The sequence below is a fragment of the Saccopteryx bilineata genome, chromosome 10 (assembly GCF_036850765.1).
Source record: "Saccopteryx bilineata isolate mSacBil1 chromosome 10, mSacBil1_pri_phased_curated, whole genome shotgun sequence".
Classification (NCBI taxonomy): domain Eukaryota; kingdom Metazoa; phylum Chordata; class Mammalia; order Chiroptera; family Emballonuridae; genus Saccopteryx; species Saccopteryx bilineata.
Window position 1 is genome coordinate 3,537,274 of NC_089499.1, and position 142,889 is coordinate 3,680,162.

Here is a 142,889-nt window from a genome sequence, read left to right on the forward strand (position 1 = left end):
AAATAAATAAATACCCACCCCAGGTCCTGGACACAGCGGTGTTCTCCCTGATGGGGAAAGAAAGTTGGGGAGGCCGTCAAGAACAAAGCGGTCCCGGGACTGGGTCTTGTCGATCTGTGGCTGCAGCCACCCAAGCGGCCACCCGGAGCCTGCACCCCCATTTCTCATGTCACCGCCAAGCTCCCCTAAGTCTGCTTGAGGCTCCCCGAGCTCCTTTAAAATGTCATCACCCCCAGTCGATGGACGGGGAAATTGGCCAGGCATACACGGCCCATTAGGACTTCCCCACTGGCCTTCTCAAGCAGTCTGTTTCCCCCCCCTCAAAAAACATCCTGTTATTTTGCAAGCTCAAGCTCCCTTTATCGATTTCACCCTTTACACCCTGACTGCGGAGAACTGAGCTTGCCAGGGCCCAACATGGGGGGGGGGGGGCTGGATTCAAAGGGCGCTGCCTGTCATTCTCTCCAGGTGGAACTTGCCTTCCTTCCTCCTTTCTTCAGTTTATCCTTCCTTCCTTCCTTCCTTCCTTCCTTCCTTCCTTCCTCCTTCCTTCCTCCTTCCTTCCTCCTTCCTTCCTTTCTTCCTCCCTCCCTCCCTTCTTCCTCCCTCCCTCCCTTCCTTCTTCCTTCCTTCCTCCTTCCTTCCTTCCTTCCTCCTTTCTTCCTTCCTTCTTTCCTTCCTTCTTCCTTCCTTCCTCCCTCCCTCCATCCTTCCTCCTTCCTCCTTCCTTTTCATCCCTTCTTCCTTCCTCCCTTCCTTCCTCCTTCCTTCTTTCCTTCCTTCCTTCTTCCTTCCTTCCTTCTTTCCTCCCTTCCTTCCTTCTTCCTTCCTTTCTTTCTTCCTTCCTTCCTTCCTTCCTCCCTCCCTCCCTCCCTTCATCTGTTCAGCATACTCCTCGTGAGCGCCGGCTCTGTGCCTGGTCCGACAGCCAGGGCCGGGGACCCAGCATTTTAGGACGGAGAGGGTCTCCGCGCTCAGGCAGCGGTGGGAGCCACCGGATGTAGGGCGGCATGCCGCGCAGCCCGGGGGAGGCCGAGGGGAGAACGGTGCGGGAACAGCAGAGCTACCCGTCTCCAGGAAGAACAGCGAGGAAGGAAAAGACGAGCTCAGAGAACCAGCAAGCCGGGCTTCACTGAAGTTCACCCAGAGAGGTTGCCGTTGTAAAGGAAAAAGGAAAATATTGCTCAGAATCGTCCTCAAGAGCCACAGACAGAATCACTTGAAAATGACAGAAAAGGGCGTCGAGGCAAACCTCACTCCATCATCCGATACAGCAGCCACCCACCCACGTGTGACCCTGAGCACCAACGGGCAGAATCTCTTGTGGGCAGCTCATGGTTCAACACGGATTCACGGACCGTGAGCATTTCCCGTCACTGACGAGATGGTCTGAGAGCCCAGGCAGGCGTCCCAGACCCTCCCAAATTCAGCCCCAGAGGACCTCGCCATGGTTTACATCCTGGGAACCCTCAGGTTCAGCCAGATGGGTCCATTCACGGGGTCCAGAAGTGTTTGGGGTCCCTTACTCCTGTCTAGCTCCTTTCCAAATCCTTAGCTGTTCTCCAGAGCCTAGTTTCAGGGTTACCTCCTGCGGACAGCCCCACCGGACCACCCCCATGTCTGACGTCCGCCCCCTCTCCCCCCTCAGGGCGGATATGTCGCCTTATAAACAGGACAGTTCTCTGGCGATGACCATGTACAGCTTTGCCGTTAGTAAAGGTATTAGTTACGTCGATGTCGTAAGTGCAACGTGCCTGATACTTGCTTCTGCTTGTCACTAGGAAAACATTGGTGTGCGCATGAACGGGCGACAAAGGATCTCGACACACCTACTCTCACTACATATAATTCTCGCCACGGTCTCATTCGGTCAGTATTTTCTAAACCCGTGAGCGGAGGAGGAAAACAGCGGCCCCAGGAAGGAAGGCAGTCCCCCTGAGGTTGCGCAGCGAGCAGGACCGAGCTGCGTTTGAAACGAGGCCTCTCTCTCCACCGTCATGGCGAAGGGCTGTCGTAACACAGGACCCCGAGTCAATACGCCCGTGTGCCCCAGACAGCTTTGACGACACAGCCGGTCTTCAGTGGGCACGCAGGGGCAGACGGACGGAGTTCTGATGAACAGCGAGGCCCCTCTCACACTCAGCGTCATCGGGAACGGAAAATACCGGCCAACGGAGATCCTGAAAGGAAATTTTTTTCTCTCTGAAAATGACCTGACCCAACAGCATCAGCAGCACGCTGACCCCGTCGTCTCTTTAGGTCCAAGCTCTAGGCCCACGTGTTAGTTTCTCCCGGAAAGAAACCGGGGATCGATCCTCAGAGGGTGACTGATGCCCAACCCTGGGACGAGGGCTTCTCAGGAAAGCCCGGGACATCAACTTGTGCTAAAGGACAACACTGCATCAGAGGGACCGACGGCAGCGTGTGTGTGTAAGCAGACTCCTCCTGGCCAAGCTGCGGCAACGTGAGCCTCAGAAACGAACCACGAGGGTGACTACACGGGACACGTGTGTGGTGATGACTCTATCCTGACCACCAAGGGGGGCGTGAGTGTGAACTGAACGGCAAGTGACTCTAAATACACAGACTTGCTTTCTGATTGGTTATAATGAGAGAGAATATGCATAGGTGTGTAGTTCCTTCTATTCATTCTCCTGTCTGTCTGCTTATGGGGGCAGATATATGCTTCTGTGCAGGCAGAGAAGAGAAAGGAGCCATGAGTCAACCAAGTACTTCCAAGGAATTCTGGAACTGAACCCCCAAATAAAAAAAATCGATTATGGACCCTGGCCAGTTGGCTCAGTGGTGGAGCATTGGCCTGGCGTGCAGAAGTCCCGGGTCCGATTCCTGGCCAGGGCACACAGGAGAAGCGCCCATCTGCTTCTCCACCCCTCCCCCTCTCCTTCCTCTCTGTCTCTCTCTTCCCCTCCTACAGCCAAGGCTCCATTGGAGCAGGGATGGCCCGGGTGCTGGGGATGACTCGTTGGCCTCTGCCCCAGGCGCTAGAGTGGCTCTGGTCGCAAAAGAGCGACGCCCCGGAGGGACAGAGCATCGCCCCCTGGTGGGCAGAGCGTCGACCCCTGGTGGGCGTGCCGGGTGGATCCCAGTCGGGCGCATGCGGGAGTCTGTCTGACTGTCTCTCCCCATTTCCAGCTTCAGAAAAATACAAAAAAAAAAAAAAATCGATTATGGTCCCAGGGAGTGACCATGTTTGAATGAGGGTCCATTAGGAGGTCACACTCAGTGACCAAATAGAAAGAGGGCTCAATAGAATTTTGAGGTGACGGGTTAGCCACATGTCCTCAGAGAGCAAGATGTCCCAACTTTGATTAAAAATACTAATGATGCATAGATCTGCTCCTAATGATACTTCTAGGACGGGGTCGTTAATGGTAGGGTACTTACTGGTCATGCGAAACTTAAAGAATGCCTCGTGCCTGGGAAAAAAATGTAAGTCACAAGTATCTAAACCTGAGAGAAAGACACAGGGTTAAAACCATTCCATGAATAAAATAGACAGTTATACAGGGGACCTTGCCAAATGGTCAGGGGCTCTGACTCAAGTCAATTGGGGAGAGACGTCTGTCCTATTCACAGGCCAGAAATCACCCGTTAACAGTCCAGACCCTGGAACTGAAGTGGTCTGGGAGGGTATTGGGGTGGTCTTGTTTGAGGGTGTTGTTTTATTTGGGGGGAGGCTTGTTTCCTAGGGAACCGGTAAGGGTTTTGTAAGTCTGGGAAGATGTCAATATAAATTCTACTATGATTTCTAACTTAAATTCAACCATTATTGTTGGAACCCTACAAAGGTATTTCAGAATATAGACAGAAATAATAATGAAGTGCATCAGAGCAGTGGCAATTATGAACAGTTTAAGTGTAATTACAGAAATGGGTTTAGCGAACACTGTCATTACCGTTGTTTTGTCGACAAAGGTATTTACGGTCACATTAAATTTTAATTGTAGTTTGCACTTTCTGTAAGAGTTTCGTCGTATTTGTAATAAGTGTTGTGTGTTCAATCTGATGTTTCATGTTTGCCTATTAATTACATATATTTAATAAATTGAGCGCATTATAAAGTACGGGTGTAAGTTGGTGTTTTTCTCTGTTAAGCAAACCCCAGAAAAATCAAAGAGTCTTATCAGTGGAAACAATTTCAGAGAGGCTACGGAATTTGTCCAAGCTCACGTTGCCGCCGGAGATCGGAGCTGGGAGACACAGTCCAGTATCCAGCCCCAGGAGGCCCTGTTCAAGGATTCGGGGTCCCCTGTTTCTGTTGCAGCGCGAGGAACACACGGGCCCCGCAGAATGCTCGCCCAACACGCTTTGCGGTGCCCGTGCTGAAAGGAGGTGGGCACGCACGCGCTGGCAGCTGGAGACGCAGCAACCCGGACGGTTCCTCCCCGCTTGGCTCAACACCCGCTGCCATTCACGGTTAAGTCAACCTGGTGGAGCAAGGAGAGTTGACAGGAATCTGGGGTCTTTGGGGAGAAACGGTGCAGTGAGAGCTCCCTGTGGGTAGGGGAGGAAGGAGGACGTGTGGAGCGTCCGTCCGTCCGTCCATCCGTGACCTAGGCTGAGCGAGCCCCTTCCGGGGCGGGCGCGTCACTCCCAAAGGCAAGGATGATCTTCACGCGGCCGCGTTCTCCATCAGCAGGACGCAGCCTCCCTCGTCCAAGTGCGAAGATGACTCCCTCGGGTGATATTAGAAGCCTGAAACTGCTTTCTCCCCCCCCCCCCACCGTCCTCAACCCCTTGCCACTCAAGCCTTTGTTGATATCCATTCTCGGGAAATTCTGTACCATCGCCCGAATCCTGATTGCTTCAACACCCTGCACCGCAAGGGGGGGGGGGCGGCAAGGTCGGGACACCTCCCAGGACAAGGACACTGCTCCCTCCTCCGAGGACGACTCCTGGACTCCTCACTGGAGCTTAAGCTCCCTCCCCATTCTCCCGGCTGGGAGACACAGACCTACCAGCAGGACGTAAACCTTGTCCGTGCTTTGCCTCAGTCTCACGAGCACTTGAGAGGCCTTACAGAGCTGGAGCCGCGCAGGACCAGGGTCTCTGCTGTTGGTTTTGTTGTCTTGCCGGTGTTTTGTTTCGTTTCGTTTGTATCTTGAGAGACTGGAGGAGAAGGAAGCGTCAGACGCTTTTCAAGTGCTGTGATGTCGCGCGAGAAATCAAAGCGGTGTTTCTGAAATGCGCTTAATTACACACGCGGCCCGAGCTTCCTAAAGGACAAAGCTCGTAGTGAGATGTGTCCCGAGTGCAAAACACGACATGCTAAGGATGCGTCGAGTCATCCTGACGACGCAGAGACCCACGGCTCCTAGCGCACACAGGACACGTGTCCACGGCTCTCTGCGGGGACACCGGGGAAGAAGGGGGCTCTGCTCAGCGTCCAACCCCCACGAGCACAGGGGGGAGAGGGTCACAGCGCTCAGCCTCACGAGGCTTCATTCCTTCACCCGCCAGTGTCTATGGAGGACCCACGAGGGCCACAGGCTCTCCCAGGGACTGAGGACGCAGCAGGGAGCAAACTGAAGTCTCTCTTGTCCCAGAGTGGATGTCCTTTAGTGGGCAAGTGGCATAACCAAAAAGTCAATGCATAAAGCAGGAATGTGACAAAGGGTCAGGTCTCTGGAGTGACTGCAGCCACCAAAGCAGAGGGGCCGGCCGTGCCATCCAGGACGACAGGGTGAGAGAAGGAAGAAGGGCCTGTGGCGATGGCCTGCCAATGTCACCCCTGCCAACGTCACCCTCAGAGGGGGCGGGGGACTGAGAAACAGCTCAGAGTTAGAAGCCTGGAGGTGAGCCCTGGTCCCGCCCTTCCCAGCGAGGGCACGTCTCTGCCAGGGACACTTATACTCCAGACCTCAGGCAGGTCTGGGAAACGGGACAGAGATCCGGGGCACCGTGTGGGGAAGCCCGGTCTGCTGCCTGACGAGGAGGCCGTGGGGGCTGCCAAGCCCAGTCCCTGTCCTCCGAGCCGAGTGAGCGCAGGCCAGTTGCTCCCTCACGGGGTCAGGACGCTTGCCTGTCGTGGGGAGACCTCAACCTACCACGGGAGGCTTCCAGAAGGCTCACACGGAACCAGGCGCGCAAAGTTCGCCCAGGGCTCGGCTCAGGGCAGCCACTCCATAAACGGGACACAGTGATGAGTGCCGTGGGCAGCAAATAACACGAAGACTAACGATGCTTCCAACACGGCCAACAAGCCTTTCAATGTTTCCTCAGAATGCCCCTTCTCTGTTTTTTTTTTTTGTTTTTTTTCCAGGCGAAATAACCCGATTATCGGAAATTGCTTCCTTTAGGCTCGAAAGCGGTACCTGTCACGTCACAGACTGGTCCACTAAATGTTTTCGTTTTCAAAATAACAGAACCCACATGCCGCTGTTCAGATCAGCAGAAGGAAGAATAATCCACTGAGAACTGATGCTAGTCACTGAGTGACCGAGCCCAGAATAATCCTCTGAGAGCTGATGCTAGTCACTGAGTGACCGAGCCCAAGTCGCAGACTGTGACAAGGGCTGGCTTCCCCCCAACCCCCGCCTTCACCCCCCCCCGCCCCCGTTTAGATTCACAGACAACACCGGCCCCAGAGGGAGCGGAGCGCTGGGTAGGAAGTGGGTGTGTTTCCATGTGTCTGACTAACGGCCCCCTAAATGCACGTATAAAAATAAACGTTCACATTGACTCCTCCGTGGACCAGTACTACCCAGAGCCCTCTGGGCTAACGCCAGCGGGGATGCCGACGAGTTGAGCTGAAATGTATTTCTGTGCCGGGTCCACCCCGCTCAGACACACAGCGGGGGGGACACACACGTCTAAGCCCCGGCGGGGATGCCGATGAGTTGAGCTGAAATGTATTTCTGTGCCGGGTCCACCCCGCTCAGACACACAGGGGGGGGACACACACGTCTAAGCCCCGGCAAGGAAACGACGCGGGCGCCAACACAAGATCAGCCATCTGGAGACAGAAACCCCACCCGGGGCTGCGCCAGGAACGCAGACAGGCCAGGACAGGGACGTGGTATTTCGGGGACAGAGGATTTGCCCAAGAAGGGTCCCTTACACTTGATCCTTGAGGCGACAGGTGTTCTCGGGAACTGGATCCTGTGTTTGGGTCGGGCCATGTCCTCTGTCTGGGGGGCGAGGGGGGGATGGGACAAAGGACTGGGAACACCCGTCACCAGCCATCTGAGCATCTCCACCCAGAACCCCTGGCGGTGGGTCACACAGCTGACCGACCAGCCGTGGCTGCCTCTTACCCTCAGCTGCCGGCCGTGAAATTACCCGGCCTCTGAACACGCACCCACCTCAAACACTGCTGCAGCCTGAACCTCGTGGGTGCAATGAAGACCCTGAGGAGGCCCCCGGATGCGGGCGACAGGGGGGTGTTTATCTTGACGAGCACACGTCACCGTCACCCTGCCCGGGCTGGTCAGCTAGGGCCGGCAGTTTTTACCCTTTGTTGGGGGACCACTCACAGGGGTTGGGTTGAGTGTCCGACAAGCTCGCAGGGAGGAAATGGTGTGGGGAGGTAGGTCGGGTCGGCAGAGGCTTGTTGGCACATGACTGTGGCCACCTGGCTACCTCAGCCAGGACAGGAGCGTGCTTGGGACAGGAGTGACATCCTTCTCTCACTGGAAGAAGCCTCTAAAAAAAATAAAAAGGAATGGCCAGTACAGGACACGCCCCATGCCTCGCCTGCCACCGACCTCCCACAGGGTTAAGGACTCTTTTACGTTGCTGACCATAAAAGCCAGTCTCAACCCAGGGCCCTGGGCAGTCACGCCCAGCTGATCAAAATGGCCACAGAGGAGAAGTGCATCCCCCTACATTTTCGGTGAGAGCACGGTGTGACCAGCACGCCCCCCCAAACCCCCCGGGAAGAAATCCTTCCTCGACCTTGAGCTTCGGGATTGCAAGCACCAATCTCGGCTACATTTTTGGCTCACGTGACACCATTTTAGACACCACGTGGTCAATCAAGGAAAATGTTATCACCAAGTAGCCAACGTGAAGGCCTGATGTGTCCAGTGGTCGCGTAGACAAACAGCTTCTAAATGGCAGCAGGCGGCCCTTTCTCTGTGTGCTGATTTTTAAGAGAGAAGAGAGCCAGTGTCCCTGCCCATCAGATGTCCTCAGTCGAAACCCGGAAAGGTTAAAACAGTGATTCTCCACAACACTCTAGGGGCTGCAGCACCTTTGTGGGAGGAGGGGCGTGAGGGGGCAGCCTGAGGCTTCAACTGCAACCCCTCCTCTCAAGGAAGAATTGGCTGTAGTAAGGTGACCAATCGTCCTCCTTTAGGGAGGACAGTCCTTCTTTTGTAAGTTCCATCCTCCCTCGAAAAGTGTCCTCCTACATGTCCCCCTTTTTGATATCGGAAGACTCATCTGTCAACGTCCGTATTCGATCGATGCAGAGTGGATCCATTGCGTGTGATGTGATGTATTCGTATCTAAACGAGTACTTTCTTCTTACAATTATTATTAAAAATTAATAGGCTTGTAAGCATAATGACAATATAAAATATTACAAATCCTTTTATTATGCATTGATCACACTATAGTGTATTATTGTTGCGATGAATAAATGTTTCTTTTATTTACGATATTGTTTTCTCCAATTTATTTTTGTCCTCCTTTTCACTGTAAAGACGTTGGTCACTTTTGTACAGGCCACGGTCCACTCGTCCTTCCTGAGCAAAGACAGTGGTGGAGAAGGAGCGACAGAGACAGGCCCGGGTGACAAGTGGTGGAGAAGGAGCGGCAGAGACAGGCCCGGGTGACAAGTGGTGGAGAAGGAGCGGCAGAGACAGGCCCGGGTGACAAGCACGGCGGGGGGTCTTCTCTACAGTCCCATCCGACTCTGAGCACAGCTGAGTCCATCCACGTTTCCACAGACTCACAGGCGCCCCCTGATCTGGGGGAAAACCACGCCTGGCCCTCCGCCCGGGGCTGGCGAGGAAGCCCTGGTCATCGGGTCCTGGTCCGAGGCCCCGGCGGTCCGCCCTTTCTCAGCTATGTTTTCCATTGCTAACACCGAGCCATTCTAAGAAATTCTTCGGCGCATGACAGGAGGAACTAATAAATGTCTTGCGCTACCAAAATAAAGAACGTCGAGCCGGAGGCACCGGACCCACCTTCCCGCCAGAGCGGCGTTCTTGCCTGGGAGGTACTTCCTCAGGCTCTGTTTGGTCTCACCGGAAACGTCCCCAGTGTGGAGCCTTTCTCTGCCGAGACCCACCATGGCTCAGGGCCGTGCTCTCAGACCACTCCACCCAGCAGGGCTTCCCCGGAGGAAACACCTTCTGGGAGTAAATACAAAGGGAATTCCCTCTTAGAGCGCTCTGGGTTTGGGCTCTGTGGGTGGCCTTCTCCTTGTTCTCTGCAGGTGGATGAAACTGAGCGGCCAGCCGCCAGGGCAGCCGCCCCTGGCCGAGAGCGAGATGTGGGTGCGAAGCTCGTGGCTCTCCCTATTTCCCAGACGGGGGCTCCCAGGTCCGAACGCCACAGCAACGCTCAGACGTGAAGACGTTCCCGGGACTCGTGCGCCGCCGTGAAAACACTCGCGTGCTGCTTCCAGCAAACACTGCTTTTGCCTCAAACACGGTGTGGGTGCCTGCTGCCTGTGGGTCCCTCGTTTCCCAGCCAACGGCGGCCAGTCACAACGGAGGGCGGGGCCCACATCCCGGCCGGCCGTAGTGGCCAACTCTGCCGTCAGCCTCTTGACATGAAAAAGTCATGAATCTGGCCTCACTGGTAGGTTCTTAAAAGCAAGCACCATGCGGCCACCTGACCGGGCGAAGCCGCCGCTCATAAATAGTAAATGCGAATGGGGTTTCTTACCTTTCAGAACAAGAACGCCTAAAAGCTTTCTGGTCCTCCAGGGACGCTAAACTTCTTACAACAAGCTTGACTGGTCAAGCGGGGGAAAGAGAGGAAAAAAGGCCTCTGAAGAATGTGCTGAGGGAGGGGTTGTTTCTGCCCTCCCCCCCGTCTTCCTTCAGCAATGACCGTGTTCAGGACAGGAAACATCTGGCGTCTGCGCACAGCCTCCACTGGCGCGTTTCCACGACGCTCCCAGGCGTTCCCTTTATTCCCAGACTAACCGTCGGACGTCCTGGTCATTACATTGAGCACAGTGCTGTATCAACTTCCTAGGACTGCCAAATTAGAGGACCACACGGGGCGGAGGGGTGCGGGACTTAACACAATTTAAAATATATCTCTTGGCCCTGGCTGAGTAGCTCAGTTGGTTAGAGCATCATCCTGATACGCCAAGGTTGCAGGTTCGATCCCCGGTCAGGGCACATACAAGGATCATGGGATAACAAATCAATGTTCCTCTCTCTCTCTCTCTCTCATTCCCTTACTCTAAAATCAATGAATTTATAGATAGGTAGATAGATAGATAGATAGATGATACATAGATAGATAGATAGATAGATAGGGTCTCTCACACTCCCGGAGGCTCTAGGCATCTGAAGTCAAGGGTGGGCAGGGCAGCGCCCCCTCTGAGACCGTGGGTAGAACCCTCTCCTGCCCCCTCCCCAGCTCCCAGTGGTGGCCGTCACCCTCAGTGTTCCCAGGTCTGCGTCCAAGCATTTTCTTACAAGGAACGAGTCTGAACTTCCTTAAAGTTTGACGGTTTCTGGAAGAAAAAGGCAGTTACGGAAAGGAAAAGCAGTCTATGCCACTCCTGGGGCAGGGGACAGACATCCTCTCCCTTCCCCCAAGGCCTCTGGGGCCTTCGGGAGTCAACGTGGTGACGGAAAGGAGGCTAGCGGTCACCCAGCAGCAGTGTGAAGAGGCACTGAGGATCGGAAAGCCCGGTCGTTTGCTGTAATGACCATCTCTTACTTGTAGTAGGACCCTCACCGGCTATTCCCGCCCTCCTCCCTCCTCATCGGACTTGTGACGAGGACTGAGAAACAACGCAGGGGGGGAAGTCTGCCTCTCTGATCTGTGCCGCTCTGTTTCTCTAACATAGATCACTACGCTGCAAAATCTCCTCCTCCCCTTTCAGGCGCGCACCAGTTAGAGTCCCCGCCTTCCCGCGCTACTCCGCGTGGCTACGCATCTGCGTTCTCACCCACAGAGTGCGGGCGGAGGCGGCGCACCCCACTTCTTAGCCCGGTCCATACAATTTCCCCACGTGGTCCTCTCCTCATTCTCTGCGTGCGCGGGAAGGAGTCTGCAGAAACAGGAGGGGACTCCAAAAGATGGAAGCGGACAGGGGGACCGAGTGACCCATGCGGAGGCCACGCGGCCAGCGACACGCTCTGCTACGTCAGTGTGCAATACATTTGCCTTAATTAAGCCCCTAGGGTTCGTGTTTTGGTGTATGTGTGCCAGCAACTAGCATTATATAAACAACGACGCCACTACAGAGTGAAGGCTCGCTCTGTGCAGGGCAAACACACACACACACACACACACACACACACACACACCCCTCTCTAATCCTCACAGACCCCGTGACACACATGCTATCATAAACACAGAGAGCTTAGGCACCTCGTCCAGATGCACAGCTCTGTGCTGGGCTGGAGCCTCGGTAGTATCGGTCCAGAGCCCGGCTCCTGTGTGATGACATGACACCGCCTCTCTCCAGACGGACCCCGTCACTAAGGGCGGTGCTCGTGGGGACATCAGTGCTCAAGCCACCTACCAATACGCGGGCGAGAGGGACATCAGAACGGAGAGCAATTAACTGACAGCAAAGAAACGTGATTCTACAAGTCTCTTGTCAACTGAAATTTCTTACCAAAAAGAAAAACATAAACAATTTTTTTTTTTTAGTAAGGTCTGCCTGTCTAAAGGTAAATCATAATGAAAATAGATGCCTGACCAGGCGGTGGCACAGTGGATAGAGCATGGCCCTGGGACACTGAGGACCCAGGTTCGAAACCCTGAGGTCGTCAGCTTGAGTGAGGGCTCTCCAGCTTGAGCGCGAGGTCACCAGCTTGAGTGTGGTATTGTAGACATGACCCCATGGTCGTTGGCTTGAGCCCAAAGGTCTCTGGCTCAACGGAAGCCCCTGGTCAAGGCACATATGAGAAAGCAATAAACAATCAGTATAATGCAACAAGTTGGTGCTTCTCATCTCTCTGTCTCCTGTTTGTCTGTCCCTCTGTCCCCCTCCCTTGCCGAAAGAAAGAAAAGAAAGAAAAAGAAAGAAAAAAGATAAGTATCTTAAATTGATAATCCTAATTGTAGCTTATATATCTATAGTTCAAACACAAAAATGAGCACTTCTGATAAGTTATGTTTATTATACTATTAGAGGGAATAATTGATAAAGGCTCTATTTCTCACCCACGGAAAATTGGTGGCATTATACAACAATTAAGCATTATAGTTTCAAAGACTTTTTAATGCTATGAAGAAAATGTCCATGATATAATGAATGTGTTCAATTACATAAGGATGTTCTCTTATTAATTGGTTCAATTTATTCCTTCAGAAGATGTTGACTGAGCTCGTCACATGCTGGGTGCTGGGCTAGGGGCTGGCCATCTGCTCTGCCATCAGGGGTCCCTCTCCTTTATCTGCGGTTTCTATTTCCATGGTTTCAATTACCCAGTGTCACTGTGGTCCAAAAATATCAAATGGGAAATTCCAGAAACTTTCAATTCATAACCTTTAACTGCCTGCCATTCCGTGCAGCATGATGAAAGCTCACCCTGTCCCACGGTGTCCTCCGTCGTCCACTGTGGACGCTCCCCGTGCACTAGTCACTGTGTCGCCTCCTCGGTCATGAGCCCACTGTCCCAGTGTCCCAGTGCTGAGGTTCCAGTCACCCCGGTTTTAGTCCATTGTAGCCCCAATAATAGTGCAAGAATGGCGGTGCGCCCAAGAGAAGCCGGCAAGTGCGTCCTCGGAGGGACAAGGTGAGTCCAGTCCAGGAAGGGGTTTTCAGAGGGAGACCGCCGTCATGTAAGTCTGATCACAGTGCATCGTTACAATATTCTGTTTTACTGTCAGTTACTGTTGCTCATCTCTTACTTACTTTATAAATTAAACTTCATCACAGGTAGGTATGTACAGGGAAAAAGCAGACTATTCACAGGGTTCAGGACCACCCGTGGGTTTGGGCATCCACTGGGGGCTTTGGAACATCTCCCCTGTGGATAAAGGGGGAATGACAGGACAGGCTAGCTTTCTAGTGTAGACTGTGTCAATAGCCTGACCTGGTGCCTTTGTAGGGTTTAGTTTCCTATCTATCTACCTATCATCTATCTATCTATCTATCTACCTATCATCCATCTACCCACCAGTCTATCTATGTATCTATCTATCATCTATCTATCTATCCACCAGTCTATCTATCCATCTATCTCTATCATCTATCTATCATCTATCTATCTATCTATCTACCTATCATCCATCTACCCACCAGTCTATCTATGTATCTATCTATCATCTATCTATCTATCCACCAGTCTATCTATCTATCCATCTATCTCTATCATCTATCTATCATCTATCTATCTAGCTAGCTAGCTATCATCTGTCACCTATCTATTACCTATCCATCTATCATCTATCTATCATTTATCTATCTATGCCCTATCTATCTATATAAAGGAGGTTGGATTAGATGACATTGAGAGCTCTGTAGCAATTAAGTTCTACCTGGTGACAACAGGATCCAAGGTTGTAACTCACTGAAACAGCCACAGCACCATGAGCCCATCCATGCGAGTGCCATTCAGAGCAGTAGACCCACCTGCTCTGTCCCGGTCTGAGGGGCTTCCTGAGACGTGAGACTTTTAGGACTCAACCCAGGAGTCCCGCATAAACCTGGTGGCCAGGCACCTTCCTTCTGGGACATCTGATGCTAAAATAATTTTCAAGACAGAACACCTCAACGAATACCTTTTTGGGGGTTGGAATGATTTCACATGTGGCAGAAAACCAACCAGAAAAAGAGGAAGTACATATGACACATTGTAGCAATCCCACTCACGTGCCAGGAGCTTCCAGAAAAAACAACGCCTCTGGTGTGAGAATTAACGATGACCACAACGGTCACATCGGTGTAAATTAAGTGCATAGTCATCATCCTCTCAGAGCTTGGGGACGGCTGCTTTAAAACGGCAACAGTAACTCGAACGCTGGAAGGGACACAGACAGCCAGCACTCTGCTAATATTTCCGTTAGAGACAGACATATTTTTAACTTCTAAAAATTGTGGTTTTAAATGGCCTATTCTAATTTTGTTCTCAACGTACAGATAGATGCTCTTTTAAAGATTGCTCTGATAGGATCACCCTGCAGAGTTCCATTTTTCTCTCTCTTCCCCTCGTTTACCACCTAAATGAGTGCCATGAGGCCAACACCAGTCAGTGCTTCTTCAAACAGAAGCTCAGGGACCTGAGGGGCTGGAGAGGCATTGGGAGGGGCCTGGGGTGTCGGCACGGTCGGCGCTGGGGGCTGGGCCGCTCCCCCATCCACAGCGAGCCCTGGCGCTCTCCAGAACCTGTGGGTCTTCTACCCACTGCCATTCTTCTCCAAAGCTCCAACGTCTTCCACAGCGACCGGCACAGACAAAGACATCAAGTCCTTTCTGAACAAGTCGGTTTAGGACCCCAGGACTGGGTGAGCTCACCAGGAGTAATTCAGATAGATTTGGGGATTATAAGAAGGGGACGAGTGAGTTTGGTTTGGTTATCCTGGTCCACTGACTGGACATTCCCCCTTCGTGCGTCCCAACGACAGAGCTTTTGTACGCGACTGTTGACGCAATAATCTTGAAACACCTTTGCAGAGCCAATGACCATCCCTGAAAAGCTTTGGACCAGTGAACCATTTAGGCAACTCGTCAAGTTTTCAACAACTGGATCGCATCTCCGACCCCCTTGTAAAGGCTGTGCCTGCCTGTGTCCTCTCCTGAGTCCCGGCCATCTTCCCCGTATACAACTGTCCCCAGTCCCCTGCCCAGCCCCTGCCCAGCCCAGACACCGTCAGTCTCCTGACGGATGATGCTCTTTCCCTTCTGTTTGAGCCAACGCCATGCGGCCATCACCTAGACGTAGGCACAGGCGGCACTTCCGGTTTCGCTGTCACCTTCAGGAAGAGGGAAATTAGCATGAATAAAAGATAGGCTGACTTAAAGAGAAATGAACTGAACCAGGGGGTGGGGGTGAGAGCCTGTTTGTCTCACTGGAGCTGCTACCGCCTTTAAGATCCTACATCACTTGTGTGGGTTCTGTGAAACAATCATTTCATCTGTCTGACCGGACTCCCTGCTTCGGTCTTTCCTGCCTGGCTGACCATGCCCAGTGCTTCCAATTGTCACGTGCTTACTCTATACCCAGAACCGCGCCCCGTCTTGAGTTGCCCACAATCTTGTCCTATTGAACCCCCCCTGCGTGACGCACTGCAGTAATTGCTGGCGGGAGTCCACGGGTGCCCAGAACAAAGCAGGAGGAGCTACCGAGTGGAGAAGCAGGAACGAGTTCGTGCTATGTCCCACTGCTCAGCAGCCCAGGGTGGGCACTTGTGCAAATACCACGGAAGCTGAGTGCAGGTGAGAAAAAGGCGGCCCCGTGCAGGTGGACAGGGACGTGACACACAGCCACTTCCCCTGGAGGGGGGCGGAACCCTCTGCCTTCTGTTTCCATGCCTGGGCCTCCCCCACATCCCCACCCCCAACACCCAATGCCTTCCCCCCTTGGAGAACAAAAAGGATTACACTAAGCATTTTATATGCTTACTCTCACTTAAACAGCACAACAACCCTTTGGGACCTTCGGGATAGTTACTGGGATTAACCCTACTTCCTAGCCAAGGAGACGAGGACTGGAGTGGTGATCGACTTGCCCAGACAGACAGACAGGCTCCTAAACGGAAGCACAGGGACAGACAGCAGGGCTGGCCCGGTTTCAAAGCTCAGACACGCATTCTCATCTGGAGGCCAGCTGAGTGCACGGGGCCAGAAACCACAGACCTGGTTTTGTCTTAGCTGGCCTTCATACCCTTCCCCTGACGTCCCTTCCCAAACCTGGGCGCTGCTAGAGATCTTCCCTCCTACAAAGAATAACTCCCGGCCACCACGAATTGCTTCAACCACCCGCACCCCCACCACAGAGCCGCCTCCACAAAACCCGCCGTGCAGGGTGCAGTCAGCACTGGCTCCCTTCCACAACCGGAACGAGGAGAAGGACCAGCCACCTGAAGGAGACCCTAAGAAACCTGCCATCTGTCTTTCCCTTGTCATTCGAGTTCTGGATTCCCACCAGCCATCCGCCTTCTCGCAGACAGACTCTGAGCCACATGTAAATCAGGCTGAGGAAGGGGGGAAGGGGCAGGAGTATGACTCTTGGGAGAGGTTCCATCCTCCACTTGCTTCGACAATTCTTAAACCTTACTCATTCGCAGGCATTTCGGAATAGCGGGCCTTCTCTCCGCGGACCTCGTACCCTGTGCCTACCTTCTCCACTCTGCCAGGACCCATTCGTAGCTGCGTGACCATGTCAGGCTAACATAAAGCAGACAGACGGCTGTGTAAGAGCATCCGATGGTTATCAGATAGCTAGGAAAGACACCAAGAAATGCTACAGGGATCCACATGGAAGATGACTGACGGGTGGGATTAAATTTACACTACATCGTGAAGGAACTCAGAGGTCATTATACAAGAATGTATCCCTCCAAATTCCGTGGAAGTTCTCAGCGCGGACCTCATGAAGACATGTCACCTCCCTGACTTGCCCCCAGTCCTTCAGGGCTAAGTTAAGGGGGTTGCTAATGCTCCCGCTAGCAGCACGCTGCCCAGTACCCAGGACAAGGGCTTTTCCGGGAGCCTGGCTCTCAGCCGGCCACGTGGAAGCCGAGACTCCGGTTTCCACAGACCCATCTCCACCGTTTGCTCTCTGTCATCCTCCCTCTCTTCCCAGCCTGCATGTTGACCGTCCCCCGCTGACCCGAACATAACTTTCACACCTAGCAGCTCAGAAGCTGTGATTACAAAGTTTCACCAAAGGTAATCCAAAAGCTTCACCATCCGTGTCATACTCCTTCCCCGCGTGCGCGACAAGGGCGCGCGGAGGCCAGTTCCACCGCTGCCCCGTGTCGCACGCACACCCAGGAATGCACACACTGCCCAGGGAGCCACCGTGCATTTTAAAGCGAGGATTCAAGGGTTAGAGTCGACGTGGCTCAGAGATCCGGCCCTACTGTGCCGCGCTGGCCTCCCAGCACGGGCCCCCCCCCCCCCCCCGGTAGCCTTCAGCTGAGACTCGGCCGCGCGCTGCGCCTCCCCGACCCGGCCGCAGCCTGTCGTCGCCCAGACAGAAAGCGGCGGCCGCACTCCCCGGAGTGGTGGCGGCGGCGGCGAAGGGCGGCCGGGCCACCGAGCCCCGCGGCGCGGCGCCTTTGTTGGGCCGGCTACAGATGGTGCCCCAGCACGCGGCGGGGCCGGGGCGGCGTGCGCGGCGGGGCCGGGAGGGGGCTCCGCGAGGGGCGGAGACTGCGGAGCAGCCAATCAGCGCGCAGCCCATCAGCTGACCGCCTTGCTTACACCAGGTGCACGCCGGCCGCCGGGAGCACAAAGCCGGGCGCACCGAGGGCGCCGGCCGCGAGCCGGGGAGCCAGGCGAGGCCCGTGCGCCCGCGCGCCCGCAGCGCGCTCCGGCAGGGAGAGGGGCCGGCCGGCGGCACCAGCATCCTTCCGCGCCCCGGGCGCCTTCCTCCGGACCTGGCCCGGCCGCGCGCACACTGCCCCGCCCTCTGCACCCCACTTCTCCTACCCTCCTTCCCAACCCTGCCTCTGTCCGGTGCCGAGAGCCGGATCGAGCCCAGGCCGACGCGGCAGCTGTTGCTCGTGTGGCTGCCTCGCCTCCCATCTCGGGTCTGTGCCGGGGGCCCCCAAGGAGCCGGTGCGCGCTGCGCTGCGGGTTGGGAGCGAGACGCCGGTCCGCCTCCTCCGTTCCTCCCGTTCCTCCCGTTCCTCCTGTTCCTCCTGTTCCTCTCTCCGCGGCCGCCGGGGCTGGTCCGCGCGCACCCCCACACCCAGCCAGCCGCGCCTCGGGGTAAGTGCCCTCGCCCCTCTGGGCAGCGGCGGGAGGTCTGAGCTGCAGCGGGGGTGGGGGGTGGGGGGTGAGGTCGAGGCAAACTTGACAGCCAAGCAAGCCCGAGAGGCTCTGGGGGGGACCCCGGGATAAGATCGGGCCTCAGGGCGCCGAGGGGGCGCGGCTCGCCGAGCTGGGGAAGATGACGAAGTCGGGAAACGGATCTAGTAAGCCCCTTCTTCCCCGAAGCCCCACGCCGGGGACGGGGAGAGCCAGTTTGCGAGGAAGGCCGGGTATAAATGGGCCACAGGCAGCGACAGGAGGCGAGTCCGCTGTTTTTCGGGGACGGACATGGGGGGAGGATGCCTGGGGACTCGGGGATAGGAGTCTGCAGGGACGGGCGCTGGGAACGCAGCCGGGGAGCTGAGCGCAGAGCGCGCCCGGGGACTGGGAAAGGGCACCAGCGCGGAGAGAAGGGGATGGATGGAGCGCGGGCAGCGGCCTTCTGGGCAAAGAGAGGGACAAGGGGCGTCATCCACACGGCGCTGAGTGTATCGAAGTCCGAACACCCTCACAGTCTGCTCTGCTGCGGGAGGTCTGAGGACAGGACCTCGCCGGACACGCTCCGGGCTCCCTCGGGAGGCCGCCAGGGATGATGAAATGAATTGTCAGGGAAGCCTCGGTCCTCGCCAGGAGCGAGCTGTGCTGGGCTCCCCGCGCCGCCGCCGGGTGGGGAGGGAGGAAAGTTTGCCAGCCTGTGTCCTTTGTGCGGCGTGGAGAGGGGTGTGGGCAGCCACCGCCGGCCAGGGCGGGGAGTCCCTGCCTGGTGCCTGGAGGGCTGTGGAAATCCAGCCGCGGAAGGGGCACCGCGCACCCGGGACAGGTGCGGAAAACATGTCCCGCCTGGGATGGTGGTGAGGGAGCTGACCTGGGTGCCAGACTGCGAGAGTCACCCGCCCTGGGACAGGGAGGGGACCTTGCCTGCGGGGCTCAGGGCTGCAGCCCCGAGATCAGAACCTGGCGCCGAGTGGGTGAGTGAATAAATGGATGAATGAATGAATGACAGGGGGTGTGAATAGTTTTGAGGCATTGGGACCACACAGGCAGAAGCCACGGGGACTCCAGAAAAAGGACCCTCCTCTAAATCTCAGGCCGCCAGACCCGGGTCAGAAAGGGAATCTGGGATTCCATGCCGGAGCAGGTCTTGCTGACTCGGGGGTTTGCTTGTAGGGTTTTCTGAAAGAGAGGACGTTTTGTCTCTGCGATGTGCTTGGGCACATCGGCTGTGGGATCGTTCATCTTACCCGGGTACCGCTCGTGACTCCGTTGTTTTGTGTTTTTTTCCAGAGCGAGGGCCGGAGGAGTGGGAAGTTCAGGAGGTAGTTGGATCAGTACTAGTCTTGAGGGAGAAGGTGGGGCTGTTGGCTGAGGGGCCCTGTGTGTCCTGATTTGCATGCAGATGGGAGCGGATCCTGGCAGATGTCTGGCCTCATCCATTCACATGAAGGAATGTGAAAAGACAAGGAGTCTTTAGTCAACAATGGACCTTCAGAAACATGGGATAAAGGCGGCAGTGTGAGCCTTTCTGTTTGGGAATCCGCATGGCTCTGCGGACATCTTTCCCCAGGAGCCAAATTCTCGGAGGGCTGTTGTGTTGAAAACCCGGAGCACCTCCTGGCCCCGCTACCTGGGACTTTCGCCCACTTTGGATGGTTTGAGGTGGTTTCTGAATGGACCCCTCAACTTTTAGGGTGTCTTTTCCCTTTTCTTGGGGTACTTTCCCGTCCTGCTCGCACTGGGTCTCCTTCCTCCTCTGAGAGCCACTTGGAGAGGGGAAGAGAGTCCTGGTTGGCCGACAGGAAAGTCTCACCGGCCTGACCACTGCCCGGTCCCGATTAGTTGAGTTGTTAAGGCACCAGACTTGTGGCACCGCCGGCAATGAGACCCCAGAGTTCCTCGTTAGTTACCTGCGAGAGTGTCTCAGGTCAAGGACCAGAACAGGGAATGGGGACGTGGTCAGGGGATGGACCCCAGAGCAGGGGAAACATCTGCCTCGTGGCCCCCTAGCTAGTTAGACCATGGCACCGCTCGCCTCTGGGCAAGGTGGGGCTGCTGGACAGCAGGTGGGGGTGGGGGCCGCCCGTGAGCCCCGGGATGACACCCACTGACAAGCCTGCTGGTGGCCTCCTCTTCTGTGCATCTCTGTTGAAGGGGAAAAGGGCCTGTTCGCTGAACAGCATTTGCCTCTGTAGTCTATATATTCACTGAAGAGAACATTAAAATACAACCAAAAAAAAAAAAAGCCAATATTATTTTGGGGACTCAGTGTTGGGGGGGGGAGGGGGGAGCAACAGACATTCCTCTGCTGTTTTACACATTTCCCTACGTTATTTTTGCTGGTTCAGTGACTTTGACACATAAGGCAGCATTTTCCCAGCAGGGGAGAGTTACCTGAGTCACATTTAAGTCAGGAAAGGTGCCAGCCAAGAGTGCATTTCTGCCGTGGCACTGCTGAGAAGCCAGAAAGTTAGCAAGCGATTATCACAGATTCGGACGCAACGTCAGCCTGGACCCCGTCTGCATCACGGGCGGGGAGGCTCGTGGCGCAGTACAGTCGCCGCTTCTAAACTGGGTTATACGCCCGTTTGTTGTCAAGCTATCACCTGGGTCGTTTCGAAACAAGCCTTGGTGACTTCAGAGTGACCCGAGCCTCATGGCTGTGAGGGCTCGTCTTGGGCGATGATCCCGCCCGGGTGGAATCTCTATCCTGCAAGTCTCACGAAAGGGACATTGGGCGCTCATTCCTCGGTAAATGGAAGCAATAAAGCAGTTAGTAGGAAGGGACCACTCTGCCAAATACAACCTCAGACCAGCTCCGACTGCAGGCTCCGGTTCTGAACAGGAACACGAGTAAGGGGTTCTGGTGACCGGCCGGGGCTCCCAGATAGCAAGGGGAACGCCACCGTGGCTCCCGCTCTGGGTAGTCCCGGCCGAGGCTACCTTCTTTTTTTTAAAAAAAAGGCTAACTTTTTTTTTTTATTATTCATTTTTTTTTTTTTAGAGAGGAGAGGGAGAGACAGAAAGGAGAGACAGAGAGAGAGAAGTGGGGGAGGAGCTGGAAGCATCAACTCCCATATGTGCCTTGACCAGGCAAGCCCAGGGTTTTGAACCGGCGACCTCAGCATTTCCAGGTCAACGCTTTATCCCACTGCGCCACCACAGGTCAGGCGAGGCTACCTTCTTGACCCCACACTGCCGGCGAAGTCACCACATGTTCTAAAGCAGTGACACTGAGGGGAACAAACCCTGTAGGCACCAGAGAAAAATCTCCCCATGCCGGTTGGGTGTGACTATAAACAGAACAATGGGCTTTTCACCTCACTGTAAATAAGCCATAAGCCATAAATAAAATAGGGTCAAGTATTGGACCTGGCTGCCACTTTCACTAGATTTTCATAATGTGCTTTTTTTTTTTTTTAAGCCATGTATTAGCTGCAGAATGATAGCTCTCCTCATGATTCACTTGCGCGCTAATGTAAGGTGGCTCAAACATTGTATTTCATTTTTCGAAGTGAGTAGTGTTGGACATCTTTATTTTGGGTTAAGCCAATCTAGAGATAAAGCACACTCCATTTCAGAATCCTAGCTCGGTTTCCGGGAACAATGGAAGTATCTTCAACTCATGAATAGAGCTCTGATTAATATTTTATTCGGGATGAGATGATAATTATATAGAGGGAGTCAGGAAAACATGTCTTCTCTTTTGTTTTTGGCTCAAAGTGCAGAATAGAGACAAAGGAGGAACCTATCGGTAAAATTCAATACTCGAGTGACCAGGGCGGGGGTAGGGGGTGGGGGAACCATTTGTGCTAAGAGTCTTGTTTAAATATCGTTTGCTTTTTAAATGGTCTTGGTTGAGCATCACTCACCTGCCTCAAGAGTAGGTTACCGGGTGTGGCCTCCGAGTCTCAAAGCATAGACACACGTGTAATAAACGGTTTCTTGTCACTGGCATCACAATAGATGGTAAAAAAAAGAAAGTAATATAGACCCTATGGCCACCCTATAAAACTGCTAATGATATTTTTTTCAATTATTAAAATACATACCATTTTATGTTACACTGGTTTGGCTTTTTTTCTTTTTTAAGAAACAATATACAGGCTTACATATGATGTTTTTTACTTTTTGAGTATTTTCGAACAGTCTCGGAAAGGTAGGCTGCTATGAGCCAGCTGACCAGTTATTTGGTGGGAAAGTAAGCTGTTCTCTAGTCACTGCGAGGTGATTTTGAATCAGTTTCTTACCGCCACCCGCCCTCAATGTCCGCATCGCTTTATTCATTTTTATTTAGTTATTTTTGAGACAGAGAGAGAGGAGGGCAGGGAGGAGCATGAAACATCAACTCATAATTGCTTCCCATATGTTCCCTGACCCGGGCAAGCCCGGGGTTTTGAACCGGCGACCTCAGCATTCTAAAGGTCCATGCTTTACCCACTGCGCCACCCCAGCTCAGCAATGTCCACGTTGCTGACATGACAGCGGTGGGTGAAGAACTCACTATCAGAACCAGTGAGATTGCGGAAAGGTCCGTGGAGGCCCAGCCTCCAGGACCACAAGTGACCTCAGCAGTGAACTCGGATGGAACCATCGTAAAGCACTGAAGGGACGTCGTCCCCAAGGGGCGGAGAACCAGGCCTTCACTTGCAGTGATGCACCCCAAGGTCCGGCACCTCTGACGCAGGGGTGCCCTCGGCGGTGTGACTGCCCCCGCTGGGACACGCGGTCCTGAACTCTGAGGACGGCAGACATCCCTCCGGGTGGCTGACGGCCTCCTACCCACGCTCCTGCTGGCCCGGGGGTGGGGACGTTACTTGAAAGCTCTGATGAAGATAAATGAGGTGTAATTTTCTGACCTGGGCCAATCGGGCTCACATCTGTTATAATGCTGGCCGACATGTGGACTCCACAGCTGTCCCCTCATTTGTGTATGAAACAAACACGTCGGTGGCCTTTTTTGGTTGCCATAGTTACACTCACACTATCCATGTGACACGATGTCCTTCTCAGTGAAAAGGTTTCTGTGGCAGATATTTTGTAGAGACCCGGGAGCAGGGGGACAACACTGTGAAGTCCGGGGGAAGCGTGAATTCGTCTGTTTCCTGGAACTGCCCCCTGGCGGTCCTGGGAGGAGAGCCGCACCCACCCCACCCTGGTGGCGCCCAGGAAGGGGCCACCCCAAGCCTTTGGCCAACCAGGATGTCCAAGGAAGGCCTTTCCAACAGTGCCTGCCCTCTATGGGAGGGAGGGTGTCCCTTAAAGGGTCATCTCCAGCCATGGCCTATTAGCTCAGTGGTAGAGCGTCAGCCCGGTGTGTGGAAGTCCCGGGTTTGATTCCCGGCCAGGGCACACAGGAGAAGCGCCCATCTGCTTCTCCACCCCTCCCCCTCTCCTTCCTCTCTGTCTCTCTCTTCCCCTCCCGCAGCCAAGGCTCCATTGGAGCAAAGTTGTCCCGGGCGCTGAGGATGGCTCCATGGCCTCCGCCTCAGGCGCTAGAGTGGCTCTGGTCACGACAGAGCGAAGCCCCAGATGGGCAGAGCGTCGCCCCCTGGTGGGCGTGCCGGGTGGATCCCGGTCGGGCGCATGTGGCAGTCTGTCTCCCGCTTCTCACTTCGGAAAAATACAACAATAAATAAATAAATAAGAGAGTCATCTCCAGGCACTCGCTGCCCCTTTGTACAGTGGCCCCGTGTGACATGGTGACCAGCGTGGACATTTGGGGTTCGTATGGGGAAACACTGGACAGCGACAGCATGGGTGCCCTGTCACCAGACCTGGGGATGGAGCATCGGTCCGCACGGCGGAGCAGTGAGCGCAGAGACAGGGTCCTCACTGCGGAAAATGAAGGAAGCGTGACAGGGAGAGGGGAAGGCGTGGAACTGGTTTCACGCCCATGACCTTCCCCTCTGGAAGAACTGTGAGCCCGGTGTTCCGGAGTATGGCTCAGCTGCACTGCGGTTCCGCCACAATGGTCACTGGAGTGGGGGCCGCACCGGGGTCAGGGTAGCCGGGTCCTGTCTCAGCTCTGACACTGACGTGGATGTGCAGCCTAGATGTCCCGTGTCCTCCCTGGCCGTGTCCTCCCTGGTCGTCACCTCCCTGGCCGTCACCTCCCTGGCCGCGTCCTCCCTGGCCGTCACCTCCCTGGCCGTCACCTCCCTGGCCGTCGCCTCCCTGGCCGCGTCCTCCCTGCGCATCCTCCCTGGCCGTCACCTCCCTGCGCGTCCTCCCTGGCCGTGTGCTCCCTGGCCGTCACCTCCCTGTGCGTCCTCCCTGGCCGTGTCCTCCCTGGCCGTCACCTCCCTGGCCGTGTCCTCCCTGACCGCGTCCTCCCTGGCCGTCACCTCCCTGGCCGCGTCCTCCCTGGCCGTCACCTCCCTGGCCGTCACTTCCCTGGCCATGTCCTCCCTGGCCGTGTCCTCCCTGGTCGTCACCTCCCTGGCCGTCACCTCCTTGACCGTGTCCTCCCTGGCCACGACCTCCCTGGCCGTCACCTCCCTGGCCGTGTCTGCGTGTGTGTGTAGGGTCCCGGCATGCTGGCCGCGGCTCCCAGTGTTGCTGCTGCAACGAATTCGCGTTTTGCCCCCAGTACGATGATGAACCAGAGAGCTGACGGTTCAGGGGACATGGCCATGATGGGTGTGCTTGTCAGGTGACTTTTTGGGGTTTCTAATTCCACAGCTAAGAGATTTCATTGTATTGTTTGTTTGTTTTTTAATGTCTTTCCCTAACAAGGCCCTTGCCCACCCCCTCACTGGACCCTCCTGAGGGACACAGGGAGCTGCCGGTGACCAGGGGCAGCACATTCACCTGGGATGCGTGCTGAGCACCAGCTGGGTGTGGCCCTGACGGGAGGGACTGAGACCAAGACACGGGCTCGGTTTTCCTGCGGCCTGTGCGTTCAACCCACCGTGAGCACTCGGGGCCCGTCCCTCACGGGTCCTTCTACTGATGTCTGTCGAGCGCCCCGTGGGAAGGGGACACTCCGCCAGCGCCACCACGGAGGTTTCCAGCCAGGGCTGGGTTTGGCGTTTGGCAATATTTGGAGACATGCTGGTCGGTTTTTGCCACAACGGAGGGCGGGGGTACTGTTGGTATCTAGGAGGTAGAAGCCCAGGGTGATGTGGAGCCCCTTGCCCCCAGCAGAGAATGAATGGTCTGGTCCACACGGTGGTGCTGAGGCGGGAAGCCCTGGTCCCTGGCTCTGTCCTCCGTGAGTTCAAGTCTAGTAGGCGTCACGGGAAGGAGACAGGCCAGGGACCCCTGCGTACACACGCACACACATGCACAGAACACGGGAGACATGGTAGAGTCCACACTGAGAAGTCTGTCTGTTTGTTTTTAAAATACAAAGCCCTGTACATCAAAATGCGTCTGGGAGAGAGGCCTCTCCGGGGACTTGAAGCTGCACCGACGTCTCACTTCTTGGGGACGGCGTCGTGTGTCCCCCTGAGAGGAGGGCTGAGGAGCTACGTGACTCCGTGTTCTTTTCATCTTCCTCGTTCTGCGGTTCCCGGGACAGTCCCACAGGACGGCAGCGCTGTCCGGAGAGTGCTCAGGACACAGACGGAACCGACCCACCCGACAGCGACGGAGCCGCTGGAGACGCCAGCGGGCCACCCAGCCAAGTGTCCTCGTTCCCCCCGCTGACGGCGGCTCCGCAGGGAGGACGCGGACGGTCCCACTGCCAGAGGACCCGGTGGTTAGCTCTGCCTCGTCCTGCGGGGACAGCCTGTCCCTGGAACCCCAGCCAACCTCCTCACATACTCATACAGGGTGAGATGTGAGGGTCCCTCAAAGCCACCCGGAGGAAGAACACGGAGTCGGCAGGCAGGTGCTGGTGGGACAGTGTCCCCCTCGTGCACAGAGGGTGGCAGTGTGGGAGCTGAAGCCCAGTGAGGAAGTCCCCAAATGGCGTCACCCCCACACACACACACACACACACACACACACGCCCACTGGAGAGTCCCCGTGGAGAGCCGCTCCATTGCAGAGAAGATGCTGTGACAGAGAAGAGGGAAACCTCACCCAGGGCTCCCAAGTGACATCCCCAGGGCCCCCCTGGTCCCTGGTACTGAGCGCAGCGGCAGTTCGGAGAGAGAGACCTGCTGGTGCCCGGCACTAGTGCGCCTCTGCCGTGTGCTGGGAGCCGTCCACGCACTTACGCACATTTGCTCGGCGAATCCTTGCCAACACCTCTCACACCCACTTTGCGGCTCAGGGAACGAAGGCACAGAGCAGTTGAGTGACCTGCCCAACGTCACACAGCTAGGGTGTGCCAGTGTCTGTCGAGCGAGTGAATGACTACCGGCCACGTGTAGAGGAGAGAGTCCTGCATTCAAACCTCAGTGAATACGTCCTGCTCTCCAGGCGGGGCACTTTCAAGAAGGGGGCCTTGGGGGGCTGCGGGTGACAGACGACCTCGCAGAGCTGCGCAGCGGCAGAGTGGGGATGTGAGCGGGGGTCCTTCCCACTCTGCACCCGCTCGGTTGGAGCCCTGGCCTCCGTGTCTTCCTCCTTAATGGCGCCGTAAAACCAAAGGGTTGGACTAGCCTGGCTCTCGCGGCCCGTCCGGCCCTCAACACTCTGTAATTCCATTCTCAATGTGAGGCTGTGTGAGATTAAAATGTGATGAATTTTCGTTACTTTGAAATTTGAAATGGGGCTTGGGCTTTCCAGTTCACCGATCGTCCCTGAATTGCCCTTTAAAAAACTAGGTTGGGATGATCAACAGAGTATGTTTTAACGTTGCATTATGACGGTTTTCAGTGGAGAAAGCACATGAGATTGTTACCTTCTCCAAACCGTGGCCACAACATGTTGAAGGAAGCTGTGTCATCATTGTTTAAGCGTAGCTGATGTCTAGAAATTAAAAAGACCGCAGAAAAATGATGATGAAACATTACTGTCTTTAACCTCCTCGGAGATGAGTAGATTGCTGGGTCTCCGGGTAGTGCCAAAGGACGTCACGAGAGCTCAGGACCACCGGCAACACGAAACATGCTTGAGATTTGCTTCCAAAGGCCGTTTTTGCTGGAAGCGATCCTTCTGACGACCCAGGGATGCTCCGGATGGCGGGCGTCGTGGTCCACGTGTCACGGGACGCGCAGCCCAAGGCAAGGCAGAGAGTGGGCAGCCAGACAGGTCTCCCGAGACAGGATGGAGCAGTTCCAGTGCCGTCTCCCGGTGTGGGGTCGGGAGTGATTCCAGCGGGTCTCAGTCCCCCCCTCTTTAAAGCGGGGACAGTGACCACAGAGCCTGCCTGAGAGAGTCACCGGCTCAGTCAATGAGATCACGCCCAGGAAACACTTGGTGCCATTTCTGGGCCAAGACGAGGGCTTGGTGGGCAGGAGCGATGAGCAGAAGTGGCAGTTCCATGCGGATATCTGACACTTCTGGCTGCGGTGGCGTCTGCGTTCCCACGGTGCTCGTTCGGAGGCACGTGGAGAGATCTTAAGGGACACGATTCAGAGGAGACGTCTGTGGAAGTCAGGGGCTCGCCTGCCTGTCACCTGGCGGGAGACTCAGGATGGCTTCCGATGCGCCAGGCGTGCGAGACACCGTGAGGCCGCCGAAGGGCTTCGAAAACCCTGGCGAACCGATGACCACATCAGAGCCTTCTCGCTTCTGGATTCTGTCCTGTGTCACACACCCCCTTCCCTGTCTGGACATACTGTACCCCCCCACCCAGGTGTCCTCTCACCAGAGAGGAAAGGCTTCATTCGTCATCATCTAAATTTCTCATTCCCTGAAGAGGAACTGGATTTCGGACGCTGTCTGACTTCAGAGAACCAAAGGTTACACCTCGCTGGACCCGTCGTGACGTCACGGAGTGGCCGGGCGTGTGTAAAACGCTCAGCGCGATGACTAGCAGGGTCCTCCTGGGAGCAGGGTCGGTCAGAAAGCGAGAGAAAGCCACCAGGCAGGACAGACGGGGGTGACTCTTAAAGAGACCCCCGGTGGAGTGACAGAGGGACAGTCCTGGGACTGACCCTCTCCCCCTGTGCCAGCCAGCAGACTGTCACTTGCACACGAAGAGGAGTGTTGTTGAGGACACCATGAAGTGAACGCCTCATTTTTTTTTTAATGTTTTTAATTCTTTGGGAGCTGGAGTCATTATTATTTGCAGAGAACTTCATATCCGTTGTCTCATTTAATCCTCCTAATCAGAGCTCCGCAATGGATAGGTGGCTTCTGCATTTACCGGGAACTGGAGATATCAGTACTCCGGGGACAGCCAGCCAGCCAGCTAGTCACCTCCAGCTACCCTTGCGGGCCAATGAACGGCGCTTTCTAAGTGTGCGGGGGGGGGGGGGGGAGCGCAGGGCCCCCCCGCAGGGGAGGATCATTGTCCCACTCTAAAGACAAGGAGGACACCGGAGATAAGGAATTCACCCAGCCTCTTCAGACAGACAGCCGCGCGTCAGACTGGGTCCCCGTCCCTTGCTTCTCCTCCAGGCCCAGCTCGTCACTGTGTCCTGGGTTTTCCCACCTCTCCTCGTCCTCACGTTCTAGGACAGCGTGTGTTTCCCTAATTTAGGATAATTTATCCCCATCATGGTCATTCACCACCAACACCAACCGCCGCCAGCTAACAGCTGGAGGGAAGGACTGGCTGACCCAGCGGGGGCCCCGGTGCCTAGAAGAACACCGGGTGCTTCGCAAATGCTCGGTGACGCAGAGCCAAGAGGGAGCTCCGTCCTGTCCCTTCCTGTGCGTCTGTTCCCCTCTGCCCTGTGGCTGCTTCTCAGTGCGTGTCACAGAATCACGTCCGGTGTGGCGCAGTAGAAATGAGCAGGTCCTGAACCCGCATTATACGCGGAGACGTCGGCGCCTTATTTCAGGGAGGTTATTACAGAGCGTTGAGCTCGCTTAGGGATGGTTTTGTGATACTTGATGCCAAGAAAGGGTAAGTCATCAAAAAGTATTCATTAAATGCAGGTGGAGCATCAAGTGCTATTAGAAGTGGGACGGCGGGGTGGGGGTGGGGGGTGGGGGCGGAAAGTAATTAAGTGATCGTCTGTGGACATTCCCAACAAAACAGAAAATACCTCGGCTCCGACGACACAGGTCCGGAGGTCTACCCTGTCACCTGCTGGCTGTGTGTGCTCAGTGAAGACGCCACTGGTTTGGCCCCTAAAGCCCTCACATCTGCAGGACGGAGGAGTGGACGTGAGCCCAGGGGGCCGCTACAGGGACATGTGTGACAGCACTCACTAGGAAGCTGAACCCACACACGGCAGGCACTCCCATCCGTCACTAGGCAGAGGCGGAAAGCACCACCTCCGTGCGGACCTTTCTCTGTGAGCAGGGGACGCAGTGGTCAGCGACACAGATGAAGCGTGAGCCCTTCGCTAATCCAGCGGCCGCACAGCTGGGCGTGCGGGTATGGCTGCGTTTGGTCCAGGGAGAGAGAGGTCCAGGGGCCACAGGGCAAAGTTAAAACACCCAGCCTTCTAAGAGAAGACACATCAACCCAAGTCTCCGGGGACCGGGGTGCTGAAGAGAGCTTCGCAAGCCACGGCCCGAGATTCGAGGGAGCGTGATGAGTTTGAGGACCCAAGAGAAGACCAGTGTGGATTAGACTAGGACAAAGAGGGGTCACTAGCTCCAGCCCTCCCTTTCCCCTCCCTCCGGAGTGAGGACACATGGGGTTCAGAGAAGACAGAGCGAGCAGCGCTCAGAGAGCGAGTCTGCCTGGCGTATGGGGGAGCCGGATGGGGTGCAGCTACTCATGGAAGTGGGGGGAGGAGCAGCAGGGTTGTTTCTGGGGGTGACCGTCGCCTGAGCAAGGGTGCAGAGCCCTTGCTGGTCGAGTGGCAGGCCAGCGCCTGGGTCACGGGCACAGGGCGTGCCGAGCTCCCAGAGCTGACAGGCACGCGGGGGACAACGCCCTCCCTCATATCTACGTGGATCCTGGGTGTATGGCTTAACCTCTCGAACCCTCGGTTAAAGATACAAGGGACACGAACGTGAAGGCAGGCTGTGTCCAAATTAATTGATCCTTGATTTTCTGCTGCCCATGGTCTCCACCCCTCCCCACCCCATAATACATTTTCCTTTGATTGTAGACCTGTGGTCTCCAACCCCCCGGGCCGCAGACTGGTACCGGTTCACAGAGAAAGAATAAATAACTTACATTATTTCCGTTTTATTTATATTTAAGTCTGAACGATGTTTTATTTTTAGAAAATGACCAGATTCCCTCTGTTACATCCATCTAAGACTCACTCTTGACGCTTGTCTCGGTCACGTGATACATTTAGCCGTCCCACCCTAAAGACCGGTCCGTGAAAATATTTTGTGACATTAAACCGGTCCGTGGCCCCAAAAAGGTTGGGGACCACTGCTGTAGACGAACCCTCGATTAAGACTTCAGACCCAGGTTAGCTGGCGATACGATGCGTGCTGTGCGCTGTGGTGACTCTAGTCTGGGAGCATCTCAGAGATCAAACCCCTCTGACCTGGCGTGCTGAGGCCTCACGGGCAGAACGTCCTTCTTGTTCACGCCCCACCCCCACCCCCATGAGACAGTCTGCCCGTCAGCCACATCGGGCTGCTGTCACCACGCAAGGAGGGGACCGATGTGGAGTGGGCCAGGTCCTCCCGGAGACGGAGGTGGTGAGTGATGTCCTTAGGGGGCTGACGACCCCAGAACCTCGCTGGTATTGACCTGTCCTCCGTGGAGACCTGCTCTCCTGCCTGACCTCGGCGAGGACGGCCCCTCACACAGGGACGATCTCCACTCCGGGCCAGCAGGCTGCCCCTCGACTCATGTGTTTGAGCGCCGTCTCTGTACTGACAGGCAACGGAGTTCGCACGCGAGTGATCACCGAGCCGCTAGCACGGGAGGTGGAGGAGACCGAGTCAGATATTTTTCAGCAGGACACAGAGCTGTCCATCGCACTCACGCTGCGCGTCACGGCGTGCGTCTGGGGCTCCCCCGAACCCCAGCGTTGCTAACCCACTTTTCTCTCCGCGCCCCTTGGGGTCGTAGGTCTTCTGCGCTGGGCCTTTGGGAGAATGAGCATCCAAGTGCCTCTCGGGCACAGCCGCGCGCCCAGACCCCAGTCTCACCTTTCCAAAATGCCTGCGGGATGGTTTCACACTCAAAATCCCATCCCTGAGGAGGCGTGGTCTCCAGGACGCAGACGAGCTCTGGCTGTACCAGAGGGGGCCGCACAGCCTTCTGCAGAGGGCCAGAGCCGCTACCACTGGGACCCGAGGAACCAGTTCCCCAGCCTCCCTGTCCTCTGCCCTCTCTCTGTGCACACAGGGGAACCAGCTGGCCCGCACAGGCCAAGCTCGCTCTGCCCTGGTCTGCTGTCCCTCATCAGTCATCCAGGCTCCCGCCTTGCTGTGACGTTTAACTCTTCCCTCCCCCTCTCCGCCTCTCCTCAGCTGTGACGCCTCCTAGATCCCCCCCCCCCAGCCCTCTCTGCCCCTGGCACCACAATCCCGATGCCAGTGTCCCGACCGCTCTGAGGCTCACTGTCAGTGCTTCCTAGTGGGGCTCGCCACCCACGATGTCCCCTCTCCAGTCTCTGTACGCAGCTGCTGGAAAGACCCTTCTGATCTTGTGGAAGGTATCTCAGCGCCTTGTACAAAGGTGGTCAGTGACCCCCACTGGCGATGGGACTGGGCCAGATCCGCCCCCCCCCCTGCCCACCAGACCCGCCTGCCTTCTCCACGTGGCTCTGTGTTCTGGGGGTCAGGCTGTGTGGGTGGGGTCTTTGCCCTCCGGTTTCCGGATCCGCGCCCCCCTCCCCCGCCCCACCAGACCCGCCCGCCTTCTTCACGTGGCTCCGTGTTCTGGGGGGGGTCTTTGCCCTCTGGTTTCCGGATATGCCCCCCGCCCACCAGACCCACCCGCCTTCTCCACGTGGCTCCGTGTTCTGGGGGTCAGGCTGTGTGGGTGGGGTCTTTGCCCTCCGGTTTCTTGTTGGCTTCTGCTTCCTACAGTTGCTAGCTTGGGAGTGTCAGCCGATCCCTTGTGAGTTTGCCTTAACCTTGCCTGTGCCTTGTAAATGGTCCCCTTTTCAAACTTTCTTTGTTCTCTCCTTTTTGAATATATCCTCTGATTTCTTCCAGGTAGTTGCCAAGTACCATCAACGAGAGGAAACTCCTTAGCAAAACCCTAAAGGCCTTCCAAATTAGGCACAGTCCTTACCTTCCTATGATTTCCATTCTGATGCTGGCAGCCCTTAAGTCTCACTCAGCATGACATAGCTCCTCTTCCATGTACCAATGCCCCTCCCCCGCAGCTCTGGGGGTATGCTGGGAAATGTACCAGCTGGCTCTCTGAGAAGATAAAGCCTGGCGTGTAGGGTCTGCCCATTTCCGTGATGTAAATACACCCACCATGACCAGTTTCAAGCTACTACAAAATGTCTCTGAACTTGGATTTGGAAACAAGTGCACTCCGTGGACCCAGGACACCACTGCTTTGCAAATAGCCTCCCCTCCACCTGGCGAGCCCCACCCCTCTGCCAGGGCCCTACACAGAACCAGTGCTCTGTAAACTATGCTGATTCGTTCTGCCACTCACGCAGGCTTGTGGAATGGTACCGAGTTCACCCACATGTTGATGGTAATACTTCTGAACCCAGAATTTTCTCTTGAGTGCTAACTCAGCCGCTAGATTTCTGAGACTTAAAAACCCCAAAGCAAAAACAAGCTACCTATCCATGTTTTCTGCCAAGTTGCCAAACCCTTGCTACTTCGAGTTGCCTAATTTTTTCAAGAGAACAGTTTTCATGTGTTGGTCTTGTTTTTAAATCTTGTCCTCATCATCCTCATTTAAACATAACTTGACATATTATTATTATTTTTTTTAATTCAGTGAGAGAGAGAGGAGGCAGAGAGACAGACTCCCACATGTGCCCTGACCAGGATCCACCCCAGAAGCTCACTAGAGAGTGATGCTCTGCCCATCTGGGGTCGTTGCTCCATTGCTCAGCAACCGAGCTCTTCTTAACACCTGAGGCAGAGGCCATGGAGCCATCCTCAGCGCCCAGGGACAAGTCACTGCAACCGAGCCATGGCTGCAGGAAGTGAAGAGAGAGAGAGAGAGAGAGAGAGAGAGAGAGAGAGAAGCGAGAAGGGGGGGTGGAGAAGCAGATGAGCACTTCTCCTGTGTGCCCTGGCCAGGTATCAAACCCAGGACATCCACACACCAGGCAGACGCTCTACCACTGAGCCAACTGGCCAGGGTAATTTGACGTATTAATAAACCACAATTAATATATGTTTTCCCCTATGGTATAACCATTTGAATATCCCAAGTTGAAACTGTGTCTCCTTAAAAACAGAAAACCCTGCAGAATAAACTTTTAAGGTGCCAGGTAGTTCTGGGTAGATTAGATTGCAGTGCCATCTATTCTACAATGTGTCTTATTAAGAAATAACCTTTTTTCCCTTAGTCAGCCTTTCTAAGAGACAGCTTCAGTTTCACTTCATTAAGAAGATGATTCCTGTATGTAAAGGTCAAGAGGTAACTACCGTTTCTATCGGGAAACTAGAGAGGAGAGGAATACAGATGACCTTCTCATAGCGTGGGCTGACTTCGTATTTTCGTGGCTCTGAGTGAAGGTAGGGATATTCGATTACAGAGTTATTCTCTTTACTTTTAACTTAATGAAGCCTGTGGGTAGAGGAGAGGCTATAGAAAGCGCTACAGTTTCTAACGCACGCGGGCACCTCAGTGTCCGCGGCGGTTCCTTTGCACCCTCTGGTCGCGGGAAGCCTAAACTACGTCATCAGTCCCCCCCATGTGTGCGCCCCGTCACCCTGACTCTGGGGCCCTTGGTCTCGGGCGCGCACTAATGTAGGGGAGCCCCTGGCACCACGGAGAATCTATAATAAGCAACGATTTCAAACTCGGGGAGGAAGTGTCCACCTGATTCTAATTTTACCAAAACAACTTAAAAACTGGATGATGACCAGAAATAAATCCTAGTGAACTAGAATCCACACCCCCCCCCCGGACCCCACGGTTTAGAGAAAAGGGAAAAATGGACAAAAATAAGTGCATCACTAAGACTTTAGATTTGAGGGGTGGGAGTGAGGGTGGGGGGTGGATTCCAATCTGAGTGGCTTATCAGGGCCCGGGAGAAATATGTCTTCCAAAAGTTGATCATCATAGTGACCACCCCGTCAGAGACAAGATGTGGGTATGGAAGAGGGAAAGATGGAAAGACTAAACGAACACCGTCCAGGAGGCTCCAGCGACCCAGAAAATGAACTCGCAGGTTCCCCGAGTCTCGTCGGCTGGTTCCCCAAGGTCCTCCTGCATCTCTGAGTTTTCTGGGATGTACACAGAGGGTGGGGGTACACTCACAGGGATCCCCGGAGGCCCCGGAGGACAGGTCGGGCAGGCGGACCCCCAACGGGACCCCCGACCTCACAGTGCGGCAGACTCGGCTTTAATCTCTGCCTCCGCACCAGTGCGCTGTGGGAACTCTGGCCGGTCACCCGGTCTCTGAGCCATCGCCGGGGGCCCCGCTGGGCGCTGGGAGAACACAGGGAGAGCCCCGCTCCCGCTGCTGCCCCTTTGACCCCCACTTTGGGCTCCCCACCCCTGTCCCCTGGCCATTGTGACACACTCACCTTACAAGAGGCGCAGGGTCCCCAGACCTTCAGAGGGACACTTTGAGCAGGCAGGCACCCTCCAGACTGTATTCATGCTCTCTCTCCTAATGATGAAGAAAATCAAGTTCCCTAAATCCTTATTAGAACCAACAGTCGTATAAAAATCACTTAGAAAAAAAAGGAACTTGAAGCCAAGTTTATTTTTAGAGCTCCGGGACAGATGGCTTTATTTTGCTACTTTAAAAAAAAAAAAAAAAAAAAAAGATGGCATTCTGTAGAAATACAATGTGCGTGTGGTCCATCAAGTCGAAGGGCACACACGGTCATTCCCCCGACCGCTGCCGTCTTTAACCTCGAGCAGCAGAACGTTTATGCTAACGACGCCTACGTTTCCATCTCTCGGTCTCCGGGTTTTAAAGGAAAGTGTTCATTTGGAAGGGCTGAGTGCCCGACATCCTCCCAAGCTCACCTTGAAACGCTTAGTCCTCTAACTGGCAAACGCTAAGTAGTCAGACTCTAGAGAAATTCCCCTAGATCAGAGCTAAAAGGCCTAGGCTCTCACCATAAGGATATTGGATGTTTAATTTTTTTTTTTAATAAAATTGTTAAAATGTCAGGTAGGTAACAGACACTATACTACTCGATTAAAAATATGTAACAACAACAACAGCAAAACAAAGCAGTACAGAACTCTCTGTGAGTTAAAAAATACTGCAATAAATATTCTGAAATGGGCCCTGGCTGGTGGCTCAGTGGATAGAGCATCAGCCGGCGTATGGATATCCTGGGTTCGATTCCTGGTCAAGGCACACAAGAGAAGTGACCATCTGATCCTCCTCCACCCCTCTGTCTCCCCTTTCTCTCCCTCTTCCCCTCCTGCAGACAGTGGCTTGATTGGTTCAAGCCTGGCCCCAGGCATTTAGGATAGTTTGGTTTTCCAAGTGAGTCAACCTCAGGCGCTAAAAATAGCTCCGTACTTGAGCATCAGCCCCAGACAGGGTTTCCTGGGTGGATCCCAGTCAGGGTGCATGCAGTAGTCTGCCTCACTCTCTCCCCTCCTCTCACCAAAAAAAAAAATAAAAATAAAAAAAAATATATATATATATAATATATAAAATAAATTCTGAAATAGATGTGAAAACATTTGCAGTTTTCTTAATGAGACATTGTTTTCACTGTTACACCAAACTTGACTTTGGTCCGGGAGCAGGAGCCAGTCAGACAAGGGCATAACGGAGCCGCTTGACTTGGTCAGCGTCCCAAACTCTCTGGTACTGGTGTCAGCAGCCTGCACATGGGCACCTTCCGAACCAGCCCCTAGTGAGTCTGTGTTTTCAGTGGTCCCTCTGCAGTTCTGAACGTTTAATCAAGAGCCACTGTAGCGGCTGGCTACCGTGTGGCACTTCCCAGCCTCGCGCGCGACAGGGTCTCCATCTCCTGTGCAAACACGGAGCGATGCCCTGGGAAGGACTCGTGCGAGGTGACAAGACCGAGTCTCCTGGGCGCGGTGAGGCCGCCAGCGTAAGGACTTCACGTTCAGTTAACATTTTAATCGCAGCAGTCATCACAGAGCCGTTATTTCATTCAGACACATATTACAAGAGGAGAATTAAAATAATTTGTAAAAAAAAAAAAATAGGAAAGGCTAGAATGAATCGATTTTGTGGTCCTTCTGCTGCGCGGCACTTGCTGGAACAGTAAATGAGCAATAAAACAGCCCGGCGGTTGGTTCACATTGTGTTCTGTTCAGCCTTCTGTTGGGTCTCAATTCAATGATGTTAAACTGCTACTTTATGATTCCAGCGATGCAAATAGCTCCTTTCCTCTCAAGAATGAGGGCGGGGGAGGGGGCGTCTTTCTTGATCCTCCATGTGATTTAAGCAGAAAAGAAACCCATAGATATGTTTGTTCCCGGTCCTGCCTCCTCCACCTGCTGCAGAACCTCAGGTGTAAAAGGGATTGGGGAGACCGCCGGCCTCAGGATTCTCCCGACTGGGATGTGCTGGCTGACTTTCAGCAGATTGAGGGGAAATGATCTTGGCACAGAGCTGACCTGGTTCATGAATAAGCAGCAGTCTTGCTTGCTGGGTCCCAGAAGACGCTGCAGAAGATCAAGTTGGTGAGTTTCTTTGAAAAGGAGGAAATGGGTGTCTCCCACCCCCGGACCTCCAGGCTGTGGAAGGTAACGACCTCCTTTGTCCTTGGCCCGTGTGGGGGTCCGCAGCGGGGAGAGGGAGGGCGAGGAGACAGCCCCTTCGGCGTGTGATAACATTGCGCTCACACCAGACAGCCAGGAGCGTGGTTCCCCTCCCTGTGGCACCGGGTGGCGCGCCCGGGCCACCGTGTTTCCCGTCCCTGTGGCACCGGGTGGCGTGCCCGGGCCGCCGTGTTTCCCGTCCCTGTGGCACCGTGGCTTTCCCATCCCTGCGGCACCGGGTGGTGCACCCAGGCCACCGTGGTTCCCGTCCCCGTGGCACCGGGTGGCACGCCCAGACCGCCATGTTTCCCGTCCCTCCGCCGTGGTTCCCGTCCCTGTGGCACCGGGTGGCACGCCCGAACTGCCATGTTTCCCGTCCCTCCGCCGTGGTTCCCGTCCCTGTGGCACCAGGTGGCATGCCCGGACCGCCATGTTTCCCGTCCCTCCGCCGTGGTTCCCGTCCCTGTGGCACCGGGTGGCACGCCCGAACTGCCATGTTTCCCGTCCCTCCGCCATGTTTCCCGTCCCTGTGGCACCAGGTGGCGCGCCTAGGCCACTATGTTTCCCGTCCCTGTGGCACCGGGTGGGGCGCCCGGGCCGCCCTAACAAGGAGCTACACACCAGGGCTTGAACCGCAGGGGTGTACCGTCTCTCAGTCCGGGGGCTGGAAGTCCGCAGTCAAGGTATAACCGCATCGACGGGGCTGCCTGCCACCTGGAACCTGAGAGGGACCCCCCCCTCCGCCCGTTCCTCTCTCTGGGGGGGGGTACTGACACACCTGGTGTCCCTTGGTTTACAGCTCCACGGACACACGCCTGCTCCGTGGTCTGTCTCCACAAAGCCATCTGCTCTGTCTTGGTCTTCATGCCATCCTCACTCTTACAAGGACACTAGTCCTGTTCGATGGGTCCCCCGCCCCACTCCGGCGTGACCTCACCTTAACTAATGATATCTGCACCGGCGTGGTTTCAAAGGGGGACTCGGGCTGAGAACCCAGTGGATGGCGCAGGACACAGTTCAACCCGGAAGAAGTCCTTGGTTCCGGACTGCAGGACTCGTGGTGACTGTCCCGGGCATGTGACACACATGAGCTCCCTCGAGCCTTTTAACAGCCTCACGAGAAACGCCACTGACTGCTCTCCGGGGGAGGTCGGGAGACCAGGAGAGCCACGAGCCTGCCGGCCCAACCTGCCTTCGACCTGCTGGTGCCAAAACGGGGTTCCCCCTGCCCGGAGGGGCTGCCTCCTGGGGTCACGTTTCCTGGCCCGCTTTGCTCTCCTTCCAGGGGGGAATACGGAGAGAGTTTCCCGGGCCCTCAGAACCCACGTCCACCTTTGCCGCCGTCAGAGGAGTTTGCCTTGCTCGTTTTGAGAAGGACTTTTATCTCCTTTCTCCTGGGATTATCTTGCCCAAAGACTCGATCCAGAAATGACAAAGGTCTCTGATGGCCGGCAGCTGAAAGGTCTACAGTGCAAACCACATAGGTCCATTCTCACCGAAAACAGCCTGTTCTTTCCAACAAGAACGTCTGCGTGTCCACCTGTGTGCTCAGCCCTCTCTGCTGGGCTCTGTCGCACGCTGGCCCTCAGAAAGTCTTCATTTCCAACAAGAACGTCTGCGTGTCCACCTGTGTGCTCAGCCCTCTCTGCTGGGCTCTGTCGCACGCTGGCCCTCAGAAAGTCTTCATTTCCAACAAGAACGTCTGCGTGTCCACCTGTGTGCTCAGCCCTCTCTGCTGGGCTCTGTCGCATGCTGGCCCTCAGAAAGTCTTCATTTCCAAAGAGTTTGTGGCCATCATCCCTCCCTATGGGAACAACACCAAGAGTCACGCTTCTGGGACAGGGCTGAACGTTTTCTGCTGAGGTGGTTTTCTGGGTAAATGTTCTCTGCCGACGGCTCCTCTCGAAGGCGGCAGCGAGGAGCGCGGAGGTGCGCAGGGGACCCGGGTGTGCGCGTGGGCCCCATCCTGAGATTCTGGACAGAAGAGTGCTTCCTTGATGAACGTCCTTCTGGATTCAAACCAGGAACGTTTTTAAGCGCGCATGACTTTCTTGTGATTGCCAGTTCCGCTCCGTTGTCCCTACACCTGCCCTCAGCTGAGCTTCGTTTTCCGGGGTCCCCGGCCCCGTCAGTTACCTGAACTGTGTCTTGTGATATACCTTGTTTGTTTCAGCCATCAACCGTGAAACACCCAGAGGCCGGGCTCTGCGTGAGGCACAGTGACCAGGAAGCCGAGTAAAACCTAACCTCGGACCTCGATCGTGAGCTGGGAGCGCGGGTCACCGCTGAGGGCACGGGAACAGGTAGCAGAGGAAGGAACGAGACCCGTCTGTCTCTGCAGCTGTCAGGCCAGGCCAGCGTGCCCGCCAGGCCCTCGGGGCGTGTGGGTGGTTGTCGGGCAGAACTGAGCCAGGATGCCCACGTCTGGAATATTCAAACCCAGCCTGCGCTGTAACCCTCCGTGGAGCTTTCTAAAACCACATCCATTCTCAGACCCTGCCCCGGACCTCTTTCCTCAAAACCTCCGTAAGACGTGAACGCCTGCGTTCTTAACAGCTGCCTGGATGAACGAACAGCTCTGTCTGTGCCGCCCGGCACGGAAGCGGCCGGCCACATCTGGCTATTTAAATGTCACAGAAGTAAACTGAAATAAAACGGTTAGATCATTTCTCACCCCCGCCAGCCCCATTTCACATCCTCGCGGGCACTGCCGATACGGGACATCTCTGTCTCCACGTAGAGTTGTCCTGGGCGCACAGGATGGTGGCACCGTGTCTCCTTTCCAAGGAGCCCACGTCTCTGCTCCCATGGACATGGGTCCTGCTTGAGAGAGGCCTGGGGGGTACCCGTCTGTCCTCTCCCCGTGGGATGGTAAACTCGGAAGGGCAGGGCCTGGGCTTTCCGGCCCGGGGACACAGTGAACGCCCAAATGAGTATCTGTTTAATTTCATGACATCGATCTAATTCAGCCAGGAGCCCTTTCACTGGACCTCGTCTGCATCTGGACTGAACCAGGTTTCATCCGGGTTGCAGGCGAGGAGCAGAGAGCAGGAGCTTCCTAATCCACAGCATCAGGGGTGGGTGGGGAGCAGAGACGTGCTAAGTTGCAAGCTTAATGCATTTATCTTTTTTTTTTTTCAAAAGAGAGGATGGCTTTTTAAAGGACAGGGTTGGCATCAGCAGAGATGTAGGAAGAGGCCCAGCAGGGCGAGGACTGTTTGCGAGCTGGAAGCGGGTGGCCATACCTGAGTGCCCGGCAAGCGCGTGTCCGTGGGTGGAGTCGGTTATCGCATTCACTTGTTGAGCGCCCGGGATGCCGACGGCAGCCCCGCGTCTACCCTGATGACCCCGTGTGAGCGAGACAGAAACGGGGCCCCCGCACTCCCAGACGGACTCTGTCCTGGCAGGTTGGCGGGGGCCCTCTCTCACTACCAGACAGTCGGATGGAAGAGGACGTGGCTCGCGCTCTGGCCCCAGGAGTGGGGACTCACACGGCACTTCCTCCATTGCTGCCTCCCTGACCTCGGCCCAGCCCATTAATGTGCCCGAGTCTCCGTGGCTTCACCTATGAAAACAGGGGGACGTCCTGGCCCCCACCCCACAGGGCTGTGAGCTTTGAATGAAAGGTTCTGTAAAGTGCTGAGTGTGGTGCTGTCCCCCAGGGAGAGTGAGTGGGCATTCGTGAGCACTGACCGCTCCTGTGCCTAATGACGACCCTGCCCGAACAGCCCTGCCGTGGACGTGGACGCGGACATCAGAGGTCAGAGACGGGCAGTGTCTAAAAGGCTAGGAAGTGCTCGTCGTTGGGGAAGGATGCTTTCTGTCTTTTCCAGGCTAACGATCTAATTCCCTTTGCTCACTGTTGACCTCTCTGCACCCAGAGTAACGAAGATCAGCATATTAAATGGATTGGTAAATGCCCATCTCTTGTTTTATCATTATTTTTTCTTTGTTTGCTGAAGGATCTGTTTAGATCCCAGACGGTTAGGAACGGAAAGGCTCTGGGTGTCTGTCGTTCACCCTCTTGCAGCCTAGAAGGGAACACACTCTTTAGCCCAATGTTGCAAAGGATCATTCTCGACAGAAGCTTCCCGTTACACTGAAGAGCTGAAATCCTCAGTAAGCAGCACGTAGAGATTTCATGAGAGTTCTCTTCCCAAAATAAATGCATGACTTTTCCCCTTACGTCCAAAAATGACTGAGCCTTTGGAAATACACTCTGGAGATGAGCTGGGCAGGGGCTGACCCTTCAGGGCCGTTGTGGGAGACTGGAGGGGGGGTGTAGCAGGGTGGGGCTTTTCTGCACTCCGCCCATCCTCTGGGCTGAGGGAGAAGGGTGCGGGTGGTTCTGCCTGAGTGTCGTGTCAAAGTAAAATGAAGTCAGCGTCTGGGGACCGACCCGATTCTCCTGCAAGACGCAATGAAGCCACACGGTGGACGTAACAGATCCCTGCGCCTTTGCTTTAAAACCTGTCTAATTTTCTAGAACTGCTTTCTATCCCTGCCCGAGAGGCAGAGGCTGTCTCAGTGGCGCCCGAGCTGTCTGGCACACAGCCGGGCCGTTCTAGACCCTCCCTGTGGTGTGCAGAGACCCGGCCGTGGAGAGGAAGTGGAACTGCCTTCCAAAGCCCCACGTGCTCCCTGCCGGCCGATCTGGACGGCACTCCTGGCACTTCCGGGACGGCGCGCTCATCCGGTTCGAAACCAGGGGCTCTGTGGGATGTTCACGCAGCGTGTGGGCGGGACATAGGGCGGGGCTTCGGAGCTGCGCTGTGTGGTTAGAGTCCTGCTCCATCACTCCCAACGTGTGCATCCTGGGCAAGTCCCTCTCTCTAAGCATCGTTTCCCTCACCGGGAAGAGAGACAATGATACTGCTTACCCCATAGGGACACTGTGTGTGAAAGATCAAACCCCAAATAAGGACTGGGTCAGGAAGGAAGGAAGGAGATAGGGAGGGAGGGGAAGGGGGAGGGGAGGGGAGGGGGAAAAGGAAGGAAGGAAGGAGATAGGGAGGGAGGGGAAGGGGGAGGGGAGGGGAGGGGGAAAAGGAAGGAAGGAAGGAGATAGGGAGGGAGGGGGAGGGGAGGGAGGGGAGGGGAGGGGGAAAAGGAAGGAAGGAAGGAGATAGGGAGGGAGGGGGGAGGGGAGGGAGGGGAGGGGGAAAAGGAAGGAAGGAAGGAGATAGGGAGGGAGGGGGAGGGGAGGGAGGGGAGGGGGAAAAGGAAGGAAGGAAGGAGATAGGGAGGGAGGGGAAGGGGGAGGGGAGAGGAGGGGAGGGGAGGGGGAAAAGGAAGGAAGGAAGGAGATAGGGAGGGAGGGGAAGGGGGAGGGGAGAGGAGGGGAGGGGAGGGGGAAAAGGAAGGAAGGAAGGAGATAGGGAGGAAGGGGGAGGGGAGGGAGGGGAGGGGGAAAAGGAAGGAAGGAAGGAGATAGGGAGGGAGGGAGGGGGAGGGGAGAGGAGGGGAGGGGGAAAAGGAAGGAAAGGAGGAGGGAGGTAGGGAGGAACCTGTTCTGGGTAATTTTCAGGAAATACGTTTATTTCCCTGTTGGAAGGGTAATATTAAATTATCTTGTCAGCATCTGGCCAATTTTCTACGTTGCGCTCGCCACAGGAAACTTTCAGTTGTTGAGCGTCTACTCGGTACCAGGCGCTCAAGACGCTCTTGCTCACTGAACCCTCACACACCAGCACAAGCAAGTCTGTAACCCCCCTGTCTAACTCCAGGGCACCAGCACCCAGAGGGGCAGAGGTGGGTCCGCCTGCGGACGCAGTTCTGTCTGCCTCTTAAGACCATGCCTTTCTTTTTAAGAAGATAAAATCCCAAACACAGTTTCTCTTAAAAAGCCAGGAAGCCAGGACTGAGTGTAATACTCCCCATCGTAAGGACTGCTGCTTACATGGGTCCTTTAAGAGCAGAAACCCAGAGAAGAAGCGAGCACCCAACACCTAAAATCCTGGAGCTGGAGCAGCCCCAAGGCATCACCGAGATTTGCCCGACCTGGTTCCTTACGGGCAGGGAAGACAGCCAGTGTGACCCGAGTTGGAGGTCAAACCAGACCTAAGGACTTGGGTCACCTAACCCTTGGCCCAGGGCTCAGGCATATGGTCCACACTGCTCCCAAACACCATCCAGCCGGGCAGAATGGAGGGCTAGGGACCATGGACCTCTGTCCTCAACTCACGGTCACATCTGAGATCTCAGACAGGTGGTGGTTTCTCCGTGAAAAATAGGGACAATCGTGCTTTACGCACGTGGAAGTCCATCACTCTAGTGGTAACTACAGAGTAAGCTTTGGATGCAAGTGAGTTCACTAGTAAAGTTAGCTATACAGTGGTACCTTGAGATACGAACAGACCAACATACGAATTTTTTAAGATACGAGCTGCGACTCGGTCTGTATATTTGTTCAAGATCCGAGCGAAATTCTGAGATACGAGTCATGATTCGGAAGGCTGCCACTAGTTAGCGCATTGGCACATGGGTCCGGTATCGGTAGTTTGATATACGAGTTGACTGACTTACGAGCTTGGTTATAGAAGGAGGGAGGGAGGGAGGGAGGGAGGGAAGGAGGGAGGGAGGGAGGGAGGGAGGGAGGGAGGGAGGGAGGGAAGAGAAGGAAAGGAGGGAGGGGAGGGAGGGAGGGAGGAAGGGAAGAGAAGGAAAGGAGGGAGGGAGGGAAGAACCTGTTCTGGGTAATTTTCAGGAAATATGTTCATTTCCTTGTTGGAAGGGTAATATTAAATTATGTTGTCAGCATCTGGCCAATTTTCTATGTTGCACTCGCCATGGGAAACTTTCAGTTGTTGAGCGTCTACTCGGTACCAGGTGAGATATATCTCTCTCAAGGTATCACTGTACTCATATTCTCATTATACCACGAGACCTCTATTTTAAATGCCCACTTCCAATGCCTGTTCACTTTTCAACCACACCTGACACTTGTTACATGTGAAGTCCTGTGCCTTCATAGAGTTTGCAACATGCCACCCATCCTCGAGTTAAGAGAAGTTTAATTCGTACATTTTACAGATGAACCGTGAGGCTCGGCCACGCTTCTCTAGAATAACAGATCAGCGATTACGATGTTCCGCCAAGTTAAAAAAAAACAACAAACATGTTTAGATAACTTGACTTTTTTTTTTTTTTTTTTTTGGAAGAAGTTGGCCACCTGCATGATTGCTTGAGCGGTCCACCCCGTCCTGGATTTCCTAAGCAAAGGTCAAGAAGGTGCAGGGGCTTGAATGAGCCGCCGCCCCCTCCCTAGATGGAACGGTGTTTTCCTGGGCTTCTGACCATCGTCACTGAGTAGTGGAACGCTAGAGGCCAGAGCCTTTCAGAGACGGTCAGGCCCTGCCCTGCTATCCCCAGACGGAGGGAGGCCGGGTGGGGCTCTGGGAGGAACCCTGTGCTTGGGGAGCAGGAACGGGTCCAGCCTGGCCCCCCCGCCCCCCCCCCCCAAGCGAGCACAGCTCGCTGAGGTGCCCTCCGCTGGAAAACGCGAGTCCATGGTACCTGGGTCCGGGCCACCTCTGGTGTTTGTCCTGTTTCTCGGGGAAACAAGCGCCCTGGCCTTTGATCACTTGAAGCCAAATGAGAACGAGAAGGAGCTTGTTGCTCCCGGCTCCTCCGCGGCACCCTTCCCCCCGGGCCACCGACGAGGACGTGGGTCGTGCCCGCCGGCTCTGTCTGGGCTTTGACTTTCCATCTTTCCTCTTTTCCAATTTCCCTTGGTAATTCTTCCGCCCGTCCGGCCCGGCCCCGCCCTGTGTATGGTACCGGGCCTGGCCCGCCCACCAGCAGGGGCTCTCAGAGCTGAGAGGACGGTGAGCCCAGCTCTTACGCTCGCTGGGCTTGGAGACCAGGGCGGCACCGCTGGGCTTCTCCCACAGACGGGGGCCGAGGCTGCACCTCGGGGAGCTGGCCCAGACCAGGGAGGGGCGGGGGGTCATCAAAGGGTCATCTATCTATCACCCTCTTCTCCATTGGCTAGTGCACCTAACACCACCCATTTCTGAGACTTGGTCAATGAATAATGGTAACAAATCCAAGAACAACAAATCCAAGGAGAAGAAAATCAAATTATGGAAAGGACACTCAATTTTTTTCTCTGGGAACCAGAAAAACCAACGTAGACCCTGAAAGGGGTCAGCTCAGGACAGGGTCAGGGACTTCAGATTTCATTTTGTTCCTCCGCCAGTTCCCCGGGTCACCTCCGGGGGTGAGGGGGGGGGGGCTCTCAGGTTCTGCCTCTCTTTAAAAGTAGGTCTTCCGAAAGAAAGGAATGTGGAATGAATTTTTGTCGATATAATGCTCTTTAAAAAGCACTAGTGAGGTTGCGCGGTGGATAAAGCATCGACCTGGCACACCAGAGGTCACGAGTTCGAACCCGGACAGGGCATGTACAAGAAACAGAACAACTAAGTGAAACCACGAGTTCATGCTTCTCTCTCTCTCTCTCTCCCCCCCCTCTCTCGCTCACTCTAAGGAAAAATTAAATAATAAGTAAACAAATAAATGAAAGCACCAGAGACGTTTTCTGCAGAGCAGAGATCACACCTTAATAACCCTGTGCTTCTAATGACCGGTGTTTCCATACGGGCTGTTTGCCAATAATATCTTACAATATCTGTCTAATCGTCTATGTAGCCGACACTCCCATGAGCTCGTAAGCAACATGGGTGACATGATTATGACTGTTCTTCTATAATGCAGACATTGCAGACTGGCCCCAAGCCATGAAAAGCCTTGGGAAGTGGGTGGCTTTTGTTTGTCTGGCTCAGGTGAACATTTTGGATAGCTTTTGGAGCGCATGCACATGCCAGCCTCTTACACGAACAACTGTGGTAGACTCCACCGGCCTCACCTGCGCAACCCTTGAAGGAGATGGAGTCTGAGATCGTCAGACAAATCAAACTCCATGCCTCCATAACGTTTTAAAAATGGTTGGAGGGAAGAAAGGAAGGGGGTGGGACAAAGAGTCACCTCATTGAAATGGCTAGAAGTCTAGTTTTTCTTTTTTCTTTTTCTATTCAGTGAGAGGAGGGGAGGCAAAGACAGACTCCCATGTGCCCTGAATGGGATCCACCTGCAAAGCCCACTAGGGGGCGATTAGCTGCCCATCTGAGGCGTTCCTCCATTGCTCAGCAACTGAGCTCTTCTTAGCACCTGAGGCAGAGGCCATGGAGCCATCCTCAGCATCCAGGGCCAACTTGAGCCATGGCTGTGGGAGAGGGAGAGAGAGAGAGAAAAAGAGAGAGAGAGAGAGAGAGAGAGAGAGAGAGAGAGAGAGAGAGAAGGGAAAGGGGAGGGGTGAAGAAGCAGATGAGCATTTCTCCTGTGTGCCCTGACCAGGAATGGAACCTGGCACTTCCACACAGCAGGCCAACACTCTACCACTGAGCCAACCAGCCAGGGCCAAAGTCTAGTTTGTCAACACAACCGGAACTGGTTGGTAAGATGATTTCCTGGGGTCCCTGGTGGCCAGGGAAGCTATTGTTTGACCTTTCCTCTCAACCTCCTTATTCCAAGAGAACTAAAATAGGACACAGTTTCTAGTCACGCTCAAGGTCAGCCAGGAATTTTGAGGTGAAGCCCAAATTAAGCATCCCTGCCCTGGTGTCCTCCTTCTGCTGCTCGGCCCCCTGGGCCCTGCGTGCTGACGAATGACCCGGGCTCTCAGGGGCCGTTCTTTAGGCAGAAGAGCCCCCGCCAGCCCCGTGACGTCCTGGCCAGGGGACACACTTTCATGCTTCCCTAATGCGTTATGGAGCCCAGCACAACTCCTCGCCCCAGGCGCACCCTCCAACGGCCACCGCGGAGATGCTGCACAGGGCGTGTGGCGGTGGATAACGTGTGAGCAAGGAGCGTACGTCTGGCAAACGGTGGGAGGCAGAAATGTAAGACTCAGGGTCAGGACCCAGACAGAAGTCCAAGGGACTCAGGTCTTTAAAAATAGCCCGTGCTGATTCAGCGTGCCGGAGGCACCCACCAGGCCTCCCTGCCTCCCTTCCTCCCCGCGGGGAAGGACGGGGACCCTCCGCAGAGAAGCTCCCACGGTCCCTCTGGCTCTCCCCCTGCACTGGTCACCCGCATGCTTCGGGGACCTCCGGCCAGGCCTTTCCCACATTTGCAGCTGCTAATCCCATGAAAGATGCCCTGTGCTGATGCTAGCCCCCCCCCCCACTCCTTCCTGTCATCACAACATTCACTAAAGCCTTGGATCCAGTGGGAGACATCAAACCTGTCAGTAATCATCGCTGATGTCTATTGGGCTCGCTGCCAAAGCCTTACCTTTAGCATCTCGTTCTAATTCTCACCACCCTTGCAAAGCAGGGTTTATGATCTGCGCTTTCTAAAAAGAGAGAGAGAGAGAGAGAGAGAGAGAGAGAGGGAACTGAGCCTCAGACAGAAAGCGCAGATAAAGTGCTCAAGGTCACAGAACTGAATTTGAAACCAGGTGCCACACTCAACTCCACTCTCACCTCCAGTTTCAAAAAGCTTGCAGAGCTCGTCCAAGTCTGACAATAGCCGCTGGTCCCTGCGGCAGATGTCTGCCTGGCCTTCAGGCACGGGGGAGGTGGGTCCGTGGAGTGGGGTGTGGCCCCTCCCTGCTGAAGGAGAATTTCTATCCAGAGGATGCATTTTTCCAACTAGAAGGAAAGCTACCTAGAACAAACACCCCATTTCCCCATTCTTCAAGCCATTTTCAAAAAATAAAAAAATAAAAATAAATCAGCAAATGGGAATGTTGCGTTAGGCCTGGGTCTCTTTGGGGACCCGTAAAGATTTTTCTAAACATTGGGCACCCGGTGTGAATTTGACCACCAAGGAAAGTACATCAGAGCCCATGTCCTAAGAAGGCGTTTTCTTCATTTTGGGGGTGCGGGAGGGGGTCGGAATCTTAGTTCACTGCTGCGATGACAACAGTGTTGTTAATCTGATGACATTAATTTCCAACCCGGAGGTTTGTTTTTCATAATTGGATTGCCTGCACAGGGTTCCATTTAGCCGCAGGGCAACATTTGGCCCCTGGGTTTTTAACACTATGAATTCCAATAATAACTGGTTTGGAAATGTCATGGAAACAGTAAACAACAAAAATGATGACTTTCCCCAAACACCTGTCGTGCCCAAGGGGTCTTAAAGAGAGGAGTGCTTCTTCATCGCCTCCCAGGAGCCCCGCAAGGTGAGAGTAAAAATTTAATGGCAGACTTGATGAGCTTCCAGAGGTTTAAAATAAGTATTTGAGAGTTCACTCTGTGCTGGCCTCGTTCCCGGGTTCTGGGCGGAAAACTGTCACATGGGCTATTATATTAGGTTGTCATCATTTTCGTCTACGAAGTATGTATCATTAGCCTTCATTTGAGCGATGGAAACCGAGGCACCAAATTCACACGGTTTGTGTGACAGGCCTCATCAGTGAAGACCTCGGAAGCTGAAATTGCGTCCCCTGATCCCACGAAACAGAAGTCTTCCCACCAGCGGATAGCTGTCTGGATCTCGCTATAACTGAAGTGGACATAGCCCCTGTCATTATGATTGCTTTTTTTTTTTTTTTTTGTCCTCCCAAAACCATGAGAACATAACGCAGAAAGTTCCTAGCCCGAAGTCCTACCAAATAACGTGATTTTGTTCCGCAAACGCCCCATCCGACCTGATTACGTGGGGACCCTGGAGGTCGGTGCCAAGTCCACTGATGGTGATGACCAGGCAGTCCATGTCCTTTGGAATTTGATATTCGGAGCAGAGTGTCCCAAATATATCATCTTGTTGGGACAAATCTGAATACATCATTATTGGTCAGCCTCTTTGAAGTGTGTCCCCTCGCCAATTCTGGGCTTTTAAAGACATGGTTTGCTGTTGGACGGACCGTCGCCTTTAAACGGCCAGACTTGTTTGTGATCTATCATTCCGGTAATTAGCGGGACACTTCCTTCTCACATCTGACTGACTCGGTCCAGTCAGCCCTGAGGAAAGGCAATACTGCATTTTTTTCCCCCTTCCATCTATGCCAGCCATTTTTTATTGGTTGCAGAATTTCAGATAATTTGTATGCGTACGATAAAAGTTGGACTGAATTATGATTTGCCTTTGTTAATTATGATTTAGAAAAATTAGATGTACCACCTTCCGTTCTTGAGTGGACAGCTCCATTGTGGTCAGTATAGTCGCATTCCGTACGACGGATCTCAGACTTCCTGTAAAACTGATTCTCTGCCCGCCCATTAAACACTCGCCCCCTTTCCTTCCGGCAGCTCTTGGCGATCGCCACCCTACTTTGTGTTTCCACGATTCTGACTACTTTAGCTGCTTCATATGAATGGAAGCAGACAGTGTTTGTCCTCTCGTCTAAGTCCTTGACTGGCTTATTTCCCGTGTAGAGTGTCCTTGTCATAGCCGTGGCAGGAGTTCCCTCTTTTTGAAGGCTGCATAATATTCCTTTTTTTTTTTAATATGCCATGTTTTCTATTCCCATGTATCTATGGATGGACATACAGTTTGCTGCTATCTCTCGGCTCTTGTGAATAACGCTGCAAATGAGCATTGGTGTGGAGAGAGCTCTTTGAATTCCTGCTTTGAATTCTCTTGGATATACACCCAGAAGTGGGATTGCTGGATCACACAACAATTCTGGTTTTAATTTCTGAGGAACCTCCATCCTGTTTTCCATAAGGAATGCACCCACTTTACATTTTCACTAACAGTGCACAAGTGTTCCAGTTTTTCCACTCCGGCACCAATGCTTCTCAGCTTCTGTTCCCTTGACGGTGGCCATTTTCATGCGTGTGAGGTGATATCTCACGGTGGTTTTGATTTGTAGCTCTTTCACAATTAGTGATATTGAGCATCTTTTCATGAGCTTATTGGCCATTTGTGTCGCTTCTTTATAGAGAATGGTCTGTTCAAATCCCTGACCGATTTTTAATTGGATTATGGGGGGGGGGGTTCTTCATCAGGTTGTAGTTGTCTTAGCATTGCAGGAGTTCCTTATATATTCCGGACATCAACCCGCTATCAGAGATACGATTTGCAAATAACTTCTCCCACTCTGCAGACTGTCCTTGCACGCTGTTGGTTGTTTCCTGTGATCTGCAGAGCATCTTAAGTTTGATTTAGTCCCACTGGGGATCTGTGTTTGGTATCGTATCTAAGAAATTGCTACCAAATCCAGTGGTCTGAAGCTTTCCCCGTTTGTTTTCTTCTAGGAGTCTTCTAGTTTTAGGTCTCACATTTAGGTCTTTACTCCATTCTGAGTTCATTTTTGCATACAGTGTAGGATAAGCGTCTCACTCCCTTCTTGTGCATGTGAAATCCGCCGCCGTTTGCGGAAGAGATTATCTTTTCCTCGTTATGTAGGCGTGCCACCTTTGTCAAAGATCATGAGATCTTGTACAGAGAGTGCATTTCTGGGCTCTCTCTTCCACTCGTCTGTCTGTCTTTATGCAAGTACCACACCGTCTTGATTACAGTTGCTTTGTTTATGTTTTGAAGTGTGAGGTCTTGAACACTGTTCTTTTTCAAGATTGCTTTGGCTCTTTGGGGTCCCTTGAGATTCCAACTGAATTTTAAGATTTTTTTTTCCCCTTGCCACTGAGATTTTAATAAGAGATTGCATGGAATCTATAGGTCACTTTGGGTACTGTGGACATTTTAACAGTATTCAGTCTGATGATCCATGAACATGGGGTGTCTTTTCATTTAGTTGCCTATTTTCTTCTAGCGTTGTTCTGTCGTGTTCAGTGCACAAATCTTTTGCCTCCTTGGTTAGGTTTATTCTTAAATATTTTATTCTCCTTGCTGCTATTGTGAGTTGGATTATTTTCTTAGCCTCCTTTTTGGACTGGCCATTGTGAGGGTACAGAAACACAACTGATTTTTATGTGCTTGTGTTGTATCCTGAAACTTTGCTGAAATTATTTGTTTGTTTTAACATGGGGGTGGTGAGGGGCAACATTAGGGTTTTCTAAAATGAGATCATACCATCTACAGACAATGTAACTTCTTCCTCTCCAACTTAGAAACCATTTATTTCTTTTTCTTACCTAATTGCTCTGTCTAGGACTTCCAGTGCTAAGTTGAATAGAAGTGGCTAGAGTAAGGCTTCCTTATTTATATTGTTGCTGATCTTAGTGGGAAAGCTTACACTCTTTCAACAACAAATGATTTTTAGCTGCGGACTTTTTGTATGTGGCTTTTATTATGTCGGGGCAGTTTCCTCCCCCCCCCCACTTTGCTGAGTGTGTTTATCACGAATGGGTGTTAACTTCTGTCCCATGCATTTTCTGTATCAGGGAGACTGGCCTGTAGTTTTCCTCTCTTGTGTGATCAAGGATTAACTTTTAAACACTGTTAGTGAATAGCTCCTGAAACAGGCCTATACATGTTAAATGTATAAAATGGTTTAAGAATTACATGAAGCTTTGTTCTATGTACAATGTCACATGCAAAAGTTAGGCTAGGGAAATATGCTGGATAGAATTCAGAGCGGTGCACAAATGGAAACATCTTAAACACCTCCTTGTGTGTTAAGAAAGCTTCATTCTCTGTCCTCAGAGGAGCCAGCTGCAGGTGAGGGAGAGGAAAGTGTCCTCCCCTGTGTTTGGTAGGATGTCTGACATTCTGGGCTTGTGTGGTTGGTTGGTTTGCTTGCTTGCCCATTTGAAGGGGTGCATTTATGTGTCAGAGAGAAAGCTGAATACTCTAACACAATGACCTCAAATCATATAATTTAAACTAATACTGTCATTACTCATGATAGCATTCAAAGTATAGCCCGCTTAAGCAAGATTTTGCAATCGTTGAAATGCTGTGCCGGAGTCAGGACAAGTAGGCTTGTTCTCTGGGTTTTCTGTTTTGAATTAAGATTAAGAAAATAACCCATGGCGGAAATTTTTTTTTTTTAGCTGAACTTGGAGAATGTGGTCGTTGCACCTGGTTTAGGGTTCCTTTTACCGGAAAGAAAAAGAATGGAATAAATTCATGGGGAGTGATAATATTCAGAGTATCTTATTCTGTGAAGTCTGCTTTCATTTTACAGGATTTTCCATAAAAGTCAGAATCAGGTAGTTCCATCACATCCATGTGTTTTGCGCATACGTCATCTATGACAAAGTAACCAGATCCGCGGGGCGGGGGGGGGGGACCGGTCTGCTCCCTCCTCAGAGAGAGCAAAAAGCATTCTGCAGTCCCCTCTTCCCCCTCCCTTACCCCCACCTCACCGGTTCGGCATTGCATGGTCGACTTTTTGTGTCATTCTCTCATTAGACCAGTAATCTGGTTTTGCCTATTTTGTAACACAACAAAGACAGAAACTTCAGGACTTTTCCTTCTTTCTACTAAAAGATGACCAACGTGGAACTTTTAGGACTGGCTCCTTGTCTCACTAGGCTTCATGGTCAAGCACAAGGAGAACCACATACATTTTGCAAAGTAAAAAGGAAACAGCCGCTGATGGGAAGAGAGAGCTCGAACAGCAGGCGTCAGGCACAGTAAGGACTCTACCCGATTGAACCCTCCCAGTGAGCTGACGAGGGCAGAGCACACTCAGTCACTGAAGGTCCGTCAGTGTTCACGCAGAAGTCATGAGGGGAAGTCACATGAGGGGAAGTCACATGAGGGGAAGTCCATGAGGGGAAGTCACATGAGGGGAAGTCCATGAGGGGAAGTCACATGAGGGGAAGTCACATGAGGGGAAGTCCATGAGGGGAAGACACATGAGGGGAAGTCCATGAGGGGAAGTCACATGAGGGGAAGTCCATGAGGGGAAGTCCATGAGGGGGAGTCACATGAGGGGAAGACACATGAGGGGAAGTCCATGAGGGGAAGTCACATGAGGGGAAGTCCATGAGGGGGAGTCACATGAGGGGAAGTCCATGAGGGGGAATCACATGAGGGGAAGTCCGTGAGGGGAAGTCACATGAGGGGAAGTCACATGAGGGGAAGTCACATGAGGGGGAGTCACATGAGGGGAAGTCACATGAGGGGAAGTCACATGAGGGGAAGTCACATGAGGGGGAGTCACATGAGGGGAAGTCACATGAGGGGAAGTCACATGAGGGGAAGTCACATGAGGGGAAGTCACATGAGGGGAAGTCCATGAGGGGAAGTCACATGAGGGGAAGTCCATGAGGGGAAGTCACATGAGGGGAAGTCACATGAGGGGAAGTCCATGAGGGGAAGTCACATGAGGGGAAGTCACATGAGGGGAAGTCCATGAGGGGAAGACACATGAGGGGAAGTCCATGAGGGGAAGTCACATGAGGGGAAGTCCATGAGGGGGAGTCACATGAGGGGAAGTCCGTGAGGGGAAGTCACATGAGGGGAAGTCACATGAGGGGAAAGGGAAAACCCGACTGTCAGGACCTTAGCAAGTGCCCGCCCTTGGGAAGGCAGTACAGGCGCCGACCCCACAATGGCTCCACGCCTGATTGGAAGCGAAAGGACCAGAACCCGTGACCCGCGAATGCTTTCCTCACAAGCAGGCAGGCGGTGCCTCTCTGACCGCACAGGACCTCGTTCCCACTGCCGGCGGCCAAATAAACTCCAGTACCCCCAGCTGCCCACCGCTGACCTGTCCTCCGGCAGCCACCACTCAGCTAACACGGTGATAAGATGAATCCGGTTGACTTTTATGAGCACTTACCACTTGTCAGGCACCACACTAAGAGCCTTATGGGTTTCCTTTAACCCTTTGAGTAATATGAACGTCCATGTACGTCCTCATGCCTCCTGACCGTCCAGAGTACCATCGTACATGTATGTCTTTAAAAATGTGTACGGTAACATTTTTAAAAAAGGCAAATATATGTTCTTCTTCTTTCCATAAATTGGTTATCAAACAAACATGATTTTAAGTTAATAAAACTGGAACTGGCCTGACCTGTGGTGGCGCAGTGGATAAAGCGTCAACCTGGGAACACTGAAGTCGCCGGTTCAAAACCCTGGGCTTGCCTGGCCAACATATGAGAGTTGATGCTTTCTGCTCCTCTCCCTTCTCTCTCTCTCTCTCTCTCTCTCTCTCTGTGTGTGTGTGTATGTGTCTCTCTTTAAAAAAAACTGAATAAAGTTAAAAAAATAAAATATTTTAAAAAAAATGGAACTGGAACTAATTTCATATTTTTGGAAAAGAACTCACTCTCAGGGGTCAGCGAGCATGAAAATAACTCACTACTCAAAGGGTTAATTCTCTCCATAATTCCATGGGAGAGGGGCCCTCGTGGCCAACCCTATGCTGTAGTTTAAGACGCTGAGGCTTCCACAGGTGCAAAGACAAATCCAATACAGCCACGCCCCCACCCCACCCCCACCCCCGTTACTAAGCGGCCAGTGACGCTCCCGGGAGGTTGATGGGATTATCCATGTGATATTTGCGTACATACAAGCTTGTGTTTTGAATGAAGACCAGGGGTGAGGTGGACTGGAGCCCGTATCCTATTCTATTCAGTCAGAATGTAAGAGAAGCCGAAGTCCTCCTTCTCCGGCTGCATTAGACCCCTTTTCTGCGTGAGACTAATTGAGCTCGCGAAGCACTGGCTCAGCAGGTCCATGGATCACACCGCTTGGAGAAGCGAGATCTGCAGAACCAGTGACGTGTCTACGCAGAAACAACGATGAGCGAGCTTTGAGCCTTTAACACGCAAACTTTCATGTTTTGCTTTTCACCTTTCGCTTTTTTTTTTCTTTTGGTACCATAACGATAATGTAGTTTCTTAAGTCACTTTTGCTTATTTAAAAAATGATGTCTGGGTTTTTCGGAGTGTTCTCCTCTCCGTGTGTGTGTGTGTGTGTGTGTGTGTGTGTGTGTGGTGATTCTACCCAACACTGTAAGCAGTCCAGTTTTAACTGTGAACGTGGTAACCAGTTCAGTGTAGCAAGCAGAACACAGGGACAGCGCCCCGCAATCCAAAATTGTTATGTGGAACCCTCCGCTATTAGGTGCGCAGCTGATGATGCCTTTCCGCGTGGACCACGGAAAGGCTGCGGCGTAGGCGGTACCAGGAGCGAGCGTAACGTCTGTCCCGATCTGCTTTCCAGGCGCACCCGCAGACCGGACGTGGCGGAGGAGCTGGGGCCCGGCGCCACGGGCATGCCTGGGACCGTGGAGCGCAGCTGAAGGACTCCTGAGCGCGCCCCGCCCTCGGAAAACTCCAGAGCGCCCTCCCTTCGGACCCCGGGACGCTCCACAGCGCCACCGAGACTCGGCGTGGATGTTGGCAGTCCCCGCCTGCCGTCCCATGTGCCACCCCTGTTGCTAAGACCCGCGTGCGTGCGCGTGCGCGTGGCCCGGGCGCGAGCCGGCGGGGCGCGCCAGCATGGCTGGATCGAGCTTCGTTCTGGCAGCTTCGCGACTGGTGCTGGGCTTGCTGGTGGCTCCCTTCGCGGGCTCTGCCCTGCCGAACGGCGGCGAGTGCCCGCAACTCTGCGTGTGCGAGATCCGGCCCTGGTTCACCCCGCAGTCCACCTACCGGGAAGCCACCACCGTGGACTGCAACGACCTCCGCCTGACCAGGATCCCCGGCAACCTGTCCAGCGACACGCAGGTGCTCCTGCTGCAGAGCAACAGCATCGCCCGGACCGCGGACGAGCTGCAGCAGCTCTTCAACCTGACGGAGCTGGACTTCTCCCAGAACAACTTCACCACCATCAGGGAGGTGGGGCTGGCCAACCTGACCCAGCTCACCACGCTGCACCTGGAGGAGAACCAGATCACCGACATGACCGACTACTGCCTGCAGGACCTCAGCAACCTGCAGGAGCTCTACATCAACCACAACCAGATCAGCTCCATCTCGGCCAACGCCTTCTCGGGCTTGAAGAGCCTTCTCAGGCTCCACCTCAACTCCAACCGGCTGACAGTGATCGACAGCCGCTGGTTTGACTCCACGCCCAACCTGGAGATCCTCATGATCGGGGAGAACCCCGTGATCGGGATTCTGGATATGAACTTCAGGCCCCTGTCCAACTTGAGAAGCTTGGTTCTGGCGGGAATGTATCTCACCGACGTCCCGGGGAACGCCCTGGTGGGCTTGGACAGCCTCGAAAGCCTGTCTTTTTACGACAACAAGCTGGTCAGGGTCCCCCAGCTGGCCCTGCAGAAGGTCCCGAACTTGAAGTTCTTAGACCTCAACAAGAACCCTATCCACAGAATCCAGGAAGGGGACTTCCGGAACATGCTGCGACTGAAGGAGCTGGGGCTCAACAACATGGGCGAGCTCGTCTCCGTGGACCGCTACGCGCTCGACAACCTGCCCGAGCTCACCAAGCTGGAGGCCACCAACAACCCCAAGCTGTCCTACATCCACCGCCTGGCCTTCCGGAGCGTGCCCGCGCTGGAGAGCCTGATGCTGAACAACAACGCCCTGAACGCCGTCTACCAGAGGACGGTGCAGTCGCTGCCCAGCCTGCGGGAGATCAGCATCCACAGCAACCCGCTGCGCTGCGACTGCGTCATCCACTGGGTGAACTCCAACCAGACGAGCATCCGCTTCATGGAGCCGCTGTCCATGTTCTGCGCCATGCCCCCCGAGTACAGAGGGCAGCAGGTGAAGGAGGTTCTGATCCAGGACTCCGGCGGGCAGTGCCTCCCCATGATCGCCCACGACACGTTCCCAGCCTGTCTGAACGTGGATATCGGTGCCACGGTCCTCCTGGACTGTCGGGCCATGGCCGAGCCGGAACCCGAAATTTACTGGGTCACGCCCCTTGGCAATAAGATAACCGTGGAAACGCTTTCCGACCGATACAAGCTGAGCGGCGAGGGCACCTTGGAAATAGCGAGCATACGAACGGAAGATTCGGGGAGGTACACCTGTGTGGCCCAGAACGTCGAAGGGGCAGACACGCGCGTGGTGACCATCAAGGTTAACGGCACCCTCCTGGACGGCGCCCAGCTGCTGAAGATATACGTCAAGCAGACGGAATCTCACTCCATCTTAGTGTCCTGGAAAGTCAACCCCAACGTCATGACGTCCAACTTGAAATGGTCGTCGGCCACCATGAAGATCGACAACCCCCACATCACGTACACCGCCAGGGTCCCCGTGGATGTCCACGAGTACAACCTCACGCACCTGCAGCCTTCCACGGACTACGAGGTGTGCCTCACCGTGTCCAGCGTCCACCAGCAGACTCAGAGGTCGTGCGTCAACGTCACGACCAAGAACGCGGCCTTTGCCCTGGACCTCTCGGACCGGGACACGAGCACCGCCCTCGCGGCCGTCATGGGGTCCATGTTCGCCGTCGTCAGCCTGGCCTCCGTCGCCGTCTACATCGCCAAGAGGTTCAAGAGGAAGAACTACCACCACTCCTTAAAGAAGTACATGCAGAAGACCTCCTCCATCCCCCTGAACGAGCTGTACCCACCGCTCATTAACCTCTGGGACGGGGACGGCGACAGGGACAAGGACGGCTCCGCGGACACCAAGCCGACCCAGGTGGACACATCCAGAAGCTACTACATGTGGTGACTCCGTGGGCGCGCCGCGCTTCTGGGAGCAAGGAGCACAGAAGCTTGTTTCTTCCGCAAAAGGAGCAAGCTGACGACTTTTGTATTTCTGACTTGGCGAGTTTGTGGCAGCGTGGAGATGGGTGGATATTTCAATTTATTTTATTATCATTATTTTTCTTCGCATAGCGTATCGCAAGCGTGTTGACACGGCTGGCAGCGTCCCTGGGCTTCCGCTGCGTGTTTGGTTTTATTTTTATTCTTATCGTTATGACGATCATTATTATATTATATTATTATTATTGTTGTTATTATTATTATTATTATTTTGTTTTAGCTGTTGTGCTAAACTCAGTAACACGGTCCTAATGACTATGCTCGCTAAATCGATCAACGACAGGTTGGGGTTTCCCTGCGCCTTGACCAGTAGCACGGTGCCCCTCCTTCCAAAGCCATCCAATAGGAAGCACCATGTCCTCCAAAAACCTGGTGACACACAGTGAGTGGCGAACCGGCGTGGAACCTTCCTCAGCGATCTGGTCGATGGACTTGCAGCTCAGGAAGCCGAGGCTAGACTCCTTACCTTCCTCGAATGACGTTAATGGACTGTCCTGTGACATTGTATCAACTGAGCTGAATGTTTGCCTTTGAACAAGGACTGTTTGTTTGTTTGTTTGTTATAGTTAAAAAGGCTTAGAACAAGCTTAACAGGCAATAGACATCCTTGTATATCAGATTTTCTAATGTAACAAGCAACACATTCATTGGTACCTTAATTCTTTTTATCTTTAGTGGACACTTTTAAAAGAAGAGACAATAATTTTGTTGTGTTGAGCTCACCAACCGTGTGGTGTAGAATGAAGGCAGAACTACAATAAATTAGTTTTGTTCTGATTTTTTTTAGAACACTTGCAGTAACGTATCGTCTCTATTTCTTGCTCTCCTGGCCTGTGGCGACATGTTTCACAGCCCCTAAAACCTACCAGAATAAATCTGCTACAGTGTGATGCTTTTAACAACGAGGACCTAAGGAGTTCTGAATTCTTTTGTAGCGGAAGAAATACCTATTGTAATGAAGATGTCTATATTTTAAGTATTATTGACCAGACCACATGGAGAGAAAAGTTCATAGGAAGAAAAAAAAAAAAAAGGTGTATTACCGTATCCTATGCCTAACTACACATGGTGAAAAAAGAAGAGACATATTATTCCTTCTCTATACGGGTTATGTAAAAAAATCTGTTAAAATTTTTAGTAGCAGTATCCACACTCTCCATCCAAGTCTAGAACACAGAGGTAGGTAGTAATCCAAGCGTGTGACATGTTATTCCTTGTCCAACAGCCGTCTGCCTGCTCAGACCGCCCCTGCCCCCGTTAGTCCGCCTGTGTGTGTGCAGAGACCTACCGGACAGGCCAGCGACGGGCAGAAGACAGAATGGCTTCTGCACAGCGGGATAAGCTGTGGAGACCCTTTTCTGCAGAAGTAGGCGTTTCCTGGGAAATGCGTGGGTGAGATTCGGAACAGAGGGAGGTAGACTTAGTGAGGAGGCCAGTTCCACAGGGGATCGGGGCTGCATTTCACGGTGTCGTCAGAAGAGAAAGGACTCATTCGAAGCGCGGTCGGTGGAGCAGAGAAGTCACGTAAGGCTGTTCCAGATGGCACCTGCCGCCAGGGACGCCATCACCGCAGGGACGATGAGGTCGTCAGGAGCTAGTGGAGCGGGGCAAGGGACGGAGGTGGCCCAGGGGGTGCGGTGAGGCCGGCTGCAGGGTGTCCATCTTTGTTCAAGTCCTGCCTCAGGGGTCCCCGAGAAAGGCCAGCAGACCGCCAGGTCCCTGCCTGTTTCTAAGGGAAGAGAAGGCTTGCAAATGCCAAGCAGGTGAGTGGCCACAGAGAGACCCCGAGGAGCTGAGCTCGAAGCATCTCTTCCCGTAGCTGCCTTCGGCTGGACAGGGGGCCCCGGCCCCGCAGGACCATGGTCGGTGCCGTAGACCCTCCCCCTGTTGGGGACACTGTCCTCCGCCCACCGCAGGGGTCCGGCAGCCGGCCACTCTTCTGGGCCAGCTCACGTCTCAACAAGCTCAGCGGACCCTGCTTCCAAAAGGCACTCCGCCCTCAAGTGCCCGTTCGCTTTAGTCAGTTTGAGCACTGAGGTGGCCCGGAGGGTGAGGACGTAGCGGCCTCCCTGTGGGTACGGCGAGGGAGTAATACCACGTGGGCACGCAGGGAATTGGAGACATGTGGGTGCGACGTTGGGGGGGGGGGGGTTCCCACGGGGGTCCTTGTGCTCGGATATCTGCAGAGAGCAGGGGTCTGCCTCACCTGCTCCTGTGCTCGAGGTGAAGGGGGCGTGACCCTGAAGCATTCGGCCCAGACGCGGGGCGGGGGGGGGGGGGCGTCCTTTCGACCAGAAGTCACTGAGTTGAGCCTGGCCCATGATGGACTCTCGGCTACCAGGGGAATGAATGAAGGAAAACAACACTTCTCTCTGCTGGGTCTACAGTGAGCACCAGAAATCCAAGGGGCGTTGCCAACTACCTTCTGCCCGGCCAGTTTGGCAAGGGGGTGGGGGGTGGGGGGCAGAGGAAACATTTCTGCTAACTTCTTCTCCTCCAGTAAAATATTTCAGCTTATTTCCTCCTGTCTGTGCTCAGCGGCGTGGTCCTCAGTTGCGAGGAGGCCAGGATGAAGCCAGGCGGCATGGTGCCTGTGTCCCCAGCGAGCATCTCCTCAGCTGTGTTCGGTTTAACTTGGTAAGTTAGACAGCCGTCAGTGGGTCCACACCAAAGTAACTCCTGACGGACAGTGGGAGTACCTCTCCCCCCCCCATAAAGTGACCGTTATATAGGCCACTTTCTAATTTCAGGGCATATAGTGTATCTCTAAGCTGATGTTACGAGGTTTTTTTTGTTTGTTTGTTTTTTTGAGCAGTGTCTTAAAAACAGGCATTTCCAAATCTGCACATTTAATTGCTTCATGACAAATCACGCTCATGCCATGAATCCAAAAACACATGCCAGGTTTGATTGTCAATTTTTGTCATTTGTGATTTAAAAAAAAAAAAGGAATCATCACCTTTCTTCAAATAAACAGCCTCAACATCCATTATCTTCTACGCATGGGTTTAGTGTTTATTTATTCGGTCATTTACTGGTTTGCTAAGGACACCACCGTCAGTCCTGCGCCTGATGGATGCTTTCTAGCCCTGCATTTGTCTCTGCGGGCATTTTCTGTTCTCCATTACTGGTTGTTAACCAGCAAGAAAAAAACACTCTGAGTCTCTAACACTTGGCCGGGAAAATGTCTGCCGTTCTGTGCACTAGAAAGGGGAACGGAAAACTGCTCCCGGTGCATTCTCACTCCAGCTGGGGCACGCTGCCTCCACCTCGGTTCTTCCCCTCTGGCCCTGCTGCTTGCCAACAGGATTTTTCAGTCATTATTCCTGAGGGATTAGCCCGAGGAAGAATGCTTCCCTAAAGATGAGTGTGAGTGAGCATGCCCCAGAGCTCCAGAATGCTTCTGTCCCCCGGGCCCCCAGGAGTCCCTGCAGGCTGAGCTCACCAGGTGGGGGCACGACCTCCCTGCTTCCTCCCTGCACCTGCGTGCACACGGGTGCCAGCCTCCCGTCTGCACCCCCGCGTCGGGAACTTCAGGCAAGAATACGGAGATGACGAGGGGCCCATCGTTTTTAGTACTTGCTGGCCCGGCACTGGCTGGCCCAGGTTAACAGAACCAAACGGGCTTCCTGTAGAACTCAGGCGGGATGGTCCTGACGTAAAGTCCGTGGCATTTCTCACAGGTGTTTGACCACTGGTGCGTCTTAGGATGGATCCTGAGAAAGGGAGGAGTTAATTCAGTCCCCAACACGGTCCTGGTCCAATGGGTACTACACTTCCCGATCTACAGAGAACAAATCCAAGGCCGCTTAGCAGGGGTCATTTGCATGACACCGAGAGCTCCGTAGTGGGTGACCCCCGGGGCCCCTCCCGGCCAGGGTCCAGTCCCTCCAGCTGTGGAAGGGCAGAGGCTGGAGCTCACGGGTGGCACTCAGGGAAGGCAAAGGGGCACAAAGGACAGCTCGCAGGAGATGTCACCGGGGCTCTGAGGACACGTTTCCCTCTCCTCCCCTGCACAAGCATTACTGTGCCGGGCACGGGTGAGGCGCACGTCAAAACTGTCCACAGCGGGCGCCGGGCTGGCGCTGACCTTCAGGCCTCTCCTCGCTCACGTGCTCAGGAAGTGAAACAGTGGAGGAGGCGCCAGGCTCTCTGCCCTTCGCAGCGAACCACGGAAGGCGCGTGTGAAGTGAGTGACAAACTCGGTGCTCAGCCCCAGACGCGAAGAAGTGACGTCCGTGGCACTGGGAGGTGGCAAAGCTGTCTGTCCTCGGAGATGCCGGGAAGCCCACGGCATTACCAGCCGCCCCGCCCCGTGGTGTCAGGGACGCAGGACCTACTGCGAAGCAAAGCCAGCATCACACGTCACGCCGGGGGCTGGGGGCACGCCCCCCTTTCTGCCCAGACCTCCCTCTCCATCGACTAAGATTAAACTGACAAATTGGCGAAGTGCACGTCTGGGATTAAGTTGTATCTTATTTTATCAGTTTCCAAATGAGCGGCCTCACTAATATATAGAAACAGAGACGGTGGATGGTCCAGAAGGAAAGGGAAACCTTTTACCAGGTGACTTCTGAAGGCGTGAGGAGGGAAAGACACTTACTGTCGCTGATACTGTGACGGGTTTGCACAGTGACAGACGATGCCTAGAATTAGTGAGATGGTCACATTATAAGGTTTAGAAAATAAGGAATTGCTATGGTGAAACCCTGAAACAAACAAAACCAATATAACACTGTATATCATCTGTACTTAAATAAAATAATAAGGAAAGTTTTACCCTTTAAAAAAAAAAAAAATTTCACTCGACCAGGCTGTGGCGTAGTGGATAGAGCGTCAGACTGAATGCCCAGGTTCAAGACCCCAAAATCGCCAGCTTGAGCGCGGGCTCATCTGGTTTGAGCAAAGCTCACCAGCTTGGACCCAAGGTCGCTGGCTTGAGCAAGAGGTTACTCGGTCTGCTGAAGGCCCGCGGTCAAGGCACATATGAGAAAGCAATCGATGAACAACTAAGGTGTCGCAACAAAAAACTGATGGTTGATGCTTCTCATCTCTTCGTTCCTGTCTGTCTGTCCCTGTCTCTAAAATAAATAATAAATAAATAAATAAAAACATCTGTCTGCCCCCCCCCCAGCTGGGAGCTTCATAGGGATGGTCCCTCTTTAATCGCGTGGGAGGCGGGTCCTGCAGTCGCAAGAGGCCAGCAACTTGCCTGAAACCGCACAGCTGGTGAGAGGCGGGACGTCACCCGGGGTGTCCAGGACGAGCGTGGGTGGTTCTCAGTGACCGAATGGTCTGCAAGCTGAATCCGGATCGGAAGCCCGAAAGCACGTTGAGCGCTCAGCACAGGAGACACGCAGCCCAGGGCGGTGGCTCCCAGTGGGGCGCCCCAGAGCACGGGGTCAGCCACAGACCCACACCCGCCGTCAGGGGGTATGCAAGTGACAGCAAGTGGGAGACCAGGAGAGCCAGGGGCAGCGGTGCCAAGTCAGCCCAAGTCTGTGGCTCATTTCACGGAGGCCGCCAAGCGCGAATGACCTGTGGTCACGGGCAGTTCTCTTAAGAAAGTCTCGCTTTGCGGCCCCGTCCCCCGTGTGGGATGTGCCCTCCCGGGTTCAGCCCGACGCCTCGCCTGCGTCAGCTGTGCTGACCCTCACCACGGGCCTCGCCTGCGTCAGCTGTGCTGACCCTCACCATGGGCCTCGCCTGCGTCAGCTGTGCTGACCCTCACCACGGGCCTCGCCTGCGTCAGCTGTGCTGACCCTCACCACGGGCCTCGCCTTGCGGGCCCGTTTCTATTCTTCTTGGAAAAAGACATTATTTCCTTTTCTTCAAAAGATAGGGGATCGTCCTCTTTTCTCTGCCGTCACGTGGAAGAATGCTATGGCAGGACAGAAGCCATCCATCGAGACCGCGCACTCCCCAGCGCACTCGCTTCCCGTGCGTGCTGTCCATGTTAACCTGAGTGATGGGTGACAGTGACAGCCGCCACAGAGGGGACATTAACCTGCGGAGCCTCGGTCCTCCCAGACAGAACCCCCAAACCCAACTCAAACTCACAGCGGTTCAATGTGCCTGAAGCATCACCCCAGCTCCCTGGGCTCAAAGCCCCAAGGCCCCTGGAATCTCACCTGCGCCTATCTCAGGGGTCTCAGCTGAGGACGAGTGCAGGGCTCAGGGGTCTCAGCTGAGGACGAGTGCAGGGCTCCCGACAGAAGGGCTGCCCGCGGGCCGGAGAAAGCCCCTCCCACACACAGGGAGCCTCTCCCTCAGTCTTCTCTCCTGGCATCCTGCCCAGGGGCTCCCCACCAGGGAAAGAACTGTATCCTCCAGCAGCCGTGGGCTTACGAGACTATCAATTTCTAAGACAGTTCCGAATTAAAGATATTCCTGACTTCCAGGCAAAATCTTAAAAAAAAAAAATTTTTTTTTAAATCCCTGAAAAAAAATATTTATTGAGCATTTATGGTGTGCCAGACAGGGTCACGGCGGCTCACCAGGGGACTGTCACCTCGTCCCAGAGACGCCTGGGGAAGGGAGAAACCTCGCCCGGGTCCCAGCCACCCACGTGGGAGCCCAGAAGAGCGTCCTCGAGTCAAGTGGCCACCACTTGTGCCTCCGATGAAACGTCAAGGGAACTCGGAGAAGGGAGAGGCCACTCAGAACCGGAGAGCGGAGAGCAGGAATTCCTCTGTGGAAGCACTGAGTGGGCGGCTGACTCCGTCGTGGGCCTCAGAGACGGGGAGACGCCTGAACTTGAGAAAGAGGGAACGAAGACGGGTGGGAAAGGCAGGAGGACAAGAGGTCTGACCGGGAATGTGAATTAGGGGCCACTCGCCACCGTCAGGGGTCCGGTCGCTGGGTCCGGAGAGCGGTGGTGACATTCCCCGTGTTCGGACGCAGGGGTGCGCGCTTTAGATGCAAGGTTCTCTTCAGTCTGTGAATCCCTCCCCCACAAAGGGCAGGTTCTGCTGTGCTCTCCCTTTGACCCTTGAGAAAACGGGAGGCTGAGAACAGTTGAGCAATTTGCCCAAGGTCCCCCAAGAGGCAGAACTGGGTCCTTAATCCCAGAGCCCGTGGGTGGAACCCGGACACCATGCTGAAATTGGACTCATGAGGGCACATCTTCATTTTACTCTGTGCCTGTTGGGGGCAGAGGGGCCGTGAAGAGATTTGAACAATAGGAATCACGTAATCAATGTCCTTCCTCAGGAGGACAAAGGGATCAATGACCACAGAGTAAGCATCCAAAATACACACACACACACACACACACACACAATGACCTCCCTAGAATTCCTACAGCAAGGAGGAGAAAACCACAGCCTTCGGGGACAGAGGCTATGATTTCTAGAGTCACCTGGCATCAAAGGACAGAAGCGGTCAATCAGCGCAGCGCCTCCATCCCTGCCCCGTTCCGCTCTGCCCTGCTCTGGGCGGCAGGCCTTGGGCACCAGGACAAAGGAACCCAGAGAGAGACAGGGGACTCAGATCCTCACAGCCGGCTGTTGGAAGGTTTAGCACACAAATCGCCTCGGCTTGCTTTTCAGGCTATACAGACGCAAAAAAAAAAAAAAAAAAAATCAATCGCCCCACAGGCTGCGGATCATCCAGGCTAATGACACACCCCAGCGTGCACCCCCACAACCCTCACCGACTCCTCTGCCTCCGGTGCTCTGAGCCGGTCAGCTCTGCAGACTGGACATGACACAGTGCACTGTTTACAGCAACTTGACCCAAGGACTGAGAGGGTCTCTCTCCACCAGGAATATAACGGCATGCACAAGTTACTTTTCCAGCCGAGAAAGAATCCACGTTCCGAACCATCCTGTTTCACTGCTACCGAGTCTACGAGGCGGAGGCACCTTAAGAAGTCCCGTGGCTCTACGAGAGACCCGATACCAGATATCACCACGTCCGCTCATTTCTTCGTTGTTCATCGCTGGTATCTTGAAAGCCCGCCCGTGGGACGTCGCCTGCCTGGCTACTGGAATCCAAAAGCTCAGGCGCACAGGAGGCCAGATTCCATCCCAACGGAGGAATATTCACTCTCCACTGAGTCGGTCCGCAGTGAGCCCCTCGGATGTGTCAGGCGCTGTGCTGGGCCACAGGGGACAGAGCCGACGTGGTCCTGCCTCTTCTGAGCTTCTGTTCCTGAGGGGCAGCCAGTTGATAAGTAAAGTCAGGGCACGTGCTAGGAAGATCACAGAAGAGCTGGTGTGTGTGTGTGGGGGGGTGTACGATCTAGCGATCTAGCCCCCTGGTCGGCAAACTGCGGCTCGCGAGCCACATGTGGCTCTTTGGCCCCTTGAGTGTGGCTCTTCCACAAAATACCATGTGTGGGCGCTACCTCAGTAAGGAATGTGCCTACCTATATAGTTTAAGTTTAAAAATTTGGCTCTCAGAAGAAATCTCAATCGTTGCGCTGCTGATATTTGGCTCTGCTGACGAATGAGTTTGCCGACCACTAATCTAGCCCTTCACCCCAGCCTGTCTGTCTACAGTAGGTTCCAGGTCGTGCGAACACGGAATGACTCAGACCCTTGGCGCTGGCTCTGCAGGGAGAGCTGACTGTCCTCTGATGGGGACACCTTGTTCCTTGCGCGTCCCCCCCAGCGGAGGGCTCGCAGCGGTCTGCGGCCAGCATCGTGGCCATTCAGCATTGTGGCCGCGCTTGCTTCCAAAAGGCCAGGGAGGCCCAAGCCTTGTGACCTCCATCCCCGAACGGGCCAGACGACGCTGGGAATCCACCCTCAGCCCGATGCCGCGGAGCGCACTGTCGCTGGGCTCGGCCCGGCTCCTCGCTGTGTACACGAGACCGCTCCGCGCCCTGCGGCCTGGTGTCAGAACCCCCACACGCCTGCAGGTCTGGGAAATAGGCCACTCGGCCCCGTTGTATGTGAAACAAACCAGACTTGGCCAACAGGGCTTGTTTGTCGCACCAAGAACATGGTTCCCAGTAGGAAGTTTGCTTCCCTGCACTGATGAAACTTCCCTGGTGAGAAACCGAGGAAATGGTAACACAAACTAAAAATAATTCCGCTGAATGTTTCACTTGGCTTTTTCCTCCTTTGCAACGTTAGCACCAACCCACAAAGCGAACAACCCGCCTTGGAAATCTCTTTGGTGTGACTCTCGTCGCCGCACCAGGTGGAACTTATCGCAAGGCGGGGAGTCATCATGAACCACATCCAGAAAGACTCGGTTATCTCAACGCCCGGGGGACACGAGGGGACCCTGAAGACGGCTCCGGAAGGGAGGGAGAAGAATCAGTCAGCGCAGATCTGTAACATCCCAGACTTCCGGTAAGACACCAAGAGAAGTAAAATGAGTTATCAAGGGTTGTGCCACGACGGAGCCGACCTCGAATTCCAGTTCCTTGACGTAAAACCCAGCGTGCTGTGACAGGCGTTAGACACTCTACAGCCAGGGTGTCCTGGGGAGGCGGTGAGGTCAGGGACAATGGGGCGTGAGGAGGCTGAGCACGTCTGACTTCCTCATGACGACCAGGTCACGTCGTGTAGGTCAGCAGGGCAATGGCTCCGTCACAGAAACGCCTTCTACCACTTCGGAGACTTACTCTTAAAAGAGTCTAGAAGACAGAGGGAGGAAAGAGAGAGGGAGGGGGGCAGAGAGAGAGAATAAAACAAAGGGAGCAAGACGCTACCGAGGAGAGGTCTGGGTAGCAGGTGTCTGGAGCTCTCTGTCCTGTGCTGGCAACTTTCACGTGGGTCTTACTTATGGCAGAGTTTTAAAAATGTAAAAAAGTGTCAGGGGGTTAGGTCACTGAGTCACCGCCCTGCTTTCCGGTAGCTACGACCTTGTCATCAGGAGGTCAAGGCGGCCACACCTCGGGCCGGTGTGCACCCAATATGTGGTGGGGTGGAGACTGACCACCACTGTCGCGGGGCCACACTGCAGCCCGTTTCCTCACCCTCCCGGCGGACAGACACCCTCTCCTCGGCCACACAACGCCATCATTAAGTAAGCCATGCGGAGTATTACAGAAAGGGGTGGAGGAAGCCCCTCCCCCCCCCGCATGTTTCTCTGGACGACACACCCTAGAATATGACGTTCCTGCTATGGGTCCTTGGCACTGAGATAAAAGGATGGCCTTGTCTGTCATCACGGGAAAAGGCCCCCGATGAAGACAGATGCATACACGTTGGTGTCACCAAAACTGAGCTTCACCCACATTCTCCACAATGGTCCCCATCCAAGCGTCAAAGATAAGACGAAGGGTCCACTGGCCAACATCTGCAGAGCGAGCCCAGGACGAGCGAAGGACCCTCCATCAGAATCATAAGAGGAGACGACACAAATATTCTAAAAGATGCTGGGGAGTGTGACACGATGGCACTGGTCCACAGGGTGTAAGGACACAGCCCCAACACCAGTGCCAACCGGTTCAACATTCCTAACAGGCGTTCATAAGCTCTCAGAAGCTTTTTTTTTTTTCTTTTTTTTGTAAAATAGAACTGGATCCTAAAATAACCACCTTTGCTTTAAAAAATAAATAAATGAAAACCAGTTCATCAGGTTCAATAGTGCCATTCACTTCGGTTTTTAGGAAAAGTGTACAATCACCCCCCAGGTCACCTTACTGCAGGAAAAACCCCGGGGCCTTCGTCTGTCCTCACTCGGGGCTCCTTTTCTCCCTCTTGTGACCTGTTAACTGCAGTCAGTGAGCACCCGCGCGGGGCCTGGCGTCAGTGAGCGTCAACATCTAAACTTACTTTATAGAACCCTGACGTACGTTCCTAGTTCTGAACTGTTGCAAGTCAGTCTGTCTACCCAGGGCTTGGAACTTCAGGGAGCCTGGGCCATGTCTTCGACACCACCCTGATGCACCATGAACTGCGCACGAGGAGCGACTTTCTGACACACGGAAAAGGGGCACCGCTCGCGCACACCCCTTGTCAGAGGGTGACTCCTGCGGCTGTCCCGCCGAGCTCCGAGAGGCTGGCTGACGGCCCGGGGTCCCTCGGTGAACCAACCCCAGTTGTGCAGCCCACTAACGGGGAACCTGCCTTCACACACGCGTCCCTGTATACTCAGAGAAGTCCCTGAGCTTGGAAGTCCCCCACTGGTCCCCCACGGGTACGCTGACTACGGTGCACACATGAAGCTTCTAGGTGGGAGAGAGCAAAGATGAATGAACTTAGGGTACCAGCTTAAAGATGAATGAACTTAGGGTACCGGCTGCAGCCTGGCTCATTGCTGAGAGGCAGGTAGTCCACAGTGAACCCAGGGATCCTACCATAAATTTATATTCTCTCTCACTGGTAGTGGAGCTCCTGCGGTTAAAATCTGGGTGCACCCATCCTCAGTGCAGCCTTACTTACAATAGCCAAGACGAGAGACAACGTAAGTGCCCATCGAGGGATGGACGGATAAAGACGGTGTGATCTATACATACATACACATACATACACACATCTACACACACAAACACACAATGGACTATTATTCAGCCAGAAAAAGACAAAAAACAAGGAAATCCTACCATTTGTCACAATAGGGGTGGGCTCAAAGGCATTATGCTACGTGAAATACATCAGACCGAGAAAGACAAATATTGTATGATCTCACTTATCTGTAGAATTTAATTAAAAAAAAAAAAAGAACCTAGCAAACGGCAAACTCATAAAAAGAAGAGAAAGAGGGAGATCAGGACATGGTTTCCGGAGGCGGAGGGGTGAGGGATGTGGGAACTGAAGGAGGGCGTCACAGGCACGGACTCTCCACTACAGCGTAAACCAGGGGTCCCCAAACTACGGCCCGCGGGCCACATGCGGCCCCCTGAGGCCATTTATCCGGCCCCCGCCGCACACCCGGAAGGGGCACCTCTTTCACTGGTGGTCAGTGAGAGGAGCATAGTTCCCATTGAAATACTGGTCAGTTTCTTGATTTAAATTTACTTGTTCTCTATTTTAAATATTGTATTCGTTCCCACTTTGTTTTTTTACTTTAAAATAAGATATGTGCAGTGTGCACAGGGATTTGTTCATAGTTTTTTTATAGTCCGGCCCTCCAACGGTTTGAGGGACAGTGAACTGGCCCCCTGTGTAAAAAGTTTGGAGACCCCTGGCGTAAATAGTCCCAGGAGGTCAGACACCATGTGACGACCACAGCTGACACGCCCCGTGACACACAGGAAAGCAGTCGGGGCAAATCCTGAGAAGTCCTCTTCCTAAAGCCCTCGTGTTTCTTCTGTTTTCATTGTATCTCCATGGGAAGGAGTACATTAAGCTCACAAAACCGAGGGGGCTGGGGAACGTGCAGATAGATAAGACACTCCAGGACCTCCAGCCTTGGGTCTAAGTGCATTTTCACCGAGAAAATCAAAGTGGGTTTTGCATCTCATTTGTATAATCGAACAACTTCCTTTGACCTGTCATTTGCTTTTCTGATGTTCTTGTTTAATAAAAAAAAAACAAAAAAAAAATGCTCCGTATGCTGTCAACTTACACAGTGATGTATGTTGACTGTTTCTCAATAAACCTGGGGAAAAATATTTTCAGAAAAAGAAAGACAAAAATCTTGGTGCACCAGGGATTTTGAAATGAAGAAACAAATACTATAGAATATACAATGAATAACTGTCATCTTCCCAGGGGTTAACGACACAAATCTGAAGTCCTCACAGAATGTCCAGGCAGAGTTATATGGACCAGTCTACTACAAGGAAAAATCAAGAACCTCTGTAACATGTGATTTTCTAGAAAACTATTTTCCAAGTCCCAAAATCCATCCCAAGTTCACTTAATTTCCCGGAGGAAGCACCTCCATTGTCCCCTACCTGACGTTCACTTCCGGACGGGTTTCCTGGCTGGCTGGGTTCCCTACACGCTGGTCCAACCTCGAGTCTGTCCCGGAAATAAGAACAGAGAGGGACGCCATGAGAAGGAGGCACTGAATGAGATGGATTTCTTCCTGCGGTCTTGACTTCTCAGCCACGCCTCTCCGGCTTCTGTCCTCTGTATGTACGGAACCTATCAGGACAGGGTCAGGGGCCGGTGTGGTAAAAACCGCCCTGGCTTGAGGTCCGGAGACCTTCACTCTGGCCCCTGGCTGCCTTCAGCCCCCGCATGAGTCCGTCCCAATGTCTGCCCGCCAGTACCCCATCCACTGAACTAGAGGGGCTGGAAACACGGCTCTCTGCGGGTCTCTCCCCGTCCTGAAACTCTACGACCCAACGAACTATAATGACGTATGTCGAAGCACAGAGGTAACTCATCCAATCAATCCACACGGCCCTCGCCGACGTGACTTTTGGTTTCTGAATTCACCTGTCATTACAGAGAAACGGAGGGGACAGAAATGAGTCGCCAGTCAAAGCTAACACGTGGGAGCGGCTGACCGCTCCCCGCCCTGAAATGCGCGTTGACAGTCGGCGGTGAGCATCTGCAGACCAGCGACGAGGGAGCGCCTGGCCGAGGGGCGGCCGAGGTTTCCGCACACAGCTTGAACAGACACTTCATCGCGGGATACATGAGGTGCCTTCCCTCCACTCTGAGAATAGATTCCCCACAATAATCAGCGGTAAAGTCGGCCCACGGCACTCTGGCTGGGCCTGGTCAGGAAGACGTTGCTTGTTCAGTAAGATTTTGGAAGCTTTGTGCCAAAAAAAAGAAGAAGAATAAAGAGAAGGAGAAGGAGGAGGAGGAGGAGGAGGAGGAGGGAGGGGAGGAGGAGGAAGGAGAGGGGAGGGGAGGGGAGGGGGAGGAGGGGGAGGGGAGGAGGGGGAGGTGAAGGAGGAGGAAGGAGAGGGGAGGAAGGGGAGGAGGAGGAGGGGAGAAGGGGAGGAAGAGGAAGAGGAAGAGGAGGAGGAGGAGGAAGAGGTGGAGGAGGAAGAGGAGGAGGAGGAGGAGGAAGAGGAAGAGGTGGAGGAGGAAGAGGAGGAGGAGGGAGAGGTGGAGGAGGAGGAGGAGGAAGAGGAGGAAGAAGTGGAGGAGGAGGAGGAGGAGGAAGAGGAGGAAGAGGTGGAAGAGGAGGAAGAGGTGGAGGAGGAGGAAGAGGAGGAGGAGGAAGAGGAGGAAGGAGAGGGGAGGAGGGGGGAGGAGGAGGAGGAGGAAGAGGGGGAGAAGGGGAGGAGGAGGAGGAGGAAGAAGGAGAGGGGAGAAGGGGGGAGAAGGAGGAGGAGGAAGAGGGGGAGAAGGGGAGGAGGAGGAGGAGGAGGAGGAGGAGGAGAAGAAGAGAAGAGCCATCATATTGTATCTTTTGGGGGCCAGTCACAGAAAAGTGAACCCCCAAAAAGAGACAACACTGGCTGGGTTATCTGGAGAGCCCCGCCTCCGGCCTGGCTCCAGGGGACAGCAAAGTGTCACCAGGCCCGGGTTCGGGTTCGGGCTCTGCTCTGTCCTGCATTGGCTGACTCTCAGCTTCCACACGTAGCTCTCTGGTGACTGGCCACCACCAACTTAGGAGACTGCCTCCATCCTCCCAGGTTCAAAGACAAAGCAAGTGAGTACTGCGTACATCTTTCCCCCAAAAGTCAATAGAAGTCCTGAGCATCATTACTGCTAGCCACACGACCAAGCCTGGGCCCAGCACCGGCCAGGGAAGGTCATGCAAGCCCAGCGTGGGAGAAGAGGGGGGGAGGGGGGAGCGTGGGTGGACGATGGGGCGGGGCACATGCAGGACAGAGCAGGAGCAGGAACTCAAAGCTGAGCAGGAACTCAAAGCTGAGCAGGATGGCGGTGGCTCTGGGTTCACCGCCTGGGAGCAATGATTTCAGGGCGCTCATCTAACAAGGTTACGCGGCTCAGTGAGTGGCATTGCCACGGCTGGGACTCCGAAGCCTGGGTCCCCAAGCCACGGAGCTATCAGAGATTATCCCTCACGAATGGCATCTGTTGTGCACTGTCCTAAGACAGGTGTCTGAACTTCTTCATAAGACTTAGCACTCCGTGGGGGAACGGAGCAGTGCGTTTATCTGCGTTAATAATAAATAACACAGCGGTAGAGCGTCGGCCTAGCGTGCAGAGGACCCGGGTTCGATTCCCGGCCAGGGCACACAGGAGAAGCGCCCATTTGCTTCTCCACCCCTCCGCCGCGCTTTCCTCTCTGTCTCTCTCTTTCCCTCCCGCAGCCAAGGCTCCATTGGAGCAAAGATGGCCCGGGCGCTGGGGATGGCTCTGTGGCCTCTGCCTCAGGCGCTAGAGTGGCTCTGGTCACAACATGGCAATGCCCAGGATGGGCAGAGCATCGCCCCCTGGTGGGCAGAGCATCGCCCCTGGTGGGCGTGCCGGGTGGATCCCGGTCGGGCGCATGTGGGAGTCTGTCTGACTGTCTCTCCCTGTTTCCAGCTTCAGAAAAATGCAAAAAAAATAATAATAATAATAATAAAATAAATAAATAACAATGTATACTGCCTTTGTAACTTACGAAGCAGCTTAATACCGTAGTGCAGGGGTCCCCAAACTTTTTACACAGGGGGCCAGTTCACTGTCCCTCAGACCATTGGAGGGCCGGACTATAAAAAAAACTATAGCCCTGGCCGGTTGGCTCAGTGGTAGAGCGTCGGCCTGGCATGCAGAAGTCCCGGGTTCGATTCCCAGCCAGGGCACACAGGAGAAGCGCTTATCTGCTTCTCCACCCCTCCCCCTCTCCTTCCTCTCTGTCTCTCTCTTCCCCTCCCGCAGCCGAGGATCCATTGGAGCAAAGATGGCCCGGGCGCTGGGGATGGCTCCTTGGCCTCTGCCCCAGGCGCTAGATTGGCTCTGGTCACAACAGAGCGACGCCCCAGAGGGGCAGAGCATCGCCCCCTGGTGGGCGTGCCGGGTGGATCCCGGTCGGGTGCATGCGGGAGTCTGTCTGTCTCTCCCCGTTTCTAGCTTCAGAAAAATACAAAAAAAAAACAAAAAAAAAAAACCAAAACTATGAACAAATCCCTATGCACACTGCACATATCTTATTTTAAAGTAAAAAAACAAAACGGGAACAAATACAATATTTAAAATAAAGAACAAGTAAATTTAAATCAACAAACTGACCAGTATGTCAATGGGAACTATGGGCCTGCTTTTGGCTAATGAGATGGTCAATGTCCGGTTCCATATTTGTCACTGCTAGCCATAACAAGTGATATGATGCGCTTCCAGAGCCGTGAGGCATGCGTCCCGCGTCACCAGAAGTAATACTGTACGTGAGTGATGCCGCCACATACAGCGTTCCTCTCACTGACCACCAATGAAAGAGGTGCCCCTTCCAGAAGTGCGGCGGGGGTCGGATAAATGGCCTCAGGGGGCCGTAGTTTGGGGACCCTTGCAGTAGTGCATTGAGTTCTTACCACAATCTGGTGAAGCAGGATTTACTTCCTCTTGGCACACAAGAAAAACCAAGTTCAGACGACGGCGTAAGTGACATCACCAAGGACTGATGGTGAGTGAGCTGCAGCTGCTTCCTGGCAGCAGCTCCAAACCCAAATGTGGCAGCAGCTGGAGCTGTCACATAAATACGGGGTTCTGTCCCCCGCCCCGCCCCGAGGTGGCCGGGAGGCGCGTGCGAGACCGGCTCCTCGAGCTCCCCACGGGGCGCCAGCTCCCGCCTCCCAGTCACTGGCTGGCTCACAGCCCTCTGCCGGCCGGCCCCCCACTCAGTCCTCCCACCTGGGCTGGTATTTTCCTGAGCCCGCCTCCCAAATCACTACCTTCCCTCGAGTTTCTCTCTCATGCTGCGCTTGTAAAGGAAACCAAACCGAAGGCCTTCTGCCTTGCGCCTTGCAGCCCCGAGTCTCCGCGTGGGAGCCAGGGATGAGGTCAGGGAGGTGAAGTAACCAGGAATTTAGGCCACGTGACTTTCTTTTTTCCAGTTCCTTAAACAAGGGGCAGAGGCAGCTGTGAGCTGTGATTGACCAGCCTGCAGCCCATGGAATGCATTGCAAGTCAAAACCTCCGCTTCAAATGGGCCCTGGTGTGGGATCCACAGTGGCCTTAAATCTAGAAGAGGATCGGTGGGAACAGAGGAAGATTTTTTTCCTTTTCTTTTCTTTTTCTTTTTTGCCTTTCTCTAGTTATTTCCATGACAACTTCTGTGACACGTGCTTGTTTGGTCTGATTACAGCTCCCAGCAATTTCAGAAACTCTTGGATTGACCTGGAACCAAAGCCTCAGATGTTTCCAAGGATCTTGATGTGGTCAAGGGGTGTTAACAGAGAAAACACGGGAGCGATTTAATTTGGCGAAGGAGCCGCTGGGTCACGAGCTCAGAGCTCGCGCACAAATCCTCGCGCGACCCGCACGAGGCCCGGGGGCACCCACGTTCCTGAGCGGTCACGGGCACTCTGGGGATTCACTACCCTCCCTCCCAGCGTCGTGGCCCTCGCCCCAGAAGGGAACACGGGAACACGGGAATTCTGACTCCCGCGGCAGAGCAGTTCGCGGAAGGATCCTTCAGATCTGGGAAAAGCATCTTCTTCAAAATTTTAGCTACATTTCCCGTCAGGAATGAAGAAACACATCTATATCTAAAAAGGTTCTGCCCAGGCAGAGCTGTTTTTCTTTGATGTGACTTCCTCAACAATCGGTCCAGCTGGAGTCCTGTTTTTAGTCGGTGAGGGTGGGGGGTGGGGGTGGGGAGAGAAGCTGCTTAAACCTCAGGTGAAAGTGTCCAAGGAAATTCCTACTTAGGAACGGAGCAGCAGGCCTGGCGCAGAGCCGGGAGGCGGTGTTTGCCCGCCCAGCCTCACCGCCGAAGCAGGGAGAGGACCTCTGTCGCTTCAGAGACCTCAGGGACAGCCTGGCACAGGGGAGCCAGGGAGCGTGGGCTCTGGGACTGGGTAGTAAAACAGTGGACATCACCTGGAGCCTCAGAGCGGCTTCGGTTAGGGACTGAGCTCAGCCACGGCGGTTTTATCTCTTCTCAGGATCTCCGTGATGGGCCAACAGCGGGTCAAGACGCGGCTTCTGCTCCTCCAAGGAGAAGAGAGAGAGAGGAGGGAATGCAGGACGTCTGTCACTGTCCCACACCTGTCACGGTCCCCAGGGGGGGACTGCGACTGAATGGAGGGCGGAGTGCTGAAGGGCTTTTGACCTCTGACCCCCCACTTCACCCAGACCAAAGTTCTTAGTTCTAAAAAAGAAAAAATTAGAAAATTAGGGACGAGGGTTTTCTAGAAAAAGTGGACGTCTGAGAAGTAGCCAGCTCTCTCCCACCGCATCCGCAGCCGAGATGGAGGCAGCTGAGGTGAACCTCGCCTGCTCTCCTCAAGGGCCGCGGGGGTCCCCTCGGTGGTCTGTGACACTGAGACTGGCTCCGGTCACCATGCCAATCCCTCGTTGCGGGCAGGGCCAAGGCTGCGGGGTGGGCAGGGTGGGAAAAACACACTCTTTGGCACCTCTCATCCGGTCATTCTTGCTCATTTATCCTCTGCCGAGGAAGTTAAGTGAAGGTGACCTGGGGCTTCCTCTCCTCCAGGTCATAGGCTCCTTCTCATCCTCCATTCCCTACGCCGAATGTGGGGGCTGGAATCAAGTTAAACCAAAATCATCTCGGCCCTGGCCAGTTGGCTCAGCAGTAGAGCATCAGCCTGGCATGTGGAAGTCTCGGGTTTGATTCCCGGCCAGGGCACACAGGAGAAGTGCCCATCTGCTTCTCCACCCCTCCCCCTCTCCTTCTTCTCTGTCTCTCTCTTCCCCTCTCTGTTCATTCAGACTTCCTTCTGTTGGGATGTCTTCGCGGGCTATCGACCACTAGATCAGGGGTAGTCAACCTTTTTATATCTACCGCCCACTTCTGTATCTCTGCTAGTAGTAAAATTTCCTAACCGCCCACTGGTTCTACAGTCATGGTGATTTATAAAGTAGGGAAGTAACTTTTTAAAATTTATAAAGCAGAGTTACAGCAAGTCAAAGCATATAATAATAATTACTTACCAAGTACTTTATGTCGGATTTTAGCTAAGTTTGGCAGAATAAATCTTTATAAAACAACTTACTATAATTAAATCTATCTTTTTATTTATACTTTGGCTGCTCCGCTACCGCCCACCATGAAAGCTGGAACGCCCACTAGTGGGACCAGGTTGACTACCACTGCACTAGAATAACAAAACAGTAGACATAACCGAAATACATTAATAGGGCAAATTCTCAAGTCATTCCCCACTGAACTGAAGCTACACGGAAGCGTTATCTGCCTGAGTTCATTTACCATCTTTACCAACTCCAGCGATCCGTTTCACAAACTATTACTACGCGTTGTCTTAACACTCCATTTGGCTTGAATGGGGTTTTACTTGATTCGTTAGAAATGCAGAGTGAGGTCTCAGAATTAAGGCTCCGACGTGGCAATAGTTTGCTTTTCCATAATTAAGCGGACAATTGTCCTTGAGATGGCCATTAGCGTCAGCTCTATTTACTCTGCCCTGTTGAAGTGAACCGGTTTCAGTGTGTCTCTGCTTTGGTAATGCCTTTTTAAGAAAGCATTTAAGACTGTATTTTAACAGTGTTTTACATCTTTCAATGCACACTATACAAAAGAATTTGCATTTGCCAGGTTACTAGGTTAAGATTCAAGGAGGTCTTTGTAAAGAGCTGACTGTAAACGTTGAAGCACTTCTCCCGTGGTAATTATAATAACAGTAAACATTCGTGGTGGTGTCAGGTGGCGGCTCCTAGCACAGGACCTGGGTTGGTTTGATTCTAGCCCTGCTCCGACCAACCTCAGGGCTCTGGCCAGTTTCTTGACCTCTCATTGCCAATTTTGCTGACCTAGAAAAGGAAGTAATATCCATATCAACTTCCCAGAGTCGCCTGAAGCGTGGTGAGTATTTGTAAAGGACTTGCTCGATCTATGTATTAACTAGTATTATTAATTACATGAGCTCAATAAAGCATCTGCATTTTCCACGGGAGCTCTGGAATTTAATAAGGTAAGATAATTGATAAAAAAATAATCGATAAAAATGCTCTCATCAATCAGTCAATCAACGGATGAGTGTGAGGACTAAAGGAGACAGTGTATGCAGTAGATGTAGCCCAAAGCCAAGACGACGCTCACTGTCACTGCCTGGAAGCAGCTGTCCATTCTCTGTGCACAGCACGAGCCTCCCAGAAAGAAGGCGTGTCGGCCCATGAATTGCTAAGACAGCGCCCACCACGAGACACCCTACTGCAGAGGGATGAAAGCCCGGGGGGAGCAATCTGCCTCTGCATCACGGAGATAGGATAGTTTTCAATAAAGAGTACGATGATAAAAAGTGAGGGAGGGGGCCCTGGCCGGCCAGCTCAGCAGTAGAGCACTGGCCCAGCATGTGGAAGTCCTGGGTTCACAGGAGAAGCAACCATCTACTTCTCCTCCCTTCCCCTTCTCCTTCCTCTCTGTCTCTCTCTTCCCCTCCCAAAGCCAAGGCTCCATTGGAGCAAAGTTGGCCCAGGCACTGAGGATGGCTCCATGGCCTCCGCCTCAGGCGCTAGAATGACTCTGGTTGCAACAGAGCAACACCCCAGATGGGCAGAGCATCACCCCCTGGTGGGCATGCCAAGTGGATCCCTGTCTCCCCAAGACAGATCCTGCATGCGGGAGTCTGTCTCTCAGCCTCCACCTCTTCTCACTTCAGAAAAATACAAAAAAAAAAAAAAAAAATGAGGGAGAGGAAGAACAGGAAAAATGGTAAATTCTCCTGAAACTAATTTTTAATCCGTGAACTCAGATCTAGCAGCAAAATTTTTCATTCACTTACAGACTCCCAATGATAATTCTTGTTAGTGGGCAAGAAGATGCAGGAACTTGCCAGAGGAAGCCAATCATCATAAAATACGATCGTGGTGAAGTATGACTAATCTCTCATGTTCGTGGGGCCCCGGCAGGCCAGGAGAACTTCTGGGGCACTAGCCCACCCCGCCCTGCCCCTGGCCCATGCAGGAGCCTCTGCTGCAGTGTCTCTGAGATGCCTGGGTGGTACCCGTCTTGCATTTCGTTCCTCCTGAGCTCCTGCGGAAATGCGAGCCCCCTCGTGTGGGCTGACACTGGGATAGGTGGGGGAGAGTGGCAGCCTGGGGGTGGGGGCACGCCAACCATCACTGTCAAGCTTGACAGGAAGGTGGGTGACACCCGTTCTAAGTGGCAGAGGGGGAGGCGGCATGTGAAGTACAATTCTGTCAAGATCTGGAAGGTGATTGACAGGAGGCGGAGGAAGAGCTCTCACCCATCTGAGAACTCTCCCGGCAGCTGCAGGGGGTGGGGGAGGGGGGCACACGGGTTGTGAGAGGGAGGGACTGTCTCCGAGCAGAGGGATGGAGACAAAACAGCATCGTTGCTGCTTGGGCAGGGGTGGAGTTGGGGGGCTCAGCAGCACTGAAGGACACAAACTATCTCGCCCTGTGAATCACTGTGTCAACCTCAAACAAGTCATCATGGCCAACCAACCAGTTCCATTAGAACCTAAACTAGGTTTAGAATAAAAGAAACATTAGAATCCATCTCCCCACAGTGGTCCCAGTCCCAGCTCTACCTCGAATCATCGAGAAAGCTTTCATATACACACCCACCCTCCAGCCTTACCCTACAGATTCTGGTCTAACTGGCCTCAGATGGGTCCCCGGCCACTGGTGTTTCTGAAGAGCTTCCCGAGGTGATTCTAATACATCTGGGGCCGAGAGCTGCTGATCTAATTCAACCTCTCCACTTTGCAAAAAAAAAAAAAAAAAAAACAAGGCCCAGAGCGGAACAGTGACTTACCCATGAATACAGAGCCAAAACCTCAAATAGAGCGAGGACTCCATGGTGGACCCAGCCATTGACCTCAGCGCTCCATTCTCCAATCCTCTGCGGTGGTACCGCATACCCACACCCTTGCTATGGCCTCCCTGGGGTGTGGGAGGGGATGTGTCTCTGCCCTTTGACTTTGGACTTGACCATGTGCCTCGTTTTGGCCCATGGGGTGCTGGCAGACAGGAGGCGAGCAATGGCCTTGAGCATGCTTGCATGGTGGGTGGGTTTTCTTGCATCCCTGTCTTTGGCCCTGAGAAGAACATATCCTGGATAGCCAGTTGCTAATCTAGGAAAATGAAAAACTCATGGAGCAAACCTGAACCCAGCCAAGCCCAGCTAACCCAGACATGCATGAATCAGAAACAGATGCTCATTACCGCGAGCCCCCGAGATCGGGCTGGTTTGTCACGCAGCAGTGTGATGTCGAGAGCTGACTGAGACAGACTCAAAGGGAAGTTTTCTCAAGGAGAGCTCATTCGTCCCGGGACTGACGACGTCCTTGTACAGAGGCTGTGGGCTACAATCTGGTGTTCTGCCAGTGCTCGGAAAAGACAAACCAAGGAAGGCCGCACGTGTGTGGCCCGTCAGACCGGGGTCCAAGGATCTCTCTGATTGGCTGTTCACAGACAGACTGTCCCTCCATCGGGAACACATCCTACTCACTTTTATCTTCCAGTCACTCCCGGATGGTCGTAACTAACAGTCTTTGAGCTCTGACTGTAAGAAAAGCCCTTCAGGACAGGGACTATCGGCAGCCCCATCCTATAGATAAGGACACCAGCGCCCGGAGAGATGAGTCACGTGCCCCGAGTCCCACGGCCGGGCTGGGAAGCACAGTGGCCGGCCCTCCGCTCCTGCGCGGCTGCCTGCACGTGAGGGCACTTCCGCGGTGGGTGGAACGACTCACGGTGGCCAGTTTGGCAGAAAGGCATGCCGCCCCCCGGGCCCCCACAGAGCACCGCTTGCCTTCGGGTACTTCCTCTGCCCCTGACTGTTCTCACTCCGTCTTTACCTTGTCGGACATTGAGCCACAGGGCATCCCTAAAGTCTGACAACAAACTCATTGTATATTAACCGCTCTGGACCCACCCCCACCATGCGAGTCTGTTCCCCACGTAGAGCGATTCTCCCCAACACCGGCTGGGTGTCCCACAGCGCACACCAGTCAGACCCTGTCTTCGGGATGTGGCGTCAGACCCTGCGGCGAGCGGCTGGCTGAGTCTGGAAGGCTGCCCGCCCCCCGCTGCAGGTGCCGAGTGTGAGTGCCGGTGGTCACCTGCCCGTCCGACCAACCAGCTCTAAATTGGAAGTGGCAATGAACCCCGCCTTTGGTTTGATGAAGTGGAGGCAGAGGCTCACGGACCTCGGAGGACCGTGTCACTATAAGAGGCCATCGCTCGGGAACAGGTGGATGGAGGAGACGCCGGCCGGGTCGGGGGGAGGGCTCAGAGCCCCCATGCCCTCGTCAAGGGCGCTGTTCTCCCAGAGGGTCCCCGGGCTCAGGCCCACATGCTCTCCAACCCTGTCCTGCTGGTTTTTAGGAAATTACCTGTATTTATGCCCTGGCGCATCAGGAAGACATCCCCGATGACACCGCCCGCCTCTGGGGGCTGGACTCCGTCTCCAGGTCCTTGCCTCTCCCAGGGGGTTGGGAGAGGGGCCCGGAAGTGCCAGCCCTCCCGGCACAGGGTGGTGTCCCCTGGCAGCCAGGCCCCCGTCCTTGGGTTACCTCGGGGCTCTCCAAAGGTCCCTCACTACAGAACAGGGGACATTTCCATCATTCTCGTCACTTCTCACCCCAGGGCTCTAGAATCTCTGTGCCTGAAATGGAGCTGAAGACCAAAGATACATGTTCCTTACCACCAATCACAAAGTCATATATGTATATTATTATAATATATATTTAACATATATATAGTATATATTATAATATGTATAAGAGCACCTCCCCTGTAGGAGCTGAAAACCCGGGCTACCCTTTCCTTAACCTCCCTTCCCGCCAGGGCACTGACGTGGGACCCAGACGGCCAATCGCATGCTGGCGCGTGCCGACAGAAGTCTCCCCATCTGTGAGGAGAGTGGCAGCTTTGACCCGCACCCCACCACACTCTACTCAGTCCACACTCCCCCAGGGGCCAGGGCCAGGGTGCCCGGCCAGCCCTAGCTGCAAAGAAAGTGAGCCTCTAGGGTCGGGTCTGGCAAGAGAGGAGGAGGAGCTTGGGAAAGGGCTTTTGTGCAGCCCTGAGCAGGCAGGTTCCATCCCAGTTCACACCTAAGGAGACAGAGGTGGCTCCCTAGCGTGACAAAGGTGAAGAGTGGAGAGCTGAGTTTCTGAGGGCACGTGTGGTGGCTTGGAAAGTCCACATGCCACCGTGGCGGTTTCGGACATGGGCTCACAATTATCTGACAGCTCTCACTCCACGAGGTGGAGCCCGAGGACCCTCCACCCTCGGGGACGGCCGAGCTCAGCAACTGCTTCTAACAAACAGCAGAGGTCAGGGTGTCGGCTTTAGCCAATGAAAACATAAGATGTGTTCGACAGGAAAGGGCAGAAATGGTCATCTTAGACTTTGAAAACATAGGTGTCCTATTTATTTATTTGTTTGTTTGTTTGTTTGTTTGTTTGTTTTACGTGAGAGGAGGGGAGGCAGAGACAGACCCCCGCATGCGCCCCAACCAGGATCCACCCGGCAACCCCATCTGGGGTTGATGCTCTGCCCGTCTGGGGCCATGCTCACAACTGAACTATTTTTAGTGCCTGAGGCAGAGGCTCCATGGAGGGGGGAGAGAGAGAGAGAGAGAGAAGAATGAGGGGTGGGGAGGAGAAGCAGATGGTTGCTTCTCCTGTGTGCCCTGACCAGGAATCAAACCTGGGACTTCCACACACCAGGCCAATGCTCTACCACTGAGCCAACCAGCCAGGGCCTTTTAAAATTTTTTAAGAGAGAGAGAGGGGGGAAGGGGACAGAAACATCAGTCAGCTGTTCCATCCTCTGATGATTCATTGGTTGATTCTTGGATGTGCCCTGACTGGGGACCAACAGCAACCCTGGGCATGGGGACCATGCTCTAACCAACTGAGCTGCCTGGAAAACTGTGGGTATCATCTTGAATTCCCTCAGAAATTAAGGTAAAGAGCAAGAACAAATCATTCTGCGAGAAGCTAGATGAAACTACCCAGACACTCAAGTGGAAGTTAAATCTATTTTCATACTGTTCAATCACTTGCGTACACTCTTCCTTGCTATTGTGAGAGCTGAAATGCATTTATCAACTAGGGACAATCATCGTCCTGCTAAAACCTGAAGTGCTGTGGAATTGTCATGCAGTGTGAACGCTGTAATGCTGAACCAGGGAAGAAGTGTAATTCTAATATTGTTTTATGTCACCCGTGATGAAGACTGTATTTATGCACACACAGGCACGCCCATATCGATATGAACTGTTCCATTTTGAAATGCTAATCGCTTGTTTTCTTTGTGGGCGCCTGTAATGCGTCGTTTCTGCTGACTTCTCCCCACGGGACTCTCCGAAGCCTCTCCGTGCGTTCGTTCGGGGAGAAAACGGCTTTGCCACGTCAGAAAGCCGCCAGGGCCCTGCTCCCCTGAGGCCCTTTACCAGACCTGGAGACATCATCAGGGGCGTTGACAGAAGCCACGGGCTCCTCCACGGAGTCATCTCTGCTTTCTCGAGAAGGAGACCACAGAGAACAGAAAGACAAACTCTCTCCATTCTGCCGAAGCTCCCGTCTGGGGCCTGGGGAGCTCAGAGCGTGCGAGATCAAACCTGGTACCGTATTTTTCTCCCGGCTCCGTCCCTTTGAGGTTTAGGGGCTGGCGGGCTGGCTGGTGAGACAGGCGCCTCTTTAAAGAAAAGCCTTTTGAAGATCCGAAACAAACAAACAAAATAACACCCAGAGCGAAACCTTCCCTTCTCCACCCCACCCGCTGTTCAGTGAGACGTGCTGGGAACTACGGGCATCAGTGCCCGGTCCTCCAACCGTGCCACCGCCACACCACCCAGGGCAAGGGAGGACGGGACCCAGGCACTGCCCCGCCGGCTCCCGGCAGACAGGTGATGGGCAGAGGCAGAGGCAGAGGGCCTTCCTCAGACCGATGCCCACTGACTCACAGCTGCACAAGAAGAGGGAGAGGGACCTACCAAACGGACAGGGCTCAGATTCCTGAGTGTTGGCTCAGAATTGTGACCCTCTTTGCTCACTGGCACAAGGGAGAAACAGATCTGACTACATCTGTCCGGTGAAAGGCCAGGAATACACAGAGGAGGAAGCAGTTGCTTCGGCTTGTCTGATTCGGTCCGTTTTCCAAAGCAAAGGCACCATGCACAGGGGGAGACACATGTCGGGCGCCCGGTGACATCTGAGATAAAGGATGGACGCTCCTCAGTGTAAGTGCACCCCAAATATTCCATGAGACGTAGAGTACAACACGCATCTGCTGCTTGTCTGAAATTCAAGTTTCCCTGGGCATCTGGAATGGGGAGCTGGGACCCTCGTGGAAGAAGCGGTGTGTGGCCTCAGGGGCTAGGTCACCAAGGGCATCGTCACCTCTTCTGCCTCCGTCTTTGGGTCGTGCTCTCTAGGGGGGGACCAGCGCCATTCTGAGACGTCACCGCAGCGGTCCTCTGGGGAGGCCCACGTGGTCAAGGGCTGAAGCCGGAGAACAGCCGGCAGGGAATCGAGGCTCCCTGCCGACGGCCACGCTGGGGCCTTCCGATAACCAGAATCCGGCAGACGCCGTCACTGCCAGCCACTGAGACGCTGAGCTGGAGCCACCAGCTAAACGGGGCTCCCGAGAAACTGTGAGCTGACGTGACAGACATGCACTGCTTTACGCGGCTGAGTTGGGACTAATTTGCTTGTAGCAAGACGTAAGGAATGAACGAAGCCACGTCACTTACGCGGATGCACAATTCTGCTCAGTCTCTCTGGCATCAAATGAATCTTTCTCTCTGTAAAAAGAAAATGTTCGTGCCTTTTGTGTGGAAGTATCCAATTTCTTATGAAACAGCCTCTAACAGCACCCTCCCATCAAAGAGAGATGAGTTCTTGAAGGAAAATTGAGTTGAGATTACAGTGTTTAGAGAAAATTTTAAGCAAAACAAAACGAAAACTGAATACATTGTCATATACAATAGATTTGCAGTGAGCCCTACTGATCGCAAAACTGCTTGTCAGTCATGTCATTTGTTCAATAAAATAAGGCGGGATTATGACCTGATTTGATGGTCTTAAACACACACACACACACACACACACACACACACACACACACACGGCTTTAGAAGGCTCAGTGATATACGCCCAAGGTCACACAGCCAGGACCCCACCACAAGGTCACTGGATACCCAGTTCTTTCTAAGGTGCTGCCTCTCCAAACTGCACGGTGTGTTTTTCCTAACGATGCCGGACGCTGATCTTGAACGATGTTCTTCGACTGCAGGTTAGTTCTCAATATCAAAGACGTTAAGAGAAAAAGGATGAATAAAACAGATGCATCCACCACACGAAGCCAAGTCACAGAAGGGAGCCTCTCAAGACCTCCGGCAATGAGCTTGAATTTTTCCCATTCGTTCGGCAGCCGTCGGTGGTCAAGGGCTGACGCTATCCTTCAGCAAGACCACCTGTCCCACTGTCTGACCTGACGCGGCCCGGCCCCGAGAGAGCTCTCCTGAACCACAACCACAGGAGGGCAAATACTGTGAAGACATCGGTCCCAGGCAGGAAATGCCAGGCAAAGCACGGCAGGGTCAAAGGTAGAATTCTTCTACTTGCTCCCCTGGGGCTCTCCTCGCGACCCCTGGTCACCCTGCCCGGGAGAGGTGGGTGTGGACAAAGGCCAAACCAGGTCCGTCTCCATGAACAACGACTCACCCCTGCTCCCTGCTTGTGCTGCTCGGCCCCCACAGAAGAGTTTGTGTGGGAACCTTATTTTTGAAGTGGATTCCAGGAAAACCTTTGTTTTTCCCATAAAAGCGTTAACCTATGGAATGGGTGATATTATAAAGTGGAAGAGAAAGATATAAAAGTTGGTGTAAAAACAACAAGTAAATAAAGGCAGGTGAGTCAACGCAGGCCACAGTCGGAAATGGGAGGGACGGGTGTAGGCAGGCGGCGGTGAATTCAGGAGGAGCCATGGATTGGTCGGCATTCATTACGCTCAGAGAGTGAGGGGGTGGGGACCGTGACCACAGCAGGAAGCTGAACAAGTGGGCGTGTGCTCCTTGCTAAACCCTTCACGTGGGCACCTCACCCCTGCTTGTCCTGGCGTCCGATAAGAATGCAGATGGGGTGTCTTCGTTTAGGCGGCTGAGATAAGGTACCGAAGACTGTGTAGCTTACAGACAGCAGAAACCGGAGGCTGGAAGTTCAAAATCGGAGGGCCAGCACGGGTGGGTTCTGGTGAGGACCCTTTTCCAGGTGGCAGACCTCTCATTTCCTTTACATGGAAATCAGAGAGGAAACCGGCTCTCTCGTGACTCTGATAAGGGCACTGACCCCGTTCATGGGCATGCCACCCTCTTGACCTCATCTAATCTAAATGACCTCCCTAAAGCCCCACCTCTGAGCCCTGCCTGCCATGTCACACTGGAGGACAGAGGTTCAGCATGTGAATTTTGGGAGGACACACATGTCCAGTGTATCACATAAGGCAAATGGTAATTAGAATGGAGCCACAAGATGTCTGACCTCTCTATCTTAAGAAGAGGTCTAGAGAGCCTGACCAGGCAGTGGCGCAGTGGACAGAACATCAGATAGAGCATGAGACTGGGGTGCAGAGGACCCAGGTTCAAACCCCAAGGTTGCCGGCTTGAGTGCAGGATCATCTGGCTTGAGCGTGGGCTCACCAGCTGGAGTACAGGGTCACTGGCTTGAACGTGGAATCATAGACATGACCTTGTGGTCGTTGGCTTGAGCCCAAAGGCCGCTGGCTTGAAGCTCAAGGTCACTGGTTTGAGCAAGGGGTCACTCGGTCTGCTGTAGCCCTCCTGGTCAAGCATGTATGAGAAAACAATCAAAGAACAACTAAGGAGCTGCAACAAAGAATTTAAGCTTCTCATCTCTCTCTCTTCCTGTCATAAAAAAGAAAAAGAAAAAGAAAAAGAGGTCTAGGGAGAACTTTGGGAGATAAAACACAACAAAATATGTCAGGAGGGAGGGGACTTTAACTATAAACAAAAAGAGTGAACTTGGATGTACTCCGTCAGGTGGATTTCTGGATTTCGTAGAGCTGTTGTTTCTCACTGACGCCGGTCAAGTCAGTCTAGACCAAAAACGTGAGGTAATCTGACTTCTCAGATTTTTTTTACGGTGGCCTTCAAATATCAAGACCTTCTATCTCTCACCGACGTCACAGAGAAACTGAAGTAAGAATCTGGAAGACAGGCGCCGACAGGAACAGCGCTGAGCCAGTCCGGGATGGAGGGCGCGAGAGACCCGGGTTTGGTGTCTGCAGGTCGAGGCTGATGTAGAGGGTGCTCTCCCGAGTGGGGGCGACAGCCGTCCATCGAGAAGTCTTAGCAAGGTGCCCCGACACACCCTCGTGTTTCTCTTCTGGGAATTTTATCTCCCGAGTCCCAAAAGGGGGATGCCATGAAATCAGCAGGAGAATAAATACAGACCCGGGGGCCCCCTCCTGGGTTAGGGACATAGCAGTCACAGCCTCATTCTCTGCCCCCCTCCCTTCTGCTTCACCAGTCATGTGAAGAAAGACCCAAAGAATCAGAATGAGCAGCGACCCGGGCTGGCTGGCTGGCTGGCACCGGCACTGTGAAGCGTCCTGAGTTCCCCTCCCACCGCGCTTCAAACAGCCCGCGACTGACCCCTCTCTGCATCCCAGTCCCAACCACTCAGTGGGTCAACCGTTCCTTCACTGGTCCTGTGTGTGCCCCAGGCGGCGTGGGAGGTACAAAGACTATGATATTGGGAGGGTACGCAGGATGGCCGCCTCCTTGGAATGTCTCTTCAGCTATCAGTTCTCAGCGAGGAAAAATGTTCACCCACACGGGGCATTTGGAAGCGAATGGGGGAATTTTTGGTTGTCACGTGGCTGAAGCATCTAATGTCATTTAGCAAAAGCAACACACGGGATAATTTCACACGGATGAAGAACTGTCCTGAGACAAGGGCCGAAAGCTGTCTGACCGGGAAATACACAGTGACAGTGGGACGTGCTGAGTGCTACTGTGAGACGTAGGGGGGGGGCCCTGGGAGCGCCTGTCGGGGGCCCCAACTCAGTGGAGGGGGAAGGGGCCAGCTAGCCCCATTGAAGCTGCATGTTGTCCCCTGGAGGCGTCAGCTGTGGGTGGTGGGGGGAGGAGAGCTGAGTTTCAGGTCATCTTCTAGAATTACTGAACGGATAACTAAGTAAATGAATAAGAGGTGAATTTTAGCCATTCGTTGTTGGGTCGAGGTCGAAAACTCTTTGTCATGGCTATTTTAGTTATAGACGTCATCGGTCATCGGGTTATTTTACACTGACATTATGCACTGTGCGAGGGGAGGAAGTCACGGAGAACAGAAAGATTTACACTAACCGTCTCCACACACCAGCCCTGAAGTTCTTCCGGTTCACCTTCCTTTCCTCCCTGCCACGCCTTTACATTGGATTCGACCCCATCTGGCAGCGAGCGGGCAGTGCTCTGTCCCTCTGTGGTGACCACAGCCTCCTCTCGTCACTAATCCTACCTGAGGGGGCCGTGTGATCATTTTATCGCGGTAAAATTATGTCCCCTATCTAGTCTCACAACCTCCCAGCAACTCCCAAGTTCTCAGACGCTTCCGTTGGATAGCAGGTCACGTCTCAGCTCTAACTCAGCTGGGAGCGTTCTACTGAACACAACTGTGAGCTCGTTTCACCCAAGATTGTCAGCTGTCCCCAGAGAGCTGCTCTCAGACAGCACTGCAGACGAGGGTGGGCGGTTCCCAGGGCACAGAATCAGACACAAGGACCAGCAAGGTCCAAAATGTGCAGGCAGCCACTATGGGTCACTTGGCATTTTTTTAAATCTTATTTTTATTAATTTTAATGCAGTGACATTGATAAATCAGGGTACATATGTTCCGAGAAAACATCTCCAGATTATCTTGACCTTTGATTGTGCTGCATACCCCTCACTCAAAGTCAAATCGTCCTCCGTCACCTTCTATCTGGTTTTCTTTGTGCCCCTACCCTCCCCCACCCCCTCTCTCCTTCCTCGGCCCTTCCCCACCCCTCCACCCCACTCCCTGTTACCATCACATTCCTGTCCATGTCTCTGAGTCCCATTTTTATGTCCCATCTATGCATGGGTTCATATAGTTCTTAGTTTTTTTCTGATTTACTTATTTCACTCCGCATAATGTTATCAAGGTCCACCCATGTTATTGTAAATGATCCGATGTCATCATTTCTTATGGCTGAGTAATATTCCATAGTATATATGTACCAAAGCTTTTTAATCCACTCGTCCTCTGACGGACACTTGGGCTGTTTCCAGATCTTCGCCACGGTGAACAATTATACCCCAAGGACACCATGGAACGGTTCCAGAAGGAGAAATGCACCCCCATGTTTATAGCAGCATTGTTCACTTGGCATTTAAAGTAAACAGATAAGGTAGAGCACATGTAGGCAGCATCCTCAGGCACTCTGAGGGGACATCCAGCAGAAACAAAGGGAGTTGGGGACATGAGTTAGACACGTGTGGATTCTACCGACATTTTTCTTTGATAGGAAGCGCTCAACACGCCTGAAGTCGTGGGATGCTGTCGTGGGAGGGGTCCTGGACGCAGAGCCCAGCGCCCTCAGTTTACAGGTGAGAGGAGTCTCAGGGAGGTCCGGGAGGGGAGGAGGGTCACATCACCTGCCTGGCACTGGCAGGGCCACGCCCAGGAGCAGAGCCACGCCCAGGAGCAGGGCCACGCCCAGGAGCAGGGCACACGTGACGGGGGGCAGGCACCGTGCTGCCAGGCAATCCGGGACGAGTTCCGACTCGCCCACTCACTCCATTCTGCTCCGTGTCAGTTTCCTCCCAGGCAGTTATTAAAGATCCCCAAACGCCCGGATTGCAAGGTCTCATGAGTGAGGAACACGTGAACGAGAAGCCCAGGCACAGCGGTAAGAGCCTGGTGAACACCAGCCGCGAGCGAGGCCCCTGGTGTGGGGCCACCGAACACGCACGCCCCGTCCTGTCGCCGAGGCGCCGCCGCGTGGTCTGGGGAAACCCTTCTCCGCGTCACCTCGGCTCTTGGACGCTGTGCGGGGCGGGTCCCTAAGGCCTGAGGAGATGGCAATGGGCTCGGTCTGCTTGTCCCAGCTCCTCCGTGGACGGCCCTCTAACCCCAGACCACAGAGGTCACTGTCAGGTCATCCCAGAGTTCCCAGTTAGAAGATGACAACCAACACCTGTGAGTGTGAAAAGAACCCCAAATCACAGGCTTTTATGCCGGAAAACTACCTTGGCTCTATCTCAGTCTGAGCGCATCTTGACTGTGGAACTGGCGAGAGCAGTGCCTTGTTCCTTTACGACTCTCACTCCATGTTGGAAGGACAGGGGTCCTCTCCCAGGGAGAGCTGTGCACACACCCAACTCCACAGCCGTCTGCGGAAGGCGGGAATAGGACCGTTTACTGGTCCTTCAACCTTGTCTTTGTGACCTGGGGTTACCTGGTGCCCGAGAGTTCTGTGAAGCCATTTCCCAGCCGCGCCCATGCCCTGGAACCGATGACCACCAGGGCCAAGGGGAGGCGACCCCTTTCCAGCCAGGCGATGAGCGGACCACCTCTTCCCGCGAGCTCCTCGCCGCGCGTCTTGGAAGAACAAGGGTCACCCTTCCCAGTTTCCGTTTCCGTGAGTATCAACCTCATTTTACAGATGGGAAGACGGAGGCCCAGGGGGTTCCGGTAGCGCATCCAGGGCCACCCAGGTCGTCGGCAGTGACGCAGAGACTCAGACGCAAGCCATCCTGGGCGCTTCACACTCGGCCGTGACACATTCTGGTTCTCTACAAGACACGCAGATCTCTAACTTTTCCCATAATCCACCTCCCGGGCCAAGTCCAACGGCCCTCTCAGTTCGGGCAGGATTCCCACCCTCACCCACAGCAGGGACACTGGGGCCTGGCGTGTTTTATTCTTATCCTCTCCGTGGCTGTACGATGCCAGCATCAGAGCGGGTCAGTTGAAACACCCGTGCAAGCCTCCACCCCACATGAGTTACAGCAGTGGTTCCCCAACCCCCAGGCCACGGACCGGTACTGGTCCGTGGGCCAATTGGTACTGGTCCGCAGAGAAAGAATAAATAACTTACATTATTTCCGTTTTATTTATATTAAAGTCTGAACGATGTTTTCTTTTTTAAAAATGACCAGATTCCCTCTGTTCCATCCGTGGAAGACTCACTCTTGATGCTTGTCTCGTAAGTTCGACAATTATATTTAAAAATACCACAGTTTTTACGCCGGCCGCATCATTTTATTTTGTGCATTTATCCGTCCCACCCTAAAGGCCGGCCCGTGAAAATATCTTCTGACGTTAAACCAGTCCGTGGCCCCAAAAAAGGTTGGGGACCACTGCGTTACAGCACACGGGCGTCACGGAGAGGCCGCCCCCACCGCTGTGCACCGGCAGACTGTCCTCCGCCCGCGGAAAGTCAACTGAGCGGGGAGCAGCTATTGCAGAAGAGCAGCGAGGCCGTGTGCCTGCCAACACTTGGGAACACTGGAGCTCAAAGCCAAGACCAGACATTAAATATCATTACGTGAGGCAGTGTTGTCGGGTCCTGTCAAGGCTTAACAGCCAAATTAGCAATAAACCCTGACAGCCCCATCTCCCGGTTCGCCGCAGCCAATGCGACGGCAGCATCCTGCCTCTTCGCAGGCCCGGGAACAAACACAACGTCTGCCAAAGGGAAAAAAAGAAAAAAAAGAAAAAATGCACTTGATTGAATTTGGTTTTGAATAATTGGTTCATTGAAATTCTTGGGCTGGGGGAAAAAAAAAGTGGCATTTCTAATTTTTAGAAAATCACTATGTGAAATATAGTTATGGCCGCTCAGAGAGCCCTTGGAACTAAATAAATTTAAGTCGGCACATTTAAGGAAGCTGTTAAGAGGTACCCTAACGACAGCCCCTCCAATTATCGCTCCAATGGAGCCAGTGTGGGAACCCGCCCCGAGACAGCCCCCCCTCCCCGCGCCGTGTGGCTTGGTGCTGGCAGACCAGACACAGTGACCCAGGCTGCCCACACCCAGGGGCCAGCCCAGGAGCCTGATGTGGCTTTATGAGGGGAAAGGACACACATTCCGGACAGGAAAAGGGGGGGCGGGGGTTAAAAAAATCCTAAAGCCTCTTCAGGTAGAGTCTTTCATAAGGGGCATGCTGCTTGCTGCAAATACAATAGTCCCCCCACCCCGTTATCCGTGGGGGGGGTATGTTCCAAGACCCCCCCTGGAGGCCCAAAACGACAGGTAGAACCAACCCCCTAAAATACTACATTTTCTCCTATTCATACGTACCTACGATAAAGCTTAATTAGACGCAGTAAGAGATTAATAACTAAAAAGGATAGAGAACAGTTATAACAATACACTGGCTGTGAAATCTAATGAACAAAATAAGCTAACGAGATAGAAACAGACTCACAGACCCAGAGGACAGACTGGCAGCTGTCAGAGGGGAGGGGGTTGAGGGGCCGGGTGGAAAAGATGAAGGGATTAAGCAAAGAAGAAAGAACTCACAGACACAGATAACAGCGTGGGGACCACCAGAGGGGAAGGGAGGGGGAGGGAAGAGGGGGAGGGGACAGATGGTGATGGGCGGAGATGTGCCTTGGGGTGGGGAGCACACAATGCAGCCCACAGATGGTGCATTATAGAACTGTACACCTGAACCCTGGGCAGTTTCATTAACCCATGTCACCTGAATACAGTCAATAATTACTTTTTCCATAGCAATAGAGCATAATAAAAATCACGTGACTATGGTCTCTCTCTCTCTCACTCTCTAAATATCTTATTGTATGTGAGTCCCGAGTTCACGCTGTCAGTAGGTCTTGGAAAGCACGTCTGTAAGTGAAATGACATGTCATAAAACCAACTGTACCCTGGGCTGATGGGTAGGAGCCAGAGTTCAGTCTCTACAGCATACAGCCGGCCACAAAAACATCGCCAAACTTCTCAAGAAGGACCCAAAACACGGCTGCTGTGAAACACTGAAAGAAATGTTAAGTTCTACATGCATTTAAGATAGACTGAAAACAAGATAAGGACTTTCCGGCACTCTGGTGCCAGCTCAGGGTCGCCAGCAGCCAGAGTCTACCGGGCCGCTCAGGGCACAGGCGGGACCCACCCCGGACAGGACGCCCTTCCACCGCAGGACCACTCACACGCACTCCCTCTGACGACTCAGACACGCCTGTCGGCCTCTCGTGCACATCCTCAGGAAGTGGGAGCAAACCAGAGTCCCCAAGAAATCCCCCGCTGGCGGGAGGAGAACCTGCAGACTCCAGACGGTGGCCCAGCCGAGAATCGGTGTTTCTCTCTTGACGACATTAGAACGAGAGGACATTGAGTGAAACGACCTCATTTGAGGACCTGCTATACTATATAGTCCCCCTCCTAGCGAGGGGTGAGACCATAAAATGCCTCACTGAGGCCCTGGCCGGTTGGCTCAGTGGTAGAGCATCGGCCTGGCGTGCAGGAGTCCTGGGTTCGATTCCCGGCCAGGGTACACAGGAGAAGCACCCATCTGCTTCTCCACCCCTCCCCCTCTCCTTCCTCTCTGTCTCTCTCTTCCCCTCCCACAGCCGAGGCTCCATTGGAGCAAAGATGGCCTGGGGCACTGAGGATGGCTCCGTGGCCTCTGCTTCAGGCGCTAGAATGGCTCTGGTTGCGGCAGAGCGACGCCCCGGACGGGTAGAGCATCGCCCCCTGGTGGGCGCGCCAGGTGGATCCCGGTTGGGTGCATGCCTGAGTCTGACTGCCTCCCCGTTTCCAGCTTCAGAAAAATACAAAAAAAAAAAAAAAAATGCCTCGCTGAGTGGGCGACTCTCTCCTTCTCAAGTCAGGGAGGCAGGTCACGGCTCCCCTGGGGCACGTCCGGGTGGCCAGCACCACCGCTCCTGTGCGTGGGGCCGTTACTGGGTACAATGAGGGTGACTCGAACACTGGCCCTGGGATTCCGTGACAGTCCATCTGATAACCAAGGGGGCTGCCGACTGCCTAACGGGTGGAGCGCCCGCTGCGTGGACACCTGGACAAAGGGATGAGCCACGTCCCGGGCGGGAGGGAGCGGGACTCACGAGGTCTCATCACATGGCTCGGAACAGCGTGCCGTTTAAACCCTATGACTCGTTTCTTTCTGGAAATTTCCATTGAGTATTTTCAGAATGTGGTTGGCCAGGGCTCACTGAAACCACGGAGAGGAAAGCCACAGGTGGTGGTGGGAGGGGATACCGTATCTCCACTAACCTGTGCTGCGCTCAGCCTCCCATTCAAAGTTACCCCGCATTTTAGAGGGTGGGGGGCAGGCTGCAGAGAAGACGCCTCCAGGTCGCTCCGGTAACCGAGGCCCCTGCCGGTGAGCCGGGGGTCAGCCAGGGCCCCGAGTGAGCAGAGGAGACACTTCTTCTGCTTCGTGTGGGACCGATGGACCCACGGCTGGCCCTGCCGGGGTGGGGGGTGAAAAGTTAGCAGCGGCTTCCCCGTGTTTGGAGAACATGGACTTTCACTGAGATGCACGTCAAGGCTGACGTTTTGATGAACTCAGTTGCATTCGATGGACTGGACGAGAATCCCAGCTGGGCCCCGGGGACACCGGACTGCCCTGCAGTTTGTGAGAAAGGGACCTCCAGGTCCTGGTCACCACCGAGCCAACGCGTGTGCGGTTGTCCGCCGACCTGCACCGTCCCGGACAAGGGAGGCTGGTCACGCTCCACGTCACTTTGATCAAACGTGGTGGACACAGTCCTCCCTGAATTCCAGCAGGAGGGTTAACTGTTAGGAAGCCAGAATAACAGACTCAGTGCTGGCTCACCCGTCCCCCTGAGGAGGACCCAGGCCCGGGGCGGGTAAGAAACGTCCCCAAGGCCACACGACTCCCGGGTGAAGACGCGGGATGCCACTCTGGGCTTGTTGACCGCGCTGTGTCTCCTCTGGCTCAGCCGCAGCAGAACGGCTCTGTCATCGGGCCCAGACGTGTCTGCCTTTTTCAATAGAAGCCGCCGCCATTTAAGGCGTATGACAGGAAGTGTGATATACAGACACAGGGGGAAGTGATTTACTCCAGTCAGGCTAACTAGCATATCATGGGAGAGGAGTCTATTGTGACTTCAAAAAGCCTGTGAACGTCCCCGTGATCACCTTAGTGGAGCGCAGCCCCGAAAGTCCACCCACGGCAGAGACGCAGGGGCAGCTGGTGGCCGGGTCTGGCGGATCTCAGTGTCACCGGCCCGCTGTTGTTGGACACAATGTGGCCCACTGGCAGAACGGCATGTTCGCGGGGTAACCGAGACCCTGGTTTAAAAGGAAGGGGGCCCGACGGAAAGATGTCCTACTGCAAGCGTCTGAGCAAGCGCGGGAGGGAATGAGTGACCCCTGCGGCCCGTCATTGCGGGTCCTGACCCATCGCCAGTCAGAGAGGCCCCCGGCCCCACGGCCAGTGCCACTCACGGGACCCAGACTAGAACAAGGGCAGAGGGGGACACAGGCAGAATTTGCCCTCGGCATCGCTGGGACGGACTGGGTGCGCAGGCCGGATCCCCCGCGGGACCTGCCGCAGAGCGGAGAGCAGGCTCGCTGGGGTCACGCCCTCCCCGGGGCAGCCTGTGTCCAGTGGCTGAGCAAGGTGGCCATTCACCTGGGACCAGGACATCCTGCAGGGTCTTCAGAGCCCCGGCCGGCCAGCCACGGTGGTGTCAGACCTGCATCCCGCCTCGACGCCTTCCTTCGCCAGGTTTGGTGGGCTCCCCACTTCCCGGGGGGCTGGGCTCCTGGGAGCATCCTGCTCCCCCAACGCCCTCCGAGCAGCTCCTTCTGCAGAGCCCAGAGCTCTCTCCGAGCTGCCACTTCACCCCAGAACCGCACGCTCTTCTCGTCCCTGCCCCCCAAAAGGAGATGCTAAAAAGAGGCTTGACTGGTTGGACGTTTCCGTCCCACCTTTGCCGATGGGGTCAAGCATGGTGCAGCAGATGAGCGCAAGCTTTGGAGCCAGACAGCTCTGGGTTCAAATCCTAGCCCCAGCACTAACCAGCTGGGCGACTCTGGGCAGGGCTTTAATCTCCCGAGCCTCCATTTTCTCCTCTATCGAGTGGGGACACCACCGCCTACCCCACAGGGCTGTTGCAAGAATTACACAGAGTCACAAGTGTCAAGCACGTCACACGGGACAGTTGTGTGCCTCGGTTTTCGTCGGTTGCCTCAGATTTCATCGGCGTGCCCATGTGACCTCACTGCTCATTTTGTGAAAACAAAGGGTGACTCGTGTTCTCCTGCTCTGTGTGGCGTTGTTTCTCATTGTGTGAGGGTCACCCCACGCGTCCAGCCAGACAATTCCACTGCTCTCCAGCTTTTGTGCTTTTTTTTATTGATTGCGAGCGCTAACCATACAATTCCATGTAAGTGATTACTGCGTACACAGTATTCGGTGTAAAGTGTTTTGGGTATGTATTTTGGAGTGGCTAGAACGAATTAATTGGATTTAATTGGATTTACATTGATTCGTATGGAAATAATTGCCTCAGTTTTCGTCGGTTTCCGATTTCGCCAATTGTTTTCAGACTGATTATCGCCGAAAACCGAGGTACCGCTGTTGTGGTACACAGTAGGTGTCTACTTACGGTTACCTTTGCAGGGGCTCCTTTCACACCTGATGCACGGTTCCCACCCATTCTAACTGACCTTCTCAAGTGTTTATATCTGCCTCTTTCCCACGAGATGTTACAATCCCGGAAGGCAGGGGCTGTTCTGTTTACTTCCTCTGAATCCTCTATAAAGTGCCAAGAACGGGTTGAAATAGTACATCAAAGGACTCGCTCGACCGTGACCAACCCCAGACGAGGTTCGTGGTGCGTCCTGGTGACAACGGGCAGGCGTCACACGGAACTGCCTGTGTAGACGTATCAAGACTTCAAAGTAGGTCCTGCCTTCGACTCAGCGCTGGGAGACCCCACGCGTGACAGTCAGCAATGCAGGGGGGGCACTGTGGCTGGCTCCCCCATGTCCATCCTCTCCCAGGTGACCCGTCCAATCCAGTCACCCCACTCAAGTCCCCCAGGGCTGAGCTGGCCCGAGGACGGACGGGCGCAGGTCTCCACTTGGCCCCGAGGAGGGAGAAGAGAAGGGATTACATTCCGTGGCTGGCGGGGAGGTTTCTTCTCCCCTGTGGGAGGGGAGAACCGGTCAAGCCAGCGGTCACAGAGCGGAGACCGACAGTGCCCAGGTTCCTGATGACACCGCCTAGCGGCCGAGCCCCCGACCTGCGCTCCCCGTCCTGTCGTCTGAGGGGACACACGTCCCCGTCCTGTCGTCCGAGGGAACACACGTCCCGCTGTTTGAGCCCCTTCAGTCTGGGGTCTGCTGCTCTGAATCTGCCGCTGAGTGGGTGAGAGGTGGGGCGAACCTTCCGCATGGGACAACCCTATATACTGCTTACAAAGATGCAGGGATATTTTATAGCTCCGTATCCATTGTAAACCACCCCCTCCTTCTTGTGAGCAGCGTAGAAGGAGTTCCTGAGGTAGATAAACGGCTTGAGGATCCCTCGCTCGGGGTCCGGTCCGTGGACCGCCTGCCTTGGAATCACCGGTGGGGCTTGTGAAAACACACAGGCTCCCGACGCCCACCCAGCCCCACAGGGTCGGACCCCTGGGGAGGGTTCCCCAACCCCACCTTCACCAAGGCCATTCCCGCGCACAGAGCTAAAGCGACAACAACACGGATCTAATCCAGACCCTCTGTTTACGGATGAAGAGTGAGGCACAGAATGGTCACAAAGACCAAGCAAGACCCCCCCCCACCTCAGTCACCTTTTCTGCTGGGGATGTCACCCCCGCCTCCAGCTGAGGACGCCACTCTCACGGCCTGGACACCTGTGTTCTGCTTGCAGAGGACTGTCCCTTAGGCACCAGGTCTCTTTGGGGTTCCAGAAAAATAGAAGGATACAGAACCCCCCAAATCGGCCACCAAGAAACTAGGTGTTGCCCCCATGAGTATAATTACAAACAGGGTTTCTTTCCAAACATCTGTACCCCCTTCTTCCTAAAAACCCACGTGCTTATGAGATGGTGCACGCTTGTTTTATGATTAATAAGAATTATTGACAAAATGGGGCCACCCCCCACCTCCCGTCTGTCCAAATTGAAAAACAAATCCTTGCTTAGGCTCTGATCTAGAGGCAGGTAGCAAGGTGCCTTCCCACCGTGAGGCCTGAGCTCGGGCAGCCTAATTCAAGCTGCTCGGCCACATCTAGGCCCACCGAACATCCGCACAGCGACGGTCACTAGACGTCGCCTGAGCCCCCACGCGCCAAGAAGACCGTCCACCGTGCAACCTGGCCGCCGTCCACCGGGGGCCTCCTACTCCCCTGGGAAATGTGTTTCTCCCCTTGATCGCCTGGAGACTGTCATGAAATGTCACCAACCGGTGCCGAAGGGCCCCCGTCTTTATGAAAACAGGGCACGTACAGAGCCCACCTCCCAGATAAAAAGAAAAAGGGCCTCCCAGTGGAAGCCAGCAGAAGTCCCAGGAGAGTGACAGGTGAGGGAGGGGACATCGGCCGGCCAGGGCGCTGGGGCAGGACCCTGGGGTGACGGTGACTGTGAAGGTGGACGGCAGACACAGGACCGCTGTGAAGCGGTCAAGCAGAAAGACGCAGGTGTGTGGCTAGGAGTCCCTGCGTGGCTGGGGGGCGGGGGGGGGGTGGGGAAGGGAGGGACAGGAGCTGGGCGGGGCCTGGGCTGTTGGGCAGACAGCGGTCCAGGGAGAGGGTGTGGGGAACGGAGGCGGGAAAGCCACAGTGCAGGCAGGAGAACCGCAGCCTGGCCCCTCGTGTGACATCAGGGAGAGCCCAGGGAACATGAGTGGTGAGAGCTGTCACGCACTGGTGACGCCTGCCTCCCACTGTGACCCTGCACCGTTCGTGGAGCCTCCCGTCCTCAACACGGCCTCCCCACTCCGCCAGCTGCGACCTCCGGATGCCGGTGTCTCCCGATGACCTCGGGAAGAGCGCCACCCCGTCTCTCGCCCACCTGACTTCTCCATCTTCACGCTCTCCGCCCCCCACGCGCCCGGGCCGCGGGGCCGCTGTGAGGGCGGACGGGAGCGCGCTGAGCCGGGTTATATCTAGTTTTGCAGAAGAAAGTAGGACAGGGGAGCGGGGCATCGTGACATCAGAGCATCAGACGAATGCCCCGGCCACCGTCCCTAGAAAACCTGCCCCAGGTAGCCCAGGCTTGCTCTTCATCACCGACAGGAACGCCCGTGGGAAAGCAAACCGACGTAGGGGAAACAAAGTTTCTCCCTGCGTGATGTCATAAATGCAGAAGTCACCCTCCCCAGAGACCCGAGGAACAAAAGAAGCCTGGATCAAAATGAGGGCAGGCTTCCCCCAGCCGTGAACAATGCAGCTGGGTGTTGAAATTTTAATGATTCCACGAGGCTCCCCTCCTGGTCTCCACAGCCCCACAGCCTCTGCCTGCCCAGGACATCGCACCACAGGACCCCTCCGTGACGGTCTGCTTGCAAATGGAGTCCCACAGTCCGCACCAACGCCGAAGGTACCGGGGCGTGTCACCCCTCGCTTACAGGGACCAGCGACGTGGGTGGTCTCCTGTCGCCGCAAACAGGACAAATAGCTATCTTTGAGTAATTTTTATTTGTTTTGATAATTGCCCTAAAACGCCATGCCTGCCACTGAGGGGCTTTCTTCCTATTTCCCCCCCACTCAGATGTTCTTGTAAGGGACCCCTTAATGACCCTCCTCCACTTGAAGTGATTGGATAATCTGAAACGGAGAAATAGGCACTTTCCTTGCCGCATGGGTCTCCTGGCTTTCTCTGGCAGCCCGGGGGACAGCGAGCATCTCTCCGCGGGGCAACGGCCCCCCGTTAACAATTCCTGCTCAAAGGCTGGGAGTTGTCAATGAACAAAGGCACTGTGTGTTTTTGGCCTCCTGTGTCTTTGAAAGAGACGCCATTTTCTCTTTCAAATTAGTAGCACCCAGCACATCCGCCGGCTGCAATGCCTGGCAGTTCAGAGGGCATGCGTGTCTGCATGCTTGCGTGTGCTCTTTAATCCAAACTTCCCAGTTTTGTGTCACCCGACCCGGACTTCGGGTCATTAAAACATCCCGTTCTCATCTGTTTCGCGCTGACGCACGAGGGCCTCAGTGGGTCCAGCTCTCGCACCCCAGCCTCCTACAATGTGCTCGTCAAAGTCACTTTCTGGCTTTCATTAAAATACGCATTCGATTAATAAAAGTAACATCAGCATATTTTCTGCAAAACGTGTTCTTTATGACCTTGGTCATTAACAAAATCAGAATCTTCTAAATTGTCCAGTTAGCCTCTTAGTTTAAATGCTGGCGTGGGCTCAGTCTTCCTCACTGGGTGGACATTTGGTAAAATCCCTGGTCCTTGATCACCGTGACACCATGAATTGCAGTTAGAGAGACCGGCATTTAAATAATCCTTTTTTTTTTTTTTTTTTTTACCTTTAGCCATTTTCAGGATGTCTATGTGTTTCTGGTGCCCACGGCTTTGACATCAGCAGCCATCCAAACACAGCAGATAAAACTGCAGGTGGATTGTATTGTGGTTCCGGATTTCAAACCCAAGTTGGTCCGGGGAATGAAAGGCTTGTTCCCCCACCACGCCCGGGCGGGGGGGGGGGGGTTTGGTCACCCACTCATCATTACCCGTGGTCCGTGTCTGGACCGTGTCCACACAAGCGGCACCGATCGAGGCCTTGCTATAAAAATGGACGCCGCCTTGGATTGAACATACTCACCGTGCTTCTACCTGATGTGACATGGATGACACACTAGAACCACAAGGGCAACTTCCTTCTCTGGCCAGTGAGCAGACTGGCCTCTGTTTTTCTCGATAAGCTGATGGAGTGGCGAAGGCGGCAGGGTGAGTGGCCCGCACTTCCTCGGTTAACACTCACGACTCCTTCGCTATTGCTCTTGGCATCCCAAGTTCTCCCAAGCGGAGGATGAGGACGCTCTAAAAGTACCTTGTGTCTACCAGAAGGCCAAATCCATGAGCTTGTAAGACGAGGACCAGCCTCCTAGCTCGAGGTGACTCAAACCAGCCTGAGCCAAGTAGAGGGGACCTGTCCCAGGTTACTCAGCCGGTAAGCGGCCAGTCTGTGTCCAAACTGCAGCAGAAAACCCCTGGTGTCCAGGGAGGTCTCTGAGCTTGCTACTGATGAAGACAACACCTGAATTTCAAAACTGAACCAAGCAGATTTTATTTTTCCCTAAAGGAATGATTTTCTTTTTAAAAATTATGGAAATGTCACAAGGTTTCCTCTCAAATTCCCGCCAATTTACCTGCTAAGGGGCACCGGCTACGAGACGGGGACTCGGTCCCTCCACGCTCCCACGCTCAGGAAAGTGGGGGACAGATGCTGTGCGGACGGCCTCGCTTTCCACCAAAGTCTCTGCTCCTCTCGATCTTTGCCGACACTGGTTCCTTATCACCAAGAACCATGGTCCTCGGAGGAGACAAGTGGCAACTCAACAGCTCAGAGCCTGCTGGAGACTTCCATCGCGTGTCGAAGCCCCACGCGGGAGTGTCCCTTCCGCCCCGCGGTCCCGAAGGCTTTGCTCGCGGGGACAGCGGGACGCCCACCTGCACAGGAATGCCCGAAGCAGGTGGTCTCGTTCCCCAGGGTAAGAGCCTGAGTTTCTCCCTCATCCCACTGCTGGGAAGAAAAAGGTGTTCTATGAGAAGTTCAGGCCCAGAAAGGTGAGACCCAGGGAGAAGTTACTACTAAGACCGACATGCCTAATATACGCAAGGTTCTCGCCCTAGTAGACAGGGAACCAGTCCTCACGTGGCTCAAAAAAAGAGGCTACACTTACAGGCGAGGGTTTCCAACCGTGCGTGACCTCTCTACTGCACTCCTGGGAATGAAGTCACAGGACCTACCTTTTTTTTTTTCAAGCCTTGTATTCATTGATGGGAATTGAGTTTCATTCTCCTAGAGCTAAAAGAAATGACATCAAGTTTTAAAGAATTAAATTAAAAGTTTGGGCCCTGGCCGGTTGGCTCAGTGGTAGAGCGTCGGCCTGGCGTGCGGGGGACCCGGGTTCGATTCCCGGCCAGGGCACATAGGAGAAGCGCCCATTTGTTTCTCCACCCCCCCCCCTTCCTCCCCGTCTCTCTCTTCCCCTCCCGCAGCCAAGGCTCCATTGGAGCAAAGATAGCCCGGGTGCTAGGGATGGCTCCTTGGCCTCTGCCTCAGGCGCTAGAGTGGCTCTGGTTGCGGCAGAGCGACGCCCCGGAGGGGCAGAGCATCACCCCCTGGTGGGCAGAGCGTCGCCCCTGGTGGGCAGAGCGTCGCCCCATGGTGGGCGTGCCGGGTGGATCCCGGTCGGGTGGATGCGGGAGTCTAACTGTCTCTCCCCGTTTCCAGCTTCAGAAAAATACAAAAAAAAAAAAAGAAGTTTGCCCAAGAACTGTGACACCTGGGGCTCCTGTAAACATCCACCCCCCCAGCACAGACTGAGCTGTCCCTGCAAGATGAGGCGTGTCCTGGGGAGGGGGCGTGTCCTGGGGAGGGGGCGTGTCCTGGGGAGGGGCGTGTCCTGAGTCCGCCCCACCCCCCACCCCGTTCCAGTGCAGCAACGACTCCAGACAGTGGGAGAGTTGAAAATTAACTCTGGGCTCAGCTATTTGCTTTTGTTGAAGGCAACAAGGAAAGACTCCTAAACATTCAAGTTTCAGAAAATATGCCTCCCAGGTGCCCTGTTCTTAGACGCTATTGGGAAGTCAGAACAGAACCGAGATCGCAGGCGGAAAGGGAAGCCTTCGCACGAACGGCAGAGTTAGCCCACCAGCCTTTCAGCATCTGCGCCGTCCCTCCTGGGAAGAAGCAGGGGTCCTCACCCCTAAACAGTACTCCACCCCCGCCCTCTCAGAGACTGGGTCTCTCTCCTGCACCTTCCTCAGTCGCGTACACGCATGGTCACATCACCATCATACCATATGTTTGGAGGGCGGGGGGTAGACTGCATGATTGTTGGGAAGTCGACTTCTTCCCCATGCAGCACCTGCTGGAAGAGGGGCGTGTGCCCTTCTCCCCCTCACGGACACGGGCTCAGTCATGTCACCTGCGCTGGCCGGTGGGACGTGGACGAACGTGGAGTATGGCAGTGCCAGCGGAGGTCTGAGATACCGCGGCCCGGCTCTGTCCTCTTCCTCCTCCCTCTCCCGTCAGGGGGGCGTGCCCCAGGTTGGAGAGCCCTATCACCGGCTGTCCAGACATCAGAACGCCCCTGGGTGACTTCTAGCTACGGATCCCGTAATGTGGTCAAGATGGGAGCGGGCGTTTGTCACTGCCGGGTAACCCCATTCTCGCCCACCCACACTTCCCGCTCTGCCTCCCAGAAAAATGACTGGGGAGGGGGGGTTCTCTAGTAAATATCTGTGCTTCTGCACCTTCGAGCCCCCCTCAATCCTCTACAACAGGCACCCTCCCCCAGCCCCACCCCCACCCCCGACAACACCCCCATGGGGGTGTTCCCCACGTTTCCACCTCAATGACCAGCCTCCACCTGCCTGGCCTGACCTCAGCAGCTCACAGCACCGCTGTCCACTGGCTTCCTGAAACGTCCTGCCTCTCAGTTCCTCCCGGTTGGCCCTCCCTTCCCCGCCACTTCTCCCAGGACCTTTACTAGTTCCCTCCTCCTCCTCCTCGTCGCTGAAGGGCAGGCACACCACAGCTCACCTTCCGCCCACTGTCCGGCCCGCGCTTTCTCCCAGATGATTTCATCTGGACAGTGGTTGTCAACACAGTCTATACGACAAGGACTCTCCAAACTCCTCTACCCAATGCTCCCCGCGACAAACTCATCTGTGTGTCTAGAAGCATTTCAACCTGCAGCTGCCCCAAAGAGGACTACTGGCTTTTCCTCCTCTACAGACCGTCCCCTCCCACCATCTGCACTGTCTCCTCTGCAAGTGGCATCCCTGGTAGGGACAGAACTGTCTCCCCACCACACCCCCAAACTCATACGTTGTCATTCTAACCCCCAAAGGAACGGCATTAGGAGGCGGGGCCTCGGGTGGATAATTAGGTCAGGAGGGAGGAGACACAGAGAGCTGCTTCCCCACTCCACTGTCCACCCCGAGGGGACACGGGAGAAGACGGCCATCCACACACTAGGAAGAGTGTCTCCACCAGAAACCGGCTCTGACAGCAGGTTGGTCTTGGACTTCCAGCCTCCGTACTGTAAGAGAGAAGCGTTCACTGTTTAAGCCGCCCGGCCTGCACTAGTTCTGTGAGAGCAGCCCAAACTACGCCATTCACTCTGCGCATTGCTGACTGAGCCAGACACTGAGATCAGACTAACAGGTGCCTACAGCCAAGGGGTGACAGAGACGGCCAGCAAGCTGCCAGAGGCGGGGGAAGAGCCCCCGGCCCGGTCACCAGTCCCGCCGAGGCCTTCATCTCGGGCGTCCGCCTCCGGACCGTGAAATGCTACGTCTCCGCTGTGCAGAGCACCGGGCGTACAGCACTCTGTGACAGCCATCCTGGCAAACTCACACAGGTCCCCATCCTGGCAAACTCACACAGGTCCCCATCTCAACCAGCAGGGGCTCTCTCCCACCCCTGGTCCCCTTGCTCTAGGCACCTTTGTGGGTTCCAATGTGACGTCCAGGCTAAGCCAGGGGGCTGACCATGGGGAAGTGAGTGCAGAAAAGAGGTGACCCTTTGGCCAGCTTTTCTACGGATGCCACAACGTGGACACACCCTGCCCCTCCGAAATGCCACCACCAGGCACGCTCCTGAGCTGGAGGGGGCTGGTCTCTGACACAGTGTGGACCCTCCATCCACCGCCTCGTTCCTGCTCTGGGGGCTTGCTTCTGCCGCCCCTTCCTCACCGACCACAACAAAAGCCAAGTGGAACTTCCAGCAACTTCTGCATTAGACTTAGTAAATGGCCCTGAGACAGAAAACACACACAGACACACACACAACAGAAGACTTGGCTACCTTCTGAAAAAAAGAGAAAAAATGTTGTGGCGATCACACACACAGCTCCCAGTCCTGACCCTTCCAGATCACACAGAACAGAGCAGAGCCCAGGGACCCAATGATTTATTCACCCTGCCAACGCCGAGGTGCCCAGGGACGACTCACTGAACCAGGGAACAGCCACATGGTGGAGACAGCACCGTACCAGGAGGGTCACCCCGTGAGGCGCTCACCACTGGACCTGCTGTCTCGGGGCAGCGGCTGAGCCACGTGGCAGGACAGCCGCCCGTGGACCCAGCAAGCGGGAACGCAGGGCGAGCTCGGGGTGCGTCTGGACGTGCGGGCATTTCTTCTGTCCCTTCCCGCTCTTTCTTCCTCTCTCACTGTCTCATTTTTTTTGTTTCTTTGTTTGTGAACATTTAGCAAACAACACAGTTCTGAGAGGTCACATCGCACGCTCTCTGACGGGCAGCTCCCCCCGCTGGTCTGATTCTCTGCTCACAGGAATGTCCCCCCCCCCCCCCCCGCTGGACATGTCCAAGCTCCTCGATCTCAGGGCACAGTCGGCGTCCCACCCCCCACCCTGCAGGACAAGCAGCGGGGAGACCCGAACATGACGCCAACCGCCAACCGCTGCAGGAACAGGAAGAGGCACGGTCTGTTCACGCCGTGATCGCCGGAGCTGAAAACCCGCGCACGTTACGTGTAAGTGATCCACAGAGTGGAGCCAAACCGCTCTAGAATTTGTCAGAATTGCAAAATCCACCTTCTTCGGAGTGGAGAGGGGTGTCCAACTGCTCCTGGTTGGAGGGAGGGTCACATATCCCGAGAAAGACTGGGAGCCGTGGGTCCGAGGAAGAAGGCGGTAAGCCTCTTCGTAGCACATCAGGGGTTATAAAAGGAACGTTTACCGTTGTCGCTGGGGGTCAGGAGCAGGTGCGGGGCTGATGAACTTCTAGAGCCAACGGGAGACACATTCTGAGCCGTCCGCTCTCCCCTCTGGTTGAAGCTTGGTAACACTGAACAGGCCAACTGGACCGGGAGACATCCCCTTGCTCTGCGAGGACCTCACGAACACTGACGGCGAGCAGGGGGCGGAGCGCGGACTACCCCCGCCACCGTGTTCTGCGCGCGCTCTGCCTCCGTGGGCTGCTCCGCCATCGCCCGGAGCCACGCCAACACACGAACGAACAGCGCTGTCAAAGAGGCCTCGAATCACACGTCCTCCGTCTGTGTATCACAAACCGCCCTTCCTAGGAGTCACCCCCTCGGTCCTGGTTATTTCGTGTTGCATAAAATCATTAAAATAGATGTCAGCTCTTCCACGCGAAGAAATATGACCAACTTTCCCAGCGATCGGGGAGAAAAATGAAGAGCCAAAAACTATGGCCGTTTTGAACGTATGAGCTTCAGGTATTAAAAATAAACAAAAACACACAAAAAAGTCATACCTGGCCTAGATGACTTCTGTGCTCAGTCGCCAACTGATGCTTTGTCACTTTGAAGTAAACACCATCGTTTCCCAGCTGTCACGACCACATTAAGCAAGGGAGACTCCCACGTTCTTAAAATGTTCCAAGAATGGGAAGAGAAGGGTTTTCATTTATAAGTTTGTTTTGTTTTGTTTTTTAATAAATGTCCATCAGGAGATCTGTGAGTTTATCTTACCTCCACCACCGTGACACTGTGACCCAGTCATATACCCTTTGGCCAGCCCATCACCCAAACGCAGGAAGGGAGTAAGGTCCCGCTCAGCCTCAGCATTCTGTGTCTAAATGTTGACGGAGCCAGGGTTTCCCCTCCAGACAGCGGGACACCCTAGCTAACAGTCACTCTCGCACAGCACACACAGAAGGGCTCCGTTCCTTCACTGTCCTGAAATACGATCACGCGTAGCCTCAGAGTCACGGCAATCTCTCATTGACCATGCCAACTGAGTGACACCAACGTTGCAAGTGTCTCTTTCCTTCTTTCCACATTCCACCTTATTAACTAATGGTGACCTCCAAGGGGTTGTTTTATAGCCGGAACTTGTCATTGTGCTGGACCTCTTTGGTATTCTAACTCTGTCTGGAAGACTGTTTGAAGTTATAGAATCTCTTCCTCCTTCCCACTGCATTTTCAGAGAGAGATGCAAATACTATTTCCAGAGACATGCGGGTTTCGCACTTACCCCTGAGAGGATTAACAAGAAAGCCACAGGACACTGAAACAGAATGGAGGGCGGGGGTGGGGGGGTGGGGGGGGAGGGGGAACCGGTGGTGCTTCCAGAAGACAGAACTCTCCGAGGAGGCGCTGCCCCTTCCAAACATGCACACAAGTGAGCGTCGGGCGCCACTCTCTCTCCAGAACAAGGGGCGACATTAGAAGCACCGTTATTATTCCCACTTGGAGATCACCCAGGCGAGAGATTTCAAGGAGGGAGGAACAGGAAGGACAGCTTGCAACACAAACAAAGTGTCCCCAGGGAGGCGCTCTGGGCCCCTGGCGTGTTGCCTGATAAACACACAGAGTGACAGGTGTGTCTCAGTCTCCGCTCTCGTTGGAGGTCCGTGGGAACGCAGTGAGCCGTGCTCCCCAAGCCGTGCGAAGAGAAACATTAGGTAATTAAGCAAGAGCAAGATGCTAAAAGAAAGTGAAATAATATTACTACCCACGCTTTTCAGCCCAAAATACATACTTCTGGTGTTCATATTAGAATGACCTAAAAAGAAAAAAAGAATTCTCAGAGAAGAAAAGGTTTAGAACTGAAAATATCTCTGTGGCAAATATCCAGATGCGTGAAGTGCGTTGTCCAAGGTCATGCCGCCAGGTGACTTTTAAAAATCCAGAAATAGAACCTGTTACCAATAACAGGCGTGGTTCAGCGGCTTTGCCCTCCAAGGGGTCAGGAGGCGATAGAGAGATGACACGCCTAGTTTTCAGACACTCAGGAGAGTCTCTTCATCTGACTGCACATGAGCCCGCAGGTCACATCACAACCCTAACTGAAGGAGCAACACAGAAAAGGATGTGGGGGGGGGAGAGAAAGAGAGGGGTATGTAGTACACACAGGTATATGTGTTGGTGTATACAAAGGTGAGGTGTGTGGGAAGATGTTACTGTGTGAACCGTGCATGTGTTTGTGTGTACATAATCCCATTACACATGGGAGCATCCTTCCCCACCCACTTCCTCCCAGCTGTGTGCGCCTCCCTCAACCATCACCTTAGCAAACCACATCCCAGACAGAGACGAGTGAAGGCCATAACCAAGAAAAGCAGAAGAAGAAAAAAAAAGAAATGAGATTTTTATATCTCTTTTCAAAGACCTAAGGATCTTATAGAACATTGATGGCCCTGGCCGGTTGGCTCAGTGGTAGAGCATCAGCCTGGCGTGCAGGAATCCCAGGTTCGATTCCCCATCAGGGCACACAGGAGAAGTGCCCATCTGCTTCTCCACCCCTCCCACTCTCAATTCTCTCTCTCTCTCTCTCTCTCTCTTCGCATCCTGCAGCCATGGCTCGATGGGAATGAGTTGGCCCCAGGCTCTTAGGATGGCTTCATGGCGTCTGCCTTAGGCGCTAAGAAGAGCTATGCTGCTGAACAACAGAGCAACACCCCAGATGGGCAGAGTATTGCCCCCCTGGTGGGCTTGCCAGGTGGATTCCGGTCAGGGCACAAGCGAGAGTCTGTCTCTCTGCCTCCCCTCCTCTCACTGAATAAAAAGAAAAAAGAAGGATAGAAAAGAACATTGATGTGGCTCTAACATTACTCATTCAGAGTGAAAAAATGTTCCCAGACGAATCCAGGCAATTCCAACTTCTCTGGGTCCCTCAGAGATGTCACCGAGACTCCTCACGTGGCTTCCACATCACTTATAAGACAAACCACGCCCCCCACAAATCCTGCAGAGCAAGGAGAGGGGCAAGGAAGACCCCCCCTCTAACTAATCATTACATCCTCACCGCAAAAGGAGGCTGTTAACAGGTTCTGAAGCAGAAAGGTCTGTAGGAAATCGTGCTGGTTAAAAAAACAACCACCGTCATCACCACGATGTAAAAACATGTTAAGGCGCCGGGAGGCGGTCGGAAGCACGCGGAAGGAGGCCCGGCCGGTCCACGGGCGTCCCACGTGCTCGCTGCCCTGGGAGCCCCGCCCACTGATTTGAAATGTCCGCCAGGGAACCTGCGCCGCGGGGTTCGCTCCCCACAGATTACCCGCCCGCCCTGCGTCGTCTCACTGCTCTTCCACTTTGGTTCAGGGTTAGGTTTTCCCGCTATTTACAATCGTTTAAAGGCAGAACAATGCACGGGGCATTGACGAGTAATTAAGGCTATTTTTCCTCGAATGATCGGGATGCATCCCTCAATAACGCTCTCTATAAAAAAAGAAATGCATAGGCTTCACCTTAGTCAAACTGTATCGTACTGTTAAAGCGCCTACTAGAACGCACAGACCCCATCAGAACCTTCCAGACTTTGGTAAACAGCACAACCACAATTCAAACTGGCCCAAGCAATAAAAATTAAGGTAAAATGGCGGCCGAGGCAGTGAGGCCATGTGGGGGGGGGGGGGGATAGGGACACGGGCTTCAGCAGAGCTGGATCCAGGGGACGATGGTCAGGACACCCTGCTGTCACAGTATCCTCGGGACAGGCCCCACCCCAGGTGGCTCCCCGCTGACCTCTCCCCAGCTGAGCACCCTGGCAGAGCCAACCAGAATGGACGCCCACTCATCACCACCTGGTTCAGGCATGGTAGCTTTACCTGCAACCCAGTCCGGGCGGTCAGGTAGGTCCCTTGGGGTCAGAGGTGGACTCGGGACTCACCCAAACTTAGGGGGACACGAAAACCAGAAGAAAAAACGGATGCTGGTTGGGGGGGCGGAAGGGGAGGGGCAAGAACAGAACCATCCGCTGCCAGGACGCACACTCCAGAAAGGACAGAGGACCTCATGAAACAGGATCCACGGAATATTCCCAAAGGCGGCGCTTTAAGCAGGAGTCTGTCCCTGTGCCTAATTATGACTGCAACTCGTAGTACTGCACAGGTAAAGACATCCTCTGTTGAAAGACGGTCCCCCTTCTAGGCCAACTGGGACATGATGTCATTGCACTTTAACAGCAGGTCAAGGAACTAGAGCGTCAGAAAAACTTTTCATTATTACTTCATAACAACTAGTGAACTTCTTAATTAAAGAATTCTTTGTCATTAATCATTTATACATTGGCCATTTTTTTAAAAGAAAACCACCTGGTTTAAATGGTTTCAGTGTTACACTTAAATGGCATCTATAATTTCTTTCTTTTTTTTTATGGCTATTTACAGAGATCTTGAACTTCTTGTGAAATCTGCTACCATAGTAATCTCAGCAAATAATTAGCTCCTTAGGGAAAAACTGACTCTTCGTAACTTCTGGTTGAAACAGAAAATAGCCTTTAGCTCTGCTTCCTAAATGATGATACATCGTCTCCTTACACACGGCTGCCCACCACATTGGCAAGAACAACATTTTTTTTTTCTTCTCATAAATGCTTTTGGATACTGTATCCACCTCTCCCCCAATATTTAAGGATGAAAAACAGTTTAACTTTAAGTAGACTGTAAACAGATTTAGAAAATTTAATAAACCTCAAAATGCATAGCCTTGCAAATTATTTTTTTTTCCCTGCAAATTATTTTTTAAAACAAAGAACCAACTCTGTTCTTTCTCCCCCCCCCCCCCACCCCGCCATTTCACAATCCGCCCGTGGCCAGAAAGAGAGAACCAATTAATGAACACACTCTCTGCTTACTCAGGACAAGTGACCCTGTTTGAGCAAAGAGTACTAAATGTATCTCTAAATAGTTCATAAGCAATGTGAAGGGTAAATACTGAATTCTAATGTATGTATGTTTTATGGTGTATATGTGTTGTGTTTTATTTTAAAGGGGATTTAAAGAAACTTACAAGAAGCCACAAACAGAGCAAAACCAGCAGAAGCGAAGTCAGGGGGGGAGAGCAAGCTGAAGCCCAGACCGGAGCGTGTGCCCGGCCGCACCCACGAAGTCCATGCGCTCAGGGCGGCCGCTGACCCGGGGGCTTCGGTTCCAAAGCTCCTTGAACAAGTACAGGTCTTCCTGACTATCTGTAGGTAAAATAATTACAAAGTTCTCCTCCAAAGTATTTTTATGACTCTCAGTAGTTATGGCCAGAAATAGAATGAAACAGATTATGTTGAAAATAATCTCAAGGGTCAAGTTCCAGAGATCTACATGTTATGTACTGAGAGTCTATACTTCCATCATCAAAAACCATCTAAATAGAGGAAAGCCCTTTTGTCTGGGATAGACCAGCATCTGCAGGAAGCCAGGCTGCCTCTTACACAGCTCAACAGGGGCTGGCTGCAGAGCGGCTAAAAGACAAGCACTGGTGAGAAGCTTCCACGTTTGAAAAATCAATCAAGGCCCTGGCCGGTTGGCTCAGTGGTAGAGCGTCGGCCTGGCGTGCAGGAGTCCCGGGTTCGATTCCCGGCCAAGGCATACAGGAGAGGCACCCATCTGCTTCTCCACCCCTCCCCCTCTCCTTCCTCTCTGTCTCTCTCTTCCCCTCCCGCAGCCAAGGCTCCATTGGAGCAAAGATGGCCCGGGCACTGAGGATGGCTCTGTGGCCCCTGCCTCAGGTGCTAGAATGGTTCTGGATGTAACAGAGCGATGCCCCAGATGGGCAGAGCATCGCCCCCTGGTGGGCATGCCGGGTGGATCCCGGTCGGGCGCATGCGGGAGTCTGTCTGCCTCCCCGTTTCCAGCTTTGGAAAAATGCAAAAATAAAAATAAAAATCAATCAATATAATTTATCACATCAATTAGTTAAAAAAAGAAAAACACAAGATCCCATCAATAGGTATATCAAAAGCATTTGGCAAAATTCAACACTAATTCATGATAAAAAAAAATTTATTTTTTTTTAAACTCTCAGTAAACCAGGAGTAGAGGGCTCTCCTTCAGCTTGATGAAGAGGACACACAGAAACCCGACAGTGGTGGCCCAGTGGATGGAGCGTCGACCTGGGACGCTGAGGGCCTGGGTTCAAAACCCCGAGGTCACCAGCTTCAGTGTGGGATCACAGACATGACCCCATGGTCGCACGCTTAAAGCCCAAGGTCACCTGCTTGAACCCAAGGTCACTGGCTTGAGCAAGGGGTCACTCGGTCTTCTGTAGCCTCCCCACTCCCCAGTCAAAACACATATGAGAAAGCAATCAATGAACAACTAAGGAGCACCAATGAAGAACTGATGCTTCTCGTCTCTCTCCCTTCCTGTCTGTCTGTCCCTCTCTCTATCTCTCAATCTCTCGCTTAAAAAAGAAAAAAAACTACAGCTCGCATCATGATGAGATCATTCTATGTAGGGAACTCAGTGCTTTCCCACTGAGGTGGGGGGGGCTCTCACCGCCCCAACATCACACAGGAAGTGCTAGCCACTTAGCCACTGCAGTAGGGCCAGGCAAGGCCACACAAGAAGAAAAGGTATCAAGACGGAGGAGGAAGAAATGAAACTGTCTTCGTCCGCAGGTGACCTGACCGTCTGGGTAGGCAATCCGAAAGCATCAGTGGGAAAGTTCCCGGAATGAAAAACAGCCATCACCCCTCGGCCTCTCGGCGCGCGGTCCTCCCGGTCCTCCCGCATCGCCCCCCCCCCGTGCGCGGTCCTCCCGCGTCGCCCCCCCCCCCATGCGCGGTCCTCCCGCGTCAGCCCCTCGGCGCGCGGTCCTCCCGCATCGGCCCCTCGGTGCGTGGTCCTCCCGCGTCGCCCCCCCCCCCCCCGTGCGCGGTCCTCCCGCGTCGGCCCCTCGGCGCGCGGTCCTCCCGCATCGGCCCCTCGGTGCGCGATCCTCCCGCGTCGGCCCCTCGGCGCGTGGTCCTCCCGCGCCGGCCTCTCGGTGCGCGGTCCTCCCGCATCGGCCCCCAGGGCAGCCCTCCCGACCGTGTGCAAGCACACCTTTCACGTTCATCCTTCAGAAGTGTCCACGTGGAGGGGACCACGTTGGTGCCACTCAAACCACCGAGTCAGCTCCAGCAGAGACAGAACTAACAAAATTAGAACCAACTCAACAGCCTTGACCCATCGTTCAAAGTCATCGAGGCAAAGTTCTCCACACGCGTGAGAAGCTCACGCCTTGATGGAGTCCGGTCAGCTGGGGCCAGGTGACGGTACATTCATTTTACCACAAACCCCCTTTTCCCAGCAGTGTTATCGCTGGAGGAGGCTAAAGTGCTTTGTTCCAAGTAGCCGTTTTTACCTGGTATTGCAAGATGGTTCAAGTCAGACATCTGACGCCCTGCACGTAACAGAGAGAGGGCAGGCTCAGATCCGAAGAAGCCTGAAGACCGGGACCTTGAGTCAAGCCCCAGAGAGACCCCTGGGTAGCTGGCGTCCGCGGAGCAGGCAGTGAGCTATCGAGTTTCTGGAAAAGAGATGTAGGCAGGACTAACTGAAGCGTTTGGTGGGATTCCCGTCATCTGAAGACCCCAGGACGAGCACTTTCAAGTTTCCTCTCCTAACCCCCTTTCCAATCAGATTGCTACTTCCAACCGGCTACCGAGGGGCCATCGCAGCTCGGGGTCAAGTAGACCGAGGCTGGACCCCCGACTCGCCTGTTGGCCAGGCAAGCGATTTAGCCTTTCCTAGATCCAGGACTCACTCCCGTAAAATGGGGAAGCTATGAGCTACCCCAGCAAGCTGCTGTGGACATCAGATGAGATCCTGTCGTGAACTGCCTCGCCAAACACCTGACCGGCAGAAAGAGGTCATGACTGTGGGCAGAGGAGGGCGCCGTTCAAGAGTGTGGGCGTTACAAGAGAGTAAGGTCTTCCAGGGGCCGGGAGATCTTTTTTAGGGACCCAAAGCCTGGTTCTAACCCTAGGCACCTCCTTCTCACGGGGAGAGGACCTAAACCCTCTCATCACCCAAAAAGGGAGTTGGGATCGGAAGAGGCAGGTCACAGGTCATCTCTGAGAATTCTTCTCCTGTTGCAGCGGGACAAGAGTCCCAAATTGGGGATTTTTCAATTAATTTCCCTTTGAGCCAAAGAGTCTCATACTGACTTCCCCTCCTGCACCCCCCCACCTTTCCAACACGAGTCCTGTAAATGGTCATGAACACCTGAGACACTACTTACCCAAGGGGAAGAGGTTTTGTATTGTGGGATGATCAAAAACTTTCGGAACCCGGCGGACCTTGTGTTAAACTCGGGCTGTGCCACCGGGCTGACAGCACCCCAAACAAGTCCTTTCAGCTGCCTGAGAACTTGTTTTCCATCCTGAGGAATGAGGCTAATACGTAATACCTACCTTCAAGTGAGCACGGAATTAATGCTCCTGGCGTCAAAGAGGCACTCGATATTGTGCGCTTGTTTTATTTCAGGGACTGGACCAAAGTGCCCTCAGAGTAAAGAGAGAATTCAGCGTTCTAGCCATGCTTAAGGCATTTGTTATTTAAATGTAGGGCAGTGTTTAAGTCCATTTAAGCCCCCCCCCAAAAAAAACCCAGTGTAACTTAAAAAATAAAGCAGTGTTGAGTTATAAAAGTGGCTGCTCTAATTTTGCTACCAACCTGTGGCAAGACAAGAACATTGGATATGCGAAATGTAGCTCAGAGCGAACGATCAAGGATCATCACTACATCAAGAAATCCATTTTAAATTGTTCTAATGAGCACCTATGCGTGATGAGACAAAAAATAGTTCACCTCTGAAAGACGCCCCCCCCCCCCCCGCCAACTGAACAGCTGATGTGCTGTTTCAAAATCTATTCTTCATAGAAGTGCATCAGAACTGTCAGAAAGGTTATCCGTGAGCAGGGAAGCGGCGTTTCCACAGCCAGGAAGAAACCTGCAGGCTGGCCCACTTTCCAGCTCTCCTCTGATGAGCTCGATAGGTTTATCTAAAAAAATCTTTCTGATCTCTGCTGACTCACCGAAAACAGATTTTGAAAAGTGAATACCTTACAGAGCTTCACTGTCTATTAAGAACCATCCACATGTCCAATGTCAAACTAGGACAGCCCCAGACCCCAACACAACAGCCTCTCTGCGGTCCTAACATGCTGGCTCACCTGTCGCAGAGCGGTCACTGGGATCAGCAGGAAGGAAGATCAATCCGTGAGAATAGAAATGGGAGGTCAAGTCAAGTACCTGGGATACTGAGTCACTTTCATAATGTCTTGTATTTTTAAATATATATATATCTTTATTATATATATATCTTTATTCAGCTATTTTTTTAAAGTCATCCGCTTTTAAAAAAAAAAAAAAAGTAAATGAATGTAACTGACTGGAGAAGCATCTGTTTCCTGAAAGTGGTGATCATTTCTGCCTCGTGGGATGCCTGGCAACAGTCAACTAATATTTACTGAGCACCTACTTACGCCCAGGCCCCTTGTAGGTGCTGTGGTCACAGACGTGAATACAAGAGACACAAGGTGTCACTGCTCTGGCGATTTTTTTTTAATGAAATGTAAATGACCAATATTATTGGAAGTGCTACAAAGTGACGAAAGATGACACAGAAAACGATTAGGGGAGGGGGAGCCGTTTTAGCTTTTGTGGTCAAGGAAGGTCAAGGTAAGCTTCTCCAAGCTGGGACCCTCATGACAAGAACGAGGCCACTCCGGAGGTCACTGGACAGAGAGCATTTCCAACAGAAGAGACAGCACTTTTCTAGGCACTGTGGCAGACACGAGCTTGAGTCTGGTGTATCAGAAGCACAGAAACAGGGCAATTGTGTCTGGAGCCCACGGTGCATGGCGGGGGAGGGGTAGGAGATGAGGTCAAGAGTAGCTAGCTAAGCCCAGAGAGGAGATTCGGGCTCTGTTCTAAGAATAATGGGCAGTTATTTGGAAAGTTTAAAATAAAACACAAAAAAACTTTCAGATGGCTGAGCAAAGAAAGGTCATAAGCCTGATCAGGTGGTGGCGCAGTGGATAGAGCATCAGACCGGGATGCAGAGGATCCAGATTCGAAACCCTGAGATTGCCAGCTTGAGCGTGGGCTCATCGGTCTTGAACGCGGGCTCACCAGCTTGAGTGCGTGGTTGCTGGCTTCAGAATAGAATCATAGACATGACCCGATGGTTGCTGGCTTGAGCCTAAAGGTCACTGGCTTGAAGATCAAGGTTGTTGGCTAGAGCCCAAGGTTGCTGGCCCGAGCAAGGGGTCACTTGGTCCCCTGGTCAAGGCACATATGAGAAAGCAAGCAATGAACAACGAAGGAGCCACAACAAATAATTGATGCTTCTCATCTCTCTCTTCCTGTCTGTCCCTCTCTGTCCCTCTCTCTGTCACCGAAGAAGAAGGAGGGGGAGGAGGGGGGAGGAGGAGGAGGAGAAGAATATGAAGGAAGAGGAGGAGGAGGAGAAGAAGAAGAGTAGGAGGAAGAAGAAAGAGGAGGAGGAGGAGGAAGAAGAGGAAGGAGAGGGAGAGGAAGAGGAAGAGGAGGAGGAGGAGGAAGAAGAAGAAAGAAGAAAGAAAAAGAAGGAGGAGGAGGAGGAGGAGGAGAAGAAGGAGAAGAAGAAGAGAAGAAGAGAAGAAGAAGAAGAAGAAGAAGAAGAAGAAGAAGAAGAAGAAGAAGAAGAAGAATAATAATAATAATAATAATAATTGGAGGAGGAGACAGTAAAGAGGGAGGAGGTAATGCCTGGGGACTGTCGTAATCTAGGCTAGAGATGATGGGCTGTGATTAGGTTGGGGGAAGGATGGAGAGAGGTGGTCACACCAGAATACACACTGAAGAAGGTCTTAGGCGACGAGCTCTGGACCAGGCAGGAAGAAGGAAGACGGGTTGTGCTTTCGGCTTGAGCCATGCTCACAGGTGGACAAGACTGAGGAACGGGTTAGGCAGGCAGAGTCTTGCTCCTTTCCCGCCGTGGACCTCGATTGAGCCCGTTTCCAGAGCAAGATGAAGACGCCAGCAGGGCACACCACACCGGACCTCGACTGTGTGTTCCAAGGCCTGCTCCCAGCCTGGAGTCCCTTCACAGCTCTCTCCGTGAAGTGGTTCTGTCAATTATACGTGCACGCCCATCCTCATACGGACACATGGAGGGGCCTGCCCTCTCACACCATCTGCCCGCCAGATGGAAATGACCTTCAATGGACTTGTTATTATAACTGAGCCGCCTACATCAACCCTTAAAACCCAAGCCCTGAGAGTTTACCTACTCGTGGGGGTCTGAGAGATCACGAAGGCCTCCCAGCAGTCCTAAGGCCTCGTTCTGTCTGTGAATGAAGCCTGTAGCTCGGAGGGTAGCAGCCAGTGATTTCCTTACTTACACAGACGACCAAGCCTCAATCCATCAGGCCCGGAAAGTTCCCAGGTCACACCGGATTAGACCAGGTATTCCCAGAGAGGTATCACCGTGCGTTTCCATGGTGAAAACAAACGTTCTCACTGTCGGAATGAGACAGTCTGTAAAGAAGCGCTGACTGCAGCTCCACGGGTTCCTCCCTCTGTCCTGCGCGTCACCGCAGCGCCCGGGGGACAGGGCTAGGACCATCTCAGTTTTGCCGTGAAGGAAACTGATGCTCAGAGAAGACATTAGGACATTAGTGCGGGGTGGTGGGGGCTAGCTTTTCCTCAACTCCAGTCCCAGGACAGAGCCAGCGTCCTGTGGTGGTGGCATCATTGCTCAGGGACAGAGCTGCCTGGACGCGCCCTCCATCCTCCTCTGTCTGGGGTGGACCGTGCCAAGCCTCCAGCGCAGAAGAGCTGCAGGTGCCAACTCCCCCAAAGGATAGAAACCAACTCCCCCCCCCCCGGAGGGCCATGGGTTCCTTCTGAAATACAGAAAAGCCGGCCTTCTCCAGGAAGCCACGTTCCAGACATACGAGTGCTTTAAAGACAGAAGTGGGTTGTCACACATGTCAGGAAACGTAAGAAGCCCAGAGCAGGGCTTACAAGCCTCGCTTCCCGAGATAAGGAGCGTCTTCCCCAAGCCCTTGTGGCCTTGAGGCTGACGAGGCCGGGGGAAGTGGCGGGCAGACCGCTGAGAGGGTGGGGACCGTGCCAGGCTCTCGGGTGGCACAGCAGCCGGGCACGCAGGGCAGCCCTGCAGAGAGGAGGCGTCTCAGTGCTCTTGAGTCCCCGAGTTTCCGGGCGAGGGATCCTGTCACTCAATGAACTACGTACGGAGAACCCACTACGTGCTCAGGACTATCCGAGGCTTTGCAGATGCAACACCGAACAAACCAAGCAAAGGAGCACCTGCTTACCTAAAGGACACACTGTGATGGGTTCTGGAGAAAGAGGCTGAAAAGAAATGAAACCAGTAAGTGGGGTAGGTCTCTGGGACCTTAGACAATGGGAAGTGCTCGAGGGAAAAGGAAGCCAGGAGCGCTGGGGGGAAGGGGTCGGGGAGGACAGACGTCCTGGCTGGACGATGCGGAGAGGCAGGGGCCACCAGGACTGCCTTTAGAATCCCCATTCAGGATGGATGCCAGTGAGAAGGTGGGGTCTGGATTGGGGTGGGGGGAGCCAGACTTTGGGACGAGGAGAGTTAGAGGCTCCGGGAAGAGAAGGCTCATGAGAAGCAGGGTGGCCAGCACAGCAGCAGTGCTATGGTGAGTGGGGCAGCGATCAGGATGAGGTCAGAAAACAGTGTCGGATCAGATTAAGTCAGACTGATAAAACTGCAGCCTTTGGCCCTGGCCGGTTGGCTCAGTGGTAGAGCATCAGCCCAGTGTGTGGAAGTCCCGGGTTCGATTCCCGGCCAGGGCACACAGGAGAAGGGCCCATCTACTTCTCCACCCTCCCCCTCTCCTTTCTCTCTGTCTCTCTCTTCCCTTCTTGCAGCCATGGCTCAAATGGTTTGAGCAAGTTGGCCCCAGGAACTGAGGATGGCTCGGTGGCCTCAGCTTAGGTGCTAAAAATTTGGTTGCCAAACAACGGAGCAGCAACCCCAGATGGGCAGAGCATCGCCCAGTAGGAGCCTCGCCAGGTGGATCCCAGTGGGGGCGCATGCAGGAGTCTGTCTCTGCCTCCTCATCTTACACTTAATAAAAAATAAATTTTAAAAAAATCTTCAGCCTTTGCTCTGATGGGGGAAGTCTTTGGAGAGCTCCAGGCGGAGGTGTGATGTGCTCTAACTTAGCTGGAATGTGGAGGACAGGACGAGGCCAGATCTGTCAGGGAGCTAACCACCGCCACACAACTCGGGTGCTCCGGGCATGGTGACCTGCCTCCCCGCTTTCCCGAGTCTGCCTGAAGCCACGTCACACGTGATGTAAGGACCTCCCAGCAGAACACTGCCACCTTCCCCTCCTCCCCGCTGTGGGGGCGTCCTCATTGGCTCCAGTCTACATTATAAACTCCACAGTACGTTACTATTATATTTTTGCTATAAAGAAAAATATTGGCCAAAGAGACCGACATGCACGGGAAAGAACAGTTCCTGGCGTCTCCCCGCACACCAGCCGTACCCCAAGCCCTTCGCTCGGTCCCTCGGGCCGAAGCTCCATCAGACCCCTTGTCCTGAAATGTCCTTTAGACACTCCCCAGGGTATAAATAGGCAGGCAGTGAACTCTCCCGGCTTTTATTGGCCTGAGAATGTCTTCATTTCGCATTCATTTCTTGGAGGATACTTTCACGTAGGATGCTGAGTTCATCAGGGTTCCTTGTTTTATGAGAGATGCCGGGCGCCTTCTGGGCCGCGCTGTTTCCAACAAGAGGTCGGCAATGACTCTCACCTTGTTCCTCCGAAGGAAAGGTGCCTTTTTTTTTTCCTCAGCGGCTTTTCAGAATTATTTTAATCGCTGGTTCTCAATAACTTTATCATGCTATACTTTGGTGTCGTTATATTTTGTGTGTATTCTGATTAGGGGCTCATTGAGTTTCTTGAATCAGGAGATGGAGAATTTCATCCAGTTTGATTTTTTTCAGCCTTTAATCTCAGCCATTCACCCTGGCCCCGTTCCTTTCTCCGGGACTCCAATTCTGTACATGCTTTGCACAGTGATGCTGTTGGCTGGGGATGCCCGAGACTGTTCCCAGGGCCTCTACCCCTGTGGGCCCCACGGACCACGTCCCCAGCGGAGCCAGCGCTGAGCTGGACCGGCTCGCGTGGTTCTTACTGTGACTGCAGGGTGACCTCGGCAGCAGCCATCAGGGAACTCGGAAAACGAGAAGGCTTATCACACACAGGTCCTGGAGGGTACAGGGGTGCCCAGGGCCACACGGGGTGGGGGGACAGCATGGAAGGACAGAAGCTGGGCCTCTGCCCTCCTGGGGTTGCGGGTGAGGTGCCCCGGGTTTTGTGAGTTCACTTTCTCGATGGATTTAAAACCTAAGAGCAGGGCTTAAAGCAGGAGAGGGGAAGGTGGTGTAAGTTAAGTGGTCACACGGGGCTTTCTAACAGGGGAGGGGCAGGGGGCTGGGGTGGGGGGGCTCCTTGCCTAGCTGTGTAGTTGCCATGTGTTTATTCAGGTTATGTGTCTTTGAAACGAAAGCCTCAGAAATCAAAGGCTTAAGGTCGAGCACATACACTACAATAAAAAAGAGCCCTGGCCAGTTGGTTCAGCAGTAGAGCGTCAGCCTGGCATGTGGAAGTCCCGGGTTCAATTCCTGATCTGGGCACCCATCTGCTTCTCCACCCTTCCCCGCTCTCCTTTCTCTCTGTCTCTCCTCCTCCCCTCCTGCAGCCATGGCTTGATTAGAGCGATGGCTACACAGGTGCTGAGGATGGCCCCATGGCCTCTGCCTCAAGTGCTAAAAATAGCTCAGTTGCTGAGCAACAAAGCAGTGACCCCAGATGGGCAGAACATCGCCCCGTAGTAGGGTTGCTGGGTGGATCTCGTTTGGGGCACACACCGGAGTCTGTCTCTCTGCCTTCCTCTCTCCCTGCCTCTCACTTAATAAAAAATTAAAATTAAAAAATAAGTTTAAAACAATTGTCAGGAACTTACACTGGAGCACATCAGACTGCGGGGTCCCACGGGACACTCAGGCTCTCCTCTGTGTTTTCAAGACTTCCGCTTCAGTTTAAATGGCTTCTACTGCTCTACGTTCACATTCTACCACCGTTTTCTCTGGGGGAGGGGTCTCTTCTGCTGTTCCACCATCCGTGTAACTTTCCACTTCCAACGCTGTGTTTCTCAGTCTTTCAGAGGTTCCGCTGCCTCTTCTTATACGTCTATCTATCTCTTCTTCACGCTCCTGTTCTCATTGGAATCCCGGTGCGGAGCTATCAGAGGTATTTTTGAATCCTCGCCAGCTAGGTCCCTTGTTTCCATCGTTCCTGGGTCTGATTCTACGGACTGATTTGTCTTCTGGTCAGGAACCCTATTTTCTTGCCACAGAAGATGGTCTAGTAATTTTTAATTAGATGAAGGAGATCGTGGAGGTTACATCGGGGCGCATCTGGATTTTGCTGTCTTCTTTTTCTTTCTTTCCTTCTTTCCTTTTTTTTTTTTTTTCCTTTCTATTTTTGACAACCAGGAAGGGAGAAAGAGCAAAAGATGGGGTGAGATATAGACAAGAGAGAGAGAGAAAGAAGTGTCACCTCGTTCCACTCCACTGAGCAGGCCTAATATTCCCAAGGCTCATTCTTCTGCTCTGTTCAAGTCGGTCAAGAGTAGCCTTTTCCTTGAGAGCTAGTTTAGTCCCGTTACTAAAAGAGAGCCCTTGCGGGGTCTCCACCTGTGTTCCAAGTGTTCAGTGAAGTCTCTCTCAGATAACTAGCTGGGACCTCCGTAGCTCCCTGGCTGGGTGAGATCTGGAGACCACGTCGCCCACTGGACCCCAGCCACGCCTTTGCCCAACGTTGTGGGGTTTTACCACCTGCCTTTACCTCTTAGATTGCAGGGGAGCATGGTGCAGACCCCAGAGCTGGTTTCCGCATAATTTTCTCCTCTCTGATGCTCCGAACCACAAATCCCAGCATTGTCGTCCCCTCCCCTCTCCGTCCTCCACAAATCCCCACATCTCTTTCGTCCACGCAGCAGCACCCCTGGGCGTGGTATCGTCCCCCCTTCCCGGGAACGGGGCCGACCGTGACGGCACGCCGAAAGCGGAGTCACCGCAGGGCTCATCCTGTTCTTTCCCCGTCTCTCAGGAGCACACCCCTGCCCCGCCCGCCTGATTCTGCGCTCTGTTCCGTTTTCTAGTATTTTTTCTATCTAGATACAGTGGGAGGACAGAGCTAGAACTGTACAGAAGAACCTGAAAGGGAAACCCAAGTCTTCGTTTAACAGACCGAGCGTCGGGAACGCAGAGACACGCCCCTGGTCGCACAGAGACCGGACGGGCGGGCAGCAGTGTGATGCTCAGAGCCTGTATTTCCTGCGCCTTGAGTTCAAGGTCCTCCCAGCCCAGTGCGCTGCCTCCCACAGGGTGCTCCGCAGAGGGAGGGGTGCTCTGCAGAGGGAGGGGCGCTCCGCAGGGGGAGGGGCACTTTGCAGAGGGAGGGGCGCTCCGCAGGGGGAGGGGCACTTTGCAGAGGGAGGGGCGCTCCACAGGGGGAGGGGCACTTTGCTGAGGGAGGGGCGCTCCACAGGGGGAGGGGCGCTCGTGTCCCGGACTGAGGCAGTCAGCTCCAGCCAGACCAGCGGGGGCGGCCCACAGAGATCCACTCTCAGTTCTAGAGGCCGGGGACCCGAAATCACGGTGTCCACAGCCTCCTGAAGCCCACACGTCCCCCTTTCCCGGCTCTGGGTGGCTGCGGGCAGTCCTCGGCAGATGGACAAGTCACTCCGGTCTCTGCCTCTGTCTTCATGTGGCCTTACCCCTGTGTGCCCATGAGGGCACTTGTCACTGGATCTGGGGCTCACTCAGTTCTCCCAGGATGAAATCATCTCGAGAGCCTTCGTTTAATTACATCTGCAGGGACTCTTTCTGCCAGTGGGGTGACAGTCCCAGGTACTGAGGGGGAGGGCTTGGACAAATTCTACAGTCAAAAAATGTGTGCCTCCTCTAAACACAGGTAACCGGGGATACCCCAGTTGGGTTTATTTTGGGTAATTTGATAAGGTTTCCAAGTAGAGCTCTAGAACCATGATGTTTAAAAAGCAAGATTAAACCGAGGCCGTTCCATTACATCCGAGCACAGCATCTTTCTCTGGCCACTACCCTCACACGGCTATCTGCCTGGCACGTTTCAACTCCCTGGTCATCTGGCTGGATCGCCCCCGGGGGTAACCAGGAACGACGCCTTCTGATTCATCTAACCTCTCCTTTCCCTGAGAACCGCGTCGGCCCCGACCGGGCCTCTGAGTCCTGAAGAGGCTGAAATAAAACGCAGGGGAAGCAAAGGCTTCAGCTGTGACAGGAAGAACGTCATCGCTACAGTGACTGTGCTCCCTTCTCTGGTGAGAGGACCCGGGGACAGCTTCCGAGTCTTTCACAGGTAAAAAAGAAAGTCTGTTCTGGGACGTCTGATTGCGACTTTATGTAGCGCTTTTCACTAACCAACCACCTTTGTTTTTTGAGGATGAAGTTTGAGAAACAGTTTCCACCTTTCTCAGCAGGCTCAGTCGCCACATGGCAAGACAGACGCCAGTGCAGCAGGAGGAATCATCTCACACACACACACAAAATCAATGCGTCATGACTATAGACTTGGTTTAAAAAAAAATCATGTCAACGTGATTTGACAGTGTTATTTGTTAAAAATCAATACGTGACCGACACCACCCAGAGATCCTTACGCAATGCTCCGAAACCTCATTTGCTACGAACACATCCGCGACGCTGCAACTGGAAACGTACCCCTGAACCCCAAATTCGCCTGCTTGTGAGTCCTCCCAGGGACTGAGCAGAGGCGGCCAGCGCGGCTCGCTTCACGATCCGGACCCGACACCAACATGAAGTGACGTCGAAGGGGACACCCACCAGCGGTCCCCAACCTCCGAAGCTCGTTTCATAGAAACTGAAAACAATGGCAAAAACTAACGAGGCTCGTCTCTAACGAAGGGGCCCTACCGCTCCCCATGGCCACGGGGCCACGGGAACACCCCCTCCCAGCACGCACGCACGCACGCACGCTGAAGGGCGCTGGAGGAGGAGGGCGGGGGAGGAGGGTGACCACCCGCCCCGACGAGGCTCACTCCCCCTCTGGTTCCTTCCAGGACAGCGGCTCAGCTGTTTCCCTCCGAGAACGCAGTACGATCTGGAATCACTGGTGTACGTGGTCGTGGTGGTGGTTGTGACGTGTTCTGTGTCCTTCGGCAAAATGCCAACGAGAATGAGGTCTGTCCTTCCTGCGGTCTCCCCACTGCACCGCCCCACCCTGCACGGGGCAGGTTCCCACCAAGTGTTCTTTGAATTAATGAAAAGGGAAGGTATTTATAGAGAACGTGAAAGCTATGGCCTTCCCCTCTACGCCAGCACGTGCCGGAATGCGGCAGTCGCTCTCAAATACCGACGTTGTCAACTCCTATTATCTCGAGATCCTAGTCAGACTGCTTCCCATCCATCAGCGGTGCATTAAATTCAGGCAGGCCTGAAGGCAGAACGAAATGACTTCACCGGCCCCTCACCAGCGTACGGCTTCATGAAAAACCCATGAGCTCTCATCCTTCCAGCCCACTGATCACTAGGTAATTACCCTTTTAATGAAAAAGGGACCGTTTTGACATCTATCTTCACTGAATTACAGACCTCATCATTGAACTGGCATCCAGCAGACACCCAGCACCACGACCTGCCCGTTCTCACCAACGAGGAGAGGACACGTGTAGTGAGGTCTGGGGGCATGGGGCCGTGCTGATGGAGTGTCCCCCTGCTGTGGGCACCGAGTCACCAAGTCACTCTGCCATGGGCACTGAGTCACTCTGCTGTGGGTACCGAGTCACTCTCTGCTGTGAACACCAAGTCACTCTCTGCTGTGGGCACCGAGTCACTCTGCCATGGGCACCGAGTCACTCTGCCGTGGGCACCAAGTCACTCTGCCGTGGGCACCGAGTCACTCTCTGCCGTGGGCACCGAGTCACTCTGCCGTGGGCACCGAGTCACTCTGCCATGGGCACCGAGTCACTCTCTGCCGTGGGCACCGAGTCACTCTCTGCTGTGAACACCGAGTCACTCTGCTGTGGGCACCGAGTCACTCTCTGCTGTGAACACCGAGTCACTCTGCCGTGGGCACCGAGTCACTCTGCCGTGGGCACCGAGTCACTCTCTGCCGTGGGCACCGAGTCACTCTGCCGTGGGCACCGAGTCACTCTCTGCCGTGGGCACCGAGTCACTCTGCCGTGGGCACCGAGTCACTCTGCTGTGGGCACCGAGTCCACAGTGTCCTTGGGGTGCCCTCCTCGGCGTGTGAGCCAGTTCCGAAGAGAAGAGACGGGGCGTTAGTTGCCCCAATGTATCTGTTTGTGGATTTTTTAATGAGGCCACTCACTCAGCTGAAGGTTTTGCACAGATGTCCTTTGAGAGGCAACCCTCTCCGCCCCTTGCATGTTGGCTGAAGCCAGAGGGCTCTGTCCAGAAGCACACCTGTCCCCACACTACATGGGCTGCTCCACAACCCAACCTGTCTCCCACGGGCCGGACAGCTGTCTAAGCCCCCATCCTTCTCTGAGCACTGACCTCAGAGGACTGGTCCCAGGAGCCACGACGTTAACACCACCGGGCTCGTGCCCAGAGCCCCCCCTGTGCTTCTGCCTCGCGCCCCCGCAGTGCACGGGCACAGCTCGGTCAGCAGTCATGGCTCGGGGTAAGCCCTGGACAGCAGCCATCCCGTTCCACAACCAAGACAGTTCTCCTACAGTTAGATTGGTCTCCACCTAACTCTTGGCTCTCAGGAGCTCCGATGCAAACATGCACACCTGGGACGGTCCCCGTTACCGTGCTCATACCCGTGCCCGTATGTGTAGCGGGTCACCCAGTGTTAGTCCTCTGTGATTCCTTGCCACACAGATGCCAGTCAGGAAACATAATCTTGAAGCCCTTGACCTTCTAGGCAGTAGCACCGAAAACTGTCATTACGCAGATAAGGTGGAGCACAGAGCAGTAAGCGTGGCCTCAGACCACGGCACCGCGCCTCTCCCCGTGAGAGCTCTCCCCGTGGGGGCTTCTGCACAGCTCTTCACGCCTGGCACCCAAGGACATTTCTTTTTCCCCTCTGCTAACACGGAGCGCAGCGAGGTGACATTACCTAATAAAAGCCCTTGGCTGACAAAAGACGCTTTTGAGGGGAGAAAAAAGTCATGTGAACAGGGAGCGCTGTTGATAGCATTATTAAAACAAAATGTCGCGTCTCTGCGCAGTGCAGGGGCTCCGGATTGTGGTTAAAAGTCCGGTCAGCTCCGACGGCCACGGATCGTCTTTGCAGAGCCGTGCTTTCTCAGGCGGCCTCCCCGGACGCCACCGCTAGAGCACGAGCCCAGACGCTTCCAGCCCATCCATCACTGCCATCGCACTGCCGGGGGGCTCCCGCGGGTGGGAGGACACGCAGAACGGCCCGAGACTGGTTCTGTTCCAAACGCCAAACCACGGGCACCATGGAAATCATCATAGAGAAACAATGCCCTGCGAGTCAGAGCAACAATTAGGTGGCATTTTTGTTTATTCACCAGGCAAGAGAATGCCTGAATTTGACTGCTGGCCAGCATGCAGGAGAACAGTGTTCCTGTCCGCTGTTACTGCGAGCGTGCTTTGGTGCGGAATTTCTAATAGTCCAGGTGCGGACCAGAATGTCAAAGGCTTACACCCTTGCCCTCAGTGATTCCTTCCTCTTCCAGGCAGCCCAGAGAGACACCTGCACATGGGTGCAGAGACAGACCCTTACGGGAATGCTCACGGTAGCCATGCTGGTAATAGCAACACTATTGCGACTCCGGTAAGCCCCCCCCCACACCCGGGGAACGGTTACATGTAAAATGTGCAGAAACGGAAAATAATAAGGCAGGCCTGACCTGTGGCAGCGTAGTGGATAAAGCATCAACCTGCAACGCTGAGGTCACCAGTTCAAAACCCTGGGCTTGCCTGGTCAAGGCACATGTGGGAGTTGATGCTTCCTGCTCCTCCCCCCCTTCTCTCTCTCTCTCTCTTCTCTAAAATGAATAAAATAAAATAAAAATAATTTAAAACGAAAATAATGAGGCAGGTTCACACGTACAATGTGGGCCGGTTTTGATGCAGCAACACTAAGGGTATCCACCCACAGGTATAAAAACGAGAAGCCCGCTTCAGTCTGTACCCTTATAAAGAGATGCAAAAACGTATACAAATGCTCATTTAAGTGTATAGTAAGAGGTTGTGATAGATGTTCATAAACCGTACATCTGAGAAGGAACCTGTGCCCGGAATATTATAAAGAAGGCTGACAGCTCCATGAAAGGACAAAGGGACATTTGATGACAGACAACAGGTCCGAACAGACTCCTCTTTAGGAAAGATACTCAACGGCCAACGAGCACAGGAAACACGCTGGGTGGGGGTCATTCGTCGTCGTGAAAATGAACACCACAGCGAGCTGTCCCCTCTCACTCACTGCAGTGACTTCCGTCAGGAAAACAGAGGAGAACAGGCGCTGACAAGGACGTAGAGAAGCTACAACCCTCCCCCGTCCCGGTGGGGCTGAGCGTCGCTGTGGCCGCGTGGAGAGCAGGCTGGCGTCCCTTGGGGAAGCTCACACAGTGACCCCGTGACCCGGCCATTCCGCTCCTGGGACAACAGAAAGCACGCGCCCACACGTGAACCGGCACGGGAACGCCCACTGAGCATTACCCCAGATAGCCAACACGTTGAACCGGCCCACGTGGGTTGAGAGAAACGTGTCCTGAAGAGTAGTTTGTTTTAAACTTCCTGATTTACCACCTTCTAGTCGAGGCAAAAAACTATAAGCTCTTTCTGAGCACGTGCCTAGGCCCCGGGAACCTAGCAAGTGCGTTCGCCATGTTCCTTTTCTTCCAGGAACTCACGGTGCATGAGAGAGTGAAGATCGGTACCGGCCGCCTGGTAACGAGTGTGGGCAGTGCTCCGGGGCCTGGTAACGAGTGTGGGCAGTGCTCCGGGGCCTGGTAACGAGTGTGGGCAGTGCTCCGGGGCCTGGTAACGAGTGTGGGCAGTGCTCCGGGGGGAATACCGTGTGCATCTGGCTACGGAAGCACAGGCCCAGGGACCCGGGACAGGAGCTGGACCAGAACAGACACGCGGAAGTCAGCCAGGCTGGGAAGAGGCAAAGGCGGGCACCGGGCCTGGGTCTCAGGACCTCAGCGGCTCTGCCCGTACTGGACGTTTTGTGTCCGTGTGGTGGAGGGGGATTCTTGCAGATGAAAGGGGAGGCTGGAGTCAGGCAGCAGGGGCTTTCAGTAATGACTCGCCCAGGGACTGGGACAACATTCCCTAGGTGAGGGGATCTAGCAGAGGAATGGGCCAACGGAGGAAGGGACGCAAGTGAGACACGTGCAGCAGGGATGCCCCAGTCAACCGGCCAGTGGGAAGGGCTTGTGAGCCAGGGCGGGGCCCCGAGGGGGAGGGCAGGTCAAAGAGCGATTTCAGAGCCCCCACAGGCAGGACTCGTGACTACATGTGGGAGGGAGAGGGTGGTGGGGTCACGACCCCAGAAAGAAGCCATTAGCTATCAGAGATATGCAGGAGAACTCGGGTCAGACTTGCATGCCCTCCGAAGATAAAATGGAGATGAAAAGAGCCTCATATCACTAAGACAACGCGTTTCAACCTTTTCCATAGCATGGCACACAAAAACCAGTTACTAAAATTCTGCAGGGCACCAAAATATGTATCTTTTGCCGATTTGACCAAAAAATAAAAAATAAATAGATATAATTTTGATTCAGTCACACCAGATAGCTATTGTGTTGGCCGTTGGCATTTTTTTTTATTTGACAATCTACAGGAAGAGAGGTCAGTGCCCGGGACTAAATAGGTTGAAAACCACAGCCCTGAGAGCAACCACACCCTGTGGGATGCGTGTCTCCGGACGGACAGCCCCGGGGCCCCAGTGGCTGTGAGGTGACTGTGACCGTGACGTGGTCTGGAGAAGAGCATCTGCTCACATGTGCTACAGACACACGAGGGCTGTGCCCCGCCCTGTGCCAGCTACCCCACACGCACAACCTCGGGACCCCCCAGGGCACCCTTTGTAGAGACAGAAGACAGAATCAAACTCGGGACCCTGGCTTCAGAGGCCGATGTGCGTAACCACGACGCTCCCCTGCCTCAGATGAAGGTGCCACGAAGGGGGTTGCTCCAAGCGGCTTCACCGTTCACTGTTCACAGAGTCAAGTCAGGTCAGCAACTCACCCTCTGCCCCTCACCAGGCCCAGCCCACCAGAGCTCCCTGCCCTTCCTCCCAGTTGACCCTTTGATCGTCGGTGACCTTCAGGATGTCGGCCGTGGCCACGCCAGGCGGGCAGGCACATCCACCGAGGAGCCAGGGGACCCCAGGCCACACCAGGGTGTCGCCCAAAGAACATGCCCAGTCCTTTGGGTCAACGGGACCATGGGGCCCGATCGCCGGGGAGTCAGAGGCTCGCTGTACGAAATGCAGGTTGTGTGGTTCACCACCGAGCACACAGCTCCCTCTTTTCTGCTGACATCGTGACATCGCCCCGACTTTCCTCGTGGGAACCCCGTGTGGTCCAGGCGCTCAGTCTACACGCTGGGGGGGGGGGTTCCTCTCTCACGGCAAGGGCCAGCCCTGCAGCCCCCTTACCCCAGTCAGCGACTCAGGTCTGAGCACACGACGCAGTCCAGTCCGGTGAGGGTCAGGCCCGGGACGCTTTTCAAATTGACCAGTAACAACAGGTCCTGTACTTCCTACGCTGAGTCCCATGAGGAGGAGCGCCGGAAGCTTCCAGGGACAGGAACACGGCCAGACTCCATGAGCGGGTAGACGAAACAGACAGGTGAACAGGACACTGAGCTCACGAGCACGGCCGCTCCTGAAAACTAAGCCGCACCTCTCAGTGGGCGACACACGCCAACCCACCCCCTTGAAGTCTGCACTTCTGACATCGGCGACCAAAAGCAACAGCAACAACAAATCACGAGAAAGAAAAGGCTGCAACAGCTGCCCCGACAGCAACTAGAAAGTGCTGAGGGGGCCGCCAGGGAGCCCCCCTGCCACAGAGACAGGAGAGGGGTCCACAGCTGCGTCCACCGCCCAGGGCCGCCTCGGCCAAGCGGCTGGCGTGAGAGCTGCCATGTCCCCTACGCTCGGCCCGGCCTCGCGAACAGCACGTCACCCAGAGCCGCTGCGGGCTCTGCGCAGCCGAAGAGGCTGCGTCATCTCTGCGCACAGAGCAGGGACCGGGGCCGCTGTCAGCCGGCTCGCTCATTCCGGTAAAGGCAGGGGCTTCCGCCCTGACCCCCCGCCGGTGGCCCGCGAGCGCGAGCCCAGCTGTTCTAACCCGGCCACGTTCCAACGCCCACCTCTCGCTCCGCCCGCTGCCCTTCGGAACGTCCCCTGGTCCTCGCGGCCTCTGCGGCATCTTCTCTGGGTCCCTTAACGGGAGACCCAGCACGCCCCACGGGACCCAGGCGAGAGCTGAGGCTGCAGAACGAGCTTGGGGAGCCGTTCCTGGGTTTGACTGCTGGGGGCGCTGTGAGCCCCCCGGGGAGGGCAGGAGAGCGGGACTCAGGGTGGCTGTCGCGTCTGCAGTTGAACGGGTGCAGAGAGACCCCGAGAGGGTCTCTGATAGTTTACAGCTCTGCAGTTCTGCAGCCACATCCGGGGGTTCGGACAAGGGCTCCCCTCAGTGAGCCAAGGGTCTGGGCTCTGAGCCCTCGGAGTGCAGGTTCTTTGTGGCCTCCTCCATTCCTCCCACGGGGGGCGACCTGACACAGAGCTGGAGGGGGTGTCGCGGAGAGATGCCTCCCCGCCGAAGTGATGCTCAGACCAGGGCCCAGGGTGCTGAGAGCCCAGAAAGCGAGTCCAGCAGACGCTGAGGCAGTCCCCCTGGGGGCTGTGCCCGCCAGCACCGTCCCCGTGAGAGACACCAACGAGAACGGCTCCTGAGGCTGTGGCCGCAAACCACAGGACAGTCCTGCATTGGGAGTGGCCTTTGCAGAGAGCGCTGGACGCCAGCCGGAGAGTCCGGCTGGGGGACGTCCCCCTGCAGAGGCTCAGCCTCTTGGCCCCTCGGCCCTCCCGGCAGGAGAGGCCGCGGGGCCCTGTGTGCGAGGTGGTGACCCGGCAGGGGAGGGCGCCGGGCCCTGTGTGCGAGGTGGTGACCCGGCAAGAGAGGCCGCGGGGCCCTGTGTGCGAGGTGATGACCCGGCAGGGGAGGCCGCGGGGCCCTGTGTGCGAGGTGGTGACCCGGCAGGGGAGGGCGCCGGGCCCTGTGTGCGAGGTGGTGACCCGGCAGGAGAGGCCGCGGGGCCCTGTGTGCGAGGTGATGGCCCCCGGGCCGGCAGACCTGGGAAGGTAGATGTGCTCTCTCTGCCCCGCCTACTGGGTGACAGCGGGGAAATCCCTGCACCAGCCTGCACCCCTGTCTTATTGTTCCTAACACAGGATGACCCCACTGCCACATCCCGGTTCGGGGCAGAGAGCACGAGGCTGTGCACTAAGACAGATGTTCTCCGCTAAGCCCGGCACAGGGTGAACGGCTCAGAAAGCCTTGGCATCATCACCATTATTGTCACAGCCCGGGAGAAGATGGGCAGGGGGGACTGGGACCTGTGGGTGCGCCAAGACGCTGCTCATTGAGAGGAGAGGGTGACAAGGTCCTTTCCCAGAACCAGAGTCGCCAAAGGCCCAGGTTCGGCTCAGGGCTCGCGCCCATCATGGGGAGGAGGGGGCCGAGACGGCGGAACCCTCGGATTCCTTAACGGGGGCCGCGGCGTACAAAGGACAGTTACCCGTCTTCTACCCTGAATCACGTGTTCATCTTTCCATAGGCCTCCATCCTGCGCTCCCAGGTGGGTGATGAACTTCCGCAGGACGCAAGCATTCCTCCCACGTCGCATTGACTCCCTTGCGGGGCCCAAAGCAACATCAAAGGCTCGGCTGACTGGCTGATGGGTCCCAACGGCCCGGAATGGGTGGCCCTAGTCGCTCCCACAGTGTCAGACGTCGCAAGTTCCCGGCAGAGCGTGAGAGGGGGCGGCGCGGACCTCGGCTGTTCCCGGCAGAGTGTGAAAGGGGGAGGCGCAGACCTCGGCTGTTCCCGGCAGAGCGTGAAAGGGGGAGGCGCAGACCTCGGCTGTTCCCGGCAGAGCGTGAGACGGGGCGGCGCGGACCTCGGCTGTTCCCGGCAGAGCGTGAGACGGGGCGGCGCGGACCTCGGCTGTTCCCGGCAGAGCGTGAGACGGGGCGGCGCGGACCTCGGCTGTTCCCGGCAGAGCGTGAGACGGGGCGGTGCGGACCTCGGCTGTAAAGCATCTTAGGAATTTGACCCCAAAGGCAAGGGAAGTATAGACAAAAAAATAAACGAATGGGACTGTATCCAACTCTTATAAAAAGCTTCTGCACAGCAAAGAAAACCAACAACAAGACACACAGGAGGGGTTAATATCCAAAATATATAAGAACTCACAAATCTCGACAACAGTCCCACAGTTCCAGAGGGCTCCTCACCGTCCCAGAGATCAGCGCGGGTGGAGAAGGCGATCGATGTGCTTATTGAAACGCAGTGTCTTAAATAATGTACTTGGTTTCCGTATCTCCTTGGCAGCAAATTGCCTGTTTTAAAAAAACTCATCTCTTTCTACCTGATTTGGTAGGTTAGCCATGTTTTCCTGACAATAAATAAAACAGATGAAAAAAAAAATCCTGGGTTCTCTCTCTTTGGCTCCAGAATTTCAAAGGACCTTGCCCGTGAGTATTGACCAAATGGTGTATTATCATTTTCCTAGATTCGGGGCACCTGTCTGCTAATCAATGTATTAAAAATTCAACACAGAGAGAAATTTCTAGGAGGCAGACTGTCGATACGCCAGGGCAGAGGAAACAGCGCGCGTCCCGTTTGCAGACGACCCGCGGGAGAGCCGCTGGAGCGCTGTCTGGGGACTGAGGTCTCTAACGACGCTTCCCCTGCGTCCCTCTGACCCTGGGACTGTTCGCTGGGAGCACAGACGCGGGACTCCAGCTCCCTTCCCGAGCACCTCGCGACAGGGAGAAAACCCTCCGCGCGTTATGGACGAGCACAGCGAAGCAGAGAGATCATCCGGCCTCCGGCCGCGTCAAAGAAAGACCAAGGAAACGTGAGTCGATACAGAATCAATGCATCTGATCGGTTTCCACCTCCCAGCGACCAGAGTCAGAGGACTCGCAGACCATCACTCCGTCTGCTGGCTTCATGCTGACGAGGTGTTTCTCCACCCACGGGCGTGCAGCCTTAGCCCCAGCAGGTCAAGGGCAGGCCTCCGGCCCACGGGTACGGAGCGCCCACGCGAGAAGCTGCGCGGATTTGGAGCTTAGTTTCAGCGTCCCCGCCCGGCCGCTTCCGCGGCGCTGAGCTGCGTCTCTGCTGGAAACCGCACTGCTTGGGGCGCCGGTCCTCGCTCCCACATTTACTCTGCGCTTGCTGAGCACGCACCATTGGCCAGGCACAAGGCTACGCGGCAAGAATACACTAAGGAGACAATAGAGGGGGGTCTCATCTCCGGAAGGGCTCACAGTCCAGCCAGGAAAGAACTCAACGTGCCCCACGAGCCCTCAGGCGATGACGACAGGCAGTGTCGGCCAAGCAGGACGGGACCGGGCACAGCACGGGGCATGAATTCCACAAGAGCGTCCGGAAAAGGCTGCACAGGGGAGGGAAGCCCCCAAAGGAGGAGTTGGAAGTACTGCAGATGGAAGGAACCCTGAGAACAAAGGCGTGGATGCGAACAGCGTGTCTGAGAAACAGTAAGCAGAGAGCATGGAGACACCCCCCACCAGCAAGCAGAGAGCATGGAGACACCCACCCCCCACCAGCAAGCAGAGAGCACGGAGACACCCACCCCCCACCAGCAAGCAGAGAGCACGGAGACACACCCCCCCACCAGCAAGCAGAGAGCACGGAGACACCCCCCACCAGCAAGCAGAGAGCACGGGAGACACCCCCCACCAGCAAGCAGAGAGCACGGGAGACACCCCCCACCAGCAAGCAGAGAGCACGGAGACACCCCCCACCAGCAAGCAGAGAGCACGGAGACACCCCCCACCAGCAAGCAGAGAGCACGGAGACACCCCCCACCAGCAAGCAGAGAGCACGGAGACACCCCCCACCAGCAAGCAGAGAGCACGGGAGACACCCCCCACCAGCAAGCAGAGAGAACGGGAGACACCCCCCACCAGCAAGCAGAGAGCATGGAGACACCCCCCACCAGCAAGCAGAGAGCACGGGAGACACCCCCCACCAGCAAGCAGAGAGCACGGAGACACCCCCCACCAGCAAGCAGAGAGCACGGGAGACACCCCCCACCAGCAAGCAGAGAGCACGGGAGACACCCCCCACCAGCAAGCAGAGAGCACGGGAGACACCCCCCACCAGCAAGCAGAGAGCACGGGAGACACCCCCCACCAGAGAGCAGAGAGCACGGAGACACCCCCCACCAGCGAGCAGAGAGCACGGAGACACCCCCCGAGAGCACGGAGACACCCCCCACCAGCAAGCAGAGAGCACGGAGACACCCACCCCCCACCAGCAAGCAGAGAGCACGGAGACACCCCCACCACCAGCAAGCAGAGAGGACGGAGACACCCCCCCACCAGCAAGCAGAGAGCACGGAGACACCCCCCACCAGCAAGCAGAGAGCACGGGAGACACCCCCCACCAGCGAGCAGAGAGCACGGGAGACACCCCCCACCAGCAAGCAGAGAGCACGGAGACACCCCCCACCAGCAAGCAGAGAGCACGGAGACACCCACCCCCCACCAGCAGCAGAGAGCACGGGAGACACCCCCCACCAGCAAGCAGAGAGCACGGGAGACACCCCCCACCAGCAAGCAGAGAGCACGGAGACACCCCCCACCAGCAAGCAGAGAGCACGGAGACACCCCCCACCAGCAAGCAGAGAGCACGGAGACACCCACCCCCCACCAGCAAGCAGAGAGCACGGAGACACCCACCCCCCACCAGCAGCAGAGAGCACGGGAGACACCCCCCACCAGCAAGCAGAGAGCACGGGAGACACCCCCCACCAGCAAGCAGAGAGCACGGGAGACACCCCCCACCAGAGAGCAGAGAGCACGGAGACACCCCCCACCAGCGAGCAGAGAGCACGGAGACACCCCCCACCAGCGAGCAGAGAGCACGGAGACACCCACCCCCCACCAGCGAGCAGAGAGCACGGAGACACCCCCACCACCAGCAAGCAGAGAGGACGGAGACACCCCCCCACCAGCAAGCAGAGAGCACGGAGACACCCCCCACCAGCAAGCAGAGAGCACGGAGACACCCCCCACCAGCAAGCAGAGAGCACGGGAGACACCCCCCACCAGCAAGCAGAGAGCCCGGAGACACCCCCCACCAGCAAGCAGAGAGCACGGGAGACACCCCCCACCAGCAAGCAGAGAGCACGGAGACACCCCCCCCCACCAGCAAGCAGAGAGCACGGAGACACCCCCCACCAGCAAGCAGAGAGCACGGGAGACACCCCCCACCAGCAAGCAGAGAGCACGGGAGACACCCCCCACCAGCAAGCAGAGAGCACGGGAGACACCCCCCACCAGCAAGCAGAGAGCACGGAGACACCCCCCACCAGCAAGCAGAGAGCACGGAGACACCCCCCACCAGCAAGCAGAGAGCACGGAGACACCCCCCACCAGCAAGCAGAGAGCACGGAGACACCCCCCACCAGCAAGCAGAGAGCACGGAGACACCCACCCCCCACCAGCAAGCAGAGAGCACGGGAGACACCCCCCACCAGCAAGCAGAGAGCACGGGAGACACCCCCCACCAGCAAGCAGAGAGCACGGAGACACCCCCCACCAGCAAGCAGAGAGCACGGAGACACCCCCCACCAGCAGCAGAGAGCACGGAGACACCCCCCACCAGCAGCAGAGAGCACGGAGACACCCCCCACCAGCAAGCAGAGAGCACGGGAGACACCCCCCACCAGCAAGCAGAGAGCACGGAGACACCCCCCTCACCAGCAAGCAGAGAGCACGGAGACACCCCCCACCAGCAGCAGAGAGCACGGAGACACCCCCCACCAGCAGCAGAGAGCACGGGAGACACCCCCCACCAGCAAGCAGAGAGCACGGGAGACACCCCCCACCAGCAAGCAGAGAGCACGGAGACCCCCCCCACCAGCAAGCAGAGAGCACGGAGACACCCCCCACCAGCAAGCAGAGAGCACGGAGACACCCCCCACCAGCAAGCAGAGAGCACGGAGACACCCACCCCCCACCAGCAAGCAGAGAGCACGGAGACACCCCCACCACCAGCAAGCAGAGAGGACGGAGACACCCCCCCACCAGCAAGCAGAGAGCACGGAGACACCCCCCACCAGCAAGCAGAGAGCACGGAGACACCCCCCACCAGCAAGCAGAGAGCACGGAGACACCCCCCACCAGCAAGCAGAGAGCACGGGAGACACCCCCCACCAGCAAGCAGAGAGCCCGGAGACACCCCCCCACCAGCAAGCAGAGAGCACGGAGACACCCCCCACCAGCAAGCAGAGAGCACGGAGACACCCCCCACCAGCAAGCAGAGAGCACGGGAGACACCCCCACCACCAGCAAGCAGAGAGCACGGAGACACCCCCACCACCAGCAAGCAGAGAGCACGGAGACACCCCCCCACCAGCAAGCAGAGAGCACGGAGACACCCCCCACCAGCAAGCAGAGAGCACGGAGACACCCCCCACCAGCAAGCAGAGAGCACGGGAGACACCCCCCACCAGCAAGCAGAGAGCACGGAGACACCCCCCACCAGCAAGCAGAGAGCACGGAGACACCCCCCACCAGCAAGCAGAGAGCACGGAGACACCCCCCACCAGCTAGCAGAGAGCACGGAGACACCCCCTCACCAGCAAGCAGAGAGCACGGAGACACCCCCCACCAGCAGCAGAGAGCACGGAGACACCCCCCACCAGCAGCAGAGAGCATGGAGACACCCCCCACCAGCAAGCAGAGAGCACGGGAGACACCCCCCACCAGCAAGCAGAGAGCACGGGAGACACCCCCCACCAGCAAGCAGAGAGCACGGGAGACACCCCCCACCAGCGAGCAGAGAGCACGGGAGACACCCCCCACCAGAGAGCAGAGAGCACGGAGACACCCCCCACCAGCAAGCAGAGAGCATGGAGACACCCCCCACCAGCAAGCAGAGAGAACGGAGACACCCCCCACCAGCAAGCAGAGAGCACGAAGACACCCCCCACCAGCAAGCAGAGAGCACGGAGACACCCCCCACCAGGAAGCAGAGAGCACGGGAGACACCCCCCACCAGGAAGCAGAGAACCCGGAGACACCCCCCACCAGCAAGCAGAGAGCACGAAGACACCCCCCACCAGCAAGCAGAGAGCACGGAGACACCCCCCACCAGGAAGCAGAGAACCCGGAGACGCCCCCCACCAGCAAGCAGAGAGCACGGGAGACACCCCCCACCAGAAACAAGCCAGCATCCTCACAGCCGTACAGAGGCGGCAGCCCCACATCACACATCGCTCTCCCCTCCTCGCCCTTAGCCACGCTGGGCCCCTTCTGCTCTCCCTGCCCCCTGCCCTGTGCCAACCTCCCATTGTCCTTGCTGAAGATCACCAACATCACTGCCTCTCCAAACTCCCGGAGGGGGGGAGTGCATTATTCCTCCCCTCACACACCAATTTTTGCATCTCTAGCTGGAGAGTATTTTAATTCTGTGTTTACTCCCGTGTTTCCCTCCTGAGCAAGTCCGTGAAGGTCACAAAGGCAGCTGGCCTTTAGATCATTGTGTGTGTGATACCCATATGAATGAACGAGTAACAATTTACCCGGGAAGCTGGGCGCTGAGGGTGATAGATACCACGCATGGTCCCAGTCCCCAGGGGAAAGAGGCAGATGCCCACGTCACTCACAGGTGGAGGAATAATGTGCAGAATTGAAACACCCACCCAGGAAAGAGTTCCACTCAAATGAAGTCTCAGCTGTGATCCAAAGACGCTCACAGACACCTGCTTCGCGTTGACTTCACACTCCGCCCTGACGGACTCGTCAACTCCGACCTTTCTCTCTCTGGTTCTCAGAGCTCACAGAGGGCGGCCCGACAAAGGAGAACCTGAGCTGTAATTTTGTCATATTAAACAAGAGCGGAAAGCGCAGTTAATGACTGTCTGGTCTTCTCTTTCATCCCCGAGCATGTGATCCATTATAAAGGTGTGAAACTGGTCGCTAAGTGTGAAAACTAGCCGAAGTGAGTCTATGGACAAAAAGAAAAAAAAAGTGCGATGAGACGGTAAAACATGCAAATCCTTGGCCTCTCGGCCTTACCGTCCCAACTTGCTGTGCTCATGGATGACCAGAGCGAGGCATGGCCACCAGCCCTAAAAAAAATAAAGATTTTATTAAACTTCATTATGCGCCACAGCACCTGAAGACATCGCCCGTCCTTAGACCTCGCGAGCTGCTCAAGCCACTCAATTCCGGGAGGAGAGAAACAGCTCAACGCCGTTCCTGACGTCCACGGGCGAGTCGTCAGCCTGCCCGTCGCTCAGAGTCCCAACACCGAAGAAGACCTGCGTCATCCAGTGGTTTACGGCATCCCCGTTTCTTTGCAATGGAATAGCAGCAGCAACTGTGGGTCTGGAGTGGCTGGTGATACTTCCAGCCCTGGCCGGGGAGCTCAGTCGGTTAGATGGTCATCCTGACACCCCAAGGTTGTGGGTTTGATCCCCGGTCAGGACACGTACAGGAATCAACCAATGAATGCATGAATAATTGGAACAAAAAAAAATCAATACTTCTCTCTCTCTCTCTCTCTCTCCTCCATACCTCCGTCTACAAACTAATAAATAAAAATTTTTAAAAATAATAAAAAATAAACATATTTCCAGAAGCCTGGTCTTTTCTGGCATGCGTCTCTGTTGATGGGAAGGAGGCGACGTACACATCAGTGGAAGGTGACCGATGACAGAGGACAGGAACAAGCAGGTGGCTGCTTCGCTCTGTGCTTTCATGGAACCGGGCCCGTGAACTTAACAGGTTTGAAATACATATAACGTTACCTTTAGTTCCTCGACATCTGCTGGCCCTTTCTGTTAAAAGGAGGGAATGGTATCGATGTGTGTTCTGGTTGAAATCACCTAGGCAGACGCATCGGACGCTCTCTGAGAGTGAGGCGGGCGTCACCTAACACCTGCCGGAACGGGGAAATGTGAGGTCTGGTTAGGGTGTAGCCATCAACGCCAGCTGTCACCAGGAGACAGTGAATACTCACAGGGAACCTCGTGGGCCCCTGACACGCCCGCCCAAGGCCACAGGCGTCCCAGTGCGCCTTGCAGCAAAGATGACCCGTTTTCCTCGCGCAGAGAAAGACCCTGCCCACTGATTCTGTAACTCACGGGAATTAAAAGCTGGGTTCACATAGTAGTAACGACAACAGCGTATGAGCGATTGACCGTTATTTTTCAAACCCGAGCTTCATAACGCTGGGAGGAGTGAGTTACAAAGGCATCTGAGGCTTTCAGAGGGGCTGCTCACGAAAGTGAGGGGGCCAGGGGACACGCAGGTCCTCCAGGACTTACGGCCTTCTGTCGAGTGCGTTTTCACCAGGGAAATAGAAGTTGGTTTTGCATCTCATGTGCATAGTTGGACAACTTTCTGTGACTTGTTTGCTTTTCTGATGTTCTCATTTAATAAAAAAGAAAAATCAAATGCTTCCTTTTTTATTGCTTCATGTTCATTTTGAAGTACCCTCTCATTTTTCTGAGCAGTATATTTGAGAGTCACCACAACCCCGGGGGACGTAGGGAAGGTGTGTGTGTGTCACTGCAGACCACAGGGACTCCCGAGGTCCTGAGAGGTCACCCAGGCACCGGGAGAGCAAGTCTCCACCTTCCGTACAGAAAAGCCCAAAGCTGTGCTCTTTTCACTCAGAGCACTGCTAATTACTGGTCACATTGGTCGAAAGGGATCGACGTGAAATGCCACGGCAGGCGAATACCCTCCGGAGAGGGCATGGCAGCTTCCGGAAGCCCGAAGGGGGAGATTCAACACTGCAGTCGGGAGACCGGGTTAACCTCACAAGCGGGTGAGGTCTTGCTCTGCAGCACGGCACAGCCCGCCTCTCCGCGCCCACGGTGTACCAGCCACGCACCTGCACTGTCAGCCATGGGGAGGGGGCGCTCGGCCATACCCGCGCTGCCCTCCACTGTTGACAAAGGAGTAGGCGTGCAAAAAGGGCAAGCACTATTATTACAGCGGACAGCCTCCAAGTGCTACAAAGCTCGTTTCACTCACACCCGCAAGTGGCTCAAGACTCGTCTTTCTTTTTCTCATTGAAATAAACATTTTGTCTCATTCATGAGACCAAAACAACTCCCTTGGCTTGACAGAGACAATATCACTAGATTTCTAATCGATTCGTTGTTGTTGTTGTTCGGACTCTATCCTCACGTCCAGCCGAAAGGGCAGGCACAGACTTCCAGTTCTTACAGTGAGTTTGCTCATTCTCATGACGTCAGGGCGAAGTGAGCCTTGAAGGTCACACGGGCACAAAGGGGGTGTCTCAGATGTGACAGCTCTGGTCTGCAGGGGGCAGCGGCTAGGAGGAGTGAGTTACAAAGGCATCTGAGGCTCTGTCCAGGCTCAATGACAAGGAATGCCAACACTGGTCAGCAAGGTCCTCCCAGGACAGGGAAGTGAGAGGGAGGTCACAGACATCATCCCTCCTGTCCTGGGCGAGTCTGGTCCACTCGTTTTCCAGTTAGAGACACGGAGACCCAGTGAGACTCACTCACTCATCTCCAATCTCGTGGCTGCCTGGAGTGAGGCTGGGTGAAGAATTCAGGCTTCCTGTACGTCAGAACATTCTTCCTGTCACCAGTGGTAAGCTTCTTAGCCAGATCTCCAAGAACAGAGCTTAAGTAATTCAATTTAGGTCCTAGCCAGTGGGCTCAGTGGTAGAGTGTCAGCCTGGTGCGTGGATGTCCAGAGTTCAATTCCTGGTCAGGGCATACAGGGGAAGTGACCATCTGCTTCTCCACCCCCCCTCCCCTTTCTCTTCCCCTCCTGCAGCCATGGCTCAAATGGTTCAAGCAAGTTGACCCTGGCTACTGAGGATGGCTCCATGGCCTCATCTCAGGTGCTAAAATAGCTTGGTTGCTGAGTAGTGGAGCAGTGGCCCCAGATGCACAGAGCATCATCACTTAATGGGCTTACCAGGTGGATCCTGGATGGGGCACATGCAAGAGTCTATCTCTCTGTCTCCCCTCCTCTCTCTCACTTAATGAAAAAGAAGGAAAGAAAGAGAGAAAGAAAAGAGAAGAAAAAGAATTCAATTTTTTTTTTTTTTTCATTTTTCTGAAGCTGGAAACAGGGAGAGACAGTCAGACAGACTCCCGCATGCGCCCGACCGGGATCCACCCGGCACGCCCACCAGGGGCGACGCTCTGCCCACCAGGGGGCGATGCTCTGCCCATCCTGGGCGTCGCCATGTTGCGACCAGAGCCACTCCAGCACCTGAGGCAGAGGCCACAGAGCCATCCCCAGCGCCCGGGCCATCTTTGCTCCAATGGAGCCTTGGCTGCGGGAGGGGAAGAGAGAGACAGAGAGGAAAGCGCGGCGGAGGGGTAGAGAAGCAAATGGGCGCTTCTCCTGTGTGCCCTGGCCAGGAACCCGGTCAATTTTTTTTTAAAAAAAGAAAGAAATTTCAACCCAAACCTCAGAACAGCAAAAGTGATGTGCACCATCACCACAGCTTACGACAGTTCTCTCACGGGCAGGGGCATGTGTGTTTTCCTCCTTCACACGGACCGGGCAGTGCCCCTGTGAGGGTCAAGGACACAGGCACCGCCCTCTCACCTTCCGGCTGTTCCTTCCTGATGATTCGTTCACCAGGAAGTGGAGTTTCCCGTGGTGGAGCCATTGCCGTGGCTCCCAATCAATGTCCTGAGGGAAGCCGCCTGGGGGCACAGCCCTCGCGTCCTGACAGTGGAAGGTGAACCCCCCTCGGTGCTTGAGCTGACCAGCAGCCTGCGGCCCGTGGAAATAACCTCTGCAAAATCACCTGGACAGGACAGACATGCCAATTTGGGGGGGGAGGGGGTTTGCAGGAATGAGCGATTCATCTCCTCTGTCGACCCTGTTAGGAGAGAGCGCAAGGCGAACAGCCTTTGGTGCAAACAGAAGCCCTCTGCTCTCAACTCTGACCTAATGACAGCTCTTCAGGAGGCAACATCAATGCTAGACTCCTTGCAACGTAAACAAAGAAAACCTGACCCTACTGCTGCTGAAAACGAGGAACGAGACACCTTCCCCTAAGCCCTCCGGAGGAGGTGCAGGTGTGGGATAGCAACCAGCCCCCCGGGGTCTCTCAGAATGGCCCATGTTTGAGCTTGCCACAGGTAAATGGTGGCAGTGGTTCAAATCATTAACCATTAAAGTGCAAGATGTGCTCACTGGCCTGTGGCTCAGTGGATTGAGCGTCAGCCTGGCATGCGGATGTCCCAGGTTCGATCCCCAGTCAGGGCACACAGGAGAAGCACTCATCTGCTTTCCCACCCCTCCTCCTCCCCCTTTTCTCGCTCTTCCCCTCTCATAGCCAGTGGCTGGATTGGTTCAAGCATCATTCCCAGGTGAAAAGGATAGTTTGGTTGGTCCAAGCATCAGCCTCAGGCAATAAAAATAGCTTGGTACACAAGCATCAGCCCAAGACCAGTTGGGTCACATGTGGGAGTCTATCTCTCCATCTCCCCTCCTCCTCTCACTTTAAAAAAAAGTACTAGAGGCTCTGGCCACTTGGTTCAGCGGTAGAGCTTTGGCCAGGTTCAATTCCTGGCCAGGGCACACAAGAGAAGTGCCCATCTGCTTCTCCACCCTTACCCTTCTCCTTTCTCTCTATCTCTCTCTTCCCCTCCCGCAGCCAAGGCTCCATTGGAGCAAAGTTGTCTCAGGTGCTGAGGATGGCACCATGGCCTCTGCCTCAGGCGCTAGAATGGCTTCGGTTGCAACAGAGCAACACCCTAGATGGTCAGAGCATCGCCCCCTGGTGGGCGTGCCGGGTGGATCCCGGTCGGGTGCATGTGGGAGTCTGTCTCTCTGCCTCCCGGCTTCTCACTTAAGGAAGAAAAAAAAAGTATAAGATATGCAAGATGTTAAGAAGATAAAAGTACACAAACCATCTGAAATAACTCTGCCCCGACCTCATCATTAAAACACTGGCCAGTGGTGCCCAGTGACGAGGATGCTCTGCTCACAGAGGCAGGACTGACACAGGACAGCACCACGGTGACTATTTTTCCAGGTTGAAGACCTTCCAGCAGAAAGAGCTCCGTGTTCAAAGAAGGGCCTGGCTTCAGGGACAACAAATGGCAGAACCCGTCAGAGGCTCCACCACAGAGCCAGCCAGGGACGCCGAGCCAGCCCGCCGTGGCCAGGAGGAGGTGCTGCGTTGGCCGCCACCCGGGACGCCGTCCAGCGCGGCTGCTGGGAAGCGGTTCACGACGCGGACACCTGGCTTCCCGACGCCTGCGTCAAGCCCT

General features: G+C 54.5%; 1 protein-coding gene across 1 annotated transcript; it reads left to right on the plus strand.

Moving 5' to 3' along the window:
• The first annotated feature begins 17,590 nt into the window (after positions 1 to 17,590).
• On the plus strand, positions 17,591 to 58,436 carry LRRN1 (leucine rich repeat neuronal 1). Its single transcript, XM_066245534.1, has 2 exons — positions 17,591 to 18,052; positions 54,915 to 58,436. Exon 2 carries the CDS (start codon positions 55,193 to 55,195, stop codon positions 57,344 to 57,346), a length of 2,154 nt encoding a protein of 717 aa, XP_066101631.1. The 5' UTR covers positions 17,591 to 18,052; positions 54,915 to 55,192; the 3' UTR covers positions 57,347 to 58,436.
• Positions 58,437 to 142,889: the final 84,453 nt, after the last annotated feature.

Excerpts from the sequence above, each read along its gene's own strand:
- LRRN1 (XM_066245534.1), top strand. The coding sequence starts at position 55,193 with ATGGCTGGATCGAGCTTCGTTCTGGCAGCTTCGCGACTGGTGCTGGGC.